Genomic DNA, 121,896 nt, shown 5'->3' with positions numbered 1-121,896 from the left:
CTCATCAACATCTCTCTAATAGAAGCTAACCTTAAAGTATTAATGCGGTGGTATCTGGTTCCCTGCAAGCTAGCTGCAATGTTTCCAACCACATCTCCATTGTGCTTCCGAAATTGCCTAGCCCAGGGTTCCATGTTGCATACCTGGTGGGAATGCCCTAAAATCAGGGGATTTTGGAACAAAGTGTTCTCTCTCATTAGGAAGGTGACCGGGATAACGGTGGAAAAATCTCCACAAATAGCGTTATTGGGGGTTAATGTCCCCCAGGCCACCAAATATACTCAAAAATTGATAGCTTTCATGCTCACTGGTGCTAAGATCACACTGGCTGGGGCTTGGAAACAACCTTCTGTATCTTTCCAGAAGACCAAAAGGAAAATCTCTTGGATCATGCACCAGGAGAAAATGGTCAGTACAATACTCAATTCTTCCAAATCTTTCGAGGCTGTATGGGAACCCTGGGCTAGATATATAGGCATCTCTATGATACAAGGATAGGGAGGGTGGGGGATCTCCATCCTTTTTGGATTGCTGTTATTTTTGATATTGGGACGTATGGATCGAATCATATAGTCCGTAGCTGGCGACACCAATCTTTGTTCTCTTTCTATCTTGTCTTCCTCTGTCCCTCTGTTTCTTTTCTTTCCTTTTTTCTCTTCCTTTTCCTTGACATATCTCCATAAATATATTAAGGTATGATAGGCAGTTTCATCTTGAAATGATTACAGTAGAGAACTTTATCTTCTCTTTTCTTTGTTTCTTTTTTTTTATGTTTTTGTGTTATAGTGAACACTGGAGATTACTGCTTGTTAAATAGGTTCTCTTCAAGAGTCTCATGCTTTCACTAAAATATGGAAATAGGCTAGGTTAATCCCTACGTTGGGATGGGCCCATGACCTCGGAAATATCAGTTATTCCGGGACAGGGGGTTCACTCTCATTCTCTTTAGGCACACCTTGCGAGCTGAACGTATTCACTGGTTCTTAGGCACAGTATGAACCCATTGGGGGTGCCGGGAATGCAGTCAGTACCAGGTGCTATTTTATTTCTTTTTGTTCGCATTCTTATTCTCGTTTTCTCCCCTTTGAAGACTTTAGTCTCAAAGTGGGGAAAATATCCTATTACATGTATAGTGATGTTCTTGCTCTAAACTGCTTCTGACAATATTGTTACTTTAGTCTCTGAACTGTATGTACACCTTTTAGCCCCAGGTTGTGCTGGAGGCTCATGCTATGTACTGTACTGCCTTTCAATAAACTGCTTTGAAAACCCCAAAAAAAAAAAAAAAAAAAATATGATTGCCATTATGAAGCTTCCCTCCAACCACTTTGCATATTATTTTATATATATATAATGTGATTCTGTAATTGCCAAATATGCTGCAGAAATCATCCTCCACTGAGTCTGGCTGCATCCATTTTAACTATGGGAAGCTGAAGCAGCTGCCTGTTCACTTCTTGGACTTAAAGGGGTGGTTCACCCTAAAAACTACTTTTTTTTATTACACTGGCCCCCAACATTACAATACGATTAAGGCTATTATTATTTTTTTTGATGCTGTACATACCTTTGTACAGCATATTCACCCGTGGCTTCCGGCTTGCGAGTCCCGCGGGAGTGGGCGTTCCTAACATGTCTGTGATTGACGTTTTGACCAAAAACGAGCTCCCTCCGTCGCATAAGCCGCGTCACGGTTGGCGAAAGGAGCCGAACGGCGAGTCGGCACTATACTGCGCATCGCCGTTCGGCTCCTTTCGCCAATCGTGACGCGGCTTACGCGACGGGGGGAGCTCGTTTTTGGTCAAAACGTCAATCACAGACATGTTAGGAACGCCCACTCCCGCGGGACTCGCAAGCCGGAAGCCACGGGTGAATATGCTGTACAAAGGTATGTACAGCATCAAAAAAATAATAATAGCCTTAATCGTATTGTAATGTGGGGGGCCAGTGTAATAAAAAAAAGTAGTTTTTAGGGTGAACCACCCCTTTAAACAGATACACACAGAGGCACAACTCCAGCTCTGCAGCCCTGCAGCTCTCATTGGTCCTCTTATGACTCACCCCCCCCCCCTTCCTGGCAAACTCTCACAAGAGTGAGAGAGAGCGCTGTGCATAATGTCATAAGCCTGGGCTTTTTACCAGACAAGAAACAGTAAGTGGGCTGTATTAAGGTATTTAAAACAACAATGGTAGAAGATTTAATAGATGGAAAGTTGAAAAAAATGACTGAAGGTCCACTTGAAGTTTTAAAAAGGCTTACCGTACCCCTTAGAAGTTACCTTGGGGCATTTGCTTTCCAAAATGTGGTAATTTTGTGGGTGTTTTTTCCTGTTCTGGTACTTCATGGACTCAAGAAATATAAGTAGTCAGGAAATTGGATGATTAATTTATGATCCTTTAAAGCCCAAAGGTGTTGCTTGGATTTTGGGCCCCACTATGTGTCTAGGCTATGAAAATGTGTTCCACATGTGGTATCCTCATACGCGGAAGGAGCAGCAGAATGTATTTTGGGGTGTAATTGTAAGAATGCCTATGCTGCATTTGAGAAATAACTTGATTAATTGTCATTAATTGTGACAGCAATGAAAATGGAAAAAATGCTTAGGCAGGAATGGGCTTTACCATGCTGGTCTGCAAGTAGTTAATGCACCATTCACACAGTCATTTTGCCACACTGTGAATCCCTCCCAGCAGCAGAAATCTACTGAATCCTGCTGCTTGGATTGACAGCTACGTGTGGATAACGTGGCCGCCAAGCCTGTACATTGCAATATGGCAGGCTGTCAGCGGCTAAGGCTACCTGTGGTGATTGTGACTACAGTCAGTGCACTGGCATGCCAGCCACTGCTATCCAAATGCAGCTGTCAATTCGTAGCATGTTCTGATCTAGGGATCAATCTTGGACAGTTAAGCCCCGTACACACGATCCGAAAATCGTACGAAAAATTCTGCTTTCGAAACGATCGTACGATAATCGGATCGTTGGTACAGAGCTTTCGAGAGCCGATAAGGACAGTTCATCCGATTGTTTTCTATCGGACATGCACAGAATTTTTTTTCGTACGATGCCAGATCGTACAATTTTCGTTTATTCAGTACAGCTGTCGTTCGAAAATGCATTACAACACATGACATCACTTCCGATTTTTTTTCTTCTGCCGTACAAGAATTTTCGTGACTTTAGTAAACTCATCAGATTCGACCTGAGATTAGCATACAAAAAAAAACAGACGATCATTCGTCCGATAATCGGATCGTGTGTACCGGGCATTACCATAATGCTACTGCAGCCTTGTGAAGTTGATGTGCAGAAGCTGTTATCGAGATCTAAAGAAATCTTACATTATACTGAAATTGGATTTTTATTTTTTGGTCAAAGACTGTATATATTAGTTCTTTCTGATGTAAATTGGCTAATCTAAAACCAAACCACATTCTAAATAGTATTTTAAATGTAAAATTAGAACTGACTGTGTTGTAGTCCTGCAACCAACCTGAGTAAAACCTACGGTGTGCAATGTTTTTTTTGTTTTTTGTTTTTTTTATAAAACCGCGTTGGTGGGAACAAAGTCAGCCTCATCTTATTTCAGTGAGCCTGATTAAAGCAGACAATGGATAAACTTGTTCTGTTCTAGAAAATAGCAGCTTAAAGTCCTGAGCACTAGACTGCAAACAGGCAGATACAACCATGGAGCTGAAACTGACAAGACTTGTACTTCTCTGCACACTAACAGCAGGTAGATACACCAATGCATGCTAAATATATTATGTTTTACTGAAATTAACAATTTTTGTCATTTTTATTTCGATTAATATATTAACTATAGATTTTACTTGTTCTGTAACACACACATTCCCCACATTGTGGTGCATCCTTATCTCCAATCAGAGTGTGAGTGTGTGTACACACACATACATACATACACACAGTATATTTTTAAATTAGGGTGGGACTCGTGTTGTGAGCATTCAATTATGTCCATCTGCTCATAGAGTGTGAGCTTAACAAAATGGCTAGCTACCCATAACTATTATTCTTTGTACTCATTTGTTTTCCAATAATGAAGAAATATTGGGGAAAATATTGTAAAATGTACCTGAAATTTGTTTTAGCACCCATTCACATGGGGCATACCAATCTTAATGCCTATGCGAAGGGTAGGGTTGCCACCTTTTTCTTAAAGCCAAACCTGAACACTTTAGCGCCAGACGCCAATTTATTTTAAGGGGGAGAGCTGTGGACTCACCAAAGCTCCCACTTAATTTAGAGTTCCCAGCATTTCCCCTTAAATCAGGGTTCCCAAAGCCCCCCTACATTAGAGTCCCCCTTATCTCTTAGTGTACACACTCGCTCAGGGAGACTTCAGACATTGAATGGTGAGCTCACTCACCCAAGGACGGAGGCTCCTGAGCTTCAAATTTCCACGCATTCCCTTTCTGGGGATTGGAGTTTGGGTGGGCAGACAGAAGGGTAAGGGTAGGAGGAGCAGAAGAAGATCAAGCCCTCTCTCCTCTCCTGTCCATGTTTGGCACACCTATGTACTTGGTGGTTGTGGTACTCAGTTACTTGGGGAATCACAGTGCATTCTCAATAATTGGTCCAGGTTTCAGGAGGTCTAAAACCTGGACGCACAATTCAAAACCTGGACTGTCCAGGTGAATTCCAGACGGGTGGCAACCCTAGCAAAGGGGTCATCTTCATCTGTTTGGGATGCACAGGTGTTCTGTGCAGACCCCTGCAGGCAGCCAGTTCGCATCAATGTGACAATCGATCTGAAGTGTGCATCCATGCATGTCCGATGCACCCCTTATGTGAATATTACAAGTTTACTTTTCTATTTGTTCATGATTATATTACTATATGGGTTTATAGTTTCTTTCTTTAGCTGTATGGATATCAGACAGTGCAGCTAAGATCCATGTTGACAACTGCTGAGAAGAAATCAGTTATAGAATAAGCTACATAGCAGACTGGTAAAGGAAAACCTTTGCAAAGATGAATGTGAGTGGGTCTGTTTCTGTTGGCGCGAAAATCTGAATCAACGGAGGAACTGTGCAGTGTGGTGTCCAGGAACAGCGTGTTGTGTGTGCGCGACTGCTTGGGTGTGTGAGTTAGGACAGGACCAGGAGACCGCTAGGTGACCAGTCTGACCGGGAAGCGTCAGGTTAGTGTGCTGCGAACTGGAGGGGGAGAGTAACAGGCAGACAGGGGAGCAGAGTGAGCAGAAATAGGCAGGCTGACAGTGGGAGACTGTAGGCACTGACAAGCCCTGAAAGTGTCAGATTGCAGGGGCGTTTTATCAGGTACAGAGCAATCAAAGTCATAACTAACAGAAAAGACTGATTGTGTGTAGTGGGGACACTGTGTATTGTTGAGTATTGTGTGTACCTGAGTATTGTGAGTACCTGAGCATTGTGTGTACCTGAAGACTGGGAGTACCTGAGTATTGTGTGTACCTGTGTATTGTGAGTGCACGTGGGTAGTCAGTACACAAGTGCTGAGAGTGCACGTGGGCTGCGAGTACCTGTGTGTGGTTGAGTTTTAAGTATAAAGCCTCGTACACATGGTCGGTTTTCCCGGCAGGAAAACTGCCAGGAGCGCTTTTGGCCGGGAATTCTGGCCGTGTGTATGCTCCCTAGCAGTTTTCCCATCAGGAAAACAGACGGGAATCCCGACGAGAAAATAGAGAACCCTGCTCTCTATTTTCTCGTTGGGTTTCCTGGCAGAGTGTTTCCTGCCAAGAAAACTGGTCGTCTGTATGCGGTGAAAAACGGGGCATGCTCGACACTTCAACGCATGCACGGTAGCATACAAGGTTAGTGTGGGGTGTAGCAAGATGGCGACGACGGCATCGAATGTGACAAGTCACCGGCTCGTCATAGTCAATGACGTCACCACATTCTTTCCATTCAAAACAACGGCGGGTTTTCGTGTGACCGTGTGTATACACGGCTTTTCAGGGCAAGCCTGCCACGTATCCCGTCGGGAAAACAGACGTTTTTTTTCCCGACGGGATTCCCGGTCGTGTGTACAGGGCTTTAGTGTCAGGAATATAGTCAACAACAAGAAGACCCTCCATACTAAAGGAGAGCTGGGAACGTACCCAGCAAGTGCCTGCAGGGGCCAGCACAAAGGCAGGTGGAGACAAAGAGGTGCAGGCACTGGAAAAGAGTATATGGGTGACAGTTAGGAAGGCTAGAGGGGAAAATGCCAGGGAGGCCGATCCTGGGCTCGGAACATCCCAATAAGTATGGGGCAAGCAGACAGGTCAGGACACTCTCTACTTTGCAGATAGAGAAAGGAGCTGTGTGTTAGTGGGCGTCCTGACACTCCTGCTCGCCCCCCTCAAGAGGCTTTCTCCACACCAGGGAGAAAGCCTCGCATTACTGTGTGTAGTTACAGACAGAAGAACAGGAAGTGAGGATTTCTCAGAAGAAATAAGGACCTTTAATGATTTAATGATTTTCAATATGGATGAAAATCATTGAGAAAAATAGCACTCCCCCCAGGTCATTACAAGCCCCTTTGGCCCTATATACTTTGTACAGCATTATACAGGCAGTGCAAAAAAGACAGGCACTGTAGGTTTGTTGTTAAAGCGGGGGTTCACCCTATCGACGGGAAAAAAAAAAAAAAAAATTATTTTACCTTAAAATCAGGCATTGTAGCGCGAGCTACAGTATGCCTGTCCCGAATTTTTTAGCCCCATACTCACCTTGTAGTCGTCCATCGAAGATACCGGGGAATGGGCGTGCCTCTGGAGACGGAGGATGATTGACGGCCGGCTCTGGCGCGTCACGCTTCTCCGGAAATAGCCGAAATAGGCTTGGTCTTCACGACGCGTGCGCATAGCCTGTGCGCAGGCGCCGTGAAGAGCCGAGACCTACTCCGGCTGTCTTCGGGGAGAGTGACGTGCCAGGGCCGGCCGTCAATCATCCTCCCTCTCCATAGGCACGCCCATTCCCCGCGGGAGCCGGAATCTACGATGGACGACTACAAGGTGAGTACGGGGTTAAAAAAATCGGGACAGGCATACTGTAGCTCGCGCTACAATGCCTGTCTCGATGGTAAAATCATGGGATTGTGGGTGAACTACCGCTTTAAGTAGAATCTGTTTGTAATTTTGAACTGGTACTTTTTTAAAGTGTAGCTCCAGCCATAAAATCTATTTTTAAGCTTTTCTAAAAACATAGAGAAGGGTCATCACCCCTGTAAACATTTGTTTTGCTGTCTGTGTGCATCTGTTCAGAAGATTGCAATTCACTTTCTGTCCCAATGACAAATGATGTTTTGAAAATTTGGGTTTTTTAGTGAAACAAGGATTGGTGATAAAGCATCAGTGGACAGGAGACACCTCTTACAGAAGAGAATTTCCCTTCCTAGGGGTAGATTTCCTCTCACTTCCTGTTGTCTCCTTCCATTTGCAAATAGGAGTCGTTTGTAAGTTGGATGTTTGAAAGTAGGGGCCTGCCGTATATACTCTGCAGAAATTTGGGCCCTAGGTTTTGGTGTTGCCACAACACTGTAAGCCCTCACAGTTAGTGGTTGTAACGGTCACCACCGTTTACGACTTTCCCTCCCAGTCACGACAGCTTATCGACACTCCAACCAACAGGACCCGATCCATAAGAATTCCCCCCAGACACGAGACACACAGCTCTGTGCTTCTGGTTTCAAATGTAAAGATCAGGGCTCGAGTCCTGTGGGAACGCATGGGAACGACGTCCCTCCACTTATTTTACAGCGGGAACGTCGTTCCCTTTGCAGGACTCGAGCAGCTGATCCTCCCGAGCCCGTTCCTGTATGGGTGCAGTTCACCCAGGCGCCACAGGGGGCGCTCAAGCGCCAGAGTACTCCCCACTCCCCTCCCTCCTCCTCCTCCTCTCTATGTCAGTTTCCTGCCCAAGTCTAGAGGAGCAAGCCACAGCACATGATGGGGAACGAATGCAATGCTGTTGAATGCCTCTGATGGAGGCTGCAGTGCTGAAGCTGAAGGTAGGAGACATGTGCCATCTGAGAAGTGAGTATAATTGCTCTTCTAAAGCAGTTAGCTGACAACCCTTACACCAAGCTAGCACTCTGAGTGTACCTACTATACTGTATAATTACATCAGATGTAATTTCTGGCACTCCACTATTTATCTATTAGTTCTGTGATTTCCCAATAGAAGAGCCCTCTCTCTGTATGTGTTTGGAGATATGATTATTCTGGTTTTCTCTCTGCATCTTTGTCTGCACTGTGGGGGGTGAGGTGGTGGTCTGTGCTAATGGATGGGGGGAGGTTTGTGGGGGTTCTTATGTGCTAATGGAGGGGGGGGGTTGGTTTGTGGGCAGTGGCATATCCAGGGTATGGCACCTATGGGGGCCATATAAAGGGGGCGCTCCTGAGTAGCTGTGCAGCAAGGCTTTTCCTGCATAATTGTGGCTGAATAGGACCTGCAGCAGTGTGAACATCCAGGGATTGGAGAGCAAGCTGGCTGGATGTGCAGTGCACTGTGCAGCTCCAATTAAAGACTTCACATGTCAGATCCAAATTGTGATGTCGGGTATGGGCGGGACTGCTACTCAGACCCACCCCCTCTGTCAAACAACCAGTGTAATGAAAGAGCCGGCTCACGTGCACTCCTTATCACATCCCATAACACTTCCTCAGTCCTCCCTTACACAGAGCACAGCGACCTCTCCCCTCTAGCAAGTTGTATCTAAGCCCTGCCCTCCCCCTACGTTCTTTCTGGCATAGGCATCAGGTGAATGTGAGGTGAGAGGAGGCTCCCTCAGAGGAGGAACTACAGGTCCCAGCATGTCAGCTGCTTTCTGACAAGGTTTGTGTGTCTGCAGCCCTGATGTTAGTGATGGCACAATAACAATGTACAGTGCTGAGGAGATCACTTCCTGTGTACTACATGCTGTGCTGGTGGGGGAATGATGTGTCAGGCTGGTTTCCCCCTCAGCTCTCTGTATGCATTAGTGGGAACTCTCATTGCAGATATTCTATCTCTCTGAAGATCTGTCCAGTGTGTGGGCTCCAGGGCCCCCTACAGGAGATCTGAGGGGATCAGGCACCTAGGGATATGTCTGTAAAGAGAACCTTTCATTGTCCAGATCAAAGTAAAACGGTAAGTACTACAGCTGAGCGCCTCCATTGTTGACACCATCCCTGCACTTTGCTGCCGTCTGTCTGTTTGTAAGGCACTTGGTGAATGCTTTGCTCTGTGCCAAGGCCCCGCCCACCATCCCTGGTGTGGGGAGACATTAAAGCTGACATTTAACTGAATTGGGTACACACTATTAATTTTTTCTTATTCAACCAGCAGGCTGGATGTTCACACTGCTGCAGGTCCTATTCAGCCAGAAGTTGACATGCATTGCTGGCTGGGACAAAGATATAAAGAGTCAGGATCAGTTAAATGTTCCCCTCCCCAGGTTTTTTTCAGCCTTGTGTAGCCCTGCACTCACAGATCACCACTTTCACATACTGTCCGGGTTCACACAGGTGCGATGCGGGAACCCTGCGAATCCACTGCGGGTTCCCACATCACACCCAACTCGCATGGCAGTTCACACTGCCATATATGAGCTGCTGGGGAGTGTCAATACAATGTTAATGACACCCCCATTTCAGATCGCATATCGCACTGCGAACTGTCAGTTCGGACATGAATCGGATCTCATAGGTGTGAACACTCATGCAATCCTGATTCTGGTGCGGACCAAAAAAAAAAGTCCTGCGTGAGTTTAGTCCGAATGTGATTGCAATTTCAGCCATGTTATCTGTAGGAGGCACAGGCCACAGGAGGACATTACTGGGGGTGAAGCCAGAGGAGGATAGTACACAGATTTGTGGGGGATGGTCTGTACCAATGGAGGGGGGTGTCTGTACTAATGGGGGGGGGGTTTGTGGGGGGGTCTGTCTTAATGGAGGGGGTGGCTTGTCCTGGGGGGTCTGTACTAATGGAGGGGGCTCGGGTGGGGTCTGTACTGAGGGAGGTGGAGGGGGGGGACACCAACCCTAATGAATGAATGACTTGTATAGCGCTACTCATGCGAACTGAATCGCCTCTGGGCGCTTTTTCCAGCCAGTGTCTGCTTGGCTGGTGCGGTCATTTTACCCCGTAGGATCGTGACACGCTTGGGACACACAGTCATATACACAGATATACATATATATACTGCCCACTATGTTTCTTCCCTCGCCTTCATATCGGATCTTGGGTGGGAGTTCCCACACTTATTTCCCCAGGACTTGACCCCTGGTAAAGATACTTTAATGGTTTCTTCTCAGCTTTTTATACAGTACAAGGCATTAAAGCGACAATGAGATCTCCACCCCCCTAATCACACACTAAGGCTAATTACTAAAAAATCCTTAATTAACAGCATAACAAACAAAACACCTTCACACACTGAGTTCCCTAGGTAGACGTTTCGTCTCCGCATACAGCTTGACACCTATTCACACCTCTGAGCATCAATAGGCTGTAGACAGTGTTATCACACATAAACAGTATTTAGCATGCATAATTAGAGTTCTGGGAGCAGACCTGGGTTAACACCTTTACACAAGGATAATGGGATGTCTTCCAGGCCCTGACTCAATTAGCATGTCACTAGTCAGGGCTAATCATAGAATGAGTCACTATTGACTGGTTGGGCCAACATCTTGCAGTATCTCAAAATCCTGCAATACGAACTATCAGTGATGTCCTATCTCATGTAATACATGAATTATGATTCACTTACCACCCCATGCCCAAAAGGCACAGGGTGGACTCAGACCCAAGAGTTATCAGTGACGCTGACACAGGAGTATCCCCCATCCTCACAAAGTCTTTGGGTGTCCCGGGTCATTCGTTACAGTGGTTGGTGGGTGCTGGAACGCCCTGCTGTGTGAACTATTATATCAAGAATTGTAATTACATGCTATTGTTGAAAAGTGGTCGAAAAATTGGGCCTTTGTTGCTGGCGCTGGTGCCACAACTCTGTAAGCCCTCACAGTTACTCTTGGTGGTCACAGGAATGAGCCCTGCTGTGAAATAATAGATCAAGAATTGTAATTACATGCCCCTGTTGAACAGGGGCAGAAAAATTGGGCCTTTGTTGGTGGTGGTGGTGGTGCTGGTGTCAAAACTCTGTAAGCCCTCACAGTTACTCTTGGTGGGCACAGGAATGGACCCTGCTGTGAAATATTAGATCAAGAATTGTAATTACATGCCCCTGTTGAACAGGGGCGGAAAAATTGGGCCTTAGGCACTGGTGCTGGTGCCACAACACTGCAACCCCTCACAGATACTCTAGTTGGAGCGCAGGAATGAGCCTGCTGCAAAGTATTGCATCAAAAATTTTAATTACACACCCCTGTTAAACAGGGGCAGAAAAATTGGGCCTTAGCCACTGGTGGCGGTGCCCAGAACCAAAAATGTTCTTACAAGCTATCAGCATGATCATTGAGGAGGAAAAGGATAGTCACTCAGCAAGCATAACAGGATAGTCACTCAGCATCAGCATAGGCAGTCTTGAAGGGATCTGACATTTCAAAATAAATTACTCAGTTACATCAGCATCTTGTGCTTGGTAGCTGGTGGTGAGCAAAGCCTGATTCGTTTTTATGAAGGTCAGTCGATCGACCGAGTCGGTGGAGAGGCGCACCCTGTGATCGGTTACAAAGCCTCCAGTAGCACTGAATGTGTGTTCTGAAAGAACGCTGGATGCATGACAAGCCAGTAGCTCAATTGCGTACTGTGCAAGCTCTGGCCAGTGATCCATCCTCAAGACCCAGTAAGCCAGAGGATTTTCGTGGGAAAGGTGTCTAAGTCTGATCTTGCCTCTAGGTATTCCCACACCATGTAAAACAGACGCTGGTGATGGTTACTGGAACCGGTCATACCTTGGGGCTGCGGACTAAAAAATTGTCTGAACGCATCGGTCAGACGGCCACCTTCTCCACTGCTCCTTCTGTGACTGACCGAAGCCTCAGCAACACAATGTCCAGGACCTGGATTTTGTAACCCCCCCAGTCTCTGGGAACACGTTGCACAGACCTTTCTGCAATGCCTCCCGAAGACGTTTCATCTTCTGCTCCCTCTGCGCCAGCAAGATAAGGTCCGCAACCTTATTCTTTTAACGTGGATCAAGGAGAGTTGCCAGCCAGTAATGATCCCTCTCCTTGATAGCACGAATACGAGGATCCTTCCGCAGGCTTTGCAGGATCAGGGAGGCCATGCAACGTAGGCATTCGGTGCGGAGTCCTCTGGGTCACTGAGGACGACAGGATCCGCAGCCACCTCATCCCAGCCAGGTAAAAGTCCATGGGTTCCTTGGGACTGTAATTGATCCCTTGAAGACTGCTGCTGATGCTGAGTGCTAGGCTTCACCTCCATGCTGACACAATCCTCCTCCTCCTCCAGTCTGGATAAAGGGGGCCTTGAGAGGTAAGGAAGTCCTCCTCTTCCTCCCTCTGTTCTGCCTCAAGGGCCCTGTCCATTATTCCATGCAGCGTGTGCTCCAACATGTGAATGAGAGGGACAGTCTCACTGATGCATGCACTGTCACTGCTCACCATCCTCGTGGCCTCCTCAAATGGTGACAGGACAGTGCATGCATCCCTGTCCCCCAAGCACACCAGCTCAAGCACCACATGGCATCTCTTTGCCTGCGTACCTGCGTAGCCCCTTGAACGCCTACGGAGCACCGCTGGTTTCGAGGACACATCAGCACAGGAAGAGGCCACAGAGGAAGAAGAGGAGGGGGTGGAGGAGAGAGGTGTGTCACAACCAGTAGTAGCATTTTGGAGGCGTGGTGGCGGAACAACCTCCAACACTACTGTACCTTGTCCTGCGTCCTTCCCAGCTGCCAGCAGAGTCACCCAATGCGCCGTGAAAGATAGGTAACGTCCCTGTCCATGCCTGCTGGACCATGAGTCAGTGGTAATATGCACCTTACCACTGACCGCCCTGTCCAGTGAGGCATGGACATTGCCTTCCACATGGCGGTAGAGAGCCGGAATCACCTTCCATGAGAAAAAGTGGCGTTTGGGAACTTGCCACTGAGGTACCGCACATTCCACAAACTCACGGAAGGGGGCAGAATCTACCAACTGAAAAAGGCAGCAGTTGAAGTGCTAGCAATTTAACCGATGGGCATGTGGATGGCTGGGAGAGAACTTCTTTTGGCGCTGCAGCAGCTGGGGCAGAGAAATTTGCCTGGTACAATCTGCCATCGGTGTACCGATAGTAGATTGCCCACATGTACTAGGCTGTGACACACCTAATTCTACACCTTCAGTCCTATCGGTGCAGGCTTCAGAGAGGACTGAGGGTATAGTGGGGTTGGAGTTCCCAGCTAATGAGGGGCAAGGGGAGGTCCGCTTTGTTCTTTGGTGTGGGTCTTTGAGGTACGCTTGCCAACAAACTGCATGGCAGGTCGACATATGTCTGGTCAAGCATGTGGTGCTCAAACGGGTGATGTTTTGGCCACGCGAGATACGCTTGAGACATATGTTGCAAATAGCAGTGGTGCGATCTGATGCACTCGTCTCAAAAAAGGCCCACACCAAAGAACCTTTGGAATAACACTGAGACACAGCAGCGCCCTGCATATGCGTAGCTCTGCGTTGTGATGCAGTTGGTGTGCTGCCCTTAAGCTGGCCCCTGGAGGGCATCCTGCCTTGTTGGAGATGTGCCTGTGCCTCCTCCTCCTCCTCCCTCCTATCAGGCACCCACGTAGAGTCAGTGACCTTATCATTCCCTCCTTCCTCATCACTGTAGAAAACCTGGCAGTATTCTGCAGCTGGGGGAACATGACTGCCAGATTGCTGTCTTTTTTGGGCACCCCCTCTCTCTGGGCTCACGTTACTACCTTCCTCTATTTGTGTACCATAATCGGAGCCTTCAAAACGCTGCGCATCCTCATGCAGCATGTACCCAACACTGTGGTCAAACAGTTCGGGGGACTCCTCAGGAGGACATGGTGGGGCTAGGGAAGGAGTGACTGATGCCATTGAGCAGAGGGAAGAGGACGCCTTGGCAGCTGCTTTGCCAGACAAAGTACCCTGAGCCTGGGTGAGAGAGGATGAGGAGGATGAGGATGGCTTGGTCATCCATTCTACCAAGTTTTCGGCATGTTGCGGCTTAACACGGCCAGCTGCCGAAAACAAGGAAGAGGGTGTCCAACGGCCACGTGCTGATGAGGATGCACCGTGTCCACGACCAGCACTGTTGCCTGAAGACACAGATCCTGCTTGCCCTTGTGACTCTCTGCCTCTCCTTGTTGTCCTTCCAGACATACTAATGGCCTGCAGAGGACAAAGGCAGTACACACACCTCGTAGCTTTAGGTGCAAACTGCAGAGGACACGGGCAGTACACACCAAGTAGCTTTAGGTGCAAACTAAAGAGGACACGTGCAGTACACACAAAGTAGATTTAGGTGCAAACTACAGAGGACACAGGCAGTACACACCAAGTAGCTTTAGGTGCAAACTACAGAGGACACGTGCAGTACACACCAAGTAGCTTTAGGTGCAAATTACAGAGGACACGTGCAGTACACACCAAGTAGGTTTAGGTGCAAACTACAGAGGACACGTGCAGTACACACCAAGTAGCTTTAGGTGCAAACTGCAGAGGACAAAGGCAGTACACACACTACGTAGCTTTAGGTGCAAACTGCAGAGGACACGGGCAGTACACACACTACGTAGCTTTAGGTGCAAACTGCAGAGGACACGGGCAGTACACACACTACATAGCTTTAGGTGCAAACTGCAGAGGACACGGGCAGTACACACCAAGTAGCTTTAGGTGCAAACTACAGAGGACACGTGCAGTACACACCAAGTAGCTTTAGGTGCAAACTGCAGAGGACACTGCAGTACACACCAAGTAGCTTTAGGTGCAAACTACAAAGGACATGTGCAGTACACACCAAGTAGCTTTAGGTGCAAACTACAGAGCACACGGGCAGTACACACCAAGTAGCTTTAGGTGCAAACTACAGAGGACAAAGGCAGTACACACACCACGTAGCTATATGGTGCACACTGCAGAGGACACAGGCAATACACCACGTGAGAATACTGCAGCTAGCACAATCACCTGCCTGCCAGTAAATTAGGAATAGCTGATCTACCTAAACTATACAGTGTATAAATATATGTACAACACCTGGGATGCATACAGTATATATCCTCTGCACACTGTAACTTTAAGGTCCCGTACACACGAGGGGATCTCCACTGGAAACGGTCCGCCGGACCAATTCCAGCGGAGATTCCTCCTCTGGATTTGGATCCGATGGCTTGTACTCACCATCGGATCAAAATCCGCGCGGAATTCATCCGCGGTGACGTGTCGCGCCGTCGCCGCGATAATGACGCGGCGACGTGCGCGACGCTGGAAGGTAAGTACTTCCATGCATGCGTCGAATCATTACGACGCATGCGAGGGAGGGGAGCGGACAAATTGATCCGGTGAGTCTGTACAGACCATCGGATCAATCAGCTGGACCCGATTCAAGCGGATAGATTTCTTAGCATGCTAAGAAATTTATATCCGCTTGAAATCGATCGGCCCGAGAAATCTCCGAGGATAAATATCCGCTAGGCCGTACAGACGACCGGATTTGTCCGCTGGAACTGATCCGCGGATCAATCCCAGCGGATAGATCCGGTCGTGTGTACGGGGCCTAACTGACTAGCCTGCCTGCTCTATCTACCTAGTAAAAATTACACTATCTCTCTCTCTCTCTCTGTCTGTCTGTCTTTAACAACCGCTGCAACACACTACACAAGGCTGACCTGCAGGCGGCCTTTTATAGTGTGGGGTGTGTACTGAACCCCCTGAGCCATAATTGGCCAAAGCCACTCTGGCTTTGGCCAATTATGGGTCTCCGTTCTTTGCGCGCTGTGATTGGCCAAGCATGCGGGTCATAGTGCATGCTTGGCCAATCATCAGCCAGCAATGCACTGCGATGCCGCAGTGAATTATGGGCCGTGACGCACCACTCGAATTTGGCGTGTACGGCCCGTAACGTTCGTATTTCGACGAACGGTCGAACATACGATGTTCGACTCGAACATGGGTTCGACTCGAACACGAAGCTCATCCCTAGTTGCAAGCACTGAATTTATTCTCTCTGGAGTAGAGACGCATGAGAGGGGATATGATTTAAATTTACAAATACCACACTGGTGACCCCACAATAGACATAAAACTTTTCCGCGGAAGGGTGTTTAATAAGACATGTGGCCACGCATTAAAATTGGAAGAAAACGGAAAATTGTATCATACTTACCAGTAATTTTCCTTTCCTGGTGCCTATCCATGGCAGCATACCTGTGACAAGCTCCGCCTTGGCTCCTCCCTCAGGAATAGTGAATATTATAAAAGAGTCGGTGAACACCGCCCCCACATTCTCCGTAATATAGAAAACAGAGGGTGGGAGCGTATGCTGCCATGGATAGGCACCAGGAAAGGAAAATTACTGGTAAGTATGATACAATTTTCCGTTTTCCTGGTGCCTCCATGGCAGCATACCTGTGACAAATAACTAGCTGAAATGGGTGGGATGCTGCTTAGAAGTTTTATTACAAGGATATCTTTAACAAAGGTTAACAAATAGAGGAGGCGACGGCTGACTTGATCGCCTGTCTGCCAAACTCTACCGAAGAAAGAGCTCCTGGGTCCACCCGGTAATGTTTCATAAACGTGTGTTGGGACGACCAGGTCCCTGCCCTACAGATAGTCTCGATCGACACGTTTGCCCTTGCTGCCCAAGAGGCAGAGACTGCCCTTGTGGAGTGCGCCTTAACCGCCAACGGAGGATCCAGACCTCTTGCCCTGTACGCTTTATGAATTAGTTTCACAATCCATGAGGAGATTGTTCTCGCTGACGCCTCCTCACCTTTTCTTTTCCCCCAGGGGATAATGAGCAACTTGGAAGAGTTTCTGAAAGGCGCTGTGGCCTGGAGATAATGCTTCAGTGTGGAGGCAATGTCTAGCTCGTGAAAAGAGCCTGAGTCCTGCTCTAGGAATGTTGGGAGTGCCCAGGGTTCCGACATGGATAAGGATGATGCAACTTTGGGGATAAACCCACGAACTGTCCTGAGTTCCACCCTGTCGGGGTAGAACACGATGTGATTGTCGTCTGCTCCTAGAGCTTGGAGCTCTGAAACCCGTCTGCCCGATGTTATGGCTATCAAAAAGGTAAGCTTCAAGGTCAGATTCCGAAGGGGCAAAAGGCGGATTGACTAGGGACTCTAGGATGATAGCGAGGTCCCAGGTGGGAAAAGACTGCCTAGTTGGCGGCCGGATCCTTCTGACGGCCTTGAAGAATTGGACTATTAGTGGTTCCTCGGCCCACCTCTTCCTGGTTGCCGATGAAATTGCTGCTACTTGTACCTTTAATGTACTTAGGGCAAGACCCTTGTTTAGGCCTGCCTGCAAAAAATTAAGGATTTGGGAAGATGATGGAAGCTCCGGATCACAGCTTTTGTCAGACATGAAGGACCTGAACTTGTTCCATACTTTCCCGTATATACTGTTTGTGGAAGGCTTTCTAGCCCTTAGGAGGGTAGCAATAACCTCGCTGGAGCAACCTAGAGATTCAAACTTTTGCCTTTCAGTCGCCAGATGTGAAGGTTCAGCCTGCCTGGATCTGGATGAGTGTGACACCCCTGAGACAGGAGGAAGGGTATCAGAGGGATCTTGACTGGGGGTTGCATAATCAGGAACATTGCCGTCGGAAACCAGGGACGTCTCGGCCAGTATGGTAGAACTGCTATTACTATTGTGGATTCGATCATTGCCCTCGCCAGGAGTTTTGGTATCAGAGGCCGTGGCGGGAATGCATAGGCCAGATCGCATGTCCAAGGGGCTGTGAGAGCGTCCACTGCCTCCGCTTGGGGATGCGGTAGCCTTGAGAGGAACCTCGGAAGCTTGGAATTGCTGGCAGTTGCGAATAGGTCCAGCTCGGGGAGCCCCCAGTGGTCTTTTATCCAATTGAAGATGTTGGGGTGAAGAGACCACTCGTTGGCGTCTACGAACTTGCGAGATAGGAGGTCGGCTTGCACGTTGAGGCGTCCTGGCAGGTAAACTGCCCTTAAATCCCCGAGATTTCTTTCTGCCCACAGGATTATGGGTTCCACTTCCCTCAGCAGGGGTCTGCTGTGTGTCCCTCCTTGACGATGTATGTAAGATACGGCGGCCATGTTGTCCATCCGTAAGAGCACTGGTTTCCCTGAGATCTCGAACTCTAGGGCTAGAAATGCCCGGTAGACTGCCCGGATTTCCAGGATATTGGATACCAGGCCTATCGCCTGAAAAGACCATCTGCCTTGCACTGAAATTTGATTGCAGTGTGCGCCCCAGCCTGCTAAGCTGGCGTCGGTGGTAACTATGGTCCAGTTGACATGCCCTAACGCACGTGGCTTCGTCAGAGTTTGTTTCTTCATCCACCAATGGAGGCCTCTGAGCATCAGGGTCGTCAGGCATATGTGTTGAGCTAGAAACCGTTTGTTCCACTGCCTCAAGAACTCCAGTTGAAAATATCTCAAATGCCAATGGGCCCAAGGGACCATCGGGATGCAAGATGACATCCTGCCTATCAGGCTCAGGCAGTTCGAGGCAGTCAGATATGGTCTGGAACTCACATTCTTCATCTGTCGGATGATAGACTTCACCTTCTGGGGTGGAAGGGACACTGTACCCTTCTTTGTGTTGAAAAGTGCTCCCAGATAGATCATTTCCTGGGTTGGAGAAAGATGACTCTTCTCCTGGTTTACCTTCCATCCGAATCTTGTCAGTGCTGTCAAGAGAATTTCTCTGTGTTCCAGTAGCTGGGCTGGATCTTTCACTAGGAGAAGAAGATCGTCTAAATAGTGGTATACTCGGAGCCCCTGTTCTCTTAAAGGGGCTATGAAGGCGATCAGGGTCTTCGTGAAGACTCTTGGAGATGTACAGAGGCCGAAGGGGAGACTGCGAAATTGAAGATGCACTTGGCCTACTGCGAACCTCAGATACTTCTGGAAGGATGGGAGTATAGGTAAATGCAGGTAGGCATCCTGCAGGTCTATGGACAGCATCCAGTCCCCCGGTTGGACTACCCGAATGATCGTTTGTAATGACTCCATCTTGAATCTTTCTAGGGAGATGTAGCGATTTAGCCTTTTCAAGTCTATGACTGGTCTCCAACCACCCGTTTTTTTGGGGACCAGAAACAGAGTCGAATAAAAACCTGAAAACCTTTCTGATGGAGGTACAGGAACCACCGCCTGCTGATCCTGCAAGGAGAGAAGATATTGTTGCAGCGCTTCTGCTTTTTGAGGAGACTTTGACATCTCTGTCGGAGAGAAGAAATCTTTGGAGGGTTTGTCTAAAAACGTCCAGAAATGACCGTATTTGATCGTGGAAACTACCCACGGATCCTTGCACTCTTGCTCCCAGATCTTTGAGAAGAGTTGAAGTCTGGCTCCCACAGGGACTGCTTGGGACGGCTTGGCGTCAAAAAGACTTAGTGGGATCCTGTGGAGTAGAGGCTGTTGCCTGTCTGCGGTTTTTCAGGAAGGTGGACTGGGTGCTTCTCCAGTTTTGTCTGAAGCCTTTTCCCTGCCTGGGTTGACGATAGTCCTTGTTCCTAGAGTACTGGAATCTAGGCGCAAAAGACCTGGAGCGCCTGGGCCGTCTGTCTTGGGGTAACAGGCCCGATTTCCCACCAGTGACGCGAGAGATGGCTTTATCTAATTTCTCCCCGAAGAGGGCTTTCCCATCAAATGGTATCTTGCACCAATTCTGTTTCGACGCAACATCTGCCGACCAAGGCTTCAGCCACAGGGCCCGCTTGGCTAATACTGTGTGGAGCATGGATCTTGCGGAGCATCGAATTGAGTCGATGGCAGCCTCTCCAATAAAGTCTGCAGAAAGTTTAAAGCGGTAGTTCACCCTCACCCACATGATTTTACCATCGAGACAGGCATTGTAGCGCGAGCTACAGTATGCCTGTCCCGATTTTTTTAACCCCGGACTCACCTTGTAATCGGACATCGTAGATTTCGGCTCCCGCGGGGAATGGGCGTGCCTATGGAGAGGGAGGATGATTGACGGCCGGCCCTGGCACGTCACTCTCCCCGAAGACAGCCGGAGTAGGTCTCGGCTCTTCACGGTGCATGCGCACAGGCTATGCGCAGGCGCCGTGAAGAGCCAAGCCTATTTCGTCTATTTCCGGAGAAGCGTGACGCGCCAGAGCCGGCCGTCAATCATCCTCCGTCTCCATAGGCACGCCCATTCCCCGGTATCTTCGATGAACGATTACAAGGTGAGTACGGGGGTAAAAAAATCGGGACAGGCATACTGTAGCTCGCGCTACAATGCCTGATTTTATGGTAGTAGAATTTTTTTTTTTTTTTTCCGTTCATAGGGTGAACCCCCGCTTTAAGTTCATCTAAGGCCTTAATAATGTCCTCCTTCGGCACCTCCTGCTGGATGGCCGCTTCTATGTTATCCGTCCACACACGTAGCGCGTTGGATACTGACGTCAGGGCTATTGCAGGTTTACAGGCATTGCCCGCCATCTGGTAAGCTTTCCTTAAATCTAGGTCCATTCGCCTATCGAGAGGATCTTTGAATGAAGTCGAGTCCTCCATCGGTAGTGTAACGTTCTTTGCTAATCTTACCACTGCTGCATCAACTGTTGGAGGGCCTTCAAGCATTGCGGAGTCGGCCTCTGAGAGGGGGTATAGTTTCCCCAGGCGGATGAGGGAAAATCTTTTCTCCGTTCTCTTCCACTCTTCCTCGATCAGGCCTTTAATTTCATCCATGAGAGGAAAAACGGAAATCTGACGCTTGAGATGAGGAAAAAAGGCTTTAGACTTTTTGAACTCTGTCTCGGGTTCAAACCAGCCGATTGCCTGCTTTACGGCTTGTACATAGGGTTGGACCTTGGCAAAGGCAAAGCCGGATGCTTCCATGTCGTCAGAGGAGTCACCTGAGCCGTTATTCTCTTCTTGAGGTTTAGAGGAGGAAGCAGGCGCTGGGCGCGGCATTCCACTTGTGGAGGGCCCTGGGAGGGCCTCCTCAGCCGGATGATCCTGAGGAGGAGATGCCGGCTGCTGTGGCGGCATTGTGGCTACCAATTCCGCAAAAGAATCTTTTATTGCCTTTTTAAGGAGGTCCGCCACCTGTCTGCTTTCTGACTCTCTGTCCGATGCGTAGTCCTTCAGGCAGACTCGGCAAAGTCGCTTATGTGGAAGTGGGGTGGCCCCACAGGCCTGGCATTTTGGCGACCTCTGTCTCGGGGAGCGTGAGTGATGGCGCTTTTTGGCTGAAGCCTTCTTGCCATTCCCGTGGTCGTCACGTCTGGGGGACCTGCCTCTACTGAAGCTAGAATCGGAGTCTTCGTGTCGCCTGGAGGTCTTTTTAGACGTCTTCTGGCGTACAGGGCTGTAATACATAAAGTTACAGCCTCAGTGCACTCTTTTTTTTTTGGACCTACCTGAATGTTGGTCCTTACCTTAGGTGTGGAGTAGGCTCTTGTATGGTCAGCGAATGGCTCATTTTTGGCAGCTTAACGGAGGCAGCAGCTAATGAAAAAATCAAGGAGAAGGCAAAAAAAAAAGGTTAACATCTTAGTCCTAACCCTACTCAGGGGTAACATTGGTCCCCTGTTTTATATGCAAAATTACGCCCTGGGGTGTTTTTTTTTTTTTTTTATCTTATATTTATTATACTTTTTTTTTTTTGGGTACCCCCGACCTCCAAAGAAAAACAATTATTTTTCCCCCACCTTTTTTTTTTTTTTTTTTTTAAAAACCTTTTTTTTTTTTTTATATACCTGGAACAACAGGTATCTGGAAATGGAGTCCTTGGGCAGCTGGACCTCTCCCGACAGCCTCAGAGCCCTTCTGAGGCCGTCAGGGAGTTTAAGTAGGATCCACCTGGCAAGAAAACGCCCCTTCCCTGAGCTCAGGGAGCTACTGGCCAAAAAACTTTATTTTTCCCTTATCCAAAATGGCCGCCGCGGCCTCCGTGTCAATTGCGCATGCGCAGAACGCGGCCGAGGACGCCGCGAGTGCAGAAAAGCCTGCAGGGATGGCGCGCGCGCTCCCTAGGGGGGAGAAGACCAGGGAAAGGTGCACACAGTGTGTGGAAGGGATCAGGCAAGCGCCAGCAGAGAGGGGAGCCCCAAGAAGGGAGAGGGGGGGCGGATGAGAGACGTGCCTCAAGGGAGAAAGAGAGAGAGAGAGTGGACAAATGGGAAAGAGGGAAAAAAAAAAAAAAAAGGAAGAAAACAAAGATGCAGGAATAGCTGCTGCCTCTTAGCCATAGAGAGCTAATGCCTGATAGAATACGTACAGATAGCGCTCAGAGTTTTAAAGGGCTAAAACTGCTAGTCCCAAAAGAACCTACAGAAGGGACTCCCAACCTTATAAGCGCGGTTAGCTGCCCAAGAGAAGGGACCGCATCCGGGAGAGGCTTGAACCCGGATGGACGCTGCCGAATGCAGAAGGTAAGGACAATTGTTCCAGTAAATTCACTGCCATGAGGTTTGAGGAAAAAAAGGAGAATGTGGGGGCGGTGTTCACCGACTCTTTTATAATATTCACTATTCCTGAGGGAGGAGCCAAGGCGGAGCTTGTCACAGGTATGCTGCCATGGAGGCACCAGGAAATTAGGTTTAACCTTTAACTACATAGAGGGTTCTTTACTGTAATGCCCCGTACACACGATCGGATTTTCCGATGCACTTTTTCCATCGGATTTTACGATCGTGTGTAGCCCCATCTGAGTTTTTTCATCGGAAATTCAGATGAATTCCGATGGATTTGGCCGGGCAAAAGCCCGATCGTGTGTACACAGCATAAGAGCGACAAGAATGTGGAATTCCCTTTCCCAGGCAGTGATTTCTGCGGGGAACATCGATAGTTTCAAAAAACTATTAGATAAGCACCTGAATGACCACAACATACAGGGATATACAATGTAATACTGACCTATAATCACATACATAATTTGGACTTGATGGTCTTTTTTCAACCTCATCTACTATGTAACTATAATGAGGGTTGTCATTGCTGACCTCTTTCTGAAAATTCTACTTGCTTGACTGTTCAATGAGTGGAGTCGCTGACCCAGACTGAGCATCCAGCCAACAAAGTCAGAACTTCTGATATGCATACTTGTTTTAGCCAACTAGTATTTTAAGAAAAAGAGGCCAGCAATGGCATACCCCATTTATTTCTCAGCACAGGTTTCACTGTATGTAGATGATTTACTTGATTTACTTTTAAGTAGATCACATTCACATGTACAGTATATTAAAAAAAAATAAGATTTTATAGCTGGAATTAGTATTAGGAGAATTGTTGTATTTCTATTATCTTTAATTATTTTGTTTTTTCTTTTTTAGTGCTCTTTTCAGTTCCTGAAACTGAAGCTGTAGAAGCGGTAAGAAGTTATTTGTTTATTACACATTTAGGAAAAGACCTTTAAAGGTCCTATGTATTTCATATAATTTTACTTAATTTAGCCATTAAAAGACCAAGCCTATTTCTGGCACTTGTTGTTTACAAGATAAAATCAGTGGACCAGATTCACAAAGCAGTTACGCCGGCGTATCTAGAGATGCGCGGCGTAATTGTAAATATGCGCCGTGCGTATCTATGCGCCGTATCCTCAAAACGAGATACGCCTGAAAACCAGCTTTTTCCGACCGACGTAAAACGATTACACCGGCGCATCTTGGGGCGCAAAATACGCTAGACGCACCATTGTTTTGCTAGTCAAATATGCAAATGAGGGAGATACGGCGATCCACAAAAGTACGTTTGTGCAGCGCAGGCTACGCCCTGTGCGCATCAGCTGTTTGTCCAGCGGAAAAAAAAGCAGACTTAACTTTGCACCAGACGTGTGCAGGTCAGCTAAAGCAACACCGTTAGGGACGAGCTGAACACACACACTTGCAGGACAACAATCTGTATGCCAACATGCCAAGGACATCCATGCTCATAGCTATACTGGTGACTTTAGAGGCACGCAGAAGGAGGAGGGAACGGAGGAGGAAAAGGAGGGCACAGGAGAGGATATTCCGCACCCGAATAGATGTCTTTGGCATGCCTGCTTCTGAGGTGTTTTGCATCTTCAGATTCAGCCCTGAAGCCATCGTGGAATTAACCACAACCCTGCAGGATGACATCACCAGCCCAACACACCGCTCACATGCAGTGAAGCCACTGGTCAAGGTAATGGCAACACTGCATTTCCTTGCCACTGGCTCTTTTCAGCGCACAAGTGGAGTGGTGGCTGGGATGTCCCAATCCTCCATTAGCAGATGTGTGCACCAGGTTGTCCCCACAATCCTCAGACGCATGGCCAACCAAATCATCAAACCCACCCAGGAGGACCTGCGGATGAGGACAATGCGTGAATTCTACAGAATTGCACAATTTCCAGGCACCGTGGGGGCCATTGATTGCACACATGTGGCACTACAGCCCCCCCGTGAGACAGAGCACATGTACCGCAATCGGAAGCACTGGAATTTCATCAACGTACAGGTGATAGTCGATGCCCAATACCTCATATGGCACGTCCGTGCCAAACACCCAGGGTCCAGCCACGACAGCTACATATACCGTCAAAGCAACATCCCAAGAGAATTTGAACAGAACGTGTATGGGGACAGCTGGCTGGTTGGTGAGTGACATGGGTGTCAGGCATGACTGTCCCCCCCATGATGTAGACATCACGAGGGGCACATGCACGACTAACATCCTCCTGTCTTTTCCCTTCCAGGTGACTCTGCATATGCACTTGGACCCCATCTTATGACTCCATTCCGGAACCCCCAAACCCCAGGAGAGGAAAGATACAATGAAGCACACATACGTACCCGTGCAGTGGTGGAACGCACCTTTGGCCTCCTGAAGTCCCGTTTCCGATGCCTGGATAAGTCTGGGGGTACCCTGTTGTATTCCCCAAACTTCGTGTGCCAGATCATCGGTGCATGTTGCATGCTGCACAACTTCGCAGTGAAAAGGGGCCTGGAGATTGACATACGCGATGACCTGACCCCCGAACCAGACATTCCCCCCCCCTGCCCGAGGGTCCCCCGTCTTCTTAGGGAGCAACAGTCAGGAGACGCCTCGCAGAAGGCATCTTTGCACATTAAACCCACACATTAATCATGGCACAAGTAGAATGCATGCATGCACACCACTGTGGTCCCTAGCACGCACACCCTACATCCTCATCGAATTGGATTAGACCAAAGTACACCGCATGGTACTAGGGGGCAGCAACGCCCCGCCAAGGCTCCAATTATGTCACTGTACATTCATACACCATTCACACAGACCTGGGATCACTTCTCCCTGGTCCTGGGGAACCCTTCTCCACCACAAATGAGGGTGACACCCCTTTTCTGGCAGGAATGTCACCTCCACATTCATACATCATTCACAAACATAAAACAAATCATATTCACAGTAAAAACAAAAAAAATTAAGAAAACACTGAAATCAAAAGTACATCACAAATTAACGTCGGCGTGACCCACGCCTGGGCCGGCCCCTGCCCCGGCCCCTCAGGGGAGACTCATGGGGGGGGAATCAGGGGAAGGAGGAGCCTCCCCTGGTCTCTGCCCACCTGCTGGCCTGCCCTCCAAGGCCACGGCTATTCTGTTGAGGACAACATTCAGGGCTGCCGTATTGGCCTGGACAGCCTGGGTCAGGGCATTCACCTCCTGACCCACGCCTGCTGTGGCAGTCTGCAGGTCGTTAAAGCAGTTTATGAATGCCAAGGAGTTCGTGCTCATGTCATTCACTGAGTCCTTTATGGAGGCCAGGCTCTCCTCCATCTGGGCCAAAGTCCGGGTGATCTGACCCAGATGGTGGGTCTGACGGGCCTGGTCCCTCCTAAGATTGGCCGGCAGAAAGTCTGACACCCCCTGGTCTTCCAGGTGGCCTTCCTGCCTGCAGATGAGGCTTGTGGCATGGGAGAAGGGAAGCCCCCTGGGGGGGAGCCCTGTTGGGGGAGGAGTGGGAGGGGCTACCCCTGATGGAGGCCTGACTGCTGCCAGCCACAGAGGGAGCCTCATCCAAAAGGCAAAGTATTTCACTGGCAGTGGTTACCTCCTCCTCCTCAACCTCCTCCTCCTCAACCTCCTCCCCCTCATCCTCCTCATGAGGTGAGTTGTGGCCACTCCCCTCCCCTGAGGACTCCTGCCTTTCCTGGGGGTCTTCAGCAGCCTGATGTCCGGGGGATGGTGCAGACTGGCCAGATGGCCCAGCACCCTCCTGGCCATCTGTGGATGACACAAAACATACACAGGTTGGAGGATCCACACACTTGTCACATATTCCCTCCCCCCCACACATGCTACACACCAGATAGAAAAAAAAAAACTTACCTGTCCTCACGGCCTCATCGGAGTCAAAGCCAGGCAGGCCCACCACTTGCTGGCTGTTGAAGCACCGGGCCACTGCACGCTCCTCATCAGTCAACCTGATGGTGCAAGGTGGTCCCCCTCCAGTGCCCCTGGAATGTGCTGTAAGCTTGGCCAGCTTATCACGGACCACACTCCTCAGATCATTAATCTTTTTTGCCATAACACTGACGGTCCTCGTCCCCCCCCCCCAAGGTATTGATATCATCAACTATCTCCTGGAGGATCTCCTTCTTCCTGGCCGGGGTGATGTTCCGGCTCTCAGGGCAATGCAAAAAACGCCCATGTCGGGTGATGGCCCTGGCAAGGATCTGCTTCTCCCGGACAGAGAAGTTTAGCTTTCTCCTCTTTGGTGCCATATCACCACCAAACACTCAGCACCAAACAGACACGAAAATCAGACAGAACAAACAGACACAAAAAGAGACAGCAAAAACCAGACACCAAAATCAAACAGCACAAACAGACAGCTAATACAGACACAAAAAACACTCAGAAAAAACAGACAGCTAATACAATCTCCTACTTCAATAAATCTTTACTATAACACTCCTACACAAACCAACACACAGCCACAGACAACAGAACAAAAGCACCTTGCTTCAGGAAGGGAAACACATGGATGTACTTTTGCACTGGAAGGGCGTTTGTCTGGGTCGATTTCTGCACAGGACGTATCTCAATAAGTACGCCGGGCCTAGTTCCTATCTCACTGATTGCGCCGGGCCGAGTTCTGAGCATGCGCAGTGAGGTGCAGAATCATGCGCGCATGCGCAGTCTGGCCGACCCTTCATTTGCATGGGGTCACGGCTCATTTCAATGGAGCACGCCCACTTCCTTCCCACTTTCAAATACCCCGCCTTACGCCTCGGAATTTACGTTACGCTGGCGCAAATTTGGGTGCAAATACTCTGTGGATACGGTACTTGCGTCACGAAATTGAGCCGGCGTAACGTAACAGAGATGCGCTACGCCGGTCTAAATTACTTAGAACCCCCAAACATTATATTATCTTTTTTAAGCAAAGACCCTAGAGAATAACATGGCAGTCATTTTCTTTGTCATATGTTTTATGTCATACGGTATTTGCGCAGTATTCTTTAAAAAAAATAAATACACTTTTTTGCATTAAAAAAACAGTAAAGTTAACCCAATTTTTTGGGGGAAAATTGTGAAAGATGATATAATGCTGAATAAATAGATACCTAACATGTTACGTTTTAAAATTGCATGCACTCGTGGAATGGCGACAAACTTTAGTACTTAAAAATCTCCATAGGTGTTGCCCAGCCAAATTTGATAAAATTTGGCACATTTTGTTGGAATCAGACTCAACTAATGCCACACAGTGATGTCCAGTTCCCCCTGCTGGACAGTTTTGTCAGGCAGATATATGGGCAGTGAGGTTCAGCTATTGTTGCCCCTCTGAGTCTGTTTTGCAAAACGTATCTTTTCCCATGGTGGAACATCTGAACATGGTTGTTTAAACTTAATTTAACTATTATCCTCCACTCTATCCTACCAACTGTGGTCGCGGGCAGTTCTGGTTGTAGCTGTGTTTAGTTATATGACTTTACTGGTACTTTTTATGTTTTAGCCGGGGGTATGCCCAGAGCATCTATATTGTAACTTTTCTTTGTCTTTCCAAAATTAATAAAAAGTATTTAAAAAAAAAAGTTTTCATAGGCAACGTTTAATAGGTGGACATTTGATGGTTACACAACCTGGTCACAATCTTCTCATATGGACTATAGACTTATGAATAAATGGTTGTGGAACAAATCATCTGAGTTTCCATTATTTCTTAAAAGGAAATTTGCTTTGATATACAAATGCTTTGGATTACAAGCAGGTTTGCGGAACAAATGATACTTGCAATCCAAGGTTTTACTGTAAATTTAATGATGACATCCTCACTGTATAGCACATAGTCTGTACAGAGCTGTGGGTGGGACAAAGCAGGTTCACCATCTTCACGCTGCCTGTAGAAAACTACAAGGGGCGGATAGAAGACCAGTCATCCTGCACATATAGAAAGCAGATTCAAGAAAGGATACACATGCCTCTTGTATTTAGAAAATACATATGTAGCCTGTAGTTCAACTTAAATGAAGGGCTGTAAATTACCCAACAAATTTATAAAAAATAGAGAATTCTTATCAGCCAAGTAATGGTATCTTAGGTGTTTATGAAGTTGGTTTGTGCACTTGGTCTAATACACGTCCAGCTGCTGACTGAGTTTAATACTCTCTTTTGTTTGATGACAAAAGATTGCCCTGTCCAGACTAACAGGTCTTTTTTGCATTGTTTTATATGTCATACATCTAGCTCTACAAATGTTCAGGAAAAGTATATCAATTACAATATAAAAAGGTCTTTTAGTAAAATTATCCTGTATCCTTTGGTTTTACTCATTATAGGACTCTGATTTCTTTTGTACATACAGAGTACACCTCATTCCCACACTGTGCTTACCTATTATCTGAACTATGTAGCCATTATATTGCAGCTACCTGAGAGTGCAAGCTGCTTTCACATCTAATTAGTTACAAGTGTACAGTACATCCACTTTGTAGTCCCAGTAGGGTTACCATTCTTCTGCTAAGAGCATAACAATGTAGCTTTATAACAAAAAACAAGACTTTAGGAGCACCTACAAAAATTTGCCTTTACAGAAAAAAAAATAAAAATAAAAATCAAGTTGAAGCAAAAGCATCTAAGAGACTATTTACAACAGAGGTAGTATACAAATTACACTTGTTACAGATATCATTTGTTCGCTTTGCACTCCCAAACACTTATTTTTCTTTCATTCATTGAAAGACACAGCTCTCCTTTAGATTATCGCCTACTGGGTATAGTGCCACCTGCAGCAAAAGGATGCTGGGTACTGCTGAAAATACAAAAGACATCTCAGGGACGTCCATTCTGGTAGGCAATTTTCCCCCATGCTGTGGAAAAAGCACAATCCTAATATCGAGGAGCTGGGACCTCCTGGAAATTCTTTTCCCTTTGTTTTTCCTTCAAGCAAGTTTCTGCCTGGGTGACAGACTGGTTGACCTCAAGCTGTCCTGTCACAGTGTTCCCCTCAACGAACAGCACCTCAGCTGCAGTGGATGGCGTCCTACTCCTTCTCCCAAAGGACCCTCATGATCCTGAGTAGCAATATGGTAAGTGGAGGATCTCCCTCCACTTTCTCCCTTCTTTTCTTACCCAAGGTCTGGTGTGTAGTGCTCTTCCCTTCTAAAGGTTAGCAGTGAGGGGGCTATGTACCATTTTATCTGTAGCTACTGCACACAGAGACATTCGAGTGTGGGAAATGCCTTTTTAGCAGTCTCACTGCCCAGGGTCCATCTGGGAACCCTTCTTTGCATTTTATCCTTTTGGGGAATATTTGTTGAGGACTGCCTGGCTGGTCCTGGGTACAGCACAGGCTGGCAGTAAATTAAGCCACTGGCTGTGGCTTAGGAGTTGAGGTTGACGTCTTTTTTAAGAGTACATTGCTCTTTTGCCATTGTAACGATCACTGGGAAGAAGAAGTGGTCTTTCCCTTGCAATTACACATGCAGAGAACAGAACCAGTGTAGGAAGTCAGACATCCTGCAAAATTCTGTAACCAGCATGGAAGGATATGGTAAGTTGCCCAGGATAGTTGACGGCTCAGCAGATGGATGGTGGGGGCAGCATGTCAGAACCTCCATAGAGGGCCTGCAGAACAGGGGATAAATCTGCTTTTTCCCAGTCATTGGTGAGTAAGAAGCACTAGCCCCCCTCCTCTGTTTACCCAGAAGAGTCTGAAATGAAGTCTTCCCAGGCAGTGGGCAAAGTTTCTGCGTTGTCAGCTCTCATTAAAATGGTTGGGGATACCACTTAAATGTACATGGCATCTGACACCCCAAACTTTATAAGATGCATTTCTCTAAGGTTTTTCCCTAATAAATGTTTTAGATTATTTCATCTATAAACAGTGGAAGTGACTGACTTGGCCATTTCTTTTGTCACTGTGCTCTTTGGTGCATTTCCCCTTTAAGAAGGAGTTTACTAAAAAGTGGTGGATCCTCCAGTTTCATGATTAAACAAGACCCATGTTTTTTTCTCTGGTGTAGAATACCCCTTTTTAAAAAAAATTCTACAGATAGAAAGGCAGAACCTGACACTAGATGTATGTACATGGCTAAGGGACTTTGACATACAAAAAGGTGTGTAAATATTTAAAAATTAACCTTTACTTACACTTTAAAGCGGATCTCCCATGCCAAAATGTTTTTTTTTTGGGGGGGGGGGGTAGTTAAACAATTATTGTCAAGGCTTACATAAACTCACGTTTCTCGTTTAAAAGGTCCGTCCATATCTGATGCTGTCTGTAATAATAAATTATATTATCCCTCGTCAGCCGTTGCCATCTTCACTGTGGGCATTATGAATCCCACCAGCAGAGACTTCTTGGATGCGGTGATGCTGTAATCCCAGCATCCACCGCTCGATCGTGCGCATGCGCACTCACATCCGGGACCAGCGGCGTCAGCGTCGCAGTATCTGTCCTGTAATGGACATTTTTGTAAAGCCCGCCCTCCTGCCTTTGTTTACATCGCGCGTCACTTCCTGCTCCACGAAATTGCGTGATGTTTAGTATAACAGGGCAGAATACGATAACAATGGAGCTATGACACAAGCTCCCGGAAGACACTGCGCGGGACAGGAAACACAAAAAAACCCGACAGAAACCCGAGGGCTGCAGACCGGAAGCCCATCTAGTTTAACTGGTACAGTAAATCATTTTTTATTGAAAATATCGGTTTAAGCATTGTTGATCAGCAGTATTATTTTTGAGGTTATGTTTAAGTTGTAAAGAACCGTTGATGTGCAAGAAATATAGTAAGCTCCTTACTTTCTTTTTGACATGACAACACAGCTCTGAATCCCTCAGAACATAGTGTCAGTCCTGCCTGTGTCTTTTCTGATGGATTACAAAAAACACAGGCCTCTTTCTTATCTCCATGACCCCCACCTTGTGCACAGGCAAAGAGCACAGGAAGTTATGAACCCTTAAGATTTCTGGTAAAATCAACAGGTATTTTTGCAACAGATATAACAAAAAACTTTCAGTTACATTTAGCAGACCAAAAAGCAGCAAATAAGAACTTCATTGTTAGGGTTTACATACTGTTTAAAGTGTATTTTCACTTTTGTAGCCAAACTGGGCTATCACCTACTTTATATTTGTAACATGTTCTCACATAGCATAACCTAAAAAAAAAAAAAAAAAAAAATGGGAGCATGAATTTTCCTTGGGCTTTTCTGAAATTTCCAAAACTCTTCTCTGCTATACAGTGTTTAAGTATATGTGAACCCTTACCTTTTAAAATAACCTATTCAGTTTTAAATATAAATTAATGTTTGTGTGTTCACACTATATTACAGCTGGGAACCATGAGGCAAGTCTCTTTGGCATCTGGTTACCCAGCTATTGGTACCCAGTGCAATCTCAGGAACACTACACAGTAGAGGAGGGCACTTTTCTCTAAGCTCACAGTCCAGGACACTGCTGGAGACAAGGAATAGCCAATATCTGAGACCCTATGAGAGCAGTTTCAGATCAAGCAACCTTGGCAATTATATCCCAAAAGCACACAATCACCAGGAATCAATCCGAGGAATGGGAGGATTCATTTCTAAATATCATTCTCATTTTTTGCTGAGGAAAACGGTCGTGTGTATTTTTTCGTAGAGAAAACTGTCATGGAACTCGACGAGAAAAAAAAGAGTTCTCTTTTTCCTCGTCGGGAGTCTCAATTTCCTCGTCGTGTTTCTCGTCTGGCTGGTTTTACGATGAGAAACACGTTCGTGTGTATGCTTAGAAACCCACACATGCTCAGAATAAAGTATGAGACGGGAGCGCACCTTTGGTAAAAGTAGTGTTCGTAATGGAGATACCACATTCGTCACACTGTAACAGACTGAAAAGTGCGAATCGTCTCTCACCGAACTTTTACTTAACACGCAGTAACATGAGATTGGCAAAAGCAGCCCCAAGGGTGGCGCCAGTGGAATCGAACTTCCCCTTTATAGTTGCGTTGTACGTGTTGTACGTCACCGCGTTTGAGAACGACGAGATTTTGTCTTGACAGTGTGTATGCAAAGAAAGCTTGTCAAGATTCTCGACAAGCCTGACAAGATACTTGATGAGGAAAACAATGATTCATTTACGAGTTCCTTGGTCGTGTGTGCGAGGCCTCACTGCCCATATGTCTCAAGTAAAACAAAGATTGTTTGAAATCTAGCCAAATCTTCCAAGTCCTATTACATTTTAATTCCAGATCATTTTGTAAATAAATTAATTCTTCCATTAGCCTAGTTCTAGCCACTTCCTTAAACCAGTCATTTATTGTCTGTATTTTCAAAGCTTTAATCCCAAGGCAATGGAAATCATTCTCTGCATTTAACAAAAATTGAGTAATAGCTGCTCTATTATTTTTCCTTGAGTCACCTATTGCCAAGGTTCTTACCTGACTTCAACTTTGCAAGTCTTCTTGATTAAGTGCAGTACTTCCTTCCAGTAGGGCTGGATCAGAGTGCACTGCCACCATATATGGGCATAGGTTCCCATGCCCCCACATTCCCTCCAACACAGAGGTGAAGCCTCAGGGTTGATTTTATGCAATTTTAATGGGACGTAATACCATTTGAGTAACAATTTATAATTAATGTATTTTGTCCTTGTGTCTATTGAAGTGGAATGTATATAATCAATAACCTTGCATTTCAATATTTCTAGTAAAGGCAAGTTCAATTCCATTTCCCATATCTCCAAAAGACACACAGACCCAGAATTTGTGGGGTCAATCAACATCTTATATATACTTGATATCCCATGTCTATTTATTCCCCCTTGGTCCAGAAGTCTTTCCCATGGGCTAAGTTTGCTAATCAAGCAAATGGGGTTTGGGAGGGAGTCCACAAAGTGTTGGAGTTGTCTGTATCTCCAAACATCCCATGGTGATTATCCATCTTTCTCGTAGTTCTAATAACAAACAAAGGTAATTTCCTTTATGAACATCTTTTAGTCTCAAACAATCTGATAAGTCCATTTCAAATACAACTTATTTTCTTTTGTCTGCAAAATCGTATACCTTATGTTCTTGTCCCGCCACCTCTATACTTTAAATTTCTTGATTTGTTCTTATAGTTGCTAAAAGAGTTTCTAAAGAAAATACAAAAAGTAAAGGGGAGACCCCTGACGTGTGCCATTATAAAGCAGAAAAGGTTCTGACAGAGTCCCATTTATCTGGATTTGGGCTGTAGGACTAGCGTACAATGCCTCTATCCACCTAAACATATGTGGGCCTATGCCAAAATTATGCAGTGTCAACAGCACATAAAAAACCCCCCTCAAAATTAAGCTTTATAACCACTTTTAGCATGCCCTTTGATTTGCTCAGTCCTGCAACTATATGACACGGGCTCTGTAGCTCTTTTTTTCCCCTCTCTTCTGGAGAGTTTCACTCCTCCTCTTCATTAGGCTTATTTGCTTGTAGAAAATATGTGGCTGAAAATACAGGGCCAGATCCTCAAAAGAGATACGCAGGCGGATCTGCTGTTCCGCCTGCGTATCCCTGTTTCTATCTTTGGAACTGATCCACAGAATCAGTTTCCAAGAGATAGACATAAGATTCGACATGTGTAAGGGACTTACACTGCCGGATCTTAGGATGCAGTACCGCATCCGCCGCTGGGGGCATTTCGAGTCGAAATGCCGCCTCGGGTATGCAAATTAGCACTTACGGAGATCCACAAAGCTTTTCAGCTTCGTTTTTTCTCCGTAAGTATTAGTTTGCAATCGTAAAATTAGGGCTGCTTTTACAAAGTGTAAAGTTAGTACACCTTGTAAAAGCAGACCCTTCTTTCCAGCGACGCTGTCTTTTTTTTTTTTTTACGCCGCAACTCGTTTTTTTCCCGACGCAACTTTTTTGACCCGGCGCGATTCACGAAGCTCGGCGTAACGTAATTTCGCGCTATGCACGTCGGGAAAATGACGTCACGAGCATGCGCAGTACATCCGGCGAGGGGGAGCGCCTAATTTAAATGGGACTCGCCCCATTTGAATTGGGAACGCCTTACGCCGGCCGGATTTAAGTTACACAGCCGAAAATTTCTAGGTAAGTGCTTTGTGGATCGGGCACTTAGGTAGAAATTTTCAGCCAGTGTAACTTAAATGGGAATATTTAAGTTACGGCGGCTGGCTGTGGATCTGGCCCATAGTTTCTATACTTATACCTCACATTTGTCCACACTGTTGATGGTGTGTCGGCTGACAAAACATTCTCCCTGTACTTGCAGAAGACAATAACATTTTTCTGAGGTGAAAATCTATAAGAGCCCTTTTACACTGACAGCGCTGCCTCATTAGCGCTGCTAGTTTAGTGGTGCTTTACTGTCGTTTTAAAGGCGCTTGTCAGCTGCTTGTGGGGCCCCGCAAAGCACCCCATAGATGCTGCTTGCAGGACTTTTTATTAACATCCTGCAAGTGCAGCGCCCCCAACGTGAAAACACATGGGCTTTTTTTACACTGGGACTGCAGATGAGACATTTTTCAGGCGCTTTACAGGTGCTATTGTTAGCTCTAAAGCGCCTAAAAAAAAAGCCTTGAGTGTGAAAGGGGTCTTAGTAATTTCATCTATGCAAACGCAGCTAAGTAGGTAAAATGTATTTTCTCTATTGTCCATAAAGGGACACAACATTTCCTGTTTGTGAACCCTGGGTTAAACTGCCACCTACAAGAATTGAACCCTAGGTGTAAAAAAATAAACTTAGTTTAGCTTAATGTCCTCTAGGAGGGAGGGCTTTTCAGCCCTGCTGTTTCAAGACTTTGTGAAGATTTTTCCTTTTTCATACAACAGGTGCTGGTGGATTCAGGCCTGATGTTAAATCCTGGAAGGCTCTCCAGTCAGTCCAAGCGCAGGTTTTCTTAATTGCCCTAAATATTTTTTCATCTCACTGCATAAGGGCTCTTTCACACAGAGCGGACCGTTTCCGGGTCCGCTCCGTGTGTCTCCGTCGGCTCAGCGGGGGTCCCCGCTCAGCTGTCGGCGGATAGGGCGGTCCCCGCACACAGTGCAGGGACCGCCCTGTCTCTGCTCCGCTCTGCCCTATGGGGAACCTGATGCAGACGGACCGTCTGTCCGTCTGCATCAGTTCCGCTCCGCCGAACGGAAGAAAAATAGGGTTTCTTCCGTTCGGAAAAGCGGATCCCGACTGACGCGGACGCTAGCGGATGCTCCATCCGCTAACGGACGCGTTCCCATAGGGATTCATTACAAGTCCGTTAACGGACTTGTAATGAGCGGACGAACGGTCCGCTAGTGTGAAAGGACCCTTAGCCCCACAGCAGAATACCTAAATGTGCCTTCTTGCAAGGACGGGGTTCTGCTCCATGTGTGTCATGTTTCACATGCTTTGTGATATGTCTTTAAATGTTATATGAATTATTATGTCCCTGGTTCCTCCCCTTCCTGTATCTCAGCTTATCCTGTATAGTTAGCCCCACCCTTTGTTCATTTCTCCCAATAATGCATCTCAGCACATGTCTGGACTGGTTCACGTTATGATCTTTTGACATATGCGATTGTTCATTTTTGTAAGATCCTCACAGTTTATGGATTAAACTTCACAAGATCTACAAGGTGTCGCCTGGATCGAGTCACTGTCTGTTTATCCAAATAAGATTGGGGTTATCGACATCTCAACACAACTAAGTTACGGAGATCACACTTTCAATGCTTAGATTGGAGAGACAGAACAATGTGTCACTCCAGAGGTCTCCGGTCTGCGGATTCACTGCCGAGCGTTCTCCAAGTCAAGTGTCATGGCAACCACTGTCCCACTCTGCAGCGTGCAGCACATGGGCTACAACAGGGAATATCCTCCCCCGTTTTGGTGCTTGGTGTCACTAAGGCCAGGATTTGCTCCTGGCCTCCACCTTTCTGGCAGGTTTCTACTCTCTTCTTACTAAGGCCCTTTCCACACCCTCTTTTTTCTTTCTATGCAATGGCTCTTTTCTGCACCTAAAAGTTTTGACCAGTACCCTAAGCCAATGCCTATTGGGAGACACAGTGCAGTTACACTCATTGAAGGCTCACAACCTGCCATCTGCAGCAAAAATTGTTAAGCAGTCTGACCACTTGACCATCCCCTAAGTTAGTGGGCCTAGTAAAAGGTCTAGCACTTAACAGTGCTTAGGGGTGGCTAGTTCACTGTATGTATTCGCCCACTGCCCTTTTTTTTTTTTTTGGATGCTGGCAAACAAATTGCACAATCCTCTCTTGAAATTCATAGTGTGAGGGGGGGGGGGGTGGTGGTGGCCGATCTGGGTCTAAAGCTTAACCTTATTTATACTGTTGATGACGTGCCATTGGACTTAAATGGGTTGTAAAGGTAAAAGTTTTTTTTACCTTAATGCATCCTATGCATCCAAACATCTGACAGCTGGCACCCCCCCCCCGAGCCCCCGTTTTACTTACCTCACCGTTCGAAAGTCCCGGGCGCGTGCTTGTCATCTTGTTCGGTTCCCAGCCTGGCCGTTGATTGGCTAGGCTGGGCGGATTGATAGCAGCGCAGCCATTGGCTCGCGCTGCTGTCAATCACAGCGGATAATGCGGCGCGCCGGGGGGCGCTTTCCACCATGCGAGGGAACTCGCATGAACGTGGAAAGCTTTTGCGAGGAGGAGCCGAGACAGCCGCCGAGGGACCCCAGAAGACAGGATTCGGGGCCACTCTGTGCAAAACGAACTGCACAGCGGTGGTAAGTATAACATGTTTGTTATTTAAAAAAAAATAATAATCTGCCTTTAGTGTTCCTTTATGGAATTCTCACCCTTATGTGTGACAATTATGAAACCTGGATTGCCCAAACACGCCTTAACACAAATTCTTTGTCTTTGCAACTCAGTGTGAAAAAGGAGTTCTGGAGTTATAGTTGGCCATGGGGGCATAACGAAATGACTTGAAAAAACTATACTCTCAGGACTTTAGAGGATTGGCATTTGCTTCCTTTTAATTTTCCACATCATGTGCCAACTCACTATCCTAGCTGGGTTGTTCTCCAAGACCCACATAACAGAATTACGATGTCCACACAATGTACTGATGAGAGCCAAATAGCCCAACTGCTTTATGTAACTTGAAATTACTAATTCTATTAATTTATGCTGTATCCATGCCAATATAGCAGTGGTTCTTTGTGCGAAGTTAGCCTTAGGGATATAAAGGAATTATTTACTTGGCTCTTCTTTTACTCTTTATCTTTTCTTTACTTGCTATACTTCTCATGTTGTAATTGGTTTTGTATTCTCCTTTTTGAGCTTATTTGGGGTTATTTGTACACGGCTTTATGTATTTATTTTGCTCCTTATTTGATAAATGCATGTTGTTTACAGATTTCACTAGCTCAAACTTAATGTGTGTGTATATAAATATATGTATATATGTAGCACTACCCCCGAAGGAGCTGCTGGTTTGTTTTGGGTGGCACGTTACCTCTGTATCTCCGCCGTCTAGGGTACTTGATGAGAGCTGCAATAAAGGGAATGCCCACACGACAGGTGTCTTTCCTGTGCTTTTATTACCCAGCCGGGTAAAAACAATAATAGTAGAAGTGAGTGAAGAGATAGGAGAAAAGGAAATGGCAAATTCAGGTGTAACTTGATAGGGAAACAGTCCTGCTTCCAACGACAACTTTACATCACCACTCTAGCCAGAGTGGGTATAGTGCATCTGGACAAGCCTCTCTCACCAGCCTGGCAGCCAGCGTGTCACTTGAATTTAGGATTAGGTCTCTGCCACAGACCCTCCTAGAGGTGGGAGAAAATTATAATCCGGAATCCTCTTTCAGTAGATTCGGCACCCGGATCTCCTTCAGGTAGTTATGGTCAAATTAGCAACTGAGAGGCGACCAACATCCAGCCTCTCAGAACCAAGGTTGTCCCCCGATGAATGGACAGGCCTCTCCTGGAACACCAGCCTCGTGCTTGGTATCCTGCAGACAGACTCCTCACCGGTTAGCCTCCTCCAATTGGATGGACAGCTCAGGACCACCTTTAGATTGGGGACCCAGTCGATCACTGGATCCGCACAGCAGATCAATTGCTCCGGGCCAACGTGGTCCCAGAACCAGGGACACTGCTACACATGCACAACCCGGCCAGGAGGGCCATTTGCGGGGGTGTCGTGGAATGGCTACCCCAATGGTGGGCGCCACACGAGGAAGAACCTTGAGGAAATGGCGTCTGTCCCCTAAATACCCATCCCCAGTATGCACAGAGAGGTGGCCCAACCCCTAACTGGCTGCTGAGGAGTGACACTCAGACACACTTGACCACACGGACGGGAGTTCCCGGACTAAAGGATAGCACACAGCACAGCCAAGCTAGAGCAGAGACCCCAAATTTAAACAAATTAGTTCAGAGCCAATTATTTCTCTGAACTTCCCCCTAAATTTCAAATAGCACTGGCTCTGAAAGTAGCCAGGCACTATATATATATATATATATATATATATATATATATATATATATACACACATCAGAGCAGTGGCCCATTCCTCTTATTTCCTCTACAACCAAATGCCTTAAGGTTTGATCAAAGACAGAGAGTTTGAGAGGAAGGTGCTTCTGCTGTGCTCTTGCTTTAAAAAAAAAGTCCAAAGTGCTCTGAGAATCCTTTTTCATGTAATAAATGTTTATTTATATATTATATACTTGTCCTGCCCTTTTATTTAGCTAGTCCACAGCATAACACAAATAAAATATTCTGCTCATCCAAGCCAAGCTAAGTTAACCTAAGTTCCTGACTAACAGGGTGCTCCCTAATAGGTTCTACTGGGAAAAGGATGCACTTATACCTTTTTTGTGTTCTGTCAGTAGTTTTCTCCACATCAGACACAAGTCCTGGAACCCCTTAACAAGTGTAGGTGAGAAATCTAGGAGACCCATATGCGATATTCACGACTCTTGCAGTCAGTGCCAAACTCCGGGTACAGTCAGATGTTACTTTAGCAATAGGGTGCCCCCTGCACAGTAAGGTATAAAAGCTTGCTTTTGTCTAGAGTACACATAAACAGCAGTTATGACGGCGTCACAGAACGAGAGCTGCATCGCCACCACCGTCATTTGACGGTGGGCGGGCGGCAACTAATTAATTAATTAGCATGACATTTTTATGTTCAAGTTCATATGCAATTTGTATGAGATTTTAAATCTGAAGGAAAAAAGCTGTAACCTCCAAATACGGAAAAGGCTTTTTCACAGTAAGATCTGTGAAAATGTGGAATAGATTCCTTCAAGAGCTGGTTCTGGCCAGCTCAGTAGATTGTCTTAAAAATGCCAGGATTACTTCCTAAATGCACAAAACATAACTGAATGCTTATATTTATAGGTATTAGCACCAGGTGAAGTTGATCCGGGGAACCTTTAATGGCCTCATGGAGAATTTGGATTTTTTTACCCCAGGTGGAACAAAATGATGCATGCTTTATTGGGGGATGTTTTTCCTTCCTTTGGATCAACTGTGGGTATTGGATTGTGTATATGGATGTTTTTTTATTTGTGTGTGTGTGTGTTTTTCTATTGGTTGAACTAGATGGACTAGTGTTTTTTTTTTTTCAATCAGACTATGGGCCAGATCCACATACATGTAGATCGGCGCAGCGTATCAGAGATACACTATGCCGCCGTACCTTACCTGGCGCATTTTCGAATCCTCAGCGATTTCACGCCGTAAGTTACGGCGGCGTAGTGTATTTCTGGCGGCGGATTTCAAATTTGGCGGGTTGGGGGCGGGTTTAATTTAAATGAAGCGCGTCCCCGCGCCGAATGAAATGTGCATGCGTTGTCCAGAAATTTCCCGCCGTGCTTTGCGTGAAATGACGTTGCAACAACGTCATTTTTTTAACTTAGACGTGAGTTACGTCCATCCCTATTCACGGACGACTTACGCAATAAAAAAAATTCAAATTTCGCCGCGGGAACGACTGCCATACTTAACATGGCAAGTCTAGCTATATGCCGCAAAATACCAGCTTTAACTATACGCCAGAAAAAGCCAACTACAGACGACGTTCGAAAATGCGACGGCCGCGCGTACGTTCGTGGATCGTCGTAAATCGCTAATTTGCATACCCGACACGGAAAACGCCACCCAGCGGACGCGGAAGTATTGCATCTTAGATCCGAAGGCGTACGAAGACGTACACCTGTCGGATCTAACCCAGAAGCCGTCGTATCTTGTTTTGAGGATTGAAAACAAAGATACGACGCAGGAATTTTGAAATTACGCGGCGTATCAATAGATACGCCGGCGTAATTTCTTTGTGGATCGAGCCCTATGTAACTATGTAGTCACTGGGTTTACATTTACCTATATGGAATGTATAGGAATGATAGACTGTAAAATCAATTTTGTCCAGCAGGTGGCATCACGTATCTCTTTTTTTCCCCCAAGTGCGTACAGCTAATGTCAGAAAAATAAATATATATATATATATAATTTTTTTTTTTTAATTTGTTTCATTAAGTCCTAAATTGGTTTAATACTACAAAACTATGTCACTATGCTGTTTGTGTATTTACATATTTATTAAAGAATAATCAATGCATTCCAATCCAAATCAAAAATGTTTTCACTTTTTTGTCATTGAAGAAAAGAAGTAGAGTTTTTAAGAGAAGAAAAGAGAAAGAAAAAGATATAGGTCGAGAAGGGTGAGGGGTTAGGCATTCAAGTAAACCTGCTGCTTTGTCTTGCATAGATTCTCTTTTAGGGACCCATAGACACAACAAGCTGGATAAAAGTACGGGTACGATCAAAGTGCCCTTAGACGGCAGAGTATGATTTGTGAGACTGGTTTCATCAATAGGTTGAGAGAGATGAATTACAGACCCCTCTGACATCAACAATTATGATGGACTGGGCTTTATATCCGTCTGACTATTATTGTTTTAAGCAGCCTTGGTCAGCAGTATACAGTAAAACCTTGGTTTGAGAGTAACTTGGTTTGAGAGTGTTTTGCAAGACAAGCAATATGTTTTAATACATTTTGCCTTGATATACAAGCGATGTCTTGATATAAGAGTAGCATCATGTCACAACTGAGTATAAAAAAGAAGAGAGGAGACTCTAAGTGTAGCAATATGGTTACATTTAATGAATGCGCAACAGTTAGCAACTTCTTGCTATACTTAGAGGCGCCTCTCTTCTCTTTTATACCCTGTAAAAAAAATGCTTTTATATACAAGTGCTTTGGATTACAAGCATGTTTCTGGAACGAATTATGCTCGCAAACCAAGGTGTTACTGTTATTAATAGACTTTTGTCATTGTCCTACAGTAAAAATGACAGCCATCTCATGTCTATAGCTACAGTTAGGCCTCGCACACACGACCGAGGAACTCGTCGTAAATTAAACATCGTTTTCCTCGACGAGTTCCTTGTCAGGCTTGTGGAGAAACTTGACAAGCTTGCTTTGCGTACACACTGTCAAGACCAAATCTCCTCGTTCTCAAACGCGGTGACGTACAACACGTACAATGGCAGGGGAAGTTCGATTCCACTGGCACAACCCTTGGGGCTGCTTTTGCTAATCTCATGTTACTGCGTGTTAAGTAAAAGTTTGGTAAGAGACCATTTGCACTTTTCAGACTGTTACAGAGTGACGAATGTGCGATTTCCATTACAAACGCTACTTTTACCAAAGGTGCGCTCCCGTCTCATACTTTATTCTGAGCATGCACGGGTTTCTTAGCATACACACGAACGTGTTTCTCGTCGAAAACCAGCCTGACGAGAAACACGACAAGGAAATTGAGACTCCCATCGAGGAAAAGGAGAACTTGTTATCTTTTTTTCTTGCCGAGTTCCTCGACAGTTTCCTCGATGAAAAACATACACACGACTGTTTTCCTCGGCAAAAAAGCTCTGCCACCAAGTTTCTTGATGGATTCTGTCGAGGAAAACGGTCGTGTGTACGAGGCCTAACGCAATTTGTCTCAAAATACAGTTCTTTGGCTCCTGGTCTACATACTAATAATGAGGCCAGAAAGCATATCAATACTATGTGGAATTTAGGTGTGAAGAGGTAGCTGTCATCCGGACATCTGCAATGCTGTGACTTCTGATGAATTCTGCGTCTCCCCAGCATGTACTCTATGTGAATATAGATCTCTCTATTGTCACAGGCTAAATTCTCAACTTTCATTTAAGCTTTGAATTAGAATAAACGCTAACTGCTAGCATTCTGCATTTTCCTCACAGTGAACTTTAACACTGATCCTCCACCCAATCCAAATCTGATATCCGCCCCCAGTTTCATATTATTCTAGGCTGACTTGGCATATCCTTAAGACCCCATTCACACCTAGGCGTTTTTACGCCTGTAGCGCTACGCCGCTGCCGCCAGAGGGCTGAAAACAGATGTCCCTCTATGGAGATGGTTCACATCTCCACGCCGAACGCCGGACGCCTGTCGCCTGCCGCGTGAAAAAAGGTCCCGGACCTTTTTTTCAGGCGTCTTCGAGCGTTCGGCTAGGAGATGGCAATCATCTCCATAGAGGGGGTCATCTTGGGGCACATCTAGGCGGACAATACCGGCGTTTTGTCACCGCAAATCGCGGTACAAAACGCCGCTATTTTTACCGCGATTTGCGGCGACAAGACGTCGCGATTTCGTCTGCCTAGATGTGAATGCAGCCTAAGTGGAAAAAGACAGCATATTAGGCTTTGCATGCATAAAAAAATATTATGTTGAACTTTGCCAGCTTCTAATGGTCAAATGTAACAATACTCGTTTAAAGAGTAACTCCACTTTTGTTGAGAAAAAATACATTCCCCCCTGGGTGATATATGTACATCGCAAGGATTATAACAACCTTTGTTGCAGATTGCTACTTTTTGTTATTCAGAAGAAATTGTCTGTTTGTCCGTGTCCTTGTGCGCAGTGAATCTGTATGGGATTGGTTTTACAATTATCAATCAGCTGCTGCACCTGCAGTGCTCTAATTGGCACTTTTTGGGCAGAATTTCACTTTTCTCAATAAATAGAAGCGATTTACAATGCCATTTCTGGCCTATCCATCCTAAAGTGCTTTTCTTTCACCTTATCCACAGGAGGTTTAAAATCTTGTCAGTTTATTTGAATTGTTAAAATGATTTTATGATTCCATCAGTTTCTGTAGATTGTATCTCAGTATTCACTTTCTGTAGGTCATCTCCCAGAAGCCTTCACTTCCTTGTTGCATCACAGATGAGGGTGTGATAGGGCGTGTTCACCACACCTCCCTCATAACATTACCACCTTCCACTCACTTCCTATAAAATCGTATTGTACAATCTCCATTAGATCCACAATCAGCTACTGTCTGATTTGATACAAATTGAATGAATTGTTCAGGTGGGACATCATATTCCATAGTTCTGGTAAATCTAAATGAAATTGTACAGAGATTGTGAGATCAGATTGCATAGTGTATGGCCATCTTGATACAAGTACATAGGAGGGAGTGGAAGGAGACACTCAGATGGCAGACCTCATTTACTTCTTCTAGCAGCAAAAACTCACATTCCTGCATGCCCTACGTGCGACAATCTCCCCAGAGAAGCTCCAGAACTATTTTTGGAGCAGGGCATAGTGCGTTATCGCAGTTTTTGGTGCATTTGCTGCACTTGGGGAGCCAATGACAACACGGTGCACATTTGTAGCATTTCTGAAATGCATGGCAAAGCGCTAATTTTCTATTCGGTTTCCCACACAGATGGGAAGGGAACCTCATTGTTCTTGTGTAAATGCACCCATTTCACTTTCAGACCCCATTCACACCTAGAGTAGTGGGAGCACATGCTTTTTGACTAGTTTTTCGTGTCAATGGTAATAAGAGCCTAGATCTGAGGAAGGGGGTGTGCCCCCGAAACGCTGTACCCTGTGTTCTGTGCAAGTCCATGCACTGTGCTTATGGCCTTTTGGCAGCTGCATTTTGTGAGTACCCACTTTTACACCAAAATGTATTATTAAATTATGTCTGGTAATGCACTCGGTGTGCGCGCCTTCCAGTTCTGTTTTTCAGTGGTAATAATGATGTTACACTGAGTAAGTAGAAACCTACCATGTCATGCTTTAAAATTGCACACGCTCGTAGAATGGAGCCAAACTACGATACTAAAAAATCTACATAGGCAACGCTTTACATTTTTTTTTTTACAGGGTACCAGTTTAGTGTTACAGAGAATAGATTTACATGTGTAGGGCGAATACTGTTTACATATGTGGGCGTTCGCTACATATGCTTTCACCACTGCGTGTCAACACAGGGAGATGGGTTGCTTTCCTTTTTTTTTACTATTATGCCGGCAAAAATTCAAAAAGTACACAAAACATAACACATACAGTACACTGTAATCTTACAGATTACATTACTGTATGAAATAATTTCACATCCCTTTTGTCCCTAGTGCTTTGTCCGGTGCCTTGCATGCAGTTTTATGACTGGAAACTTGTGATTGTCCACAGCAACCAAAAAGTGTCTCTCTACATAAAAAGTAGTTTTAGAGCAGCTAGAAAACAGCAATAGTAAATTAGAACGTAGTGAATCGTGGGGAAATTCATTTTATTATTATTATATTATTATTTTTTATAATTATTTATAACTATTTATTATATTACAATTTATGATTTTGTGTTTCAAACTTTATCATACCTGGATGTCTACTAGACACTTGTTTGGACAGATTTAAGTGTGTTATTATTAAGAATTACAGGCCTACAATATAAAACGCCAAATTTCTATGCAAAACAGGTGTACAGCTTTGAGTCGCAAAAATCTGACATAATCATACTGCCAAGGTGGTTAATATGAAAGGGTTGTACCCCTCCTTCCCATATTGATACCGGTTCTTCCATTTTGCATCAGATGGGTATTTCTTAGGCCCCTTTCACACTTGTGCGACATGACCTGGGACTGTAAAGTCGCATGACAAGTCGTAACCCAGGATTTCCAATGAGTACCGTTCATATCTGTGCGACCCTGCATTACTTTGGTCCGACTTTAATGTGACTTGAGGCCCATAGATTACACAGGCATTGCTTCAGGTCGCACAAGTGTGAAAGGGACCATATGGAGAAAGGATTTTCTTTATTATCACCTAGGTACAAAGTTCATACTCTTCTATTCAGTGTATCTCACTGTAATGGAACAGATGCAATAGTCACATGAATTAAAGAGCAAACTGGGTTTCTAAGGTAACTCTATGTTATCAGGTCCAAATGCTTTTAAAACATATATGGAAGACAATTTTTCCTTAGTTAAATAATAAAGTTGTGCATTGACATTTGTTTTTCAGCCAAAATGCCATTTGTACGAACTGCCTGGGTGTCCAAGGAACTTTGAGCCTGTTTGTGGAACTGATGGAAATTCCTATTCCAATGAGTGCATGCTGTGTGCCTCCAATAGGTAAAATGCTTGTTTTCATTGTGCATACTGCTTTTAGTGATCCATCTTAAAATACTACATGTGAACCAGTTCACATTTACAGAGATACAGTATATCATTATGCATCTTGGTTCATTTATAAACTTACAAAGCATATTCTTATGGGACCACAGGCATTATGCTAAAACCAAACAAACGTGCATAGAGAAATAAAAACCCAACAAGAATCTCTTTTGAAAATTTATTAAGTATAAGTTCACACAACACATATTGACTCATATATGTCTGGAATTAAATTGGCCACGGCCTGATTCATTGGTTTTGAAAATATTAAATAACAAAATGTTGAATAAATCAAACTAACCATGTAGCTTAATCATTTATCAATTCTTTATAACCAACATACCCAGCTCAGCCACTGGAGACTCGAGCTGTACCAGAAGATTTACCAACTTTCCCAACAGGAAAACACCGAAGGTGAATACCACATGAATCAAGGCCGCGACGGGGGGGGGGGGGGGGGGGGAGGGCGGGGAGCTCTTCCGGCTGGGTTACCTGTTGAAAAAGATGGTCACCTGCCTAACAGGCCCAGGCCTATATATAGGCCCTGGATGCTTCCAGCACCTTCTCCTAAAATCACCTGCTCCTGTGAACCAATCCCAGCCCGGCCTGACCCTGCTTCTGGAACCTACTAGACCAGCTGAGAGGCCTGGCTAATTGGTTTTAACCTCCACACTCCCAGCTCACCTGCACTCTCCTGTCCTCACTTGACCTGACAATGACCTCCTTAACCCTTTTAATACTGCCCCTGCCGTGGACCCATAAGGAAAGGAGAGCCTAAACGGCTACTCCCTTTCCTTTCCCATGGGACCACAGGCATTATGCTAAAACCAAACAAACGTGCATAGAGAAATAAAAACCCAACAAGAATCTCTTTTGAAAATGTATTAAGTATAAGTTCACACAACACATATTGACTCATATATGTCTGGAATTAAATTGGCCACGGCCTGATTCATTGGTTTTGAAAATATTAAATAACAAAATGTTGAATAAATCAAACTAACCACGTAGCTTAATCATTTATCAATTCTTTATAACCAACATACCCAGCTCAGCCACTGGAGACTCGAGCTGTACCAGAAGATTTACCAACTTTCCCAACCGACAGAAGGGGGAGGGGTATTACCACCCCTTCTGTCACCACCACCCCAAACCGCGGCCTCCTCTATGCACGTTTGAAAATTCATGTTGAGGATATCTAGGCCTATGTCGGACAGGTGTACCCCGTCCGACCTGTATAGACCCAGCGTACCTCCCTCCAACTCTAAGTGCCTATATGACCGACCCAAACTAGGGGACAAAAATTTCTCCATCGCCCTGTTTAAACGTTTACGGACTTTCTCCAATGGTTTAAAAATAACGGAGTCTGACCAACACAAACGAGGGATTATCTCCGAAAATATCAGACATGAAGCAGGGGATGCCTGATTCAGAAAATTAAAATCGTCTTTCATCATGTTAATTAAATCAAGCGTTCTTAATTTACCCACATCGTTGCCCCCTAGGTGCACAATCAAAATATCCGGGGGGGAAAATAAAGTATACAACCTGCTCAGTTCAAAAATTAAATCTCCCCAGAGCATTCCTCTGCGGCCAAACCAATGAATGCTGAATGCTGAGGGGTCCAAGCCCAGATTCTCTGAGTATGTTCTACTCGCTGCTCTCTTCCGAGCCCAAAAGACAAAGGAGTGACCTAAGATCCACACGGATCGGTGACCACCTAGAATAAATTAACATGTTAGAGCAGGACGGATATATGACTTAAAGGCATTCGATCTCCATCTACCAATCCTCCTTATAGCACTTTCCTCAAGACCGATCCTGGCGGCCTCAGTGGCAGCCCCGATCCGAAATGAGTGAGAAGTCACCCTAGCATCGGAAACCTGACTATGAAAAGCGCATTTCTTCAGGACCATTGAAAATTGGTAAATGGATACAGGAGACCCGTCCCTATGAATAAATAAACGGTCACCAATCTGCGGGCGGATATGCAAATACTCCCGCAGCCTGATGATCGGGCAAACCTCTGATGACACATATCTATTCAGTGATACCCATCTCCCTTTTCCCAACACATCTGTCTTACTGCGACTTAAAAATAATTTTAACTTATCCCCGCAGAAGGGCACCTCGGATAATAGTATCCCGGAGGCCCTTCCCTTGGACGCTGGGAGTAGCTCAGAAATTCTGAATGCACCAAAAAATGCAATAACAAAAATGGCTTTAAACATAACCGCCTCGAATTCTGAGAAGCAAATTGCAGAGGTAGCTCCACAAATTTTAGCTAACAGGGCAGGGGTCATTGGAGACCTAGTATCCTTCCTGAATGATTCCTTCTTATAACCCTTTAAAACCTGCCGTACCGAAAAGAAGCTAAGGCACGCTGGCATGTTAACAAGGCGTAAAAAGAAGGAAATACCAGATAACGTATTGCTGATGTGCGACCAGGAAAGGTGCTTCCTAATCATGGACTCTAAAAATAACAGGACCAGCTCTTCCGAGTAACTCGCTGTGGAAAGCTGTAATGATGACAGAAAGGCTGACCAAGAGAACCAGGAAGATAGATAGTTCTTCCAAGTTGAAGGAGCCACCGAATTCCTGACGGATTGCCACATTAAATTAGGGCCCATAAATGGGAAGGACAGCTCATCCCTACCGGATCCGCCCCCGGAAGCAATTCGAAAAAACGGTCCATCTGTTGACGAGAGAGAGCGTCGGCAACGTTATTGAGCCTCCCTGGAATGTACTTCGCCTTTAACCAGATGTTCCAACGTAAACAAATAAAAACCAACTGACGCAAAAAGGAAACTACTGGAGGGGATTTTGATGATAGCGTATTTACTGCGAATAGCACGCCCTTATTGTCTGTGGAGACCAGGATTCTTCTATCTGCAAAAAACTTCCCCCATAACTCTAAGGCGACAACTACCGGGAATAATTCCAGTAAGACTATATTCCTAGAAAAACCCAGGGAAACCCATCTATCTGGCCAGATACCCCCACACCACTGCGTACCCCATATTGCCCCAAAGCCAACTGACCCAGCCGCATCGGTTTCCAGAAGAAAGTCGCTGTCGACAATGAAATCCTGTTGCCACACAGATCTACCATTAAATAAATGTAAAAAATTCTTCCAGACAAGCAAATCCTGCTTGATGCCAGCTGATAGCCTGATGTGAGCAGCAGGATTCTTGATTCCTGAAATAGCTGAATACAGGGTTCTAGAAAAAACTCGACCCATAGGGAGAATTCTAGATGCAAAGGCGAGTTGACCCAGAAGGGACTGCATCTCCTTAAGTGTCACCTTACCCCTTCTGAGAAATAGATCAATCGTTTGTGACAACCTGTAGATCTTCTCCTCAGGCAGCCTGCATTCCATGTTGGCGGAATCTATGGTTATGCCTAGGAATTCTATGCTAGTCACTGGCTGGACCGTTTTCTCTTTCGCTAGGGGAACGCCAAAATGCTCACAAACTAACTGAAAATTGGATAGGAGGGCAAGGCAGTCCCCCGAACCCCCTTTCCCTAAGAACAGAAAATCGTCCAAATAGTGGATCAGCTGACATGATCCAGAAACCTTGCTGACCACCCATTCCAGGAACGTAGAGAAAGTTTCAAAATAAAAACAGGAAACAGAGCAGCCCATTGGTAAAGCCTTATCAAAATAATATTGACCTTCAAAAAATATGCCCAACGAATTGAAACCTGCCGGGTCCAATGGGAGTAAACGGAAAGCTGATTGAATATCAGCTTTTGACATTAATGCATTTCTCCCTAACAACCGAAGCTTCTCTAAGGCTGAGTCAAAGGATGTGTAAGATACCGATATGCTGTCCGAAACAATCTGGTCATTCAGGGAATTCCCAAAGGGGAATGACAGGTGATGAATCAACCTAAACTCTGAAGGTTCTTTCTTGGGGACCAAACCAAGGGGGGAAATCCTACAATTTACAAACGGGGGGAGGGGAAAAGGTCCCTCCATCCTCCCAGCCTTGATTTCCTTACTGAGTTTAGCTCTTACAACCCACGGAGCCTCATCTACAGATTTAAGATTCTTAACCATGGTACACCCCACCCCTTCAAATTGTGGTATGGAGAAACCTTCAGAAAACCCCCTAATTAGCAGGGAAGCCCTCTGCTTGCTTGGGTAAATTTGAAGCCAGGGAAGCATTTCTGAAAGCTTCACCGGGGTGAGTGCTTTTGGGAAGGTTTTCCCTCTGGTTGGGCTGTAGCTTACGAAAACACTTCGTTATAGGTTGGCCACCCCCGCAAGCTGCACACTCGTGTTTATATTTACATGCATTTGCCCACTTGCAGTGTGAGTCATTGAAGGAAAAGCATAACCCTTTTCTGTAAGAACTGCTAGTTGAGGGATGGGAGGCTTGCAACGTGTTTGAGCGAGCAGGAGGCTGCCTCTGGGGCAAGAACATGTTAAGCCATAGGCCCACATCCTTGGAACCCCATTGAAGCGAGGGCTGTACTGCCAACTTCTGGCGAAATGCCTCGTCATAATATAGCCAGGCTAAACCACTAAAACCTTTGTAAGCCTCCAAAATAATGTCTATGTGTTGGAAAATAAAAGGGCTCTGCTCGGGGTATTTCTCACACAGCACACTGGCATAAGTAATAAAGGCCTGAAGCCAGGCATAAAATGACTTAATGACAGGCTTTCTGTCATCGGCTTTCTCATCCTTCCTATCATATCTGGACATATCTTTAGCTGGGGGAAGAAGCGATACAAGATCGACGTATTCCCCTCTCCAAATTTTATCCTTAGTACTGATAGGCAGATGGAAACCTAAAGGTGACAATAAACATGGCATGCATTCCTTTGCATTGCTATCTGTACTTTTAACTGAATCCTCTTTGTATGCAGAACAAGCAGGCTGGAGTATAGTATTGGTATCAATACCTGACCACACTTCAGCCTCTCTAGCTAACACAGGAGTAGAGACATTTGCTTTCATTACAGCTATCAGTTGTTCAATCGATGCAGATAAAACAGACAATTGTGATGCAGTACCGCACTCACCCTCTGACCCCTGCGCAGGGAGCGCTCCAGGGGCTGGCGTTGGCGATTCGCACCTCACCGGGATTCTGCTGGTCAGCTGTTCTTGCTGTGGGGGCGGGCCCGCTCCTCTGCGTCCCCCTCTGCCACCTCTGCCAGCCCTGGTGTTGGCGCTGGTTAGGCTGCCTGGCGGTGCGCGCTCCCGGATAGGAGTCGCATTCTTCCTTCCCCGCCCGCGCCCCAGCGGGGGGGGTGCCTGACTGGCCTGGGTGTCCCTGCGGGAAAAAGAAAAAACCTCCCGCTCACCCCCCGTTGGCACGGGAGATGATGGGCTCAGGCTCCTCCTCTGTGTACGCCTCCTCTTGCTCGTCCGTCTGCCCGCGCCGTCCTCCATGCTGTCAGTCATGTCTGCGACCTCCTGCTCCAGTGACGTCGCGTTCTCCGATAGGCAGGGCTGAGTGTAGGAAACCTCTGCGCCGCTGGGACCCGCTGTTGCTCCAGACTCCGCGCTGCTTGCATCAGTTGGCTGCGGTAAGGAAAGGCAGAGACGAATCCAGTCTTCTCCTCCTGCATGTTCGGCCCGGTCCAATAGCTGGCGTAGTAAGGCATCCATCTGTCACTCTGGTCACGGAGCTCTTCCGGCTGGGTTACCTGTTGAAAAAGATGGTCACCTGCCTAACAGGCCCAGGCCTATATATAGGCCCTGGATGCTTCCAGCACCTTCTCCTAAAATCACCTGCTCCTGTGAACCAATCCCAGCCCGGCCTGACCCTGCTTCTGGAACCTACTAGACCAGCTGAGAGGCCTGGCTAATTGGTTTTAACCTCCACACTCCCAGCTCACCTGCACTCTCCTGTCCTCACTTGACCTGACAATGACCTCCTTAACCCTTTTAATACTGCCCCTGCCGTGGACCCATAAGGAAAGGAGAGCCTAAACGGCTACTCCCTTTCCTTTCCCAGGAACTACACTACTGTATGTTAGGGTAATTCACTATCTTACTACACTATGGTAGGGCAATTCTGGTTCAGGTTGACATGATTGCATCATGCAATATACACTCCCCACTTTATTAGGTACACCTGTTGAATTGCTTGGTAACACAAATTGCTAATCAGCCAATCACATGGCAGCAACTCAATGCATTTAGGTATCTAGACATGGTGAAGATGACTTGCAAAAAAATGGGAAAGAAAGGGGATTTACAGTAGGTGACTTTGAATGTGGCATGGTTGTTGGTGCCAGAGGGGCTGGTCTGAGTATTTTAAAAGCAAATCTACTGGGATTATCACACACAACCATCTTTATGGTTTACAGAGAATGATCTGGAAAAAAATAAAATATCCAGTACACAGTAGTTGTTTGGATGAAAATGCCTTGTTGATGTCAGAGGAGAATGAGCAGACTGGTTTGAGATAATAGAAAGGCAACAGTAACACAAATAACCACTCATCACAACCAAGGTATGCAGAATACATTCTCTGAATGCACAACGTATCAAATCTTGGAGCAGATAAGCTACAGCAGCAGAAGACCACACCAGGTGCCACTCCTATCAGCTAAGAACAGGAAACTGAGGCTACAATTCACACAGGCTCCCAAAATTGGACAACAGAAGATTAGAAAAACATTGCCTGATCTGATGAGTCTCGATTTCAGCTGCAACATGCAGAATAAACAACATGAAAGCATGGATCCACCCTACCTTGTATCAAACGGTTCAGGCTGGTAGTGGTGGTGTAATGGTGTGGGGGATATATTCTTTGCACAATTTGGACCCCTTAGTACCCACTGAGCATCGGTTACATGCTGTCAGAACTAGGGATGAGCTTCAAATTCGAGTCGAACTCATGTTCGACTCGAACATTGCCTGTTCGCCTGTTCGGCGAACAACGAACAATTTGAGGTGTTCGCGGCAAATTCGAAAAGCCGCGGAACACCCTTTTAAAGTCTATGGGAGAAATCTAAAGTACTAATTTTAAAGGCTAATATGCAAGTTATTGTCCTAAAAAGTGTTTGGGGACCTGGGTCCTGCCCCAGGGGACATGTATCAGTGCAAAAAAAAGTTTTAAGAACGGACGTTTTTTAGGGAGCAGTGAATTTAATAATGCTTAGAGTGAAACAATAAAAGTAAAATATTCCTTTAAATTTCGTACCTAGGGGGGGTGTAAAGTTAGCATGTGAAATAGCGCATGTTTCCCGTACTTAGAACTGTCACTGCACAAAGTGTCATTTCTGAAAGAAAAAAAGTCATTTAAAACCGGACTTGCGGCTATAATGAATTGTCGGCTCCCAGCAATTCATAGAGGATTCATTCATAAAAAAAAAAAAAGCGTGGGGGTCCCCTCAAATTCAATTACCAGGCCCTTCAGGTCTGGTATGGATATTAAGGGGAACCCCGCCGTCGAAAAATAAAAAATTACGTGGGGTTCCCCCCAAATATCCATTCCAGACCCTTCAGGTATGGTGTGGATTTTAAGGGGAACTCCACCCCAATTTTTTTTTAAAAATGGCGTGGAGTTCCCCCAAAAATCCACACCAGACACCTTATACGAGCACGTTAACCTGGCCGGCCGCAGAAAAGAGGGGGGGACAGAGTGCGGCCCCCCCTCTCCTGAACCGTACCAGACCACATGCCCTCAACATGAGGAAGATGTCCCCATGTTGATGGGGACAAGTGCCTTATCCCCACAACCCTTGCCCAGTGGTTGTGGGGGTCTGCGGGCGGGGGGCTTATCAGAATCTGTAAGACTCCTTTAACAAAGGGGACCCCCAGATCCTGGCTCCCCCCTATGTAAATTGGTAGGGGTTACATTGTACCCCTACCATTTCACGAAGGAAGTGTAAATAGTTGTAAAAAACACACACACACACACCTTAGAAAAAAGTCCTTTATTAATAAAAAAATAAAAAATAAATCCAGCGGTGGTAATCCACTCGGTCCCGACTCCCTGCTCCAGCGTTGTCTGTATCCAGCGACGGGTGATCTCCTCTCCTGTCCAGCGATGAGAAGATCTTCCGGGATCCAAAGCGCAGCATCGCCGGCCTCCTCTCTCCACCGGACACAGCACGGCGAATGACGCGGCTGAAGCTGTGACATTTCTTTTATTGGTGAGGCGGGGCCACCCCTCACGTGACCCCGCCCCCTCTGACGCAAGGGGGAAGCCCGGCTTCCCCAGTGACGTAGCAGAGGGTGCGTCAGAGGGGACGGGGTCACATGACGGGTGGCCCCGCCTCACCAATAAAAGAAATGTCACAGCTTCAGCCGCGTCATTCGCCGGGCTGTGTCCGGCGAAGAGAGGAGGCCGGCGATGCTGCGCTTTGGATCCCGGAAGATCTTCTCATCGCTGGACAGGAGAGGAGATCACCCATCGCTGGATACAGACAACGTTGGAGCAGGGAGCCGGGACTGAGTGGATTACCATCGCTGGATTTTTTGTATTTTTTTTTATTAAAGCGGGGGTTCACCCTATAAAAAAAAAAAAAAAATTTCCTCTAGCATAAAATTAGGCATAGTAGCGCGAGCTACAGTATGCCTGTATTTATTTTTTTAGCCCCGTACTCACTGTGCAATCGTATATTGAAGATTCCGACTCCCCGCGGGGAATGGGCGTTCCTATCCAGAGGGAAGGTGATTGACGGCCGGCTCTGGCACGTCACGCTTCTCCAGAAATAGCCGAAATAGGACTTGGCTCTTCACGGCGCCTGCGCATAGTCTGTGCGCAGGCGCCGTATAGCGCCGTGAAGAGCCGGGACCTACTCCGGCTGTCTTCGGGGAGCGTGACGTGCCAGAGCCGGCCGCCAATCACCTTCCCTCTGGATAGGAACGCCCATTCCCCGCGGGGAGTCGGAATCTTCAATATACGATTGCACAGTGAGTACAGGGCTAAAAAAATAAATACAGGCATATTGTAGCTCGCGCTACTATGCCTAATTTTATGCTAAAATGTTGTTATGGAGGGGGAACCACCGCTTTAATAAAGGACTTTTTTCTACGGTGTGTGTGTGTGTGTGTTTTACAACTATTTACACTTCCTTGGTGAAATGGTAGGGGTACAATGTACCTCATTACCAATTCACATAGGGGGGGGCCGGGATCTGGGGGTCCCCTTTGTTAAAGGGGTCTTCCAGATTCTGATAAGCCCCCCGCCCGCAGACCCCCACAACCACCGGCAAAGGTTGTGGGGATGAGGCCCTTGTCCCCATCAACATGGGGACATCCTCCCCATGTTGAGGGCATGTGGCCTGGTACGGTTCAGGAGAGGGGGGCTGCACTCTGTCCCCCCCTCTTTTCTGCGGCCGGCCACGTTAACGTGCTCGGATAAGGGGTCTGGTGTGGATTTTTGGGGGAACTCCACGCCATTTTTTAAAAAAATTTGGGGTGGAGTTCTCCTTAAAATTCACACCAGACCTGAAGGGTCTTAAATGGATATTTGGGGTGAACCCCATGTAATTTTTTTTTTAAATTGACGGCGGGGTTCCCCTTAGTATCCATACCAGACCTGGAGGGCCTGGTAATTGAATTTGGGGGGACCCCCACGCTTGTTTTTTATTTTTTATGAATGAATCCTCTCTGAATATCCGGGAGCCGACAATTTATTATAGCCGCTTTTAGTCCGGTTTCAAATGACTTTTTTTCTTTCAGAAATGACACTTTGTGCAGGGACAGTTCTAAGTACTGGAAACATGCGCTATTTCACATGCTAACTTTTCACCCCCCCTAGGTACGAAATTTAAAGGAATATTTCACTTTTATTGTTTCACTTTTAGCATTATTAAATTCACTGCTCCCGAAAAACGGCCATTTTTAAAACTTTTTTGCATTGATACATGTCCCCTGGGGCAGGAACCAGGTCCCCAAACACTTTTTAGGACAATAACTTGCATATTAGCCTTTAAAATTAGCAGTTTATATTTTAAATGTTCAAGTCCCATAGACTTTAATGGGGTTCTAAAGTTCACACGAACATTTGGTGTGTTCACAAGTTCTGGTGCGAACCGAACAGGGGGGTGTTCGGCTCATCCCTAGTCAGAACCCTTAACGTAACTCGGCATAGAGCCTACATATACAGTCAGAATGTTTATACTGAAATATTAAATATTATTGTATTCATGGAAATATGTAAATCTGTGCTTTGGGAGATATACAATTTTCCTACAATACAAGAAATCCAAAATTCTTTTATCCGTGCAATTTTGAGGACAAGTAACACAAATGAATATTTAAAATATATATATTTATTAACTAAAGATATAGGGACAGATTCACGTAGAAATCTGTTACGCTGCGGCGGCGGAACGTATCCCATTTATGTTACACCGCCACAAGTTTACAGCGTAAGTGCCTGATTCACAAAGCACTTACCTGTAAACTTGCGGCGGCATAGCGTAAATCCGCTCGGCGCAATTCAATTCAAATGGGGCGGGCACCATTTAAATTAGGCGCGTTCCCGCGCCGAACGTACTGCGCATGCTCCGTCCGTAAAATTACCTGACGTGCATTGCGCTAAATAACGTCGCAAGGACGTCATTTGTTTCGACGTTAACGTAAATGGCGTCCAGCGCCATTCACGGACAACTTACGGAAACGACGTGAAATTTAAAAATTTGACGCGGGAGCAACGGCTATAATTAACATAGGTTAGACCACCTAGAGGGCATGCTTAGTTTTACGCGACGCATCTCTACGGAAACTAAATAAATTTAGATCGACGGGCAAAGCGGACATTCGTGAATCGGCGTAACTAGTCATTTGCATATTCTACGCCGACCGCAATGGAATCGCCACCTAGCGGCCGGCCTAGAATTGCAGCCTAAGATCCAACGGTGTAACACAGTTACACCTGTCGGATCTTAGGGCTATCTATGCGGAACTGATTCTATGAATCAGGCGCATAGATACGACAATCGTATCTCAGAGATACAACGGCGTATCAGGAGATACGACGGCGTATCAGGAGATACGCCGTCGTAGCTCTTTTGTGAATCTGGCCCATAGTGCAAAATTAAAATCAGGTAAAATTCATGATAAAACAAATAATTGATATACTTCTACAATCAGAGATACATGATGGTTAAATGTTCAGATAATATTTACATTATATGACAAGGTATATTTCCTTGATTTCCACAGACTCTAGGTAAACGGCTTTTGTCTACATTATGTTATCTCTTCTCAATGCCAAACAGATCTCTTGCTTAATACTCCTTTTATATGTGTACAGAACAAATGTCATATTGTACACAAGCTCTGCAATGCAGACAAGCTTATTTTAAATTTAGAGAGAATTTATTTTCACAGACATCACCCTAAAACCATGTCACCATTTAGCTTTTTAAGGACAAACATAATTTGTGTACGTCTCCTAATATTTGGAATATAATTATTTCATACTGCAGTTAAAAATAATATAATCCAAATTATTTTTGCCAAGTATATTTAAATGGTTTTAGTTATGTGTATGCAAAAAACCTTCAATTACCTAAATGGTAATAATCAAAATTATACATTACCAGTATTTAAGAGTTCTTTCTGTTTGAGAAGACTTCTTTCAACCCCCTACATCTTTGCGTTCAATCTCTCTTTCCAAAGATGGAGAGATAGCCTTCAGAGATAGAGTGAGAGCTCTCCCATCGGCGACCCTCAAAGATCCATCCAAGCTCTCTCCCAAAAATCATCAGAGCTCAGAGACAAGATCAAGAGCTCTCTCTTGTGTTCTCTGCAACACCTTTTTAACACCCCCAAGAAGTGTGTGTGTATCTCACTTTACTACGTCACTGACGATGTCATATGATGCTATGTTAGGTAGGCTGCTATTAGCAACCAACTATGCGGCCATTTTGAGTAATGCCAATATTAACCTGTAGGGGTGGTGGTGTATAAGGAATAATTCCTAATTTTAGGGTCATCCAGGGTTAATCATAATTTATGACCCCCTTTGACCTCTGGCTTGATAAAACACCATATTTTGTTTTATATGTCAAACAAATGACAACAAACCCAGGCACTTCGGCAACTTCTCAATTTATGATTGAGATAAGGTTTATAGTCAACACAAATGGTCTGGGAAGTTCCTTTGAACTAATACCGGAATTTAAGTTAAGCAGTCCCTAATACTTTTAAGCTTTATAGGATTTTATACTTGGGATCCTTGTTACAATGCTTAAACTGGTTTATATATGGATATATAATTAGTACATAGATATACCGTGCAGATATATTTAAAAGGAACATTATTTAAAATAGACAATACCACAGGAATTGAATCAGCCCCATGGCATCATTATATAAAGACAATACTATGTTTTGTGTCATGCTGTGCAAGGCCTTCCATCTTGTTTATCTTACCAAGTGTCTAAAACCGTTGGAGTTATAACCTGGGAGATGGCACAGCCAGACATCCATAGTCTCTTGTAAAGACATAAAATCCTTGTCTATTCATGGGCTCATGAACTTAATTTCACCCTTTTGAAGAGAATATGGCTGCCCTCCTGCTCATAACATATATGAATAGGAACACTATGAAAAATATACAATGTGCGACTTTATATGTATTCTTTTAACCCCAAATGTCCCGACAATGTCACAGCATACCTGAGTATTGTTGCTGACCATGTCCATCCCTACAGTGTACCCATCTTTTGATGGCTACTTCCAGCAGGATAATGCACCATGTCACAAAGCTCAAATCATCTCACCACTGGTTTCTTGAACATGACAAAGAGGTCACTGTACACCAATGGCCTCCACAGTCACCAGATCTCAATCCCTTTGGATTGAGGTGGGCCAAAAACTCTGAGGAATGTTTCCAACACCTTGTTGAGTCTATGCCACGAAGAATTGAGGCAGATCTGAAGGCACCCAGTACTAGCAAGGTGTACCTAATAAGGTGGCAGATGAGTATATATTCATGCTGTGAATCTCCTGTTCTACCATATCCCAAGGTGGTCTATTGCATTCAAATCCAGTGAATGGCTTACTATCTGTGTGTCTCAGCAGAAATGGTGATAAATTAGACCAGGTTACATTCTACCAGTCTTCCGCTGTCTAGTTTTGGCAAGTCTGTGCCCACTGTCCAGTCTGTATTTTATCCTCGCTGAAAAGAATGAAACCAATATGTGTAGCATATCTGCCTCAAGATTTGATGTGTTGTGATGATGTGTTGTGCATTTTTAGATGTTTTCCTGCTCACCACAGTTGGCAAACATTATTCCCCCCTGTCATGTTTGGCAGGCTACACCATAACCGCCAAACATCCCCATGCAATGCACAAGGTTGTTGTGGAGCATAGGTACAGGCATTTTAGTGTTAAAAGAAGGAGGCAACATGTGATAAATGAGCCTTAATGATTGAAGCACACTTTTGCACTGCATTGAATATTTATGCACATTACATGCATTAGAACATTGTGGTGCCATCGATTTTGAATGGCACCCCAACACACTAAGTCAACACAGCTCCAAAACACAAGCTTTTGCAGTGTACCACAATGAATAGTAATGCCCTACTATGCATTGTGTTTGGAAAAAGTAATGTATGCCCATTTCTGTGTGTTGGAATACCATTCAGAATTAATAGACTGCCATAATGCAACATACTTTATAATCACCTTAATGCACCGCCCAGGAATGAAAAAATGTGAATAGGCCCTTAACCACTTAACCCCCGGACCATATTGCTGGTCAAAGACCAGAGCACTTTTTGCGATTCGGCACTGCGTCGCTTTAACTGACAATTGCACGGTCATGCGACGTGGCTCCCAAACAAAATTGGCGTCATTTTTTCCCCACAAATAGAGCTTTCTTTTGGTGGTATTTGATCACCTGTGCGGTTTTTAGTTTTTGCGCTATAAACAAAAATAGAGCGACAATTTTGAAAAAAATGAATATTTTTTACTTTTTGCTCTAATAAATATCCCCCAAAAATATATAAAAAAAAACATTTTTTTTTCCTCAGTTTAGTCCGATACGTATTCTTCTACATATTTTTCGAGAAAAAAAAATCGCAATAAGCGTTTATTGATTGGTTTGCGCAAAAGTTATAGCGTTTACAAAATAGGGGGTATTTTTATGGCATTTTTATTAATATTATTTTTTTACTAGTAATGGCGGCGATCAGCAATTTTTTTTCGGTACTGCGACATTATGGCGGACACTTCGGACACTTTTGACACATTTTTGGTACCATTGTCATTTTTATAGCGATCAGTGCTATAAAAATACCACTGGCAGTGAAGGGGTTAACACTAGGGGGCGGGGAAGGGGTTAAGTATGTTATGATCCCTGGGTGTGTTCTAACTGTAGGGGGGGGTGGACTGACATGGGGAAATTACTGATCTTCTGTTCATACATTGTATGAACAGAAGATCAGCATTTCTCTCCCTGACAGGACCGGGAGCTGTGTGTTTACACACACAGCTCCCGGTCCTCGCTCTGTAACGAGCGATCGCGTGTGCCCGGCGGCGATCCTGCCACGGGAGTCGGGGGTGAGCGCGCACGCCTCCGGTGGCGCGCACGCACCCCTAGTGGCCTGCGCAAGAAGCGGAGGTATAGCTACGGGCTCTCGCGCAGGGGAGCCGACCTGCCGCCGTATAACTGCGGCCGCTGGTCGGCAAGCAGTTAACCGGTTCCCAACCGTCTCACATCTATTTATGGGGGCAGAATGGCACTCTGCACGAAACCCTGTACCCGTACGGGGTTTCCTTTAAGAGCCGCCAAAGGGGAAACGCGTGCGTACTGCATGGCAGTGGACCCGATGCGTGTGCCCGTTGGTTGCGATCGCGTGCACAAGTGCCAGCACAGGGATTTGTGTGTGTAAAAACACACAAATCCCTGTACTGTCAGAGGAGAGGAGATATGTTGTTTGTTCCTAGTAAGTAGGAACAGCGATATGTCTCCTCTCCTCCTCAGTCCTATCCCCATACAGTTAGAACACACTGAGGGAACACACATTTAACCCCTTGATCGCCCTCTAGTGTTAACACCTTCCCTACCATTGACATTTACACAGTAATCGGTGCATTTTTGTAGCACTGATTGCTGTATAAATGTCAGTGGTCCCAAAAATGTTCCAAAAGTGTCCGATCTGTCCGTCGCAATACCACTAAAAATCGCAGATCACCGCCCGCCATTACTAGTAAAATCTTTCCCATAGTTTGTAGAAGCTATAACCTTTGTGTAAACCAATCAATATACGCTTATTGCGATTTTTTTTTTTTACCAAAAATATGTAGAAGAATATATATTGGCTTAAACTGATGAATAAATGTGTTTTTAAAAAAAAAATTGGGGATATTTATTATAGCAAAAAGTTTATAATATATATATTTTTTCAAAATTGTTGCTCTTTTTCTGTTTAAAGAACAAATAATAAAATCCACAGAGGTGATCAAATAGCACCAAAAGAAAGCTCTATTTGTGGGAGAAAAAAAGAACGCAAATTTTGTTTGGTTAGAATATTGAATGACCACGCAATTATCAGTTAAAGAGACGCAGCGCCAAATTGTAAAAAGTGCTCTGGTCAGGAAGGGGGTTTGACCTGAAGTGGTCAAGAAGATAGCTCATTACTGGCACTGATCTTTTAACTGCAATACGTGTACCATAGGGGGTTATTTACGAAAGGCAAATCCGCTTTTCACTACAAGTGCACTGAAAGTGCACTTGGAAATGCAGTCGCTGTAAATCTGAGGGGTAGATCTGAAATGAGGGGAAGCTCTGCTGATTTTTTCATCCAATAATGTACAGGCTCAAATGTCCCCCTCGGATCTACAGCGACTGCACTTGTAGTGCAAAGTTGATTTGCCCTTGGTAAATAATACCCATTATGTGTGTGTCTGTTGTGTTCAGTCTATGCAATGTTTATATAGTGTCCAAAAATATTAAGTGTGATTTATATTCTTGGAGGAAGGAATAGTGTCTAAATTGCCATTAGGAACCAATCAGATTGAATTTGCTATAAATCAGCCCAGACATTTACTGTTGCAGAATAAAGAGATATAAGTTCAGCAGGGTCTCCTACCTTTTATTTTCTAATATACTTAGAAGTTTTAACAATGTAACAATGTTTGCATGTTGGCTGTATCATTTATCGTTGTTTATAGAATATATAAAACAATTATCAAAATTAAGCATGTCATGAATTTTTTGATGCATGTTGAACTTGCACTCAGCAAGGCTGCAGAAAATGAAGAACAGACACTTAGATGTATATTGTTAATGGCACATTACTTTCAAGTGGACTCTATTTTCAGCCTTGGCAGTGCTTAGTGACTAGGTCAATATTTATAGGATGCTAAGTACTTGATAAAGAATCATTATGATACGGGTGCTGCATGGATAATGTGAAACGTATTTGCTTTCTCCACAGACAGAATAAACAGAAGGTTCAGATTAAATCGCTTCATGTATGCTGATGCATGATGGCCTTGCAAAGCTTCAAATGTTGCCACGATCATCACCATGGATAACATTTCAGTTCACAATGGAACATCTGTCACAAATACAAAAATGTCTTGTTATAATGAAGAAAACAAATGATTATGCATGTAGTTTCTGCTATGTTTTCTATATTCACAATTGTCTTAAATTGGTACTCAACTCCTCCCACCCCCCTCCATTTTTTCCCTCTTACATGTGTTCCTGGGTTCTTCAAAACACATGCTCACCTACACAGCGAATCAAGCATTGTTCTCTGCAATCCACTGTTCAGGTGCCGTACAGTGGGTCTCACGCTGCCATTTTGGTCCTCCTTAGCTGGCCAATTTGACATGCCATGCCCACCCAGCCAATCTGTAAGCCGACTCTGCAGCCTTCTGGGAGATGTGACGTGTACTGTAAGTACCCCAGGAGGTCTAGGACAGAGTGGCAATAGGTGCAGGGCCAAAAATTTGAAAATGGAAAAAGAATAGAAAAATAAATCACATAATTCTACTTGGTTGGAGTGGAAGGGGGGTTGTTAAAATGGAACTAACTTCCTTTTGGGAGGTAGGTTTTGCTCTAAGCCTCATGCACATGGTTGGTTTGGTGATAGTATTTGCAGGCCCCTTGGAGGCACAGTTGCAGAATCCTGAATAAGCCTATGATATGCTGAAATATACAGCGGGTAAAATACGTATTGAACGTGTCACAGTTTTTCAAAGTAAATATATTTCTAAAGGTGCTATTGACATGAAATGTTCACCACATGTCGATAACAACCCATACAATCCATACATACAAAGAAACCAAAACAAATAAGTTCAGAAATTAAGTTATGTGTAATAAAAACACAGGGAAAAAGTGTTGAACACATGAACAAAGGGAGGTGCAAAAAGGTATAAAAAGCCAAGACAACAGCAAAAATTTATCAGTAATTAGAAAGCATTTCTGCCCCATGTTAGTGCAAATTAATATCAGCTGGTTCAGTCTCAACTAAGGCCTATAAAAAGGTGTCACACAAGAACAATCTCATGATGGCTAAAATCAAAGAGCTCTTTCAAGACCTTCGCAACCTTATTTTTGCAAAACATACTGTTGGCATTGGTAACAGAAGAATTCTAACCTTCTGAATGTTCAAGTGAGCATTGTTGGGGCCATAATCAGGAAGTGGAAAGAACATAATTTCACCATAAACTGACAGGAGTGAAAAGAATTATCAGAAGAGTTGTCCAAGAGCCAAGGACCATTTGTGTAGAGCTTCAGAAAGACCTGGAATTAGCAGATACAATTGTTTCAAAGAAAACAATAAGTAATGCACTCAACTGCCATGACCTGTAAGCACGCCTACCACACAAAACTCCATAGCCGAAGAAACAACATGTTCAAGCTTGTTTAAAATTTGCTGCACAACATTTTGACAAGCCTGTGAAATACTGGGATACCATAATACACACCATGTTTGGAGGTCAAATGGCACTACACATCACCCCCAAAAACACCCTCATACCAACAGTGAAGTTTGGAGGTGAGAACATCATGATGTGGTGCTGTTTTTCAGCATACTGTACTGGCAAACTTTATATCATTGAAGGAGGGATGAATGGAAAAATATACCAAGACATTCTTGATAAAAATCTGCTGCCATCTACCAGGATGACGAAGATGAAACGAGGGTGGACATTTTGCCAAAGCAATTATTCCAGACACAAAGCCATGGAAACTCTCAATTGGTTTCAAAGAAATTAAATAAAGCTGCTAGAATGGCCCAGCCAATCACCTGACTTGAATCCAATAAGGAATCTATGGAAAGAACTAAAGATCAGAGTCCATAGAAGAGGCCCACTGAACCTTCAAGATTTGAAGAATGGGCCAAAATTACACTTGAGCAATGCATGCGACTAGATTTTCCATAAAGGAGGCGTCTTGAAGCTGTCATTAACAACAAAGGATTTTGTACCAAGTATTAAATCAATTTCAGTTAGCATGTTCAATACTTTTTCCCTGCGTCATTCTTTTTGGTCTCTTTGTATGTATAGATTACATGGGTTGCTACCAACATGTGGTGAAAATTTCATGTCAATGGCACATTTAGAAATATATTTACCTAGAAAAATAATAACGTGTTCAATACTTATTTTACACTCAAGCCTATCATACATTTTGACAGGTTGCTGGCAGTGGGCCTGCATGCTGCAACTGTGGACACCCAAAGACACAGGGATTTGGCGCTGATGGGCCAAACTACTCATGCACATAGCTGTAAAGTGAAACTCCTAGAAAACTGCAAAAAATATATTTAAATACAAATAGCATACAGTATGTACTATTTTACATGCCAAAGGATTTACGTATAATCCTATAATCCTGAATAGCCAGAGCTGTCATTTACACATATCTACCACACTTCAATGCTAGGAAGATCACTCTCCTACTTTAGTTTTACAGCTTCCAGGATCACCACCACTTTGTTCATTGGATAGAGGTGAAGTTTCTGATTTATTGTCCAGTGAACATGGTGGAGGTAGAAAGGTGGCACAGAAAGCTGCATTGCTGAAGCAAGACATAGATGTGGCTCATGCCTTGGGCTCCATGCAGCACACAGGGCTTAAAAAACTTTCATATAAAGCATTTTTTGTACAAAGTTTAGGTGAGTTTAGGAGAGTTTTCCTTTTTTTCTGCCTCTTAACGTTGATCTCAAAATATGCCTGTAAACGTCCTAATGTGTATGGACACATAGGATAACATTGAGTTGCTTCTACAGGAAGAACACAAAACTCCTGTAGAAGCAACGTTTTTTATGCCAGTGTGCATGGAGCCTAACTGTACAACTTTACACATTTTTACAAAGTGAAACGGAAAACATATACTGTATGTAAACCGCAGATTCGCTGTAGCTGTTTACCTGGAATTCAGCTTTACTTTCATTCTGTTGATTCACACATTGATTTATATTAGCAATCAATTTATATTAAAAAAAGTCAGCATGTTACCAAATACAATACCTAGAGTTGTGTTTATCTTGAACTTTTCTTTGGAACCCTTAATTTGGTATTCAGATATTCTTCACTAAATGCACCATAAATAGTGTTTCTTTTTTTCAAGTATGCAAAACTAATGGCAAATGACCAAACATTTCAATGGGGACACTAGCTACCATGGATTTTCCCTACGTTGATGGTGTTTCCTCTCACTTCCTGTTTGGGCTATGGGACAGGAAGTGAAGGGAAATATCCTCAATATAACACAGGTTTTTACCTTCCCTTACTCTTTCTAAAATGAAAAACTGCATTTCAGTTCTATTTCACCAGCGTATCTTCCAGTAAAAAAACAGCTGTACTTCCTTTCCTATGTTACTTTTCAGAACCGGTGCTAGTGTAAATTTAGAGGGGGTCAGAGAGTTACGTGACTCTGACCAGGTTAATCTGTTTGAATTTGGAGCCTCTGTCCCAGCTTTGGCTGTGCTGTGGGTTCTTGCTGTCGTTTCTGGAGTGGTCACACCCCAGGCTGACAGGTGGCAGTTGCGGAGTCAAGGGTTTGGATGCTTCTTCCCGGCAACCTATCAGGAGGAGGCTTCTTCGTGCTACGCAGCGATCCTGCATTCGGGACCACGTTGGCCCGGAGCATCTGATCTGCCGCTGGGGCCCAGTGAACGACTGGGTGCCCAATCTGTTGAGGTCCTGAGCTGTCCGTCCTGTTGGAGGAAGCTGTCCGGTGGAGAGTCTGCCTGAGGAGTGACAAGAGAGGCTGGTGTTCCAATAGGGGCCTGACCATCCATGGGGGACCAGGAAAACTGGGTAATGAGAGGCTGGATGTTGGTCGCCTATCAGTCGGTAATCTAACCAAAACTACCTAAAGGAAATCCGGGTGTTGAATCTAATATAGAGGATTGTGGACCACTTTGTTTCTTCAACCATTGGGAGGGTCTGTGGCAGAGACTTAGCCCCAAAGTTCGAGTGACATTCTGGCTGCCAGGCTTGTGAGAGAGGCCTGTCCAGGTGTGCTAAACCCACTCCGGCTGGAGTGGCAAAGTAAAGTATCGTTGGAAGCAGGACTGTTTCCCATCTACATACACCTGAATCTGTTGTTCACCATTTCTGCTATCTATTCATTCTTCACCTTCCTACTGTTTAATCGTTTTTACCCAGCTGGGTAGTAAAAGCACAGAAAAGACACCTTTTTGAGTGGACATTCCATTTACTACAACTCTCATCAAGTACCCTAGACAGCGGAGATACAGAGGTAACATGCCACCCAAAACAAACCAGCGGCTCCTTCGGAGGTAGTGCTACACGTACATTATAGCTTAATCCACTATTTTATTTTCTTAATCCCTCAATGAAAGTAAAAACTAAGATATTGTAATAGATATTGTTTTTAATAACCTGATTAAGAGATATAAAAAACCCACATTTAATGTTGTTTAGGGTAAATATAATCTTATAATTGCACTGAAAGTGCACTTAGAAGTGTAGTCGCTGTAGATCCGAGGGGGACATGCAAGAAAAAAAAAACAGCATTTTAGCTTGCACATGATTGGGTAATAAAATCTGCTTCCCCTTGTTTCAGATCTACCCCTCAGATTTACAACGACTGCACTTCCAAGGGCAATTTCAAGTGCACTTTGCACTTGTAGTTTGCACTTGCAGTGCAAAGTGGATTTGCCTTTCGTAAATAACCCCCCATGAGTAATGATCTCCCAATCTCCAGCTGTAACAGAAAAAGTCGAGCTAGCCTAAGATGGGTAGAAGTGATACTCAGTCCCCAATAGTATGCGCACAACACAAAACAAAAATGCCCATGGGACTTTTAAGGAGCACACCTCAAGTCAAATGTATAAACGATTAATTTAATACACATTTAAAAACAACAATTAATACAGAAAAAAAAGAGAAAAAAAAACATATTAAATATCAACATGTAGATCAATTTAGAATTGTTGTCATAGACCTTTCCATGACATCTAAATGTATCATGCAGATAACTGTGAGTAGTCTAGGATGGCTGTGCTAAGTCTCGACACATTTCGCAAGAGGAGTCTCGCTTCTTCAGGAGAAGCACAGATAGATGCGAATGATGGAGGACTCCTGGCCTGCTAGCTGGTATAGAAGACTCTTTTTGATAATTAAAAAGGGAATGAGTATAAACGGGTGGGTATACTACCCTGAACTTGTAAAACAGATTTAAAAAAATGGAATGTCCATAAGAATGAATGCATACGCTGCCAACCATGCCAAAAAGCTAATCTCACCCCTGGGAGCTGTGGAAAGGTGGGAAGATGGAAACCAGTGGGAAACCGCAAGAACCTGGAGCCAGAGTGGAAGATGTATATCCCAAACTGGGAATGCCGACACCCTGTGAGGGAGACGCACAAACATGACAGTAACCGTATATGGCAGGCTGCAGAATTTTGCAATAGGATTTATCAGGGGTTCTTCAGTTGTACTTGCTTTCCTACATTTTAGCTTAAAGGGGTTGTAAAGGTTTATTTTTTTTTCTAAATATGTTCCTTTAAGCTAGTACATTGTTGGTTCACTTACCTTTTCCTTCGATTTCCCTTCTAAATATTTTTTTTCTTTGTCTGAATTTCTCGCTTCCTGTTTCTCCTCGGTAAGCTTGCCCCATCATCCGAGTCGTTCTGGCTGGGGGTTAGTCAGCCAGAACAGCTTACTGAGGAGGACCAGGAAGTGAGAAATTCAGACAAAGAGAAAAAACATTTAGAAGGGAAATCGAAGGAAAAGGTTAGTGAACCAACAATGCACTAGCATAAAGGAACCTATTTAGAAAATAAAAAACTAACCTTTACAACCCCTTTAATACACTATTTTATTTTCTTAGTCCCTGCATGAAAGTAAAAACGAACATATTGTAATAGATCTTGTTTTTATTAACCTAATTAAGAGATATAAAACCCCACATTTATTGTTGTTTAGAGTAAATCTAATCTTAAAGCAACCCACTCAGGAAACTACAATTGACCTAAAAGCTCTCCTTGTAAAATAAGAGAGTACCTACCACTCAGGCTGCCCATATCACCAACATCTTCTTCTTCTTCTTCTTCTTCTTCTTCTTCTTCTTCTTCTTCTTCTTCTTCTTCTTCTTCTTCTTCTTCTTTTTCTTCTTCTTCTTCTTAGAAACGAACAACTCCATGAGTGACGATCTCACAATCTCCTGCTGTACTCAGTGGCTCCTGCTACCGACCTCCACATCACCATTGTGTATTGTAGTAACTTAAGATTTGTGGGAAGAACCACTGAACTCAAGGATGTCCTGTGATCGATACACTTAGTTTATAAACAGACTTCGGGGGATATGGGAGGGAGAGGACACCAGGAGAGGTAAGTATTTACTCTTCTTTTGCAGGGAATGCTTTTTGGCAAATTTTTGTTTCCTGACAGGTTCACTTTAAACTGAACATTTATCAAACTCTCTCAAGTTAGCTTAGTACCATGATGATGTCCTCAACTTTACTGTTTCACTCAGTGCTGATTGTACTACACTGATGCGCAGGCATGTTGGAACAGCAATGGGCCTTCTCCAAACTGCTCCCACAAAGTTGGGAGCATGAAATTGTCCAAAATGTCTTGGTATGCTGACACCTTAAGATTTCCCTTCACTGGAACTAAGGGGCTAAGTCCAACTGAAAAACAACCCCACACCATAATCCCCCCTTCACCAAATGATTTGGACCAGTGCACAAAGCAAGGTCCATAACGACATGGATGAGCGAGTTTGGGGTGTTGGAACTTGACTGGCCTTCATAGAGTCCTGACCTCAACACCTTTGGGATGAATTAGAGCAGAGACTGTGAACCAGGCCTTCTCGTCCAAAATCAGTGGCTGACCTCACAAATGCGCTTCTGGAAGAATGGTCAAACATTCCCATAGACACACTCCTAAACCTTGTGGACAGCCTTCCCAGAAGAGTTAAAGCCGTTATAGTTGAAAGGGGGGGGGGACTAAATTTTGAACCCTATGGACTAAACCTGGGATGCCATTAAAGTTAATGTGCGTGTAAAGGCAGGTGTCCCAATACTTTTGGTAATATAGTGTGTATATATATATATATATATATATATATATACCTACTTCATGGTGTCACCGATCTGGCGGGTGTCACGGGGGTGCATTCACCTCCATAGCAATGCCACTGGGATCCATTATTACAGGATCTCAGATCTTGACTATTGCCACTAGACAACAGTTAGCTGGCAGGCTCACCCAGTACAGGCTGCCTACAGAAAATTACAGGAGGGTGGATACAAGACCAATCACCCTACACAAGGAGAAATAGAGCAGCAGTAACTGGACTTTATTACAGGAAGCTCCTGCACAGAGGAAATGGAGATGCTCCCTTTTGTTGCATTACTGCACACATCTGGAAGAAAAATACACCAAGATTTAGGCAAGAATCTTCATGGTTCTTGCATTTAGACAATATTTGTTTGGCCCATTTTTTTAAGATTTAACTAAATATTCAAATATCCTTTCTGCAAATAACTCGTATGGACATGGGAAACGTTAATAATGGTAATAATTGAAATGGCATTCCTTTGCTCGCCAATCCCTAAATACCCTAACTGTTAATCAGATTATGATATTTTGAGTGTGCAGCAGTCTCTTCTACAGGTGGTTGGCCTTCTAATTGACTACAGGCATGTAACTATGGCAATATGGGGAATTTGTTGACATTAACCTCAGCCGCAGACCATATTCAGTGCATCTGAATGTACATTCCTGACACACCCTCAGCCTCCTTCATGTTTTCCTTGAATCAAGGAAACCTAAATGACTCTTTGTTTGTAGAGGAATATAACTACAATCATAACATCTTAGATATTTGCAACCAATCCACATTTTATATATTCATGAAAGTAATGTTCGTACTATTTTGTACACCTGTTCCTTTGTTTGGTTCCATTCAACACATATGTAGGGGATCACAAAGGGCAGATGTATAAAAGCGATGGATCCTATGACTTCATACATATCTGTTTCTTCACTATGGCCTGCCAAAGTGGAATTTCAGTTTCAAAATATGTAACAACAAAGTCTGTGCTTCCCTATAGATGCTGCCCCATGCAGATATAAAAATCCCTAAAGAAGCTGTGTTAATCTAAAAAAAAAAAAAAACATACTGAATAGAAATAACTCAATCTACAACACTAAACCCCAAATGAAGTAAATAAATATCATAAAACACTAATCACAAATATATTTCTCCCTCCCAAACAATAAATATATAAAAAAGTGATAATACTGTAAATGATCCACTGAAAATATGAATATAATGCGTGAACAGAGCAAAATTATGAAATATTCAATCCGCAATATTAAAGAAATAAAATATTTAAATACAATAATAAATACAAAGTGCTCGGGTGCAAATCATATAAAGTCCATAGTGTCCAAACAATTCCTTGTGTTAATAAGTGTTCCAAAGTGCACTTAAGTGGTATTCCTCTCTTACAGATACTCTGATGGTGTTAAACGCATCGTAATGTTGGTGTATCTGGATTTTTCAATGGCATTCGATACAGTTCCCCATAAATGTTTACTGTACAAAATAAGTTCTGTCGGCATGGACCAAAGGGTAAGTACATGGATTGAAAACTGGCTACAGGGGCGAGTCCAGAGGGTGGTGATAAATGGAAAGAACTCAAAATGGTCTGGTGTGGAAAGTGGGGTCCCCCAGGGTAGGGTTCTGTCCTGTGACCAATCCTATTTAATTTATTCATAAATGATCTGGAGGATGGGGTAAACAGTTTAATCTCAGTATTTGCAGATGATACAAAGCTAAGCAGGGCAATAACTTCTACTTAAGATGTGGAAAGCTTGCAAGAAATTCTAAACACATTAATGGGGTGGGCAACTACATGAAAAATTTGGTTTATTGTTGAAAAATGTAAAATAATGCATTTGGGTGTCAAAAATATGAATGCAATCTGCTCACTAAGGGGGGGAACCTCTGGGGGAATCTAGGATGGAAAAGGACCTGGGGGTCCTAGTAGATGACAGGCTTGGCAATGGCATGAAATACCAAGCTGTTGCAAGCAAAGCCAACAGAATATTGGCATGCATTAACCACTAGCCGACCGCGCACCGTCATTATACGGCGGCAGGTCGGCTCTCCTGGGCGAGAGCCCGTAGCTATACGGCGGCTCTTTGAGCCGCCACTAGGGGGCGCGTGCGCGCCGCTGCTCGCCCCGACTCCCGTGCGTGTGCCCGGCGGGCGCGATCGCCGCCGGGCACACGCGATCGCTCGTTACAGAGCTGGGAACGGGAGCTGTGTGTGTAAACACACAGCTCTCGGTCCTGTCAGCAGGGGAAATGCTGATCTTCTGTTCATACAATGTATGAACAGAGGATCAGTGTTTCCCCTAGTGAGGCCACCCCCCCCCACAGTAAGAACACACCCAGGGACATACTTAACCCCTTCCCCACCCCCTAGTGTTAACCCCTTCACTGCCAGTGGCATTTTTATAGTAATCCAATGCATTTTTATAGCACGGATCGCTATAAAAATACCAATGGTCCCAAAAATGTGTCAAAAGTGTCCGAAGTGTCCGCCATAATGTCGCAGTACCGAAAAAAAATCGCTGATCGCCGCCATTACTAGTAAAAAAATATATTAATAAAAATACCATAAAAATACCCCCTATTTTGTAAACGCTATAACTTTTGCGCAAACCAATCAATAAACGCTTATTGCGATTTTTTTTTACGAAAAATATGTAGACGAATACGTATCGGCCTAAACTGAGGAAAAAAAAAATTTTTTTATATATTTTTGGGGGATATTTATTATAGCAAAAAGTAAAAAATATAAATTTTTTTAAAAATTGTCGCTCTATTTTTGTTTATAGCGCAAAAAATAAAAACTGCAGAGGTGATCAAATACCACCAAAAGAAAGCTCTATTTGTGGGGAAAAAAGGACGCCAATTTTGTTTGGGAGCCACGTCGCACGACCGCGCAATTGTCAGTTAAAGCGGCGCAGTCCCAAATCGCAAAAAGTCCTCTGGTCTTTGGGCAGCAATATGGTCCGGGGGTTAAGTGGTTAAAAAGGGGATTAACTCCAGAAATAAAACGATAATTCTCCCACTATACAAGACTCTGGTCCGGCCGCACCTGGGGTATGCCATCCAATTCCGGGCACCAGTCCTCAGGAGGGATGTGCTGGAACTGAAGTGGGTCCAGAGAAGGGCAACAAAGCTAATAAAGGGATTAGAGGATCTCAGCTATGGGGAAAGATGGCAAGCATTAAACTTATTCTCTGTGGAGAAGAGACACTTGAGATGGGATATGATTGCAATGTACAAATACCGTACTGGTGACCCTTTAATAGGGAATTTAAAAAGACACGTGGCCATTCACTAAAATTAGAAGAGAAGCAGTCTTAATTCTTTTCCACAAGCAGTGGTTTCAGCAGGGAGTATTGATAATTTAAAACAACTATTAGATGGGTATCTTAACGACCACAACATACAGTGGTATACAATGTATTAACATAAAAACACACGCACAGGTTGGACTTGATGGACTTGTGTCTTTTTTTCAACCTCACCAACTATGTAACTATGTAAAATATTGACTACTTATATTACTAATGGCTGGTTTCCACTGAGCAGAATGGTTCGGGTCGGTACAGTTTGGAAGGGTTAGAATGGTCCGGCCTATTCTGGTGAACGTTACCACTGCAAGTCGGACCTATTATCTGGACTGAACGGCGATGTGGTGTTTATTTTGCTTTCCTTTGATGTGAGCATTGACGTTTTTCTGTCCGCCAATCAGTGGAATGTATCGTGTGACGCCAGTAGCTCCACCCTAACCATACGGTACCATTTTCTATGGCCCCATATCTGAAGCAGGACCCTGAATGGTGCGGTATGGTTCAGTTGTATGGGCCGCTTTCATAATGGAAACACTCAAAATAGCGTACCGTACCGAACCAACCGGAACCGATCCGCTCAGTGGAAACGAGGCATAAGATGGTCAACAACAACATAGATGTGACATACTCCTTCCCCTCCAAGCGGCAATCAATGGAATTATGGAAGGGGACAAGACATTTATAGTACAATAATCTTTAATAAAATACCCATAACACAATAGCTAAAATGCACTCACAAATTCAAATCTTTATTAAAATACCTATAAAGCAATAGATAAAATACACTCACAAATTCATGTACTACCACTAGCAGAGAAGTAGAGAAATAAATAGCCCTGGCAGCACATGAATTTGTGAGTGCAGTTTATCATTGACACAGGTAAACAGTGGAGTTACATTTACATATTAAGACTTAAAAAGCTTTTTGTAATGTGACAAAATATATATATGTGAGCTATTTTTAGAACCGCACTGTCCAAATACATAGTAGTAACAGACCAAACACCAAACTAAGAAAGTGTTCTGTGCTACCACCGACATATGAAATGTACAGGAATTAAGGGCCAGATCCACAACCAGCGGGCTTAACTTAAATGTTCTGATTTAAGTTACACCGCCACAAAATTTCTACCTAAGTGCCCGATCCACAAAGCACTTACCTAGAAATTTGCAGCTGTGTAACTTTAATCTGTCCGGCGCAAGGCGAGCCCAATCTGATGGGGCGAGTCCCATTTAAATTAGGCGCGCTCCCGCGCCGGACGTACTGCGCATGCTCCCGACGCTATTTTCCCGATGTGCTTTGCGTTACGTTACGTTGCGCCGAGTTTTGTGAATCGCGACGGGTAAAAAAGAGATGCGTCGGGAAAAAAATTTTTTTAAAAAAAATTTGACAGCGACGCGGGAAAGAAGGGTATACTTTTACATGGTGTACTAAGTTTACACTTTGTAAAAGCAGCCCTAATTTTGCGATGGCAAACTAACACTTACGGAGAATTAACGAAGGGAAAAACCTTTGTGGATCTCCGTAAGTGCTAATTTGCATAGCCAACGCGGAATTTCGGCGAGAAATGCCCCCAGCGGCGGCCGCGGTACTGCATCCTAAGATCCGACAGTGTAAAACTATTACACCTGCCGGATCTTAGGAATATCTATGCGTAACTGATTCTATGAATCAGCCGCATAGATAGAAACAGGGATACGACGGCGTATCAGCAGATACGCCTGCGTATCCCTTTTGTGGATCTGGCCCTAAAGGTGTAAAGATCTGGACTGGGGAATAAAACAATTCTATGTTTAGTTTACATCCAGTGTGATTCAGTTTTTTCAAACAGCCTTTTTCCACACTGAGGCCTCATACACACGACCGGTTTCCTCGGCAGAATCCATCAAGAAACTTGGTGGGAGATTTTTTTTGCCGAGGAAACCGGTCGTGTGTACATTTTTCAGCGAGAAAAATTGTCGAGGAATTCGACGAGCCAAAAAGAGAGCATGTTCTCTTTTTCCTCGACGGGAATAGAGAAAATTGGTTCATCGAGTTCCTCGACAAACCTAACAAGAACTTGATGAGGAAAACAATGTGTTTCGCCTGCCGAGTTCCTCGGTCATGTGTACGAGGCTTGAGGCTTGGATTTTTTTGGAGTGGCATGTGTGTGCAAGGTGTAGAATGGATGCTTGGTGTACAACTCTTCCTTGTTAGGTGTTCGCAAAGAGCAAGTAACTTCACTTAAAAAAGGAAGCAAATACTAATAAACTCAATGAGGTTCATTTACTAAAGACAAATAGGCTTTCACTTTGCAAGGGAATGCTCACTTTGCATTGAAATAGTCCCTTAACTTGGTAAATGTGATAAAAGTTCACTTTGCAAAGAACATCCAATCAAGGAAAATAAAAATAAACATTTCCTTGCAAAGTGAACAGCCCACTTGCCTTTAGTAAAGCAACCCCAAAATATCTGTGTACAGTATATAGCAATCTCCTTTTTTGGCAAACTGTCAATTGCTAGAGAAGCGTAAGATAAGATCTGCAGGAGGTCACAGATGTTTTTGATGCAGTAAAAAAAGTAATCACCTTAACAAGTGTCAGCTTGACTGTATCAATAAATATTGCAGATCAAGAGTCAGGTTTGCTGGCAAATACAAAAAAATGTGGACTGGCACGGTTCTCTGTTGGCAGATTAGCAAATGCATTTCCTGTATCACAGAATGCCATTGGCATTTTATCTCAAATCTTTAAATGTCAACAGTTTAAGACGTGCCAGCATTATTACAGCCATTCAGACTGTATGATGGCCAATTTAACAAGTGTCATCTTGCCTCAAAGTAGCAAAGCGGTCTTTTAGTCTCTTCTGGTAGTCCCTGCTAAGTATCTGAAAGCATTTACTACAATAAACCACCTTTCCCACATCCAAAACATACAGACTGTCAGCCCACTACTGTTTTAAATGAGAGGGAATTGTATATTCCTTTCTCCTCATTGATTGTTTTATAGAGGGAAAAAGTTTTACCTGCAAGTTACAATAAGGAGGTTTACAAAAAGACACACAATTGCCATAATATCTATCAAAAAACAGTCTGCAAGCATCCACATCGCACAAAGTGGTCTGCTCTGCCACAAGGTGTAATTTGCATGGATCGGATCAATCGCCCTTACGAAAAACTGTGATTCAGTTGTATACGTTACGTACCTTAAAGTGAGTGATCCACATGTACCAGGGCACATGCCCTCAACATGTTGATGAGGACAAGGGTCTCTTCCCCATAACCCTGGGTTGTTGTTGTGGGTGTCTGCGGGCAGGGGGTTTATAGGAATCTGGAAGCCTCCTTCCATAAGAATGAGTATGGGGTACACCAAAAAGGTGTAAAAAATAAATAAATACAGTACACAAGTTTTTGACAATGCCTTTATTAAAAAATAAAAAACAATACCCCCCGATGTAGATCCATCTCATGCAGCCCGCCTCACCTTCAAATCCGAAAAAATATTTAAAAAAACCTCCGGCCTTATCAAACACTCCCGGCGAACTGCCTGCTCCTCCGTCTAAAATTTCTTAAATAGCTAAGGGGATGAGTCACCAAATTAAGTCAGAGGGTAACCTGCCCCCTTGTGACGTCACCGACCAGGGCATGCTGGGTCGATGACGTCACAGGGGGTGGGTTCACTAGGTGGCCCTTACCTATTTAAAGGGGTTGTAAAGGGGTTTTTCACCTTAATACATTCTATGTATTAAGGTGAAAAACCTCCTGTGATGCAGCAGCCCTCCAGAGCCCCCCTTCTACTTACCTGAACCCGGTCTTTCCAGCAACAGGGATGAGCACACCAGTTCCAACTGGTGTCTCGGATCCTGATTGGATAGATTGATAGCAGTGCAGCCATTGGTTCCCACTGCTGTCAATCAAATCCAATGACCCAGGAGGCGGGGCCGAGCCCTGCCGTCTGTGTCAATGGACACAGCAGCAGGACATGGAATCATGCCCCGCACGAGTGCCCTGAGGGAAAGTGGCCCTCCAACAGCGCACTTGAGAAGAGGAGGAGCCAGGAGTCACCGCTGAGGGACCTCAGAAGAGGAGGATCAGGGCCACTATGTGCAAAACCAATTGCACAGAGGAGGTAAGTATGACATGTTTGTTCAACCACTTTAGCCCCAAGCCTCTTTCTGAGATTTGGTGTTTACAAGTTAAAAACATTTTTTTTGCTAGAAAATTACCCCCAAACATTATATATATATATTTTTTCTAACACCCTAGTAAATAAAATGGCGGTCGTTGCAATACTTTCTGTCACACCGTATTTGCCTAGCGGTCTTACAAGTGCACTTTTTTTTAGAAAAAATACACTTTTTTAAATTAAAAAATAAGACAACAGTAAAGATAGCATAATTTTTTTTATATTGTAAAAGATAATGTTACGCCGAGTAAATTGATACCCAACATGTCACGCTTCAAAATTGCAAGTGTAAAAAGTGAATAATACTGCGCTAACCCAATGGTGAAACGGGGAAAGCTGCTACATACAAATGTGACAAAGATTGGTGAACAAGGTAAATGGAAAATGTAGTAATAAAAAGTTGAGTAAGCAATATTCAAATAATAAAATGTTGCTATACACATGAAGGTAGGTCACAAAGTGTGAAAACAAAACATATATAAATATAACTCATATATGGAAGATAATGGAAAATGTCCAAATGAATGAACCAATCCGTGTAATGAACACATAAAGTCCAGTATAAAATAGTTGTTGCTCGGAAGTGAAGCACAGTGATATAGTGAACATGTGGAAACATCATGGTGTTGTATCTTCAATCAAAATAATGGGGTATGTACTCTTACCAGAGATGGTGGACTTGAATGCAGATGACAACGAGTGAATCAAGCAGAGAGAACCAAGATAGACAGTCTTCCACAACGGTCATTGGAACCCAGGCGTTTCCAGGAGCAGCTTCCAGGGGTCTTGAAGGTGACCGTAAGGTTGAGAAACCAAGTTGAAACAGCCGGATGGAAGGGCCACAAAAACTCTCATGGAGGAAGATGTAAAGAGAAAAAAGAAGAGCTCCACATGGTATAGATCAATAACATTTTTATTGAATAAAAAACAGTTGGCATCCGTAGTAATAAAAATGTGTGATCACAAAAGTAAAAAGGAGCAATACGGAGAGCAATAAGCCAAGCCTGACGTTTTCCTATACGGCTCTACTCACGTATGTGTTCCCTTCTGCATTAACGCGTTTAACGTTTTTTTTCTTATTTATTTTACCTTTTATTTTTAATTTTTTACACTGTTATTTAAAAAAAATTGTGTCACTTTTATTCATATTACAAGGAATGTAAACATCTCTTGTAATAGAAAAAAAGAATGTCAGGACCTCTTGAATATGAGATCTGGGGTCAAAAAGAGCTCAGATCACATATTTACACTAAAATGCAATAAAAAAAAATTGGAAAATAATTGAAAAAAAATATGTCTCTTTAATAGCAGCGCTATTTTTAGCGCTGTACCGCATGAAAAACGCCCCAATGTGAAAGGGGCCTTAGTGCCCCTTCACATTTATATTCACTAGTCATAGGTAGGTCACCTACACTATTGGGGAGCAGCTTTTAATCAGAATGTTATTATTATATATGGGAATTAGTCTAAACCTATAGGCGCAAGGTACCAGCTTCCCTGTCCCTGCTGAAAAAAAGCATCCCCACAACATGATGCTGCCATCAACATGTTTCATGATGGGGATGGTGTGCTCAGGGTGATGTGTAATGTTAGTTTTCTGCCACACACAGCATTTTGCTTTTAGACCAAAAAGTTACATTTTGGTTTCATCTGACCAGAGCACCTTATTCCACATGTTTTCTGTGTCCCCCACATGGCTTCTTGCAAACTGCAAACAAGACTTCCTATGGCTTTCTTTCAACAACAGCTTTCTTCTTGCCACTCTTCCATAAAAGCCAGATTTGTGAAGTGAATGATTGAGGCCCCGTACACACGACCGAGTTTCTCGGCAGAATTCAGCCAGAAACTCGATCGGAGCCGTATTCTGCCGAGAAACCCGGTCGTGTGTACACTTTTGGCCGAGGAAGCCGACGAGGAACTCGTCGAGCCAAATAGAGAACATGTTCTCTATTTCCTCGTTAGTCAATGGGGAAACTTGGCTCGCCGAGATCCTCGGCGGCTTCACAAGGAACTCGACGAGCAAAACGATGTGTTTTGCTCGTCGAGTTTCACAGACGTGTGTACGGGGCCTGATAGTTGTCCTGTGGACAGATTCTCCCACCTGAGCTGTGGATCTCTGCAGCTCCTACAGAGTTACTTACCATGGGCCTCTTGGCTGCTTCTCTGATTAATGCTCTCTTTGCCCGGACTGCCAATTTAGGTGGACGGCCATGTCTTGGTAGGTTTGCAGTTGTGCCATACTCTTTCCATTTTCGGATGATGGATTGAACAGTGCTCTGTGAGATGTTCAAAGCTTGGGATATTTTTTTTATAACCTAACCCTGCTTTAAACTGCTACAAAACATTATCCCTGACCTGTCTGATGTGTTCCTTGGCCTTCATGATGCTGTTTGTTCACTAAGATTCTCTAACAAACCTCTAAAGGGCATCACAGAACAGCACACACAGGTGGACTCTATTTACTAATTAGGTGACTTCTGAAGGCAATTGGTTTCGCTAGATTTTAGTTAGGGGTATCAGAGTAAAGGGACGGAATACAAATGCACGCCACACTTTTCAGATATTTATTTGTAAAACAAAATTGAAAACCATTTATCATTTTTCTTCCACTTCACAATTAGGTGCCACTCTGTGTTGGTCAATCACATAAAATCCCAATAAAATACATTTACGTTTTTGGTTGTAACGTGACAACATTTGGAAAATTTCAAGGGGTACGAATACTTTTTCAAGGCACTTGTCATGCCTTTGGCCTACAAGGAAATACAGGAATATCTTCTGGACTTGTAATTCAAATATTGTCCACTAGATGTCACTCTTAACAAAGGACTGTTGATGGGCAGTGTTCTATGGTAATGTACATTTCCTGTCGTGTTACTGAAAACTGGCTTCACCACTCTTTCATCTCTTTTCCACTGGACAGTCCATGGAGTCACCTAAGCCTGCACCACGTTTCCTAGGTCTTGATCCTCCTGGGACAGCATCGCTGGTATGATAAAGACTGTTTAACTATATGCCTAGTAGACATTTGTTTGTGTTCATATAATTATTTTATGTTCATTTATTTGTTTATCTCTAGTTTTACCATTATTCATACGCATCTTATATGGCCACCATCTCTTTTCATCGTAATAAAGATCCAAAGTTACAGACAGTCTGGTTATTTAGGATGTAAGGTTTAAGCTGTATGTTAAGCTACATATACGCCAGGGGCAAACGTGTAGCGAGAACAGAACAGCACTGTATATGTGTACCTTCCTCAGTATTATCGATGAAAGGGTTATATGTACTCATACACGTACATTATTTATGCCCACTATTCTTGCTGCTATTTGCATTATATCAAATCGGTACTTTGTAAGTAGGACAGCTACTAGCAGACAACCATGTGATTAAATCTAATCATACTTCATAAGGACACAGTACTTCTTTTGAAATTTGACAGACACTTTCATGACATATTTGATAATGCCACTCCTTATATTTTACACTAAACTGCATCTTATTATGATAGATCATCTTCCTAAATGTGTTGCTGACATTATCTGCCTACATAAAACACAAGCTTGCCTTGTAGAGCATACTAAAATAAGGATGAGCATGCTAAATCTAAAGCCTATTCATAGGTGTGTTCGTCAAAGCACATCAATACATCATTCTCGTGAAGGTTTAGTGAACCGAGTAAAACTTCTCGGTTGTCATTCTGTGCTTCAACTGCCAAGAAAAGGAGTAGGATTAACAGTATTGTATGTTTTGCAGACTTAAGACACAACAGGGTGAGGCAGTTTTATGGAATGAAAACTGATTTTATATTTTTTTACTAGCAGTACAATTGACATTGCTTCAAAAACAATTATTATTTTTTTACTACTTTTAAATGTAAATATACAGTATGTTCCGTCCATGTGCATAACAGCCACATCACATGTCATCTAATGTCACTGTGAACTATTATTGTGATTAATATTATTGTTAGTGGTAATAGTATTAATCAAATAACCTCTTGAGCTTTGTACTGCTTAAACCAAGCTTGTCCTCGGGTCCAAAGGATCTGCTTAATATTGGACCAAAGACTTGAACCACTGCCAATAATACCATTCATACTATTCATAGACCCTTTTGTTGTCCTCTTTTAGAACAAAGATTCACTAAAGAGGCAGGAAACGTTATACTTGCTACTACCTAATTCCGGTTTATGATCAGGATTTTGTGTTGTTTTTATTGTATGTTGGTATTGTGTTGGTTATTATTTGGGTTTGTGTTAGAGAAAATGGTGTATTATTTGTACAGTGGAACCTCGGATTACGAGCATAATCCGTTCCAGGAGAATGCTCGTAATCCAAAGTACTCGCATATCAAAGCGAGTTTCCCCATTGAAGTCAATGGAAACGAAAATAATTTGTTCCCGCATTGACTTCAATGGCATGCAATACCGCATGCGGCCAGAGGTGGGGCGCGCCGGAGAGCCTTTGGAAACAGCTGGAAGGGCCCCAAGACAACTCGGCTGACCTCGGCAAACCTCGGAAAGGCTCGGGAACGGAGTATTTCTGTGTCTTTCTAAACATTTCCAAACTGCGCCAATCAGCTAAGATCGGCACCATTCGGCTCTGGCGCCCCCCACCTCAGGCCAAACGTGGTACTTCCACAGCTTTCCAGTGAAGGAAACTCTTAAAACATCAGCATACCAAGACATTTTGGACAATTTCATGCTCCCAACTTTTTAGGAACAGTTTGAGGATGACCCCTTCCTGTTCCAACATCACTGTGCACCAGTGCACACTCAAGCTCCATAAAGACATGGATGAGCATGTTCGGGGTGGAAGAACTTGACTGGCCTGCACAGAGTGCTGACCTCCACCCGACAGAACACCTTTGAGATGAATTAGTGGAGACTGTGAGCCAGGCCTTTTCGTCCAACATCAGTGCCTGACCTCACAAATGTGCTTCTGGAAGAATGGTCAAACATTCCCATAGACACGTTCCTAAACCTTGTGGAAAGCCTTCCCAGAAAAGTTGAATCTGTTATAGCTGCAAAGGTTGGGCCAACTCAATATTGAACCCTACGGGCTAAGACTGGGATGCCAATAAAATTCATGTGTGTGTAAAGGCAGGCGTCCCAATACTTTTGGCAATATAGTGTATATACACTGCAATGTTTTAGCTGACTTTAGTGCAGAATCTTCCCTTTCTCTTTAAAAATAGATGTTTGCCTTGCCATGTCCTTCACCAAATTGACCAGGTATGGTAAAGCCTGCCTTCATTACCACCAGCTAAGCAATCTCAGTGTTGTATTAAGAAAAGATCAGTCATCTGCATTACTTTATCTGTTACCTTTTAGCTGTGAACGATAAAATGGTAATAAATTCTCAACATCTGTAGTTTTGAATCTGTACCTTTTTCTCTGAGAAGTCATAATTGGGCAGAGCCTATTACATCTCCTATCTATTTTCTAGCCTAATAGGTGTACAAGCAATCTCTTGGTTATAGGCTTAAGGCCCCTTTCACACTGGGGCGTTTTTCGAGTGTTATTCGAGTGTTATTCGAGCGTTATTCGAGCGTTTTTTGAGCATTATTCAAGCGTTATTCAAGCAAAGCCTCATCTGCAATCCCAATGTGCTGGTAAAGCACCGCTAAGACCCTAACGTTTTAGGATGTTTTTGCAGTGCCTCAGTGTGAAAGGGCAAGGCGTTTTTACAGCGCTTTCAATTTATTTCAATGGCGTTTTTTTCAGCGCCCAAAAGCTGCTCCAAAGATGTTGCTTGCAGGTCTCAGTGTGAAAGGGTCCATTGAGATGCATGGAGAGCATTTTATGAGCGTTTTAATAGCACTATTTTTAACGCTAAAACGCGGTAAAAACGCTTCAGTGTGAAAGGGGTCTTAATTAGAGTTGAGCAGACACCTGGATGTTCGGGTTCAATGAGTTCGGCCGAACTTCGGAAAAAAGTCTGGGTTCACGACCCGAACTTGACCTGCGCTTGACCTCGAACCCCATTGAAATCAATGGAGACCCAAACTTTTCAGTACTAAAATGTCTCTAAAACACTAATGGAAAGGGCTAGAGGGCTGCAAATGGCAGCAAAATGTTGGTAAGAGCATGGCAAGTACTCTGCAAATAAATGTGGATAGGGAAATAACTTAAAATAACATAAAAAAACCAAAACACTGCAAACACTGGAGGAAACACTGCAAAATATATTTGTTTGCCCTAAATGGGTGTTTTTTAAATAGAACAATAGAAGAACACTAGCTAAAGTGTGTATCTCACACATACAGATATGGAGGAAAAACTGCAAACACTGGAGGAAACACTGCACAATATATTTTTTTGCCCTAAATGGGTGTTTGTTGAATAGAACAATAGAAGAACACTAGCTAAAGTGTGTATCTCACATGTACAGATATGGAGGAAAAACTGGAAACACTGGAGGAAACACTGCAAAATATATATTTTTTCCCTAAATGGGTGTTTTTTGAATAGAACAATAGAAGAACACTAGCTAAAGTGTGTATCTCACTCGTACAGATATGGAGGAAAAACTGCAAACACTGGAGGAAACACTGCAATTCTTTTCTTTTTTTGCCCTAAATGGATGTTTTTTGAATAGCACAATAGAGGAAAAGTATCTAAATGGTGTATCTCACAGTAACATATGCAGTGCTGGTGTAATTTGATTTCTGAAGCAGGACTGACTCCTATATATTTCTGTCCCTATAAAAAGCACAATCAGGAACCTTTCCCTAAAGTATCTAATGCAGAGTATCTCACAGGAACATATGCAGTGCTGGTGTAATATGATTTCTGAAGCAGGACTGACTCCTATATATTTCTCTCCCTATAAGCACAATCAGGAACCTTTCCCTAAAGTATCTAATGCAGAGTATCTCACAGGAACATATGCAGCGCTGGTGTAATATGATTTCTGAAGCAGGACTGACTCCTATATATTTCTGTCCCTATAAAAAGCACAATCAGGAACCTTTCCCTAAAGTATCTAATGCAGAGTATCTCACAGGAACATATGCAGTGCTGGTGTAATATGATTTCTGAAGCAGGACTGACTCCTATATATTTCTCTCACTATAAGCACAATCAGGAACCTTTCCCTAAAGTATCTAATGCAGAGTATCTCACAGGAACATATGCAGTGCTGGTGTAATTTGATTTCTGAAGCAGGACAGTCTGACTCCTATATATTTCTCTCCCTACAAGCAGCAGCAGCAGCAGAAGCCTTTCCCTACCCTAACTAAAGCAGAGTGACGAGCTGTGCTATGTGCCTCTAGCTTATATAGAGGCTGGGTCACATGCTGGGTCACATGCTGCACTGGCCAATCACAGCCATGCCATTAGTAGGCATGGCTGTGATGGCTTCTAGGTCACAAAATTAAAACAAATGGTGATTGGCTGCCCTGCAGCGCGCCATTACATTGCCGAACACCGGACCCGAACTTTACAGTTCAGGTTCGCTCAACCCTAGTCTTAATGTTTAGATATTTCTACTTATAAGGTTGTGATTTTTTTTTTAAAAACAAATGGGACTTGCCATAATTTTGTATTTTTGCTCTGTAACAAAGACTGGATTTTTTTTCAGCAAATTATAGATTAAAGTGTAAGATGGGGGAAATAAATTGATGGAAAAAAAGTATTACATTGTGACTGTTACGTACCTGAGTGTGAGCCTGAAGCGTGGAGGAAGACCTCCCGTACAGCCCCGGCTTAGAGACCGCTGGAATGGGGACAGAGGTCTCGGAGCACGGTGAAGTAAGGGTGCCAGATCTGGTGTAGCTGCAGAGGAAGCTGGAACTGCTGGATAGGGAGCAGGTGATGCAGGTCGCAGAGTAGAGGATGCAGACAGCAGGTGCAGGTCAGCAGAGTGGCAGGCGTAGTTAGAAGAGTCAGACAAGCCGGGTCGTACACTTGGAAGGGATCAGCATGAACAGTAGGCAGAAGAATAGTCGGAGTCCAAGCCAGGTTCAGGTAACGGGTAATCAAGCAGGAGACAGGCAGAGTCGGCAAGCCGGGGTCAGGGTTGGAGAAGGTAACGGAGTCAGCAAGCCGGGTCATACACTGGGTCAGGATGCAGAATGCAGGATGCAAAACGAGAACACAGGAACACATGCAGATCAAGCCGCAATATGCCCCATTCAGGCAGTGTCTTTTATAGGCAGCAGGACGCTGCGTATGACGTGCGCCAAACGTGCGCCTAACGTGCGCGCATGCGCACAGATGCGGGCAACGGCCGTGTTGCACGCATGCGCACAGGCGCACGCCCGCGCATGCGCGCAGGCATATGCCCACGGAAGCGAGCAGAACGTTCATGACAGTGCCCCCCCCTTAAGGGCAACCTCCGGGTGCCAAAGAGGGCTCTCTTCTGGGGATGACTTTGAAAAAATGCCTGGATTAATTCTTGGGCGTGAATGTTCCGTTGGGGTTCCCAGGATTTCTCCTCTGGACCGTACCCCTTCCATTTAATCAGGAATTGAAGCTGGTTTCCCCTTCTTCTGCAATTCAAGACTGCCTCCACCTCGAACTCCTCATTGCCATCAATGACTACAGGTTCAGGTGGTCCTGACCCCCTGTCTGGGAAAGGATCGGGTACCGATGGCTTCAATAAGGACACATGGAATACCGGGTGAACCTTCATTGACTCAGGTAGGGCAAGTTCATAGGAGACCTCGTTTAGCTTCCGTTTCACCGGGAAAGGACCGATAAACTTGGGTGCCAGTTTCCTTGTCGGACAAGCCATCTTAAGGTTGGTGGTGGATAGCCATACTTGATCGCCTTGCTGTAGGCTTAGTTCTCCTCTTTTCTTCCTATCGAACATCCTTTTACTGGCTGCTTGCGCTTTGGTCAGAGCTTCCTGTAGGATCCTATTGTTACGGGTAAGGAAATCAACGGTATCTTGGACTGCCGGGACTGTTGTATCCGAGACAAGGTCGGGTAGAAAAGTCGGGTGGAACCCATAGTTGGCAAAAAACGGGGACTGGCCCGTGGCTGAATGACTGGCATTATTGAAAGCAAATTCTGCCAAGGGTAGCAATGCTACCCAGTCGTCTTGAACAAAAGAGGTGAAGCATCGGATGTATTGCTCGAGGGTCTGGTTAGTCCTCTCGGTTTGCCCATTGGTCTGGGGGTGGTAAGCTGAGGACATAGACAGTTCAATCTTCAGAACTTTGCATAACGCCTTCCAGAAACGGGAAGTGAACTGCACCCCTCTGTCTGATACAATATCCGCGGGGACCCCATGAAGCCTTACGATCTCCTTAATAAAGACCTGAGCGGTCTCCATGGCAGAGGGCGTGCCTTTCAACGGGATGAAATGAGCCATCTTAGATAGTCGGTCAACTACTACAAAAATGGCTGAGCAGCCTTCTGACGGGGGAAGTTCTACTATGAAGTCCATAGCAATCATTTTCCAGGGACGGTCGGGAATTGGTAAAGGCCTGAGCAGGCCCCAGGCCTTGCCTCTGGTGGTCTTGCTTCGGGTACAGATGGTACATGAACTGACATAATCCCTACAGTTCTTTTCAAGATCCGGCCACCAAAATGTGCGTTGGATCAGTTCTAAAGTCTTATGCATCCCGAAATGGCCTGCCAAGGGATGGTCGTGACATAGGTTTAACACTGTGGCTCGAACTTCCTCTGGCACAAAGATCCTGTCGTTCTTCCACAGTAATCCCTCTTTGGGAACAAGAGTGATGCCAGGGGGTTCAGACACCCCTACAGAAGCTTGTTTCAGGTTAGACATCAGGCTAGTTTGTAATAATAAGAAGTTACCTTCTGATAGTATGGTATCTGGAGCTGACATTTCTTTCGGATCATCAAACATGCGGGACAGGGCATCTGGTTTGGTGTTTTTGGAACCTGGTCGATAAGTAATATGGAATGAAAACCTAGAGAAAAATAACGCCCATCGTGCCTGGCGTGGTCTTAGACGTTTCGCCGCTCTCAAGTACTCCAGGTTTTTATGGTCTGTGTAGATGAGTATGGGGTGTGCTGCCCCCTCCAACAGGTATCTCCACTCTTCAAGGGCAGTTTTAATGGCCAGGAGCTCCCGATCCCCCACATCATAGTTCCTTTCGGATGGTGTAAGCTTACGGGAGAAGAAAGCTATTGGGTGTATCAAGTCCTTGAGACCCTGGCGTTGGGAGATGACAGCTCCCACTGCTGTTTCTGAGGCGTCTACCTCGAGTAAGTAGGGTAGGGTCGGGTCGGGGTGACTCAGAATGGGAGCAGTTGTGAAATGCCCTTTTAGATTCGTGAAGGCGGCCTGTGCCTCGGGGGACCAACGGAACCGAACATGTTGCTTCGTTAACTGAGTGATTGGAGAAATAATAGCGGAAAATCCCTTAATGAACCTTCGATAAAAATTAGCGAAGCCCACAAAACGTTGCACCCCTTTCTTATCTGAAGGTGCAGGCCAATCCAGAATGGCTGAAACCTTCTGTGGGTCCATCTTGAACCCCTCTGTCGAGATTACTAGGCCGAGGAACTGGATGCTCTGTTGCTCAAACTCGCATTTCTCCGGTTTTGCATAGAGTCCATGTTGGCGGAGACGACAGAGTACATTCTTGACGTGTCTTCGGTGCTGCTCAATGGAAGAGGAGAAAATCAAAATATCATCTAGATAGACAACTACGTAAATGTCTAGACAGTCTCTGAAAACATCATTAACGAGGTGCTGAAACGTTGCAGGGGCGTTGCACAAGCCAAAAGGCATTACTAAATATTCGTAATGGCCAAACCTGGTACGAAAGGCCGTCTTCCACTCATCCCCTGAGCGGATGCGAACCAGGTTGTATGCCCCCCGCAGATCTAACTTGGTAAACACAGAGGAAGTCCTGAGTCTCTGGAAAAGTTCGGGAACCAAGGGTAGGGGGTACCGGTTTTTAACCGTAATTTTATTTAATTCCCTGTAGTCCACACAGGGTCGGAGGGAATGGTCCTTCTTTTCTACAAAAAAGATCCCTGCCCCTGCTGGGGAAGTAGAAGGGCGGATGAAACCCCTCTTTAAGTTCTCATCAACGTATTCTTTCAGCACCTCTAGTTCCCGCTCCGACAAAGGGAAAATCCGTCCGAACGGAATTTCAGCACCGGGCAGAAGTTCGATTGGGCAATCGTACGGACGATGGGGCGGCAGGACTTCAGCTCCTCTCTTGCTAAAAACGTCCAAAAATTCATGGTATTGCTGAGGTACTGCAGCACGTATCTCTGGGTCTGGTTCCAGGCATAGTAAGGGACCAGTGGTGCTAGGACACAAGGGCTTGCAGTGCTGCTGGCAGTAGGGAGACTGAAATTTAACTTGTCCGGTTTCCCAATCAATCTGAGGATTGTGTGCCTGGAGCCACGGTAGGCCCAAAATGACTGGAAACATGGGAGAAGCGATGGCATCCAAACATAAAAGTTCCTTATGACCCGTAGAGGTGATGACAGGCAAAAAGGGGGTTTCTTGAGTTACTACTTCAGACTTGATTTGGGACCCATCCGCCAGGAAGATGGAAAGACCCCGGGTCTTGGGTTGAAGTGGGATGTGTTGTTGAGCTGCAAAGTCTAAATCAATAAAACAACTACATGCCCCTGAGTCTACTATTGCGGTAACTGGTATAGTTCTTTCAGGTAATTGGAGCAGGATAGGTAAGTCCAGATGGGTGGCCTTGGTAGGAGTCGGTGCAAAACTGGGGGAGGAGATAGCCAAAGTCTTACGCAACTTAACAGGACAAGTGGAAACATAGTGACCGGCCCTTCCGCAGTACATGCACAGACAATTCTGCTGCCGGCGAAGTCGTTCTCTCGCGGATAAGGAATGTTTAATCAGTCCAAGCTGCCCGGGATGGGTGGTAGCAGCAGTCTGGTGAGAGGGTGATAGTCTTCCCGGAACTGTATTATCACTGGCAGGGTAGACAGGAGCTGGTATCCGGGGAAGCATCCACGCCGGGCGGAGTTGCGGAGTTGACCGTTCAGCTTTGCGTTCCCGTAGTCGTCGGTCTATCTGGATGGACAGGGAAATTAAAGACTCCAAGGCATCAGGAACACCAACTCGGGCTAATTCATCTTTCAGGCTCTCGGAGAGACCAAGACGGAACTGATGCCGAAGTGCTGCCTCATTCCACTGAGTATCCGCGCTCCAACGTCTGAAGTCAGTCACATAGTTCTCGACGGCTCGATGGCCTTGCTGGAGCGCGTGTAGGGCAGCCTCGGCAGTGGAAGTTCGCTGAGGGTCATCGTAGAGTCGAGCCATTGCACCGAAGAAGGATGACAGAGAGTCCAGAGCTTCATGGCGAACTTCAAGTAAATGGTGAGCCCAAGCCTGGGGTTCCCCTTGCAGCAGGGCGATAACGAAACCCACTCTGGTAACTTCAGAAGAGAAGGTCCGCGGTAGCAGCGAAAAGTATAGTTCACATGCGTTGCGAAACGCCCGGAATTCACTTCGGATCCCAGAAAACTTCTCAGGGAGAGGAACCCTGGGTTCAGGGAGTGGCATCACTGGTGATAAGTCTGCATGGGTAGCCTGGGTCTGTGTCTGTTTATCTTCCTGGACACGCCGATCCTGGAAAGAGTTCACAACTTGAGTGAGGGCTGAAAGATGTTGCAAGACATAGTCCATCGGTGAGGTCCCTCCTTCAGGCTCAGACATGGCGGCTTGATACTGTTACGTACCTGAGTGTGAGCCTGAAGCGTGGAGGAAGACCTCCCGTACAGCCCCGGCTTAGAGACCGCTGGAATGGGGACAGAGGTCTCGGAGCACGGTGAAGTAAGGGTGCCAGATCTGGTGTAGCTGCAGAGGAAGCTGGAACTGCTGGATAGGGAGCAGGTGATGCAGGTCGCAGAGTAGAGGATGCAGACAGCAGGTGCAGGTCAGCAGAGTGGCAGGCGTAGTTAGAAGAGTCAGACAAGCCGGGTCGTACACTTGGAAGGGATCAGCATGAACAGTAGGCAGAAGAATAGTCGGAGTCCAAGCCAGGTTCAGGTAACGGGTAATCAAGCAGGAGACAGGCAGAGTCGGCAAGCCGGGGTCAGGGTTGGAGAAGGTAACGGAGTCAGCAAGCCGGGTCATACACTGGGTCAGGATTCAGAATGCAGGATGCAAAACGAGAACACAGGAACACATGCAGATCAAGCCGCAATATGCCCCATTCAGGCAGTGTCTTTTATAGGCAGCAGGACGCTGCGTATGACGTGCGCCAAACGTGCGCCTAACATGCGCGCATGCGCACAGATGCGGGCAACGGCCGTGTTGCACGCATGCGCACAGGCGCGCGCCCGCGCATGCGCGCAGGCATATGCCCACGGAAGCGAGCAGAACGTTCATGACAGTGACCTACTGTGTGTCATATCCCACTCTCAAAGTTATGGAACACACTATGAATGAAGCATAAGTTATCCAAGAGTAAATCCATCTTATCTCCCATAGCCATGAATTTTTTTATATTGCAGGTCCAGGTGGTGGTTTCAGAAAGGTTTATCCTAAATTATTGACCTACTTATGTAAAATGCCACCAGAAAAGGGAATATCTCCTTTTTTTTTTAAAGCCTTTTCAGAGCCCTTTGCTTAATATTTAGAGCGATGATATTAACAATTGTGATTCTATTGCGAGGCAGACAGACACATTCTAAAGCAGGGATGTCAAAGCCAAATCTGCGATTTTTATTGTGACTGCAATATTGCGGCGGACACATCGGACACTTTTTAGATATTTTGGGACCATTGTCATTTATATAGCGATCAGTGCTATAAAAATGCACTGATTACTGTGTAAATGACACTGGCAGTGAAGGGGTAAACCAATAGGGGGCGAGGAAGGGATTAGGTGTATCCTAGGGAGCAGACGATCAGTGTCCTGTCACAAGGCAGAACAGGGAGATGCCTTTTTTACACAGGCACCCCCTTCGTTCTGCAGCTCCCTGTCACGATCGCGGGACATCGAGTCCGCGGGTCCCACGGTCACGGAGCTTGCGTCAGTGGCACACGCCACACAGCAGCAAATATAAATGGACGTATATATACGCCCATTTGCCTGTCCATGCTATTCTGCCGACGTAAATATTCGTGCGGCGGTCGGCAAGTGGTTAAAGTGGTTGGAAAGGCTCAAGTTTTTTTTTCACCATCATGCATTCTATGCATGAAGGTAAAAAACCTTCTGTGTGTAGCAGCCCCCCCCAGCCCCCCACCCCAATACTTACCTGAGCCCCATCTCGATCGAGCAATGTGCATGAAAGGGGGCTCTCTAGGGTCACTGTCTTCTCATTGGCTGAGACAGCAGTGGTAGCCATTGGCTCCTGCTCTTGTCAATCACAGGCAGTGAGCCAATGAGAAGAGGGCAGGGGTGGGGCCGAGCTGCGCTCTGTGATAGAGCGACAGAGCAGCAGCTCAGGTGCCCCCATAGCAAGCTGCTTGCTATGGGGGCACTCGGCAGGAGGGAGGAGAGGGGGACCTGAGTAGAGGAGGACTGGGGCTGCCCTGTGCGAAACCACTGCACAGAGCAGGTAAGTATAACATGTTTTTTTTGATAAAAAAAAAATCCTTTAATATCACTGTAATGATAACTTAATAAAAATTGTAAAGTGGCAGGACAGTTTTGCATCAGTGAAAACAAGGACACACTCAGCAAACTACTGGACAATGTCTATCTGCCAGTCAGAGTGGACTTTTAATGCATGTGCCACTGCTAAAGCTACCAAACTGTAATGAAGACTGTGATGCTGCTGTTGTATATTAGAAAAGTGAAAAAGCAAAAAAATCCACAGCCAAATATACACTTCCAGTGCACACTGTCATTGAGACTGTCCATGAAAATTGTACTCTTCCGTAACACAAAGTACAGATTTAAGGCATCCTCTATTTCCCTTCAGAGGCAGCTCTTTAATTAGGCAAATTAGGCGGTCGCTTAAGGCCTCACACTCACAGGGGCCTGGTGGCCGTCTAACTTACCCAATGCATTACCCCAGTTTTGAGGGACAGGGGACCTTAACATTGATGTGCTCAGGCAGTGTTGAAAGCCCTGACTCAGAAGAGGGGCAGCCAGCGTCCCTAACAACCAGTAAATATCGGTGACACCACCCCTTGTGACGTCAATGACCCAGCATGCTCTCAGTTAATGACATCACAAGGGGGCAGGTTCACCCGGTGACATCACCGGGTGGCACCTGCCCCTTAGTTAATAAAGACCAGGATCTGGGGGCCACCTTGTTAAAGGGGGCTTCCAGATTCTGATAAGCCCCCTGCCTGCAGACCCCCACAACCACTGGCCAGGTTTGTGGGGAAGAGGCTCTTGTCCTTGAATTATTTTTCCCAACATGAGTGTGAGTGTTTCCCTTATATAAAGCAATTGTGTGTTTTACTATTACTATTTTACAATGCCATTACGTGCTCTCACCTTATGGAGTTATGCCTGAGCCATTACATTGTTCTAGTTAGGATTAGGGAAAGGATGTTGTTCATATTGAATTGTTATGCTGCATCTCTCCAGTAAAGTTACATTAACCACTCTAAGCCAGGTCTGAAGTCATTCAAAGGGGTGTATGTGTGTTCACGCGTATCCAAAAAAAAACAGGGTCAGTAACAACACTACAAAGTATGAAGTAACACCGCTATAAACAGTTAACTCAGCAAATCAAGAAGAGGAGAGTAGTCGTTGCAGGCTGTTAAGTAAAGGAACAAGCTACAAACAACCAGTCGTTAGGCGTGGTACCTGATAAGATGACATGTCCTTCAGCAGCGATGGGGTCATTGTTCTGGCTCCCTCCCTAGTGGTTGGAATCCAATTTCAACTTGGACTGCTAAAAAATTGGCATATAAGTCGGGGCATGCCAGCTCCCCTTGAGTCCAGGGTCTATAAAGATTATTTTTTACTGAACTGCGGAGGGCAAGACTCCCATAGATATGAAGAAATCATAGGATTAAATCGTTTGAAAAATGCTATGGATACCCATATTGAGGAATGCTGTAGGTTGTAGAGGAGTACAGGAAGTATCTTAAATTTGACCTTTTTTTGCCAATAAGGGATAGAAGTAAATTCTCTCATGCCTTTAATTTCTGTTTAATTATGAGTCATAAGGGATATAAATTTAGTTTGGAGAAGTCTAGGACATCAGGAGAAATGTAAATTCGTAAATAGTGTAGGGAGTCTGTCCAAGTCAGTAAAAGGGTTGGATCTGCAGCCCCACACGCTCAAGGGTCAATGAGCATAATGAGTGATTTTTCCCAATTTACCCATATCCCTGACAGTTTAGCAAAGTGGGAGAGGGTCATTAAGAAAGAGCATCAAATCATTGGCATATAGTGCTAATTTCTCCACTATGATGCCCACTGGGATTCCAACTATTTCCATCCGATCAAGCCAATGGTTCCATTACCAGCGCAAACAAGGCTGGAGAAAGAGGACATTCTTTTTGTTTTCCACGCTCCACCAGGAAGACTGGAGATAGTTCTCCGCTCAGCTTAATTTGGGCCATGGTGGATTTATTTAGGATGTCTAACCACTTAGGAAAAGTCAGGCCAAAGCCCAGGACCTTTAGCACAGCCGCCATATATAGCCAATTTACAGAATTAAAAACCTTTTTCTATGTCAAAAGCCACTAAAGCAACCAGAGGGAGCTGTAGGTGGGTAAATACTCTATGCAAGTTTATATCGGTAGATTTTCCTTGGCATAGCGCCTGTTTGATCAATGTCAACTAGCAAAGGTAAGGCCCTTTTTAACCTAGTGGCATTCGTTAGGATTTTGTGGTCAGCTACAGCACATCTTTAATTTACATTAACCGAGATTAATTCACAAATTTCCCTTTCCCCAAAGCAGCTTACAGTCTAATGTCCCTACCACAGTATAAATGGATATACACACTGTACACCCACCTACCAGCACAAATCATGAATGCAAACCTACTTGTTTTTGGATTGTGGGAGTAAATAGGAGCTACTTTACTGGCAAAAGTATGAAAAAAATAATTAAGGAGTTCAAGAAAATGTTTTACAAAGATTCAAATCATCGATGGTGGTATTGCTGACTCTCAGGGCGTTAGTTGTAACGCCTATCAATATTAAGTAGATTACTCCCTGCATGCAAAAAAATAAAAAATAAAAACATTTGCCACCTCTGTACAAATATGCCTTATCAAAATCTAGATAGTCAGTCTCTTAAACGTGTGGGCTTCTTGGTAATTGTTATGAATGCTACTGGATTGTCATCACTTATTATTTGTTTGGTTACACCCAGTAAAAACTTCCTTAAGAAATAAGATCTAAATAGATGAGATCATTGTAATAAATGTGCACATGCAATAAATCTTCTCCAGTTATTTAGATTTTAGGCAAGCTTTTTAATGATTGTCTAATTAATCTAGATTTTTATGGCATCGTGTGAACTTAAGGTCGAGTACACACAGTCTGAATGTCGGTTAAAAAAAAAACAAAAAAACGGTTGATATTCGGCCCGTGTGTACTCCACTCTGTCCGACAGAAGCCAGCCGTTTGGCCGGCTTCTGGTGGACAAGAATGCTGAAAAACCAGCGACCGACTAACGCTTGATCAGCGCTCTCAGCCAATGGCAGAGAGCGCTGATCGGAGTGTTCTGGGGGTGGGCCGTCCCCCTGTCAGCTCAGTGGGGGAGATCGCTGAACTAACCTTGCATGATTAGTACAGCGGCTCCGACTGGAGCTGACATTTTCTTTTCATTCAACTCGCGCGGTTGAACAAAAGAAAGCGAATAGTGTGTACCCGGCTTTATGATTCTTTTGCATATATAACAGCAAAATATCCAGTATCTTTTAAAAGATACTGTATCTAAACCCAAGAACAAAAATGTAATATATTGCAGTTTACCATTTCTTAGATATGGTGGCTGCATTAACTTAAGTTTTTCAGGAAAAGTACATTTTCTTATAGTACAGAAAAATACCTGTTCATTCTGATATAATTTACGTGTCCTTGTAACTTTCTGTGTAATTCACTGAAACCCCAGTTAATTTCTGTCAACTTCAAAACACTGCCTTCATATGTAATGGATCTAAAGAGAGGAGAAGTGGTTTGTAGCCTAAATCAGGAGTGCAGTTTAGGATGATAAAGCTGTACCTCTGTAGACACTGTACAGTACAGCGAGTGTGCCCCCGTCACACTACGACAGGAAACATTTTACTAGTAGAATCACCAGGTGAAAAAACAAATTCAGCCACTACATCTATGGTCGCATTAGTTGCAATGTATACAGTTTTGTTTTGGGGTTAAGACAGGGGTGCCCAACCATTCGCCGCGGAGCCCTCTGATGTGGCCCGCAACTTTCTTCTCTGGGATGGAATCGAATACTGTTATTAAAGGTAAGTTTATTACTAAAAACACAGTGTATATATGGGAATATGAGTTATGCAGTGGCTACTGAGCTGCTTTTAACTGATCCGCAGGTGCAGAGCAGTGCACCTGTGGGTTACCGACACTGAGCCATAGACTTCTATTACCTGCGAGTTTGGTTTGCTTTCTGAAAGTATGCATTTTTGGGATTAGCATCACTTCCTCCCTCCTATATTAGACCCTTGCTCACCGGACAGAGGTGATGATGCTGCCTATCTGTCCAATGAGACTGGGAAAAGAGAAATGTCATATAAAGCTTCACTGCTAGATCGGGAAGATGAATTCCATACCCAGAAAACAACATGCGTCACCTGTCTGGCTGGGCAGTGTTGGAAATATGTTTGAATCCCAAGATTAGCTGTCAAATCAGAATTTTTGGCCAATTTTTTTAACTGCGTATTTTGCCATTTTTATTAAATTTTGTTTTCACTTTTGCGGATAATTTTCTTCAGTGCAGTCTAAAAGTTCGGCTCATACCCTTTTTTCATTGAAATATGTTGCTAACAAATTGTGCCTGTTTGGTGATGATAAATCAAAATGTTGACAGAAGTTGACACCTGCTATTTAGCCTCATTATCTAGTCAAGGTGTAACCAGCTAATCAAGACTGAATCATTTCACAAACAGAAACAACAGTTTGCAAAATGAATTGAAGGGTGATATAGCATCTACGGTTACATGAATTACTAGCAAGCAATTTAGACTATGTATTTGTGTAAGAGGCCGATTACTCCTTAGGCCTCTTTCACACGTGTGAACCTGTGAACCTCTGCGTGTTCATTCGATCCGCAGACGAATGGAAAAATAGGGTTTTCCTCCGTCTGCAGAATCGGAGGATTATGGAACCGGGTGAGATCGGGTGTCAGCGGATGAACATGTATGTCCCTTTTTCATCCGTACATGGATGGATGAAAAAGCAGACATACGGTCCACCCGTGTGAAAGAGCCCTAAATGTGTGTGTATTGTCAAAAATGTTGGTTACGTTTGGTAGATTTCCTTCCCATTGCTGGCGAATTGCTCAACAGGAACTAGAAAAAAAATATCTCCCAAAGTGAGGAGAATTAAGCAGGCCATACACCAGTTTCCTTGAGGCTTGGTTTAAACTAGCTGCGGACGCAGGGCACAACAGGGGGTCCAGTGCTTCCCTGTTCGCGGTTTCAGGTGTGAATCAGGTCAGAATTTTTGCCGGAATTTGGACCTGAAACTGAGCCAAAGACGCACAGGTCCCTTTTTCAGTGCACTCCGCGGCCACCCCGGAACTGTGTGAACCAGCTCCATTAAGAGCTGGTCATAGTCTCCTACCATGCAAATTATATATGGGGAAACCTCCATCCAATTCGATTTAGTGTGAACCCAGCCTTAAACATTTTTGTTTTCAGAATGTTTGCTCCATTTTCTAAAGGTTAGTCGAGTCAAATCGATGTTCATTTTCAAAAGAAACAGATGGAAATGTTTTCAAATGATGAAAATTCTAAATTTGAATGTGTTTTTTGTTATCCAAGGGCTGGATAAAGGCAAGAAAAGGACCACATCTGGCCTCAGGGTCGCAGTCTAGAGACACTGCCCTATGCTGACATGAAGAACTGTAAGGAAAATTACAGTAGCTAATGAAATCATCTGTATGTTATTATTCTCTTCCTGTAGTGGTTGCAAGAGAAGATGTAAACACAATGGGCCAGATTCACAAAAGAGATACAATAGCGTATCTCCTGATACGCCGTCGTATCTCTGAGATAAGATTGTCGTATCTATGCGCCTGATTTATAGAATCAGGTTACGCATAGATAACCCTAAGATCCGACAGGTGTAAGTGACTTACACCGTCGGATCTTAGGCTGCAATTCTAGTCCGGCCGCTAGGTGGCGATTCCATTGCGGTCGGCGTAGAATATGCAAATGACTAGTTACGCCGATTCACGAACGTCCGCTTTGCCTGTCGCTCTAAATTTACGTCGTTTCCGTAGAGATACGTTGCGTAAAACTAAAGCTGCCCTCTAGGTGGTCTAGCCAATGTTAAGTATGGCCGTCGTTCCCGCGTTGAAATTTCACGTTGTTTGCGTAAGTCGTCCATGAATGGCGCTGGACGCCCTTTATGTTAACGTCGAAACCAATGACGTCCTTGCGACGTCATTTAGCGCAATGCACGTCGGGAAATTTTAGGGACGGAGCATGCGCAGTACGTTCGGCGCCGGAACGCGCCTAATTTAAATGGTCCCCGCCCCATTTGAATTAGGCGGGCTTGCGCCGGGCGGATTTACGATACGCTGCCGCAAGTTTACAGGTAAGTGCTTTGTGAATTATTATTATTATTATACAGGATTTATATAGCGCCAACAGTTTGCGCAGCGCTTTACATCAGGGTGAATCAGGCACTTACGCTGTAAACTTGCGGCGGTGTAACGTAAATGGGATACGTTACGCCGCCGCATCGTAACGCATTTCTATGTGAATCTGGCCCAATGCTTCTAGGTGTGACGGAAACTTATGAAACTCATAGTATGGTTTCTTGCTACCTTAAAACAAACTAGTGTGTCAAGTGAAAATAATTGATAAGATCATGGCACTCTCCCCATATGCAACCTCAAAAGTGTAAGTAAACAAATAATATGCAAATTAATATCTATCCAAAAAAGTACACATAGTAATATCCTCTCTCACCATACCCTAAATACTAGCAATGGAGCATTTGGTAGTGACAGTCAACCCTGCAAAAAAAGGTATAATCATCGGTGAGCAGCACCATAAGATGGGTCTCTATGCAGATGACATTTTCCTGTGTATCGCAATGCCCAGAACAGCAATTCCAGTCCTCTAGGAATTTCAATTTGCTCCTTTGTAACTTTTAATTTAAAACTCACAAATCTAAGGTACTGGATATATTTTTACATAAAGGGGACAGACAATTTAGAAAAGACAGCATCTCCTTTCATTGAGCCATTAAAAAATATATATTCATATACCAGCAAACTTTAACAAACTATACATTGCCAATAATTTTCCCAAATGTTTCTACAGTATACACAACAAACTATGAAGGAGTGGTCCCCCCAGTTGGCCCCCCACATCACAGTCCTCAGCCGCCCTTTAATGTCCTCAGCCCCCCCCCCCCACATCAGAGTCCTCAACCCCCAGCACTTTAATGTCCTCAGCCTCCCTCACATCACAGTCCTTAGCCCCCTGACTTTAATATCCTAAGCCCCCCCACATCAGAGTCCTCAACCCCCAGCACTTTAATGTTCTCAGCCTCCCCCACATCACAGTCCTCAGCCCCCCAACTTTAATGTCCTCAGCCCCCCCACATTACTGTTGCCTGTTCCCCCACATCACAGTTCTCAGCCCCCCCTTTAATGTCCTTAGCCCCCCCCCATATCACTGTTCTTAGGCTTCTCCAACTTTAATGTTCTCAGCCCCCTAAATCCCAGATAGCAAGGATCACTTGCCACACATTTGTGGCAGTGTTGAATTGTAGGTCTGTTAACTTGCTGCACATTTTCACTGCCAAGTTGTACACTTGCAGAGCACTTGAAGCACAAGTTCTAGTTGACACTTTTCCAATTTGTACTTGGTATATGACCTTTTCAGTTCAGGCCTACCCTCATCTGACACCCCATCTCCAAATTCCCTCTTTTCTTTCACCTTCTTAACTTTTACTTAACTTCTTTCCCTCTAAACTTTTTCTCACTTCTCTAATGGGAGACTGGACCGAATCTAAGGCAATCACATTTTTTAAAGCCATAGGGTGGGCCATACATTATACAATTTTATTGTACACTTTACCATATAATATCAGGTAAAACATAAACACTTTAAATTTGTATGCATTTAGGCAGGACCTTGCACTACATATTTGAAGGTAAATCTAAAGGAAATTAATTTAGAAAATTGTACAACGTATGGCCAGCTTTAGATTACCACAACCCATAAACAAACATGAAACACATTGAAGATTTAGCCTAGGTTCACACTGCTGCGAATTCAAAATCGCGGTAAAATGCGCGATTTTACCGCGATTTTGCAGCGATTTGCCGCGATTTCGGCCGCAATTTAATGTAAATCGCGGCCCGAAATCGCAAAAAGTAGTACAGGAACTACTTTTTGAAATCGCAGATGCGGCGTCGCACTGATTAGGACAGTGCCATTGCCGACAATTGCCGCCGATTTGAGATGCGATTTGACATGTCAAATCGCATCTCAAATCGTTCCAAATCGTACCCAGTGTGAACCAGGGCTCAATGTTTTATTTTGTTACACAGCTTTGTGAAAGGTCAACCATCATTGGAAACATATGTGAAAATTTTCAGAAGGATTTATGAAAAATCTGCTGCTTTAGAAAAAAAAAAAAAAACAACAATAATAAATTCTGGTAAAGAAAGTATTGCCCATGCATTAGTGCTAATATTGTTCTGCACTGACCTCCTTCTGATGCCGCGTACACACGACCGTTTTTTCGGGTTCTAAAAAATAGTTTTTTTTTTAATGTCATTAAAAACGGTTGTGTGTGGGATTCAGAGCATTTTTCACGATGTTTTTAACGTTGACGTTTTTTAAGGTTGTAAAAAATGGTCGTTTGTGGGCTTTAACGACGTGAAAAATCCACGCATGCTCAGAAGCAAGTTATGAGACGGGAGCGCTCGTTCTGGTAAAACTAATGGAGTAAGCACATTTATCACGCTGTAACAGAGAGAAAAGCGCGAATCGTCTTTTACTAACACGAAATCAGCTAAAGCAGTCCAAAGGGTGGCGCCATCCGAATGGAACTTCCCCTTTATAGTGCCGTCGTACGTGTTGTACGTCACCACGCTTTGCTAGAGCATTTTTTTTCACGATTGTGTGTAGGCCGTTTTAATGATCAAGTTGAAAAAAACTTTGTTTTTTAGAACCCGAAAAACGGTCGTGTGTACGCGGCATAAGTCATCACTGCAATGACTTAGGCTAGGTTCACACTAATGAGGTGTGGGAAACCCCATAATATGTACATGTTTCCTGTATCACATTTAAATCCCACTGCCCTTGCAATCTGCAGCGGGTGTGAGTGCAATCTTAATCACACCCCAAACACAGGTCGCAAACAAAGTGTGTTTGACCGCTAGAGCTGCACGATTAATCATTAAAAAAATTGTGATCTCAACTCTACCCCCTTACAATCTTAATCTGGCATTTCCACGATTCTATGCTCAAAAAAAAAATAAGCCAGCAAAGTTTATAACAACATTGCTCAGTGCGGACATAAAAATAAATATTGTATCATTTGGTACTTTTGGATCAAAGGGTTGAACTTCAGTCTGCAAATGAGGTCAGTTTAACCACTTAAAGATTAAGCCTTTGTCTAATGCCTTGTACACATGACTGGTTTTCCTGCTGCTTTTCGTTGGGAATCCCAACCGTGTGTATGCTCCCACAGGAAAACTGCCAGAAAAAAGTGGGATTTCTTTTTTCCCATCAGGAAAAAATCCTAGCGGGAAAATCGTTTGTCTGTATGCTTTTCTGACGGGAAAAAAAACATGCATGCTCGGGAAGAAATTTGACGCATGCTCGGAAGCATAGAACTTAATTTTGTCGGCTCGCCGTAGTCTTTTACAGCGTTCTTGGCAGTCAAAAGTTCACCGGACTTTTGTGTGACCGTGTGTATGCAAGGCAGGCTTGAGAGGAATTTCGTTTGAAAAACCATCAGGTTTTTTTCCGACAGGAAAACTGGTCGCGTGTACAGGGCATCACACTTGTTGCTTACAAGTTAAAATCAGTATTTTTTTGCTAGAAAGTACTTAGAACCCCAAAACATATATATTTATATATATACAGTATATATATATATATATATATATTTTAGCAGAGACCCTAGAGAGTAAAATGGCAGTTGTATTTGCGCAGCGGTCTTTCAAACACAATTTTTGGGGAAAAAATACACTTCAATGAAAAAAAAATACGAAACAGTACAGTTAGCCCATTTTTTTGGTATAATGTGAAAGATAATGTTATGCCGAGAATCGTGAGAGAATTGTGGTCTTTATTCTAAGCAAAAAAATTGTGATTCTCGTTTTATCCAGAATCGCGCATCTATTACCCGCTAAAAAAACTCCAATTTGAGCCCATTCAAAATGATGTGCAAATCCCACCGCATTTCTGTTAAATTCACATGCGGTTGATAGTGTGAACCAAGGCTTGGAAAATACTAAAGTCATATGATTAGTAGGGCCGAAACAACTAATCGATTAATCGAGAACTAATCGATTATGAAATTAATCGATTACAATTTTCATAATCGATTAATCGGCCAGTAACATAATGGGGTTAAAACAATAAAAATTAGCCCTTTATAGTACAAAAAAGCAAATCGCTACTGTAAATATTACTTTCACTGTCCCACAGTAAAAAAATTAACCCCTTACAGTAGCGAATAATTTGCTCTTTTTGTACTTATTTTTGTTTTTTTAACCCCATTATGTTACTAAACATCTCAGGCCTGGGTTCACACCTCTGTTTTTTGGTGCTTTTTGCAGAAACACACTACAGTTTATTTACATGTTTTCCTATGGGACACGTTCACATCCATGATTTTTTTACAGCTACTGCGTATTTGGAAAGGGCAAGAACCTTTTAATGCAAAACGGTGCTATTTTGTTATTTTTTGGTTCAATATACTTCAATGGAGAAGCTGCAGAAAAGCAATAATGTAATGTGTTTTTGCGGCAATTTGTGTTTTGTAATCTGCCCAACAAGAAATTGGCCCAAAAAAAATAAAAAGTGTAATTTTTTAAGGCTATTATCCGATTAATCGAAACAATAATCGGCCAACTAATCGATTATGAAAATAATTGTTAGTTGCAGCCCTAATGATTAGCATGATAGCCAAGCAGCTAGTACTTTCTCAAAGAGAAGTCAGCAATGGTAGCCTGAGTATTTCTTCCTTTAGGATAATGTGACTAATCGGAAGTGCAATTGGTTAGACACAGTTAGACAATAGCTTTGAAAAAATTGTAGGCTGCTATATGATCTCATCATCTTGTACACACGCCACTTAACACCATTTAAGAGTACATACTGTCACCTAAGTGAAAAGGGATTTTAGCAACTCCTTCACAGCTTATGTAGCCTTCTGCCAAGCTTACTAGGCGTGTGCTGCATGTGAAATATGAAACACCCATTGAGCAGCATATGGAAAAGCAAGCCTGAAACAGAAACAACAGCTCCATAGAAACTTGCAGCGTACGCCAGGAGAAGCGGCAGCGTGTGATCGCTCAGCTGACAAGTGATTTACCGATTACTAGCATCTCAGTTGTCTGGGCCTGTACTGCAGGTTTTTCAGGTACTTGTGTTTGCTCATTTATAACAAAACAATGTACAACAAACAAGTAGGCGTCACATCCGAGCACAGTAAAACAGCTAAAAAGCTTTCCATCGCTGCTTCTTATTAAGTCAAGACGTGCTGGCTGAGTGTGTGCAATCTGTTCCAGGCAACGCATTCCCTTATGTAAGTACATCATTTTTTTTCTGGGATGGAGAAACTATTGCATCTTAAAGGACAAGCTGTACAAACAATGATTTATGTGGGAGAAGGGAGAAACAACTCAGACAAAAGCTTTATCAATTGTAAATACCTACTGCGCTGCTATGTTACGTAAACATGACATCAAGCGTCCGACAAGGCACCATGATACGGGCTCCTCTTTCAGACTTTTTGGAATATTGTTCATTTTAGAGACCGCTAAGAGATGCTCATATACAGCTTGATTTTTGCAATTAATGTGACAGTTTCAAATGCTTCTTGCCATATTGGTGGATTTGTCCATATAGGGGATCTCTATGGGGCATGAACTAGTTTCCCTCCCTTTTTTGTACACATGTTCAAATCTGCATTTTTGGCTATAAAATTACTTAAATCCCCATAACATTATATATTTCCTGAAGGCAGAGTTTGGTAGAATAAAAATATAGTAGTTGCAATTGTTTATGTCATGTGATATTTGTGCAACTGTTTATCAAATCTATATTTTCAAGAAAAAAATACACTAACATTTATTTTATTACATGCAAATTTAATCCCCCATTTTCCATGTAAAAAATGAAAGATGAGGTAGTGTTGAGTAAATGGATAACAGATCTGTCAAGCCTTAAAACCTGCAAAATGGCCAAAAATGATGGTACCCCCAAATTATCATTAGGCGACGCTTTAAATGCATTTACGGGTCATCTGTTTAGAGTAAAAAAAATTGCCCCAAAATTATTACTCCCACTTTTCCTATACAGCCAGGAGCTGGTCGAACAAATGTAGCATGCATTATGCAGCCATGAGCTTGTTAACACCCTTCACTCTCTTGGCAAACCTAGTTAAAGAATGTTTTTCACCATCTTATTTCCTTATTATATTAGACACAGAGGGGTAGATCCACAAAAGAATTACGCCGGCGTATCTCTTAATACGCCGCGTAATTTCAAATTTTGCGCGTCGTATCTTTGTTTTGTATCTACAAAACAAGATACGATGGCATCTCGGATGGATCCGACAGGCGTACGTCTTAGTACGGCGTCGGATCTAAGATGCAATTTTTCGGCGGCCGCTAGGTGGCGTTTCCGTCGAATTCCGTGCCGAGTATGCAAATTAGCTAGTTACGGCGATCCACGAACGTACGTCCGGCCGGCGCATTTTTTTACGTTGTTTGCGTTCGGCTTTTTCCAGCGTATAGTTAAAGCTACTGTTATGAGGCGTACTCAATGTTAAGTATGGCTGTCGTTCCCGCGTAGAAATTTGAAATTTTTACGTCGTTTGCGTAAGTCGTTCGCGAATAGGGATTTGCGTAGAATGACGTCACCGTCGTAATCATTGGCTTGTTCCGGGTTAATTTCGAGCATGCGCACTGGGATACCCCCACGGACGTCATGCGCAGTTAAAAAAAAACGTTGTTTACATCGGGTTTCAACGTATTTACATAAAACACGCCCCCATCACAAAGATTTGAATGGCGTGCCCTTACGCCGCCAAAGATACACTACGCCGCCGTAACTTACGGTGCAAATTCTTTGAGGATTCGAAAAAAAAGTTACGGCGGCGTAGTGTATCTTAGATACGCTGCGCCCGGCGGATTCTTGCGCGAAGGTACGTAGATCTGCCCCGTGGATTTTACACTTAGATCCCTTTTCTTTGAAAATACCCTCCATCCCATTGCCATGACCACATTGTCATCTTTGATGCATTTGAAACCTTATGACCTCACTTTTTCGTTGACTCCATGAATTAACTATGTACTAGAGCTGCGTTAGCTACTCGGCAGAGCATTACTGGGGTCTGCCTAGCAAGGTGTTTTAGATCCATAAGCACATACTGATGCTTGTTTGATTGTTGTTTCAGACATCAGGGAGACTAATTCCATAAAGCAGTGCAAATAGGAATGATGACAGGAGGAATTAACTAAGGAGCGGAATTAAAGTTGTGTTATCACTAAGAGCAAGCAGGCAGGCTTTTTTATTGCAGAAGCGAGATGCAACAGCTTAGCTTACATCCTCAGCGTTGTCCCTGTGTGCCGGGTTGGGGGCCTCCTGTGCATGTGCAGTTGTGACGTCATCCAGCGATGGACAATGAAGATGGTCGAAGACTGGTACACAAGAGAAGATGCCGGTGTATTTTATACATATATATTTTATATTAGTTTTTATAGCCCAGTATACACTTTCAACTTGATTTTAAATTTAGCGCACAATTGTTGCTGCTTGTTTTTAATAAAATAAACAGTGTTACACTATCTGTGGGTCTTTCTGGCACTTCTCCCATAGTGGCAGAGGTGGAAAATATCAGGGTTGCTGGTATTAAGGAGCTGTATTACTGGAGGATTAGGAGAGGAAAAGAAAGGAGATCAGCTGGAATTGCAGTAAAGAGCACATTAAGACATGATTATTAAATGAATGGGTCGCAAACTCTGGTGAGTGCTTTTTCAAAGGGGAAGTGTGGAGATGCACTGAGAAGGACCATAAGCACTAAAAGTGCGATACTTTGCGGCAAGCAGTGAATTATACATTTGGCACTGGATTGATTGTCTGCACTGAAAAGTGGTTTCACATGACATTTAGTTGGACTGTTTATATACAGTATATTGTACCTGATCACTTAAAAAGCACATTATTTATATTCCCTTTGTGTGAATTGTGTTATACAATAGCACCAGTGGACAAGCAAAAACTACCACAAATGTTTTGTCACTAATATAACACTAGTAAATGTTTATTATTTGCACATCATTTGGATTGTTTTGTTATGATATATATATCATAAACAATTGATGGTATAATTTTTTGTCACTTTTGTATGTCATTAGAGCACTTCACCCTTTTTTTTTTTTACTCCTTAACTTGTGTATGTTGCCAATTTGGTTTAAGTAGCTAAAGTTTAATTTCTATAAGTCATTGAGCAGTAAAATGATATGCTGCCATCCTAGCTAGGGAACTAATGTTAAAGGTGGTTCCACTTGAGCTCTTTTATGGCAACGGGTCAAGATCAAAGTATAATAGAGTAGGGTAAGATGTTGTAAAAAAAAGTTTGACTGTTTAAATCTAGCTCATGTGTCTTTGCAGATAATCATATATTCATATAACTGTGAGAGCTGCTTGGCTTGTACAATTATTTGTGCCAATATAAACTGTTACAATTCATGTTTCAACATGCATGTTTCAACACTACCAAGATGAAAAAATTATAGGATATTCCAAACATAAAATATTCATTGTCAAAAGTCATCACTTGTGTAACCAGCAATAAAGTAACATCACAGCACATTTTTACAAAATAATTTTAAGTAACCCTGTCACAAACCAAGCATAGTTACATAGGGCCAGATTCACGTAGCTTGGGCGCAGCGTAACGTAACCCGTTTACGTTACACCGCCGCAAGTTTTCAGATTTAGTGCCCGATCCACAAAGCACTTACCTGGAAATTTGCGGCGGTGTATCGTAAACACGTCCGGCGCAAGGCGGCCCAATTCAAATGGGGCGGGTACCATTTAAATTAGGCGCGCTACCGCGCCGGACGTACTGCGCATGCTCCCGTCGCAAATTTCCCGACGTGCTTTGCGCAAAATTACGAGGCGCCGACGTTTTGAGAATCGCGATGTCATCAAAGCACTTACGCCGGGAAAAAGAAAACATTTTAAAAAAATTCAAAAGCGACGCGGGAAAGACGGGCATACTTTAACATGGTGGAGTACTTTTCCACCATGTTAAAGGTGCACTATCTTTGCGACGGAAATCTAACACTTGCGACGACGTAACGACAGGAAAAAACTTTGTGGATCGCCGTAACTCCTAATTTGCATACCTGACGCTGGTTTACGACGCAAACTCCCCCCAGTGGCGACCGCGGTACTGCATCCTAAGATCCGACAGTGTAAGTCCATTACACCTGTCAGATCTAAGGGATATCTATGCGTAACTGATTCTATGAATCAGTCGCATAGATACTCTGAGAGATATGACGGAGTATCTGAGATACTCCGTCGTATCTCTTTTGTGAATCTGGCCCCCAGTTGGTAAGGTTGAATAAAGACAACAGTCCATCCAGTTCAACCTATGTTGGTGTGTGTGTGTGTGTAGAAAAATCATATCCCATGTACATTGTTTTCGCTAAGATGCGGTCCAAGAGTCTTTTAAAACTATCCATACTTCCTGCCAACACCACTGATTGTGGAAGGGTGTTCCACATCCTTACTGTCCTGACAGTGAAAAAAACCCTACGCAGCTTAAGGATAAACCGCTTCTCTTCCAGTGTCATCGTGTGGCCCTGTGTCCTCTTACACTCCCTGGGACTGAAAAGTTTCATACTTTCACTGGGATCACTGTTGAGATATTTGTATATTGCTATCATATCTCCTCTCAAGAGTGTGTTCTCCAGGCAGAATACATTTAGCACTTGTAGTCGTTTCTCATCATTGAGGTCCTCCAGTCCCCTAATTAATTTAGTTGCCCTTCTCTGGACTCTCTCCAGCTAAGCATATGATGAGGATAATGCATAAGTAGAGAATCGATTATGTGCAGTAGGCATGTCAAAGTAACCGTTGGATACAGAGTTGCCCATACATCAGTAGAAGTTTGTTAGAAAATGTTTGTTTGTTCAATTTTCCTAATGCTTGGTGAGATCAAATTGGCATTGGTTTTTGAGCACAGTGACAAAAAAGTTCAAAAGAGCAGTATGGGAAATTTTTGTGCTTTTTCTTTGGGAAATTCCATTCATTCCCAAATCAAATGTTACCAGCAAACAAAACTTGGAGCAACAGTATCTGACAGCATGATCAAATTATGGTACTGGCAAGATTTTAAGTCCGAGCATTTGTAAGAAAAAATCTCAGTGCGTGTCCAGCTTTAGTCAGCTGAAGTTATATGAAAATTTCTATGCTTTGAATTGAGCTATGTTGAGCATTTTTAGGGTTTCTACAACTTCCTAAAGTATAACTAACAAATGTAGTTACTATATGATGCACAAGCCTCATATAATGAACAAGAAACATCCTTCCTCTTCCCCAAAGTAAACCAAATCTTCCTACATTTGTGTCGCATATGCTCCCCCCACTCACCCACTCAGCACCTCTGTATATCAGAAGACAGGCTCTGTGAAATGTGTGACACAGTGCCTACTCACAGGACATAGTGAATACCTGTCAAAAATGTAAGAGGTTAAATGTGTTGGGATTGTTACAAAGTAAGTTTATAAACTTCAGGATTGTATAGATTAATAGAAGTAGGTTGAAATGGTTGAAATACAATATGGAAATGTAATATTTGATTTTACATTTTCATGGATAAGCTTGCCCAAGTTTGTGATAGGTATACTCTTAATCTAAAGAGCAATCAGATGTTTTTGTGGAAGCAGTATATGCTTTACTAATTAATTTAATAAAATATCTTCACGTATCATAATTGCTTTCTAATAGAGAACATGTTGAATGTACAAGAAGAGGTAATGTTTTCACAGTAAAACTTGTCATTTGGAGCTAAAAGACAGTTACTTAATATAGTCATAATTCAATTAAAAGCAGACAATGCCCAGTTTCATGCTTATCCCAGCATGGTTGTGGAAACACTGTCTGTTTTTATTGAACTGTGACTATATATAGTAAAATAGGCCAATTTGCTACCAGGAGATGCTAAATTCCAGGCTAATGTCTGAGTTTACCCTTGCCCTGGTTAAGTAAAATCCAAATGTCAAAACCTTGTGACAAGCCTTTACTGATAAGCTGCAGACATTCTTCAGTTCCAGATTATGCAAGAGTTGCTTTAGGCACATGGCCTGCAGAACCAGTGACCAATGACACTCCCAGGACCTTTCATCCCTGAATGCACAGGGCCCTGCAGTACCACTTATGCCCTGTACAAACGGTAGGTTTAGTCTGATGAAAACGGTCTAATGGATTTTTCCATCAGTTATTCGAGGAAGCTGACTGATGATCAGTCGTGCCTACACACCATCAGTTAAAAAAACGATCGTGTCAGAATGCGGTGGCGTAAAACACAACGACGTGCTGAAAAAAATGAAGTTCAATGCTTCCAAGCATGCTTCGACTTGATTTTGAGCATGCGCGGATTTTTAACCGATGGACGTACCCACAGACGATCGTTTTTTTTTCTATAGGTTTTTTATCCATCAGATAATTTTAAAACAAGTTCCTATTTTTTTAACCTATGGATAAATAACCGATGGGGCCCACACATGATCGGTTTGGTCTGATGAAAACGGTCCATCAGACCGTTTTCATCAGACTAACCTATCGTGTGTACGCAGCATAATTGTTCAACCCTGTTGAGCTGCAGCCTACTAAACTTTTTTCTCTTTCAACCCTTTTGAGTGCCAGAGCGTTTTTTGTAGCTTACCCCAATGTATTATAGATTGTTTTTTTACGACAGACAGGTGTTGAATTTGATCCAAAAACATTTGGATACATATATTTTTACATTATTGTTTTTTTATTGGAGGTAAATAGTAAAAGTTCAGTAGAATGTAATTGTCTGTGAATTATTCCTATTCCAACACGTATGTAGTTTGTGTGCCCCCCCATATTCTTACCACAAATATAATCAACAAAGTCTGGTGATTAAAATGACATCAAATTAGTGCAACTTTATTTGTAATGTAGTGTAATGGTAAAGCGCAAGGTAAACATATGGATACTTTAAAAGAGCCTTATTCCCCTTTAGATGTTACATTGCAACATGCACATATGGGAAAAAACCATCTTGCATACATTTTTAGTGCGACATTAACAGATTAAGTTGAGTTGACAAAGGCACAGATTAGCATGATGACAGCCTTTTTACAATTACATTAACCCCTTCCTGTCGCCACTTCCCAACTCTTTAAAAGGTTCTAAATGCCGGGAGGCAGAGTCATTCCGATCATGTGACCACTGTGATAGGCTGGCACAAAGTCATATGTTCAGAAAGATCAAGATCACAAGTATGCATCAGGAGGTTTCCAGTACCCACCGGTTACCATGCTGGGATGTGTATATGCGGCGGCTCTACATTAAAGCCCACATGCTAAGATGCCAGCGGGAAGTGGTTAATTCTCTTGCATGAGTACAGTAAATGCAAATTTGATCCAGATCATCCAACATCGTTGTTGCAACCTGGGTATTCATTCTGACTATGTATATATTTTTATTATATATAATATATGTGTGAATATTGTATATTTACTATATTTAGCAACAGCTCTGCCTGAGCCTCCATACTGAAGCCTCGTACACACGGCCGAGGAACTCGACGTGCCAAACACATCGAGTTCCTTGGCCAGTTCAGCCCTGAAGGCGCCGAGGAGCTCGGCGGGACGAGAGCTCCCATAGAACAACGAGGAAATAGAGAACATGTTCTCTATTTCCTCGCCGAGCTCCTCGTCGGCTTCCTCGGCCGAAAGTGTACACACGACCAGTTTCCTCGGCAGAATTCAGCCAGAAACTCGGTCGGAAGCTGAATTCTGCCGAGGAAACTGGTCGTGTGTACGGGGCCTGACAGGAATTTCCCCTTGTGAAGCCAATACACTCCTGATGTAAACACAGTGTGGAGCAATCTGTAAAAGATGTGGAAGTATTGGCGTGGGTCGAAGGAGCTGCTTAGTTCGGGTGCCATGGGACAAAAAGCTGCTGTCTCTACGCCATTGTGAAATGGCACCCAGGACTAAAGCAGATACAAAAATAAATAAGGGGTCTTTTGATTTCATAGAGCACCAGGGACTGAGATGTAAGATCCATCACAGCCCCATATCCTTGAAGGGTCCAGAATGATATACCTGGGCAACGTGCTCTTTTTATCCTTTTAGTAATCTGTCGATGGACAACATTTTCATTGTAAAATTGTTACACAAAGGTTAAAAAAATAATAGTAGTGGTATTATCTACTGTAGATATTATTCTATTATAGCAGTGAGTCTCAAACTGTGTGCTGCGTGAGATTTGCATGTGTGCCGTGGGAGTTTTGAAAAATATAAAAAAATTGCTAGCGTTTTGAAACCTTGAACATATCGAAAAATTAAATGGTAAATCAATGTCGCGAAAGTTTAAAAGTAACATATATATAAAAAAAACAATCTCTGTCAATCTGTCATTCATTGGTTCCTGTCGTAACGCAAGACTTGTGTGAGAAGTCGATAGCTCTAATTATATTACACTATAATAATTCCATTTCAACTTTGCTTGTAAATAAAATGTGTTTATTGTGTAGCGATGGAGAAATTCTTAATCAAGTCTGGAACTCTGAAAAAGAAACTGTTAAATGAAAAACAAGGAAGCAAGTGAAAGTACAAAGAAGTTTACAATCGTTTCAATCTGATTTGCTCTCGAAAGCAGGCACAGCATTACAATAAATTAAAAAATGTAAAAATAAAAAATTGTTAAATCTTTTCAGGTGTGCTGTGAAAATTATAAGGGGAAAAAACTGCGCTTGTCAAAACCGTTCTAAATATATATGCGTCAAGGCAGCAGAAGAAATGTGATAAACATATAAAAGTCCAATATAAAAGTAAACTGCGCCAAGTAGGAAACCAGATATCAGGCTGATAAATATTGATAAAAGCACATTCAGTCCAAGTAGGAAACTAGATATCAGGCTGGTAAAAAGTAATGAAAAATAATATGGATAAAAGCACATTCAGTCCAATAGAAGGTTCGTAGCAGCACCACCGTGTATCAGAAAAAACTTCAGTGTGAATACACCACCACCAAACTGAAAGCCGCTTACCAGAACCACCCAAACATTAGGCCTGTAGACAGATTTTATTCAAAAGAGCTCCACATCAGATTGGCATCAGACTGGGGAGGGATCCAGGGAGCAGATCTCAAATTACACCGCATCGATTGTTGAACAAATCCTCGGTATATAAATAAAAATGGACCATAGCGTGATACCGTACGAATATTTAATAAAGCGGGAAGGCGTATACTGACGTCACTGCGTTCCATTCGAAGGAGGAAGGGCTCCTATTGCCGGCCGGCATACAAACACCCTTTTAATCATAAGATGTTTGTAAGTACATGTCTTATGCAATTTTATTAAATATTCGTACGGTATCACGCTATGGTGCGTTTTTATTTATATACCGAGGATTTGTTCAACAATCGATGCGGTGTAATTTGAGATCTGCTCCCTGGATCCCTCCCCAGTCTGATGCCAATCTGATGTGGAGCTCTTTTGAATAAAATCTGTCTACAGGCTTAATGTTTGGGTGATTCTGGTAAGCGGCTTTCAGTTTACTTTTATATTGTGCTGTGAAAATTGTTAGATCTTTTTGGTGCGCCGCAAGACAAAAAAGTTTGAGAAACACTGTATTATAGTTTCGATGTTCAAGACAACAAGTGGATGGCAGGTAGACCAAGCAATAGGGAAGCATGAACATATTTTAAAATAAACCTAGTGCTAAGATTTCACCAATACTACAGCCACACCTAGCAGAAGCCATTCAAAAACACTGAGTAGAATTATGAATGAATCAATTAATACCTTGTGTAGAAACATGCAAAAACAAGTTTCGAAAAGGCATAGGGAGGGGAGTGTTTTCCAATAACTCTGTTGATTGCGCCCAGCCTAAACCTTGAGTAATACATCATTTAATACATATGTAGTGTTAACAGTTTCAATAAGACTTTGTGAAATGCAAAATTAATGTTCCTGTCACTCTTTTGACAAGAAGTTGACTCAGTTGTTGTGACAGATGCCATTTGCCCAATGCTTTACTCCAGCTCTTCAGATTGAACCCAACGTTCTTATAGAATAGTGGTCTAATCTACCACAGCCATATACCCCCCACAGCTACCATCTTCTGGTGCTGAGGAGGTTAATATTAGTGGCTCCCCTGTCACAGAAACTCATCAAAAGTAAGTGCTGACAATTCCTGCCCTTTCTGATCCCCCTGAGGCCCCATACACACGAGAGGATTTATCCGCAGATACGGTCCAGCGGACCGTATCCGCGGATAAATCCTCTCGAGGATTTCAGAGGATTTCTATGCGATGGCGTGTACACACCATCGCATTGAAATCCGCGCTGAAATCCTCTGCCGATGACGTGTCGCGCCGTCGCCGCTATTATGACGCGGCGACGGGCGCGATGCTGTCATATAAGGAATTCCACGCATGCGTCAAATCATTACGACGCGTGCGGGGAATCCCTTTAGACGGATGGATCCGGTAAGTCTGTACAGACGAGCGGATCCATCCGTTGGAATGGATTCCAGCAGATGGATTTGTTGAGCATGTCAGCAAATATCCATCTGCTGGAAATCCATCCCAGGGGAGATTTATCCGCGGATAAATATCCGTTGGCGTGTACACACCATAGGATCTATCCGCAGAAACCCATTTGATGGGATTTATCTGCGGATAGATTCTATGGTGTGTATGGGGCCTAAGTCATAGAAGCCGTACTATTAATTCCCATAATAAAAAGCGCTCAATAAATAGAGGATGGGTGGATATATGAAATGTCTACCTCATCCATTCATAGAGCACTTTTCATTAAAGGAATTGAAGTACCCTTTTCTGGCACTGATTTAAAATAAATAAATCACTCCAGCTTTAAAGAAGTTGTAAAGGCAAAATATTTTTATTAAGATAAAAAAAAACTTTTGTGTGTAGCAGGCCCCCCCTAATACTTACCCTGAGCCCCTTCCCTATTCAGCGATGTTCACGATTCCCTCGGCCATCTGGGACTCACCTCCTGATTGGCTGGGACACAGCCACAGCGCCATTGTCTCCTGCGGTTGTCAAGCAAAGTCAATTAGCCAATCAGTAGAGAGAGGGGTCAGGGCTCAATGTCTGAATAGATACACGGAGCTCTGAGTCGTCTCGGGTGCCCCCATAGCAAGCTGCTGGTCTATGGGGGCACGTGTCAGGAGGGAGTGGCCAGGAGCAGCAAAGAGGGACCAGAGAAGAAAAGGATCTGGGCTGCTCTGTGCAAATCCACTGCAACAGAGCATTTACTATAAGTATAACATGTTTGTTATTTAATTTATTTTTTAAAGCAAGACTTTACAATCACTTTTACTAGACTGAATATTTGTACTAGCATGTTTCATGCCAAATCCCCCCATATACAATTCAACCCCAACTTAAAAATTAGAAACATAAGTGTTGTGCTCATAAGGCAGTGGTTTAAAGTTTATATTACAGAATTGTTATAAGGGAAAATACAGTTCAAATCAACAAATACAAATGGAAAGAAATGGAAATTCTAAACCTCCCAACCCCTATATCTCACACACCAAGTGTTATACTTACAATGCAAAGTTCATAATGTAAAAACATGCTGGGAGCAAACCAGATGGCCAGTATTTCCTCAGTACATAATTACATGTAAATAAACATGATTCTATAATTTGATTTCAGTTCCCTCTGACCTTTTCCCTACAGCTTCACCCTTATTTCTGTATTTCTCTTGTCTTTTGCAATCTGTGATCTTGCATTAATATGTAGTATTTGGGTTTTGTAATTTTGCTATTTTGCTTGATTGCTTCTTGATTATTCATTTAATTTAATAATCTGCTATTTAGTAAATCAACTGGGATTGATTTACTAAAGCCAAATAGGCGGTTCACCTTGCAGGGGAAGTTGCACTTTGCAAGGGGATTATCTCAAGAGTTTAGTGAATGTGGTACAATTTTACTTTTTACAAAAATAGAACGACAATTTTGAAAAAAAATCAATATTTTTTACTTTTTGCTATAATAAATATTCCCCCAAAATATATATAAAAAAAACATATTTTTTCCTCAGTTTAGGCCGATACATGTTCTTCTACCTATTTTTGGTAAAAAAAATCGCAATAAGCGTTTATCGATTGGTTTGTGCTAAATTTATAGCGTTTACAAAATAGGGGATAGTTTTATTGCATTTTTATTAATATTTTTTTTTTACTACCAATGGCGGCGATCAGCGATTTTTTTCATGACTGCGACATTATGGCGGACACATCAGACAATTTTGACACATTTTTGAGACCATTGTCATTTTCACAGCAAAAAGTGCTATAAAAATGCATTGTTTACTGTTAAAATGACGATTGCAGTTTAGGAGTTAACCACTAGGGGGCGCTGTAGGGGTTAAGTGGGACCTCATGTGTGTTTCTAACTGTAGGGGTGTGGGGCTGGACGTGTGACATCATTGATCGTCTTTCCCTATATCAGGGAACAGACGATCAATGACACTGCCACAATGAAGAACAGGGAAGGTGTGTTTACACACACCTCTCCCCGTTCTTCAGCTCCGGTGACCGATCGCGGGACACCGGCGGTGATCGGGTCCGCGGGTACGGTCGAGGAGCATCGGACCAGGAAGCGAGCGCACCGTGGTCCGGGACACCCATAAGACACACATGCGCAGTGACTTCTCCTTGTCAATAGGCATGCGTCGTGATGTCACACTGTCTTTGCACATGCGTAGACACCACCAGGGCATATATCAGAGCAAACACAGCTGCGACGGCTCTGATTGCCAGCATACCCAGGATACAGCCAAGTGGAGGTAAGCTATAACGCCTGGGATATATATATTTCTCTGTGCTTTCTGACTTGCCTTGACCTTAACTTTACCCCCTACATCAGTGGTCATCAACCCTGTCCTCAGGGCCCACTAACAGGCCAGGTTTTATGTATTAACATGGGGAGATGCAGACTAGAATACTGCAATCACTGAGCAGCAAATAATATCACCTATGATGTATTTCAGTTATCTTGCAAACCTGGTCTGTTAGTGGGCCTTGAGGACAGGGTTGATGACCACTGCCCTACATTACCATCCATCTGCATCCTTACACGCATACTCCCTGGGCTGGATAGGATTTTCTCAGCTAACTTTGGGATTTACAAAGAACGGTTTTTGATTTGGGTGTAATTAATTTTCACGTCTTCCATTTAGGTATGTATGCTGGATGTACTTATTTATGTACATATCTAAAATCTTAATTCAGACTGTGAATTAATACACATAAGATAGTACTACACCCTGTCCTTCATTTCAGATCTTTCGATCTGATCTTGTATTGGGGGCCTTCTCTCTTGGACCTTCGCTGAGACATCTACACACTTGCTGGGGTTATGTGGGAGCGTTTTTTATCCATCCAGTCTCTCTGTTACATGGGACCATTCCAGTTCCTATACTCTATACCCTGAGGGAAGGCATCAAGCCAGAAACGTCGGGTTCATTAGAGAGTTCATTTGTGTCTATATATGTATCGTAACCTATATAATTCTATGTTACTGTATATCTTTGCCTTTATGACAACATTTTTACAACTATAACATTTTTGTAATAAACTCTTTTTATACTTTACTTTTGTTTCTGGTCACTTCCAAAGTCCCACCTTCAAAAGGGAGTTTTGTGTTTTTCTCTGGGTACAGCTGTCCAGCTTTCCGCTGTGAAGGATCTAAATCAACAGCAGCTCACTGTCACACAGACCTCCTGCTGGCAGATTTAAACAGCGTCCAGAGAGACTGATCTAGGCTGTGCCGGACCTTTTTTGAATCCTTTCCCAGCAATCTGTTCTGTCCACTCAGCATTCAGTAAATTGTAGTTCAGATCCGTCCTGCTGGCATAGTCACTTCAGCATTCTGAACTATATATCCCATGATGCTTTGCTCTAAATCCTATCACAGGAAAAAGGAAATTGACACAAAGAGTCCAGCATGCACTAGAGGGAGCCAACACCACAATAATAACACAGAAAATGTCTCTGGATTGCAGGCATAATAGTCAGCTCCTGGCTACACATGCATCCCACGCCAACAAAAATACGAAAAGAGTGTGTCGAAAACTCATGTGAGGGAAGGCCTAATTTGTCACGGCAATGACGAAAAACCCTGCAATTGGAACCTGCTCAAAGGAGAAGAGTCAGAGTGCACAAGCAAAGCAGAGGATGGGGGCAGACAGACATGAAGCGCAAGGCCAACAAGACCGGACAAAACATCTACCTCTACTAAAGCTGTCCATTTTAGAGGTCCAAAGTAACACTCTTACACAGTGCTCAGAGACAAACACATCCTCAGATCTAGAAACCAGCTCGCCGATGCGAAAGGACCCAAAAAATGCCCAGGAAAAACAACAGGGTATAGAAAGACGAGACTCATACCAACTCATACCAACAGCAAAAGCGAGAGGAGATTGGCCAGTATAGGGAGCGAAAAAGGTGGCGCCAGGAAGCTGGGGCTTATGTCGCACTTCTCCAACCCTGCAACACCCGCTGAATGGAAAACCCCTTCATGACGTCTTCACAACCCAGTAGCCTAAACCAAAAGCACAAGAACTTAAAAAAAGTTCCAGCAAGGTGAGGTTGCGCAACAAATCCATGTGGGCCCATGAGGCGGGCCCATGAGGCTGGCCCAAGCTCAGCAGACCATTCCCCCTGAAAGCAGACACTGAAACCACAGAAGCCTGCTGTATCAATGCAAAGCTCCAGCTAGGAAAATGTCTAAAACTCTTTAACAAGATAGAAACTCATAAATTGCCCTAAGCATGTATAAGGAAATAATAATAAAAAAAAAAAATCAATAACAGTGTGTGTGGCAGTTAAATGAACGAGTATATGTTCCTAAATACTAGAAACAAAAATACAGAATTATAAAGTTTTGATGCAATAATTTTATCTGTTCTGAACCTGGTGAAATAAAAAGTAGCAGAATTCACTTTTTATGTTACATTCACAGATATTTATACAAATACAACATATTTGCTAGATTACAGATTTTACAGTAAAATGTAATTGAAGGTAATGACTGTGTTTTTATAATGCATTACAGCTTCACAGATACGTGGACACTGGCAATAATAATGAGCTCCATGCCAAAAAAATCCTGGGAAAACGATGACGAGGAGCCAAGCCAAGAACAAACAGACATTCTTGAAAATAATTTTAATAAAGTGAGCAAACAGCCCGACAAGTGCTTGATAATGGTGATTGCTGCTGAAGCTGGGCTCTCAGAGGGAGCTACAGAGGTGAGCAAATTTATTAGACCCGACATTTAGAATTAATAATATATAATATTATGTTTTTTGTGTAGGACTAAACTAGAAAGTGCACAAAATTATACAAACACCACGTGCAAAAGTTGTTTGATTTTAAATGAACTAAACACAATTAAGCTGCAGTTGCAAGGGAAGTCCTATATTAGGTTAATGTAAATGTAAGGTTAGTTTTTTTTTTCTGTCTATGTTCCATTGACAACTCTCTTCATATCCTGTCTGGGTCTTTACACGCACATGAACATTAAAGGGTTCAATATTGAGTTGGCCCACCCTTTGCAGCTATAACAGCTTCAACTCTTCTGGGAAGACTGTCCACAAGGTTTAGGAGTGTGTCTATGGGAATGTTTGACCATTTTTCCAGAAGTTTATTTGGCACTGATGTTGGTTGAGAATGACTGTCTTGCAGTTTCCGTTCTAATTCATCCCAAAGGTGTTCTATCGGGTTTAGGTCAGGACTCAGGCCAGGCCAGTCAAGTTCCTCCACCCCAAACTTTCTTGCCCATGTCTTTGTGGGCCTTGCTTTGTGCACTGGTCCAAACTATTTGGTGGAGGGGGAATATGGCGTGGGGTTGTCTTTCAGGGATGGGCTTGGCCCCTTAGTTCCAGCGAAGGGAACTCTTAAGGCGTCAGCATACCAAGACATTTTGGACAATTTCATGCTCCCAAATTTGTGGGAACAGTTTGGGAATGGCTTCTTCCTGTTCCAACATGACTGCGCACCAGTGCACAAACCAAGGTCCATAAAGACATAGATGAGCGAGTTTGTGTAGGCCGTCCAAATATGCTACTATGACACAACTATTGTATGGGTGGGGCTTTCTGTTTGGCATCAGCGGTTCCTGAATAAAAGGTCTTGTATAGACATGACTCAATTTTACCCCCAACCTCACTCTCCCCATCTAGAGTATGTCCCATTATTCTTTTTTTTTCTTTCCTCATAGCAAGATTTTTGCAGGATCACTGACATAGACACCCCCCAGAGCTACATATCCCAATAGCCCTTTTCCTGCATACAGTATGTGGGCAGGTTATTGGAAATAAAGGCACTGTGTTATTTTTCTGGGAACAAAATCAATGGACTGTATGCATATGGAGAGGTACAAGGATAACAGGTTATGTAGCAGGGGGGGGGGGGGGGAAATCAGGGCTGGCTTTTGATTTTAGTGCAGCAAAGGTACTGTGTTTTCAACACATAACAAGAAGTTAGGTGCTTACTGGATTTCTGTCAGGATCAACAGGTATTATTCTGTACTTACAACATTTTTAAACAGACAAAACATGGGGAAATGTTCACGCATTTCAGAGATGTGCTGAATATTTATTTTTTTATTTTGCCCTTGCATGCACTTTAACCCCTTACCACCAACTGAACACATATATGTGGCTATATGAAAGTGGGTAATTTTCCGTGGGGCATATCCGTATATGCATATCTCGCTTTGTGCTGGGAGCATGCCTCAGAGCACGCTCCCAGTACCAGTACAGAGACTGGGCTCTCACTGGAAGCCCAGGATCTTGTACTAATGATTGGGACCCGGGACTCTTGTTTCCAGGTCACTTGATCACTGCGATAGCCTCTAAATGACTACCACAGTGATTAGTCACTGTAAGACCACCCCTGTGTTTACTTCTTTTTCTGAATGGAGAGGAAGCTAAAAATAGCTAGTAATAGCTATAAAGGCTAGCCATACATGTTCAATTTTCTTGAGATCAAAACTAAACAACACTTTCAACTGCATCCAATTAGGCAGGCCCTTGCACTACATAGTTGAAGGTAAATCTAAAGAAAATTTTGGAAAATTGTATAATGTATGGCCAGCCTAAAAGCTGTAAATGAAAAAAGTGTGTAAAAAGAAAGAAAAAAAATAACAAGATCAAGGTTTGTCATGATTAGAGTTAGGGTCAGAGTCAAAGTTCAAGGTCAGGGTCAAAGGTCTCAGTCATCATATTTTGAGTAGAATTTATAAAAAAAAATATTTTAAATTAGTATCAGTTATCAGCGTGTTTTAGGCAGGATAAAAAAAATCCAAAATGTGCACCATTGTTTCTGGGCCCTACTACGGGTACAAACAACAACTAACATACACATAGGTGGTGTCAATGCAATCGTCAGGAACAGAAACATTTATTTTGGGTTGTTCTTTGGTGCTAAATTATGATAATAGCAAGAAATATATAACGAATTAAAAAAAAAAAAAGAATGTACTATTTTGGGTCAGTTTTCCTTTGATAATAAACAAAAATCTGGAGATATCCATTACTATTTACCACCAAATGAAAGGCCAAGTTATCCTGAAAAAAAACAAGGTATAATCCACCTGAATGCAAAAAGTAGCTGTGACGTGATGTAGAGTTTTACTAACACATGTCAAAGTTGCAAAATTGTGCTTAGGCATTAACATTTATTTTACTCCTAGGCGGGCAGGGGTTAACGGCTTTATAATGAAAGGAGGCTGTGTTGTTGTATAGGGGGCTGTGTTGTTGTACAGGGGTGTACTATGCAGGGGGTCCGTGTACTATGCAGGGGGTCCGTTTTCTATGCAGGTGGTCTGTGTACTATGCAGGGGGTCCGTGTTCTATGCAGGGGGTCCGTGTATTATGCTGGGGGGTGTGTAAAGTTTTTTTTCCTGAAACTTCCCTCTTAGGCCCCGTACAGACGACCAAACATGTCTGCTGAAACTGGTCTGCGGGCCAGTTTCAGCAGACATGTTCGGTCGTGTGTAGGCCCGAGCGTGCAGGATTCCAGCAAACATTTGCCCGCCGGGCCTTCCTGGACTTGTTTTAAAACAGTCCGCTGGAATCCTGCCCGCTCGGACATGTTCGGTCGTCTGTACAGACCTACCGAACATGTCCGAGCGCCCGCCATCCCTCGCATGCGTCGAATGACTTCGACGCATGCGTGAAAGCATTTAACTGGCAGGCCCGCCCACGTCACCGCGTCATCGTCGCGGCGACACCGCAGACACGCCCCACGTATTGTTTACGCGCGGATTTCTGTACGATGGTTAGTACAGCCATTGTACAGAAATCCCCGGGCAGACATGTACGGTGAAAACGGTCCAGTGGACCGGTTTCATCGTACATGTTTGCCCGTGTGTACACGGCCTTAAAATTAGGGTGCGTGTTATACGTCGATACATACTGTAAATATGAAAACTTTAGGTACAGAGACAACACATTACTGCATGTACATATCCAAGAGTGGTCCTTTAGTCTTTCTAATACAGTGAAACAACACATTTCTTTTCAATTGCTAAGTTCACCATCTAATACAGGTATGTTGGCGGTCTAGTACTCTGTCACCCAAAATGTATAGTTGGAGTTCCACTTTAACCCTTTAAATCATCAGACAGGAATTTCACAGTGCCAATTGCAATAGTGCATGGATGGACAGGGCGACTGTCTAAACAGCTTTGTAAGCTTATGAAATTGGATATATCCCTGTTTTACTATATTTTTAAAATAGGATCATAGGGAAGAAGTGCTTAGGAAATAGGAATGTTGTATACAATCTCTTAACTCCTGCATTTTTCCAGTGCACAGATCTAACCTGCTAAAAGTGAAACTTTGTTGTCATTTGTTGTAGTTCCAATACACATGTGAATTCCCAGCTTTTCTATAGCCTGTTCTTAACAATTTCTCATAAAATGCTGTAAAAATATAACTGGTCTCCAGGCTGGAATGGGCTGTCATTGTATCTGACATAACTATGTTGCAGCAGTATTAAAAATAACCATTACGTGGCATTGGTCTCTGGTTGTCATCACTTACCAAACAAGGTCTTCTTATCAGACAGTAAGCTACACACAGATTACACACTGTCACAAACTGTTCTTTGGCAACAACATAGATGTCTTCGTTTAGTTGTATTATCAGTTTACGGTTTTCTTCTTCTTTCTCCTGCTTTTCCCTGGCTGACCTTGTGGGTCCAGAAAAGCTTCAATTGTCCCTTTTCATTTAACGGCCAATGAAACTGATACGTTAATGGGTAATGCAAAGCACTGACACTGAGCTGTTTGTTCCCTTTTCCTGGGCTGAAATGGCTCTGTTAGAAAAACAGTGTCTAGTTCTGTACCAGGATTAGATCAGTACCTCTGCAAACATAACAAGAAACCAATACATATGGGTCTCATGTTCATATTCCTT

General features: G+C 43.8%; 1 protein-coding gene across 1 annotated transcript; it reads left to right on the top strand.

Moving 5' to 3' along the window:
- The first annotated feature begins 3,316 nt into the window (after nt 1-3,316).
- On the top strand, nt 3,317-63,175 carry SPINK2 (serine peptidase inhibitor Kazal type 2). The gene is made up of 4 exons (XM_040362226.1): nt 3,317-3,737; nt 23,398-23,435; nt 45,811-45,920; nt 62,336-63,175. The coding sequence occupies exons 1-4, from the start codon at nt 3,689-3,691 to the stop codon at nt 62,379-62,381; spliced, it is 243 nt and encodes an 80-aa protein (XP_040218160.1). The 5' UTR covers nt 3,317-3,688; the 3' UTR covers nt 62,382-63,175.
- The last annotated feature ends 58,721 nt before the right edge of the window (nt 63,176-121,896 follow it).

Source organism: Rana temporaria, chromosome 1 (assembly GCF_905171775.1).
Source record: "Rana temporaria chromosome 1, aRanTem1.1, whole genome shotgun sequence".
In the NCBI taxonomy this organism is placed as follows: Eukaryota; Metazoa; Chordata; class Amphibia; order Anura; family Ranidae; genus Rana; species Rana temporaria.
The sequence above is the reverse complement of the archived record's forward strand: the minus strand, read 5'-3'. Positions and strand labels throughout refer to the sequence as shown.

Excerpts from the sequence above, each read along its gene's own strand:
- SPINK2 (XM_040362226.1), top strand. The coding sequence starts at position 3,689 with ATGGAGCTGAAACTGACAAGACTTGTACTTCTCTGCACACTAACAGCA. Across the intron at positions 3,738-23,397 it reads TCTCTGCACACTAACAGCAG|TGCTCTTTTCAGTTCCTGAA; the intron begins GTAGATACACCA and ends TTTCTTTTTTAG. Across the intron at positions 23,436-45,810 it reads AAACTGAAGCTGTAGAAGCG|CCAAAATGCCATTTGTACGA; the intron begins GTAAGAAGTTAT and ends TTTGTTTTTCAG.